This window comes from Brienomyrus brachyistius, chromosome 7 (genome assembly GCF_023856365.1).
Source record: "Brienomyrus brachyistius isolate T26 chromosome 7, BBRACH_0.4, whole genome shotgun sequence".
Lineage (NCBI taxonomy): Eukaryota > Metazoa > Chordata > Actinopteri > Osteoglossiformes > Mormyridae > Brienomyrus > Brienomyrus brachyistius.
Window position 1 is genome coordinate 11,375,764 of NC_064539.1, and position 144,179 is coordinate 11,519,942.

General features: G+C 41.9%; 6 protein-coding genes and 1 long non-coding RNA gene across 10 annotated transcripts; 5 read left to right on the plus strand and 2 right to left on the minus strand.

The window, feature by feature from the left end:
- Nucleotides 1-594: 594 nt before the first annotated feature.
- Nucleotides 595-60,971, plus strand: LOC125745840 (synaptic vesicle glycoprotein 2C-like). Of its 3 annotated transcripts, none has more exons than XM_049019066.1 (13): nt 595-739; nt 10,989-11,642; nt 24,021-24,201; nt 29,926-30,077; nt 40,395-40,528; nt 42,192-42,281; nt 43,054-43,164; nt 43,428-43,516; nt 54,807-54,971; nt 55,695-55,828; nt 56,896-57,099; nt 57,392-57,551; nt 58,271-60,971. In XM_049019066.1, the coding sequence occupies exons 2-13, from the start codon at nt 11,066-11,068 to the stop codon at nt 58,452-58,454; spliced, it is 2,181 nt and encodes a 726-aa protein (XP_048875023.1). In that variant the 5' UTR covers nt 595-739; nt 10,989-11,065; the 3' UTR covers nt 58,455-60,971. The 3 variants fall into 3 exon arrangements, with proteins under 3 accessions (XP_048875023.1, XP_048875025.1, XP_048875024.1); XM_049019068.1 differs by lacking the exon at nt 595-739 and adding an exon at nt 6,188-6,268; XM_049019067.1 differs by lacking the exon at nt 595-739 and having other exon boundaries at nt 10,709-11,642.
- LOC125745863 (uncharacterized) lies at nt 13,895-15,567 on the minus strand. Its single transcript, XR_007398795.1, has 3 exons — nt 15,395-15,567; nt 14,667-14,713; nt 13,895-14,214 (listed from the first exon to the last, which is right to left on the minus strand). It is a non-coding gene; the product is annotated as an uncharacterized LOC125745863 (long non-coding RNA).
- An 8,502-nt stretch (nt 60,972-69,473) lies between the features above and the next one.
- LOC125745853 (proteinase-activated receptor 3-like) lies at nt 69,474-71,698 on the minus strand. The gene is made up of 2 exons (XM_049019092.1): nt 71,500-71,698; nt 69,474-71,070 (listed from the first exon to the last, which is right to left on the minus strand). Exons 1-2 carry the CDS (start codon nt 71,561-71,563, stop codon nt 70,055-70,057), a joined length of 1,080 nt encoding a protein of 359 aa, XP_048875049.1. The 5' UTR covers nt 71,564-71,698; the 3' UTR covers nt 69,474-70,054.
- Nucleotides 71,699-80,118: 8,420 nt separating this feature from the next.
- LOC125745851 (proteinase-activated receptor 1-like) lies at nt 80,119-84,781 on the plus strand. Its single transcript, XM_049019089.1, has 2 exons — nt 80,119-80,320; nt 82,967-84,781. Exons 1-2 carry the CDS (start codon nt 80,239-80,241, stop codon nt 84,070-84,072), a joined length of 1,188 nt encoding a protein of 395 aa, XP_048875046.1. The 5' UTR covers nt 80,119-80,238; the 3' UTR covers nt 84,073-84,781.
- Nucleotides 84,782-98,538: 13,757 nt separating this feature from the next.
- LOC125745850 (proteinase-activated receptor 2-like) lies at nt 98,539-104,738 on the plus strand. Its single transcript, XM_049019088.1, has 2 exons — nt 98,539-98,844; nt 102,063-104,738. Exons 1-2 carry the CDS (start codon nt 98,664-98,666, stop codon nt 103,118-103,120), a joined length of 1,239 nt encoding a protein of 412 aa, XP_048875045.1. The 5' UTR covers nt 98,539-98,663; the 3' UTR covers nt 103,121-104,738.
- Nucleotides 104,739-115,771: 11,033 nt separating this feature from the next.
- On the plus strand, nt 115,772-121,513 carry LOC125745854 (proteinase-activated receptor 2-like). Its single transcript, XM_049019094.1, has 3 exons — nt 115,772-115,933; nt 116,155-116,325; nt 119,998-121,513. Exons 2-3 carry the CDS (start codon nt 116,298-116,300, stop codon nt 121,038-121,040), a joined length of 1,071 nt encoding a protein of 356 aa, XP_048875051.1. The 5' UTR covers nt 115,772-115,933; nt 116,155-116,297; the 3' UTR covers nt 121,041-121,513.
- A 10,523-nt stretch (nt 121,514-132,036) lies between these two features.
- Nucleotides 132,037-136,680, plus strand: LOC125745852 (proteinase-activated receptor 2-like). 2 transcript variants are annotated; one of them, XM_049019091.1, is made up of 2 exons: nt 132,037-132,356; nt 135,154-136,680. In XM_049019091.1, the coding sequence occupies exons 1-2, from the start codon at nt 132,344-132,346 to the stop codon at nt 136,197-136,199; spliced, it is 1,059 nt and encodes a 352-aa protein (XP_048875048.1). In that variant the 5' UTR covers nt 132,037-132,343; the 3' UTR covers nt 136,200-136,680. The 2 variants fall into 2 exon arrangements, with proteins under 2 accessions (XP_048875048.1, XP_048875047.1); XM_049019090.1 differs by lacking the exon at nt 132,037-132,356 and adding an exon at nt 133,355-133,510.
- Nucleotides 136,681-144,179: the final 7,499 nt, after the last annotated feature.

The following is a 144,179-nucleotide window of genomic DNA, read 5'->3' on the forward strand; positions in this document are numbered from 1 at the left end:
AGTGGGTTGCACTGTTGCCTCACACCTGTGCTATGTGTGTTTGGGGAGGCTGCATGTTCTCCCCCTGTCATTAGGGTTTCTTCCCTCTGTAAGTGTGCATGTATGACCCTGTGATGCACCCAGGATGTGTTCCACTGATGCTTACCCCCCATAACCCTTATCGAAATAACTCGTTGACAGATGAAGCTACTGTGGACAAAAAAAAATGGAAATAACTCGATTAAGATATTCTTCGTCTGAAGGTCCTATTTATATATATTTTTAATATAACTTCATATAAATATTCAATTTAAATTAATTACATTTTACATTTAGATTCACTTCTATTTTTATCTTGTAGCTGCATGGCACACTATTAACACTATTTCAAGCTTTCCCCTCGTACAGTACTGGATGGCAGCTAGATTATTCCATTAGACGGGATTGCCCACTTCACTCCCTAGGATACAAGTATTGATTGCATTTTCCCTGTATTTTCCCTCCCTCTCTGGGTTCCCTTTCTCTCTCCCTTTCTCGCTCACCACCCTCCCTCTCTCCCATCTTTCTTGAAAGTACTGCAGAGGCACAGCTGCAACGTAAAAAGAAGAGAGAAAGAGAAAAGAAACCTCGCTGGCAGTTACTACCCCCCGTCGCAGTGACTGTAGGATAATCAACAGCGTTAAACCCAAGACGCAACCATCTATAGCTTTGGGCTGTGGGTATTCACTCATAACATCGACACTTCTCCCATTTTTAACCGGTGAGTGATTTTTTTCCGTTTTAATAGTTCGCAGGGTAGAAGGGATTCCCTGTTTCTTTTGCGTTGCGTTTCTTTTTCGTTGTCAATACTTAAATCGACGCTTCTTTATTATTTTATTGAGCAGGGCATAGTAGTGATCTTATAAACTGTATGTATGGCTGCATTTTGTAGCGATTTTAGCCTGACGACTTCCATTTCAATAAAAATACAGTCAAACATCGTTTAATGTTTACTGTAACGGCACAAATAAACTTTTTATTATTTTTGAAACTTTACGGACTTTTATACAAAATTTGTTTTAAATGATGTACTTTCTATAGGCTATATACTGTTGTTCAAACGTCAGTTTTAGCCCACTGTTGTAAATGGATTATAAGTGTAAAATTACCTGTAGATCCCGGTCTTACATGAAAAAGCAAGTGAACCGAAACCACCAACCCCCCCTTTTCTTGCAATTAACTACTCCCTGTCATAAATTAAAAGTGGCTAATTGTCCCTGAAGTCGGTTGTGTATTGCATCGTGCTTATAATACATCCAGGATACAGTACGTAGAAAAGTTGCTTTTATGTGTCAAGTGAGATGCACGACTGTGCGAAATGTGCTAAATCGCCGGACTGTTCCTGCACTTAAAACAGCCGCCCTGCGTACTTTCCGATGACGGCGTGAGTCAGGTTCCGTCGGCGGCATAAAGGATTCGGCGTTAAGCAAGAGGGATCCGTCTGTTAGAGAATAGCTGGATGCTGCAGCTTCTGAGTCATCCGTGGATTGCGGGATGGGGGAGTCCGATTCCCCTGCACGGGGTCAGGGCATCAGAAATCTCATTACAGGAGGCAGCCTGCGTCAAACTGTATTTCGAGAACAGCCTGGATTTAACAAAACGACGTTGCGCTGCCCAAGGTAGATGCATCAAAGTGTGCTGCCTTAAAGACCGAGAGCTTATGGCAACAAAGCGATCGGAGTAAATTCACTTAATCCTCGGCTGCATTTATATTATAACGTTTTATCAGGAACTTAGAAACGCAAGGGCAGTTTAATCCTATTAATTCGCCTAATTACTAAATGCTATGATACCTGAACAAACCTTATGTTTGTTTGTATTATTGCAACGATCCTATTATTTCAAGCCAAACGTTTGCCAGAAGAATACTATTTCAATGTAATAATGGAACGTACTATATACGCCGACTTATTGAATTACTGTCGGACAAAACGATGCTGACACATTCGCCTACGCTATTACAAGACTGATCACCATATTCATTTTATTGGTAATTAAGAAATGCTTACTTGATGAGGTTATGGACTCGGTTATACAGATTTTTTTTAATTAATAACTTTTTGCCTTTCTTTTGATATTCTATTTTAAATAATCTGTAACAAATTCACAATGAACTCACTGGTTTTGTTTGTTTGTTTAGGCCTATTTATTTTTTGAGTATATTATTCTTGCCATGAAAATACTACCTAAATAGACAACGTGAGTCATGTTCACCAAGTCTTTCTCAGGGTCCTGTTTGCCTGGTGAGTCAGCGTCAACATTTCATATTTTTATCCCTGTAATATATTTTACAACACTTTGTTAAGCAAGCGCCAATTGATATGAAATAAAGGCAGCCACAAAATATTTAATTTCTTCCTTTCTGCTGAACAGTCTTCAGCTGCGTGTTTTCTGTAATATCTTTCTAAAATCACACAGCGTATGACATACACCTGGCTTTAGTTATACCGATGGTATCCTGTTCGCGTTGCTCCCGGGATTATCCGCGTTTAGCGCTAGACACCAGAGCGGCGTGTACCGATACGCTCCGCCGGCCAGCGCTCCGCAGCCTCCGCTGTTTCCGGCCGCTTACTCTTGCGGGTACTCCTGACTCCAAACTCGTTCCTTCTTTCAACCCATGCGGACTACCAGCAGAGTTAATGGGAACCCCGCCCGCTGCTAAGGATCTGCCTTGGTGATCGCAATCCATAATTAACGTCCACCTCTAATCAGAGAGGCACAAAGTCTCATTTGACTTGACGGGGGGAGAAATATTGATAAAACCCTGCATTAACACTTAATGTTGTCTGTTAAGTATTAACTTTTCAATCCGCATTAGCTACGGGCGGTATGGTGAGCATTGCAGCCTCCTACATCAGTTACTGTGGGTCAAAAGTGTGTGTGTCCTGTTACAGACTGGCATCCTGGTCAGGATGTCCCGTTTGGCACCGAATGGGTCCTGGCATAGGCTCCAAGCTGACAGTGACCCTGTACTAAATAAGAGGCTCTGGAAATGGATGGATTAGCTGGACATTAGTAAAGTGTCCTTGTAATCTGAACTTTTCTTTTTTCCTGTAAAGGGTGGATAGTGTTGATTACATCATAATAGCTTATTGGTTTCTTCTGGGCCAGCTGCTAGTGAAAACCAGAATCCTTTCAGACAGGGCGTTCGTCACTGATGCACTAGACAGAAGTCACAGTATAGAAGATACAGCTGAAGAAAATGTGATGCCTGGACTTGAATATGAATCAAAGCTTGCGACATGAGTCACATCACCGAGGTGTCATTTCTGACAGGGGAGTCCAGCTGGGCAGTGTTTTGTCACTGCAGGAGTGTGTGCAGTGTCGCGATCCCGGAGTCTCTCAGCGTGATTTCGCCTGGCGTATCATGTGCCTCTGGTTACCTGGTTTACCATGATACACAGCTAGTTTCCCAGGAAAGCTATTTATAGTTTTAGTGTCTACAAGGGGAAAAAATATTATTGATTATTGTGCTGTCGTGGTTATCCTGCTCGGCGGTGAATTTGGTTTCTTTGTCTTCTACTGTACTACTTGGATTTACTTACTCAAAGTTGCTTCCTCAGGTTGATTTACATCTGCTGAAGGTTTTCCCCTCTGTGTTTCCCGCTAATGCCATTGTTCTCTGGATGCTGCACACCACGTCTTTCTTCCAGTGTCTGATGGTGCACACGCTATGGTGCTGAAGACCACAATTACTGGTCAGGCAAGTGTTTGAACCTTGAAACCGCAATTAAATGCGAAAGATATAAGTTCCCCTTGATATTTAAGCGCCATTATAACGCTCACGCTGCAGCTGGGGAGTGGAGCTTGGACAGGATAACTGCAGTGGTCTTGATAGATGTCACAGTGCAACTCCCCCGACCCTGCATGACTCGCGAACCCTCTGTCTCTACCACCACTACCCCCCCCCCCCCCCCCGACAGCCCCACTGTAGCGTCCCCCGTAACACTACACCAAGTCTCCTGAAAAAGTGGAAAAACACATTGCTACAGCCTCTCGCTGATGATGAGAATCTCCACCGTTGATCTAATTACCTATTTTGCTTGCCTGGTGGGCGGACTCTTCTACTCCATGTTTTCTTATGTTGATGTGAGGGAAGACATGTTTTCATTTCGGTGTTCTTTCTACTGATATATGCAAGGAAGCTGTTATAATTTTACGTTATTTTCCTTTTTCAGATGTTACACGTTTAAAAATATATAGAAAGGACAAAACTGATTTCACGCTACAAAGGTCTATTATTAGATTACTGTTCTTGGAGTACACCAGTGTGACTCATTACACACACACTGAAATATATACACCTAAGCTAGATAAATGAATAACTCAACCTTTGCCAAACACCCATAATTCTTCACCTCTAAAGCTGTGGATCAAGTCAACATTAAATTAATTAAGCACCATTTGAAAACACGCGTTGGACACTTGTATGAGTGCACGCCTTTTTAACTGCTCAATTAGTCAGTCAAATGCAAGAGGAATAGTAAGACTGAATGAGTTTGCTTTGTCAACGGTGGCAGAAAGTAAATGGTGGTTTCATAAAAGAAAATTAGGATGTTATTTTTAAAGTCTGTTTGCCCCCCAGAATATTGTATGGTTCACACTGAGTCAAAATGCTGTAAAAAAAGTTAAGAAGCAATTTTTTATCTCTGTCTATGGTGTCCAGTTGGTGCCTCATTTAAATAAATTGAATATAATCCCCTCAGCAGTTTTCTTGTGATCTTCATCTACAGTATTTACACAGAAGGATAATGCTGTGAGAACATCCTTCCATCCATCCATCCATCCATCCATCCATCCATCCATCCATCCATTTTCTCTTACTGCTTGTCCTGTTCAGGGTTGCGTCCGGAGCCTGTCCCGGAAGCTACAGGCACGAGATGTGAAAACATATCCCGACAATATAGCGATTATATGCTTCCAAAATGAACACTTATGGACTTACACAGTAGGTGTGTTTTCTTCAAACTTGATTTTCTTTAATGCTATTGTACACCAAATAAAATGTCTTTAATACTGTGGCACACAGCTCCACAGGCGTGCGGTTTGCATATTTTCCCCATGTCATAGCGGGGTTTTCTCCGAGGGCTCCACCTTCCCCACCCAGCTCACAAACATGCTGAAGATGATTGGAGCTGCCAAAGTGCCCCTAGGTGTGAATGATGTGTGAGTGTGCCCTGTGATGGGTTGGCACCCATCTTGGGTCGGTCTCTGCCTCCAGACCCCGAATAGTGGTTACAGAAATTGGACGGATGATCCAGGAGAAGGAATTTGGAGGAGAACATGAATGGGTGAACTGAAGGATTATAGTAAAATGTAAGGAGAAAAAAATGCTGACTGTTGTGGTCGCCAGAATTGACCCATGTTATTTCTAAATACTCCTCTGCAGATGTATAGCTGCACTCATTCAAAAATGTATGCAACTCTAAATATAAGCAAATACATGCTCTTAAAGCTTATTTACAAATGATGCATCTCACATTTAGGAAACATCTATCACATTTATACAATGAGTATCAGCTTTTGCGTTTCTTAAAAGGATAACAAAAAAGAATGACAACTAACTACAGTAATAATTTGTGATTAGGCTACATATCAATGCACGTTAATAAGTGAATGTAATGTTATTTTTTAAGATGTGAACGTATAAAGATGTCACTGTTACATAAAGTTAATGATTTATATTAATGGTTTGATTGAATAGAGGAAAAAAAAACCTGTAATTCATTGTAAAGTATCTGGAGGTAGAGACCTGACTATTAGAGAATATTTTTTCAAACCTTCAGTGCAGTATCTAACTAAGCAGTACAATTAATAATTAGCAAATCCATTGATTTAACCAGTAGCCCACAAGCCCTGCGACTTCCAAACCGCTGTAGATGCGTTAAACAGTGGTGTACGGAATTTCTCTTGAATCCCAATGAATCGCGGGGCAGCTTTAGAAAACCTGTTATATTTTGTTACTTGAACTGCAATTCACTCACTGTGAAACACATCCATGTGATGCATATTTAATGCATTTAAAAACAATGCTTCCAGGTATTAGAAAGAATTGGATATAAAGAATATGAATTATCTGCTTTAACGGCTCTCCAAGATAATCAGGGCACACAAGTGAGCAATTACGTAAGACTGTCTCTGGCATAGTGCTGAAGAGGGAATGAAGTAGTGTGTCTCGCTGAGCTGCGGCTGAAATAGCGCACATGGAATAATTCAGTTTAATAAAAGATCTCACATTTCCACCATGACGGTAACTTTCGCTTTATAACATTAAAAGGGCTGCTGTAGTGGTGATGTTAGGTGTAATATGCAGACTGCTATGCAAATGCCTTTTTTCTTTTTGTGCTGTGTTTATTGTGTACTTGATAAATGGTTATGCAAGATGGATGGGTGGATTGTTATGAATTTTAAAATTATTATTATAGTTTAATAATACAAGCAAGTACTTCATCTATTCAACTTCATCTTCCATCTTCTGCTTATCCAGTGCTATACCGCAGTGACCCTGCACCCTGGGCACAAGGCAGGCGCACCCGAGCTTATACCTGTATGCTATGATCGATTTAAGGATGCTCTTTAAAGACAAGTATCTGTGTTCAGCCTCTCAGCAGATATTCAGGGGATCTCTCTGGGTGAAGGGCTGGCAGAATTGCTGCCAGTCATTGATGGGTGGTATTTTAACAAGGCTGGGGAGGTCTGGGTGTCAGTGACGATGCTGGAGAGTTAGGAAACAGAGGAGGCTTCAGCATCAGCATTGGAAGTGATGGTACTGGCTGATGGTACCACTGGAAATATTTCTGTGATACTGCTGTAACGACCAGCACTCTGATCACATGTTACCAGCCTGTTAGGTAACCCGTGTTTTTTCAGTGGGAAATGAAAGGTTAGGATAAAGATGAAAATATACTGAGAAATACAGGACTAACTGAATTTAAGCTGAATATAAAATTACTGCTATGACTGCATTCGCTGATAAGTTGTGCCCACAGCTATTAATCAGTTCAACTTTGGTTATGACATCCTTATATCAAATGCAGAAAAATATTAAATATGTCTGGCAGAAACATACATTTTTAATAACACAGGGCTGAGTTGATTCAGTGGATTCTGCCAAGAATCCCTCTGCCCATGGTGTGAAGGGCTTTACCCAATCCAGTCTGCTGTCTGTACAGAAGTGGATTACTCTGTTCAGTTTAGGGATAACCCCGAAAAATGCCCCAGGCGTGCATACCTCACGTCGGATTGTGTGTGCCCTGACCAAAATCTTTGTTCTTACCTGTGTATGTGTGTGTCTTAAATAAGGACAGTGAGATGGCATATATGAAACCTAAGGAATTCCTATGGACTTCCTGTTCCTATTGCTATGGACTCATACAAACAGCAAATAAACAGAATTATTCGTATCATTATAACAGCAGTTTGTTACACATTTCATATGATGGGGTGAGCAAGGGAGCATTTCTTTGATTATCTGGTTTCTATTTTAAATTATTAGATAAGCCAATAGTCTTGTAGTGAAAAGTTACATGGTTAAAACAAAGATAGTTAAAACACCCATTCAGACCAACGGAGATGCTATGTTGCTTTCCCATAAAACTGATGATAATGCAAATTCCAGTCATAATACTTTTCAAATGGAAATAACAAGTGTAGCTAAACATACAAACAAACACATAAATTACATTAGATAGCTTTCTATTTTTTAACTTACACTTACGCTATGTATCAAACAGGTATTATTTTTCTTGTTCTATCTGCATAATTGTAAGGGATTTTACCTATTGATATATTATAAGAATGTGGGTAATGTTGAAAGGATATGCATTTAAATGCAGGTGGGTTTGGAGTCCCACTCCTGTTCTTGTGGGGTCTGCATTTTCTCCCTGTGTTCCGCAGACTTTCTCCCTCAGTCCAAAGCCACGCAGTTTCCCGAAATTCCCCATGCAGAGAATATTGCATATGCATGTGCCCTGCAATGGACCAGGTTTCCAGGGTCCCTTGCATTGTGCCCTGTGCTGCCTAGAAAAAGCTCCAGCACTCCCCCACCCCAGGGCCTTCCTCCAGGGAAGTGTCTGCGTGACAGATGGACGTATAATAGAAATATTCGTGCGAAAACTAAGATTTTTACAGTTTGTACTGTTGATTCTTGCAAATATTTGCTGAAGTAATCTAGATAATCTCTTTAAAGATGTAAGAGAACTGCACTCATCAGATGAGTACTGTACCTGTGACTATATCAAAGATAATTAATCACCTTGACAACAATGGAGAAGTTGAGAAATCAGTTGTGCACCGGCACGTCACACCCGCAATCTAATGCATGTAACACTGTGTAATAAAATGCATCACTGTGCATTAAACTTGTAATTATGAATGATTACAAGAAGGGGAGTGCTGCTGAAATTGAACGAGATTGAATGCGACAGCCGCACCCCCGTGCCACCAGATTCACCTTGCATGAATGACTTTAGTCTTTTTATCTATCATGCAGCAAAAGCCCGGAATTGTTCATGCAAGGGGGCACTGCAGTGAGATACAATTTAAATGTTGTAGCTTGCAAATCCTTCTCGCATGTAAGAATTTTGCATCAATGGTATTTGCAACAAAGAGTAATAATCGCAAAATGAAAGAAGAGTAATAATTATGAGCAATAATATAATAACTACATAGATTAAAAGTATGTTAAATCTCTCAAAGATCCAGTAATAATCCCTGTAACATAATTTTACTTTGACGTAATTTAAACAATAAATGTTTTGCAGAGGGGGAGTGGCCTTTTTGGGGGAGGAGTCAGAAGACTGGGCAGGTCCTATTGATTCAGTCCATCTGTTCCTCCGGTTATGAATCACTACAAATGCTTGCTTCTTTTGCTCTCTACCTCTGCCTATAACACTGACCCTGGACTCTCTCACTTGCTCATCCTTCTCTCTCGTGTCACTGATGCACCACCGCCTGAATTGTTTTTTTTTTACTCCGTCTCGCAAAAGCACTTGTTTGTTTTTCCTTCATCAATACCTGCAGGATTTGTTACATCGATCCCATGTCTGTCCTATTTTTCTAAGTCTGGCATGTTGACTAAAACAAGTTGACTGTGCCCATGCACTGTGCTGTGTGATTGCACTCACTGTGTGAATGTTACACAATTTTTCCTAGTGAGTTCACTTCTGCTGCCAAAGGGATGTCCACACATGTCAGCCAAGTTCTCCATTCATCGTTCTTCCAGTTCAGCTCTGGGTTAATGGGCTGATAATTATACCTATGGCATGTTCAAAAGTAAACTCCACTCATTTAAGGAGCGTAACTAAGTCTTTGTTTGGAGTTATGCATGGATTTTTCAGCCTCTATCTGTCACTTTGCCATTTGCTGACTCACGTAGTGTAAAACTGGGTAAAACTGGGTTAACGGTGTCACAATAAATCCATCATTTACATTGCATGCCGTTATGGGTGGTTTCACAGCAAGAAGATTTATGCAAGATCAGAACTTAATGGTGCTTCCTTCTTGAGTCAGAACAATGGGAGTACCGCAGTCACCTTAAATATCAAGTCGTGCTGTAAAACCATGTTTTAATGTCTTTCAGAACAGAATGAAAAAGTATAGCAGCCGCAATAAAATAATACTGAAAGACTCTTTGACAATAATAAAATCAAGCAGACCCTGAAAGACCAGTCATTTTTAATTAGGTTATCTATCTTTTTTGAAATGGGTCCACTGTGTAACTAGCAAGCAGTCCTCAAAATATATGTATGAATGGCCTTATAATGAATATGTTTGCAAATCTGATGGATTACTAAATGATGAATTGTCAAATGTCAATAATACTAAGATAAATAAAATGAAAACTACCAATGGCAGATACAACACAGTAATAATCGATTGTTAAAAAGCAGTTTATAGGAATTATCCTCAAAGCTGACTTAGGAAATTGGCAGTTTATATCATACACAGATTTAGTGTGTGATAATGTGATTACCTTTATTTCATAAATGAACTGGAAAGTTTATCACATGAAAATCCCCAGGTCCTGTGATGGTGCTGGTCATGCGGAACTAAAGACTCTGTGACTGTTTCTATCATTGTCACAGCTGAATGAGCCAGTGAATGAAGAAGACCACCACCATTTTATCAGCATAAGATGAGCCCCACAGGCGGGACCCATGTGACGGGACACACATCTCAGTATTGTTCATCCGATACAGTACATAGACAATATGGACCAAAATGACGCCTATGTAGTCCATTAGTACACGGTCCATCATGACCCGCTTCTGTCTGCGGGTCTGTTTCCTTATGCTTTTCTAGTCCAGGCCTCCTGCCCTAAAGCGAGCATCATAAGCCAATGGTTTGCTATTATGCTTGTTCTGCAGCCCAGAAGGACCAACGTCGCTCTGCTTTTTGTCTGAGCGAGCAAAAGTATTACACAGATTCCATAGAATGGGGAGTCCCTTGAATCATAAACACACTCTCACCATATAGATGGAGCATTATGAACAGAGATAGTCCCTCCATACATTTTCTGTGCCCACTTATCTTATGCAGTGTCACATGGGTCCGGAGCCTATCCCAGAAGCTATGGACACGACCCAGGATGGGCTGCCAACCCATCACAGGGCACAGTCACCATTCACACCTACAGTAGGAAACAAATTGGTAACTTCAGTTAATCTCAGCATGTTTTTGGTCTCTGGGGGGAAACCCGAGTACCCAGAAAAAACCCCACAATTTCACAAGGACAACATGCACACTCCACATAAACAACACCATGGCAGAAACTCAAAACCTGGTGTCAGAGGTGGCAGGTAACACTGCAAACCTCTGCACCACAAACAGGGAGTCAACATGCTTAAATGCTGCCGCTGAAAGGCTGGTGGGAGCCAGGGGAACCACATGGTCTGTGTGAATGTGGAGCGTAGCAGGATCGGTACAGTTTAATGCTAATCATCATCTCGTTGCCTTTTCTTCTCTCACAGTCCTGCAAGCACCACCACCCGGTCTCCAGAAAGTTGTATGTTGATCCCTCCAACAAAGCTTAAGAGTTTACGGCAAAATGGACGATACGTACAAGGACAGGACTTCATTGGTTAAAGGCGCCAAGGACATTGCGAAGGAGGCCAAGCGGCACACGACGAAGAAGGTGAACAAGATGATTGACCGGGCCTCGGACGAGTACTCCCAGCGCTCCTACAACCGCTTCCAGGATGAGGAAGACGACGACTACTACGGGCAGGACGGCAACTACACGGAGGCCACCGGCGAGGAGGAGGCCCTGAGCGATGCCACCGAGGGCCACGACGACGAAGACGAGATTTACGAGGGGGAGTACCAGGGCATTCCTGACGGGGGGCAGCCCAAGGACAGCCAGGTCATTGCTGGGAAGCCGGTGTCGGACGCGTTGAAGGATCGCAGCGAGCTGGAGACGGAACGGCAGGCCGACGAGGAGGAGCTGGCGCAGCAGTACGAGCTCATCATCCAGGAGTGCGGCCACGGGCGCTTCCAGTGGCAGCTCTTCTTCGTGCTGGGCTTGGCACTCATGTCGGACGGCGTGGAGGTGTTTGTGGTGGGATTCGTGCTGCCCAGCGCCGAGACAGACATGTGCATCCCCAACTCAGGGGCAGGCTGGCTGGGTAAGGACAGTGTGCCAATCAGCAACCAAGACAGGGCAGCTGCAGTCTCTGATTTGCCGGTGGTGTGTGTGTGTGTGTTTGTATGGTTCAGATATACCTTACCTTGTGGGAACCGAATGTCCCTAAATAACCAATTTTTTTACCTTATGGGGACCAGTTTCCTAGTCTCCATAAAAGAAATTCTCAAATTCCATGACTGCAATGAAAAAGGTAAAAACGCAAAAACTCTTGTATTTTGTTTGGTTACTTATGGTTAAGGTTAGGGGTGGGTAGGGGTTAAGGTTGTCATTGATGAGATTAGGGTTTTGTCCTTAGAAATGAATGAGGAGTCCCCACAAAGATAAAATTACAAACCTGTGTGTGTGTGTCTGGGTTTGTGTAAAGTGATGGCCTGTTAGTTGGAAGATGAATGATTCATGAAAGATGAACACTTATATATGAACACTTATATATGTTGTCCTGGATGTATCTGAATGCTGAAATAACAGCAAAAAAATGGGTAATTCCTCTAATAATGATTGCATGTTTTCTGTTTCATAGTACTGTACATGCACTGTAAGGTACTCTTGGGAAATATGACCGACTTGATCTCACTGCTTTCAAGGGCTATACCATTCGTATCTTTCATCACATGACTTTCGGTGATGTGGTTGTATTCTTAGAGCTTCATCTTGTTAATGTGTTTAAAGCTTCACCGTTGATATTTACAAACGTGATCTCATTTGGTTTGGTGAGGCTGCTGGGTTGTCATGGCACCAGTATTTGGAGGCAGGAGTGGGAGGAATCGCTGTGTTGCCTCTTTGTGGGGCTCACATCCTAACAGGTGGCGCATGCACATGTGAGAGATCTTCCGCACAAGTTTGCATTAACATATGGAAAAGATTATAGTTTGCTGATCGTGACATCTCATTAGCATTAGAATATAGAATGTAAATGGTGCCTGTGCTCTTAGCAAATTAGCGATTCCTGCAAAAACAGGGGCAGACATTTTTTAACCTACGTCTTGAAAAGTGCCAATATTTTATTCTTTTTTGTTTTAACATTGAGCTTAGCAACCGAATCGTTAGGATAATGCAGGGCAGGGCTCTTCACACAAATCCAGGCCTTGTTTTCAGTTATTTCAGGTAGTCAGTTTAATAATTACTGATTCTGATTGGCCAGAGGCTTCACACCTGGCTCACAGGTAAAGGAAGGCTGGAAAAACAGCAGGACTCGGCTCATGAGGACTGTCACTTCAATAGCCCTGATATAGGGGTTGTAGTGAACCAGGGGCTGGAAGATGGATAGATATGTTTTTTTTATGTTTAATATATATTACAGCCTGCCTTATGCCTTGAAATTCAGAATTTTTAGAGCAGAATAAAGAGAATTTATAACTTTTCAAACTTAAGTTTACAAATGAGAGGATTTGTTTCAATAAAAAATGTATTTCCTAAGTAGGAAAACATGCACAGGACAGCAAAAGAGATGTGATTATGTTCATGACTGAAAGATGTGGAGACATAAGCTTGGAAAAAAACTGATACACGCAAAAATAATGTTCTGTCAGGCTGAAGGAGAGCAGTAATTGCATGATGGCATTAAGGGTCCCTATGAAGGTCATCTCACGGAGCCAGGGACAGAGAACAAGGCTAATGGTCTGTGTGTCGATGGGTTGTAAGGATGACAAACACAGACGCAGAGGTGCATAAGGAGCAGGAATGACCTCGTCATGTTTTCCCTCTGCCATAGTCATATGAATTCATGTGATTAAAGAGCCTTTCTTAAAGAGTCACGCAATCTTCATAAAGAAATTTGTTATTTACTGCTGACTGTTACCCAATTCCCAACAAACAGCATACTTCAATTTAAAAAATTTCCATTCATTCATCAGAGGGAAAAAGTTACTCCATTTTAATGTTATTTCTGATAATGAGCAGTAGCAGCCAACTGGTTAGGGAAGTGTGTTTGTGATCAAAGGGTTGCTGGTTCCAATTCCTGACCAGTGAGGTACCACTGAGGTATGGTAAATGAGGTACTGCTCTCATGCACTGCACCCCCCCCCCCGGTGCTGAATTAGCTTCCCCCTGCTATGTCACATATGGGTTAAATGCAGAGGACACATTTGAGAGTGCTGTGGTGTGTCAACAATGACAATTAATCACTAATAATAATAATAGTAGCATTCACAGAGTTGACATAAGATAAGCTGAACTACATCTTTTAATCTATTGATGTGTGGTTTTTCTGGATGAAAGCTCCTCTAATCTGCCTTTATGCCGAAACGCTTCCTACAGCATGTGCCCTCTTGCTCTGTCTGCCTTCCTCAGCCTCTCCTGACTCAGTCTTGCTTTGACTCATAAATAATCTCGAAGAAATCTCTCTCAGGTCAGTCATGTAGCTCACTCTCTCTCCTCTATCCTGTCTACCTTTTCCTTTTTCATGTGATGGTTGCTCTCAGCAGAATTTGGGAGAGCAGTTATACGTCTGGCCCAGCCCACCTTAGAAAGCCTTCATAGGCAGCAAGGGTTGACAAGAACCGGATTTTCAGATCTCAGGACTTGCGTCAGTTTTCCTAATGCTGGTCCTTTGGCTGGAAGTGAAGGATGCGCTGTGTGAAACGCCTTGTTATGCCACAATGTGAAAAAAAGGAAAGGGATTCAATGCTTCTATATGCTTCTACAGGCAGCAGTGTTCTAGCTACGCCCATGTTCACGCAGCAGTGTTCTAGCTACGCCCATGTTCACGCAGCAGTGTTCTAGCTACGCCTATGTTCTCAAGAACATTTGTTGTCGCGGGTTTTTTTTCTTTCTTGTTGCATCTGCTGGTCATGTGCTGCAGTGACTTGAGTCAGTGCTGGCTTGCTGATTAACAGCCGGACAGGGGTATAAATTACCTGAAGAGCTCGTTAAGTGGCCTCAGCTGTGACCATTTACAGTGCTTCTAGAAAAGCACACAATCTTGAGGCGTTAAACGCAAAATGCTGTCACAACTGTATTCGACTGCGCAGAAAATGTAAATGAGGCTGCTTATATTCATACATACGCGATGTTGCACACAGGCGAAGAGATGAGAACTGTTGCCTTTTCCCCCTACAAATACAGAACAAGGCCCTTGTTCACAGCCTTAAACGTAACATAACAGAGTCATTATCACTGATAATCTCAAGTATATGCAGGACAGAAGCACTAGCAAATATGTCAATGGCAAATGTAATAGCTAATATAATGATAAGTGGTTTGAGGATGAATATACATAATTGTAATTTGATTATGGAACTAATGTTAAATACTGTAGCCTACAATAGACAATAAATTGTGGTGTAAGTTAGGGTCAATGCTACTGCTAAAGGAGAATGGAAGGGTTTTTTTGTATGCTTTAAATAGCTAGAGGCTTTATGACAGCCACAGTTATAGAATAAACGCAAACATCCCACCGCTCCCGGCCGGGAGTTCCTGCCAATTGACAGCTGCTCTCTAACAAACGCGAATGATGTACAATGAAAGGCAGCTCCGTTGTTCTACTACCCTAACGATTTTGACGTAGCTAATTTTAGGTTTTTAATGGAATGACATAGATAGGATTTCTTGCGTGTGCGTCTGAAAGCGTGAGAGCTTGTAACCCTGCTGATATATACGTTACATTTTACAGTTAGGCTACATAGTTCGATTGTTCAGAAGTAAACTAATAATACGGTTTCCACAATAATAAACGAAGCCCTGGTTGGAGGTGGACATATTCGGGCACCGGAGCAGCGCTGTCTGGATTATTACCTGCGACCGTAGCAGCCGGAGCGTAAAACGACAGCTACGCTGAAAACCGCGAAGATTAACGTCCGATAGCAAAAGCAGAGAGTTGACTGCCGAGTTTTGCTCTCCACTATAACGGTCATTATTACTGATTCGTTTATAAACCGATCTCGTTTTGATACCGATATGTCTTACTACTGTATTACTTACTGTGAAGGCAGCGTTTGCGTGAAGTTAGCTTTAGGATCTCCTTTAAATCGAAACCCGCGAAATCTTGATATATAACCTCCGACGCGCGTCCATCGCAGTATTCTGCTGTAAGCGGGGATTTATTTGCAGAAAGACCACAGGCAGGAGAATATTTAACAAATTCAGTTACATGCCTGTTCTATTTAAAGGTTCGGAAAGGAAGAATATTAGATTCCCCCAGTAGAAATTGCTCCCTCTACATTACAGGTGACAGAGAATTTTACACCTGATGAAGGTACAATGAATAGAACAGTACTGATTTATGGGCTGTAATATAATTTTTCCCCTCTCAGGAAATGCATCAATGCGTGAAATAGGAAAAGAGTCGGTACTGTCAGCTCAATGCTCCCAGTGGTCACTAGGGTCAATACACAGCATCAGACAGACAGCTCCGGAAAGGGAGAAGCCCATCCCACTCTCATTTGGTCTCGACACCCTTTCGTATATGCAGAATGTTCGCAAAATGCAAACGCGTCTCTGAAATTGGCCACCTGCACTTCGTGCAACAAGGTTTCCCCAGCATCCTGCTGCATAGGCAGGATTTTTTCCCTTCTTTGTTTCTTGCACAGACAGGAGGATATTACTGTTTTCCAGGATTACAGTAGTTTAAAACCAGAGCCTGTTTTTATAAGTCTTTTATTATGGTTTAAGTGTACTATCCAGCTGTTAGATAATTTATTTTTTTATAACTAAGAGTATTCAGGAACACTTAATATATATATTAAGTTTCCAATATATGTATTAATACATATATGTAATATATGGGCTGGCCCCCCATCCTGGGTTGTTCCCTGCCTCGTGCCCATTGCTTCCGGGATAGGCTCCGGACCCCCCGCGACCCAATAGGATAAGCGGTTTGGAAAATGGATGGATGGATGGATAACTAAGAGTATTCAGGAACACATAATATATATATTAAGTTTCCAATATATGTATTAATACATATATGTAATATATGGGCTGGCCCCCCATCCTGGGTTGTTCCCTGCCTCGTGCCCATTGATTCCGGGATAGGCTCCGGACCCCCCGCGACCCAGTAGGATAAGCGGTTTGGAAAATGGATGGATGGATGGAATTTATTAAGGGATTTGCCTATTTTTTTTACTATATATATATATATATATATATATATATATATATATATATATATATACACACACACGTGTTTGTCTCAGGCTGACCTTTTCCTCAATATCACATTTAACCCAACTAATAGTTTGCCTGGACAGCCGTAGGACATGGGCTGTCTAATTAGTAACACAGATCACAGCAGCACTAATGCAAGGCAGGGATAGGTGCAGTATTTCGCTTGAGATTGTTTGTTGTCTTTTTTTTAACATTTCCTTTATTCCCAAGCTGTGCCATAGCTTGCTGGGTCATTCATTTCTAAAATTCTGAACTCCTTTATCATGTCACAGTAAGCTGAATTGTATAAATTCATCCCTGACATTGTTTCCAGTATGATAATAGTTCTTTTCTATGCAACCAATTAAGGGTAACATCAGATTTTTTTTAAAATTCATTAAAAACCTGCAGCACATTAAATGAAGAGGATTGGAATCATAATGTCTTTGCTGTATACTGTAGGTTTAAATGCCATGCAAGCTGATTTTATACTTTAACTGGGCTACTTGTCGCTGGGTTGATGCATCCTTGGAATGGAATGCAAGGGGTAGAGTGTCCCTTACTTAATATGGGACATTTTAATTAAAGGGGCCGAGGCCTCAGCCATGTCACCCAATGCGCTGTCCAGCTGGCCATGCGTTACAGTGCACAGGAGAGCCAGCCGCAAAACAAGCATCATGATCGACGGACGCACTGCTTATTTACTCCTGGTGGCAGGGAAGCGCACTCTTAAGGGTTAACCTTCAAGCACCGCTGCTCCAAACATGCCGCACATACTCTCTACACATGAATTATTAACTTCGCCCAGATCATTCAAATTAATTAGTGGGGCTTTTGAATTAGTACAAATTAATTTACTAAATATGAATGGGCATGTTATCTTTGCAGATAATAAACATACTATGTCTTCTGTAGGAATTACATACAATTACTTGCCTTAAGTCTTACATATGCAGCCCACTTGTGATTATTTCTAGATATTGACTCACCCCACTTCTAAATGTCTATTCCTTACACGTCATTGGTTTTATATGTAAAATAGCAGCAAGAGAAAAATATAGTGGTTAAAAAAGTATACATTGTATTAAAATGTTTCAAGAAACATATAAGAAGACCTTAAAATTAGGTTTATTATTAAAATGATTCAATGTGGGCACAGACAGCTAAGTAATCCAGCCAATAACATCCAAGGAAAAAAGGCCCACCCAGCAAGCCATGTCCAGGGAGCAGAGCGTGGGCAGGGCGAGGAGTGCGGTCAGGGTGAGGATTGGAGACAGGGTGAGGAGTGCGGTCAGGGAGGGGAGTGCGGTCAGGGTGAGGAGTGCGGTCAGGGTGAGGATTGCGGTCAGGGCGAGGAGCGCGGTCAAGGTGAGGATTGGGGGCAGGGTGAGGAGTGTGGTCAGGGAGAGGAGCGCGGTCAGGGAGAGGATTGGGGGTAGGGCAAGGAGCGTGGTCAGGGTGAGGTGCACGGTCAGGGTGAGGATTGGGGTCAGGGAGAGAAGCACAGTCAGAGAGTGGATTGGGGGCAGCCAGGAGTCAGACGTACAGTATTAAAGGCAGCAGATGAACCACAATGAACTATGACGAGCAGATGCTCCAAATGACAAGAGTGTATGGAAGAATCGCTAGGAGCAGCCCTTTGGCAGAGGAGCATCAGGGTAACTGCGTGCACTAATGGCACAGGGGGGAGCTGTCAGGCTCAGCGTGGGCTTACAGGGTTGATTACAGAGCAGGCGGTGGGCCACCCTGGCAGATGGACGCCGTCCGCTTGATTGTTCAGACCATCATGAACGCTCTTAGGTGTTGCATCAGACTCCCCCAGAGAGTTCCCCAGCGTTCCCACTGTGTGCTGGCCACTCTGTGCACCACTATAATTATAACAAAGCAGCAAGGAAAAACACAACCGACAGTGATTAACATGAAATGCCAGCTGAATAATTCAAAAGCAAAGATGCATTAAAATTCATTATCATGCCGCACTACCTTATATAGAGCAGTATGTAGAAATACATACATATAATTCTCTAACGTGTAAAATAAATGGACCTTACAGTGGAAACAGAGATACTGACCAATAAACAAGGTATCACTGTTGTTATCTGGTGTGTAGTATGCAGATGAAAAGCTGGCTTGCAGAGAACAGGTTGACGGTGACGGTTCTTCTGGTGAATGAACATGCAGAGGTGTGGCTCCCGAGGCAGAGGAGAGCTGAGGAGATGCAGCAAGGGCTGGGATACTAGGCCCCGGGGGCCCATATCGCCTACAGACCGTGTCTGTTTGAAAGACAGATAATGTTATGAGTTATCTGGACGGTAACCGGTGATCATACTTGTGACATGAGGCAAAATGGAATTTCAACATAACAGTTTCTGTGTGTCATTTGTCTTGTTTGTTAGTAAGTTAAAAATAAGACATTTAAATAAGAAAAGTGAGTACTTTGGCAGAGCATAAAACTACAAGAACAACAACAACTGTAAAAGGCTGTGCATATTGCGTAATGAATGCTGAGGACATACGAACAGCAACGTAACATCAGCAAATACCCTGAAGCTCTGGACCACTCACTCGCAACATGTCACATCGATTCTGGCTATAGGATTCACCAGCAAATTCAAAGAAGAATCTATAGGAGTGAAATCCAGCATGCAGGCTTATTGTGGGGGCAGTAAGGCTATGGACAGATATATTATAATCATAGGAATAGGTATCCCTTTGAGAGCCAGAGACTATAAAATACAACCTATTAAAACAGGCTGTCCTGGTGCTGGGACTGAGGTCAACCAAAGGACAACGTGAGCAGGGGGTGTGGCTTTACTGAACATACAAAGTCCCCCTGTGAGGTCGTGCTAGGCCTCACTGATCAGGTCCTGTATATAATTCAAGTGAATTGTCTTTGAGGTCACAGTCTGACAGCTCTGCTATCAGATATGCCCCCTCTCCCCCCCAACCTTTAGATTAATGTAACACTGATTCACCCTAAAGGATGGCTCATTTTAATTTAACGCACTGCTGACCAGACAAAGTAACAACTTACTCTGTAGCCAGCTGATGTCGTTGTTTTTCCACATAGTGCATGTCCTTCTAAAATCTATAACTGCGTCCTGGGAAACTGCGCAAAAATAAAAATACTGTGGTGAATCGAGTCCAGATGACAGGATTTAAAGTGCATCTTGGGTGATCGCATGGCAAGTGGATAGCGCTAAATTCAAGTGTAAATGACCAAGATGCATAGTGATCCAGTCACTAAAACCGCTTGCCGAGGCGGTTTCGCACGCATGTCACTACATATCTTTTGTAGCGTGAATGCTAATGTGTCCTAATGCGTCCGCGACAAGGAAGTCAAAGTAACCGTACTATCCAATACTGTGTGTGTGTATAAAGTACAACTCTGTGTGTGTGTGTGTGTGTGTATGTATGTATGTGTATATATATACATAGTTGTATTTTGTATTAATTCATGTCTATTTCGTTGATTATTATTATTTATTATTATTTTTTGTCTTAAAATATGTACGACCCCTTATGTCTTTTATATGTAGCAGATTTCATAGGATGCAGAAAAGCTACCACTACAGCTAATGAAATGGCTATAACTGTGTAAACAGATAACTCTTAAGTTACAGCGCATAACTTGTGCCTTCGGAGTTTAGTAAGTTTTATGCATACCTTGCAGTAATGGTAGTCATAACAAATATTCAACTCGGATATTCAGAATTTTAAAAATATAAAAACAGTTCAGCTTTAGCGACTCTAACCATTCTCTGGTGACCTCTAATTAATAAGATATTTTCGGCAACAATTAACTGACTACCATGTTTTTTTTTCTTCTTCTTCTTCATCTCGTGTTTCTCTGTAAACTCCAGCGCGTTAAATTATCCCGGGAGGGTGGTTATGTCTGAAATGCTGGAACCACCGTTTCCGACACCGGCGATCACACCGCGTTTAAAGTCAGTTAAATCACGCACCTGAACCTCTCGTTACTTTCTGCACTTACAGTATTCACTTGCAGTGACCATTCATTATTAGGATAAGTAGGTCGTTTGCGTTAATAAGCAGGTGCACCTAACTAATACGCGCTCAACGCTGAAGCTGGCACACGTACTGTATGCCTGCAGGTCAAGCGGGAATGAAGGGCGCTGCGCTGAGTGCAGATCGTTTGACTGCAGCGTTTCTCCCGCAGCGGCGATCTCACGCCGCAGCGCCTTTCCATTCCTGTAGCTGTCAAGAATAATGAATTACAGCGCTGGCCAAAAGCTGCCTCATCACATCTGTACCTCCCGATAAGGAAACAAACTTGGGATATCTCCCCGATCGGGACGGTGTAAAAAGGAGGGAGGGGGCGGGAAAACGCCAGCTCTGCATCTGGGGAGCTGTGGTACGCGGATCGGTTGCTTGTGTTTCCGCGCAGAATTAGCATTTCTATTAGCATATTTTAATTTTGGTAAGTATAGCGGCTTGCTCGATGACATCGGGCAGTTGCCTTCATGAAGAGTGATTGCCACGTATTTGTTGTGACAGAAAACCAGACGCGGCTCTGCGGACTCACCCAAGCGCGAAAAAAGCTGAATTCAGCATGTCGTGAAGGCAAGATTAAAATCAAAACCCAAATGTATAAACCGATGATTGCTAATTTGCGTTCGAAATATAAAACGCATGAAATATGCTATGGGTCTGTTTTTATACTTAGTTTGATAATAAAGTTTCTGATGGGTACTGTACAGCCCCTGGCCACAGTAAAACCCAGTAAAACCATACACAGAATTTTGGGGAAATCAAGTTAATCTAGCTAGGAATGTGTTAAAAATAACATTACTTCCTCGACACAATAGGATTTTTTGATGGCAAATGTTCTATGTAGTAGTCATATAATCTAGCACTATTACCAGTTACACAGATGGATGTGCATTCTAGACGAGCCATACTCAATTATGTTATACATGATGAAACATGAAAATACCGCGGTGGTATCCTTTTTAAGGGTCATCACCAGGTTTTTCCATTAAATCACTGACTGTATTTGTTAGTTTATGGACACACTTGCTGGATTTTAAAATGAGTCTTATTCACACAGTACACTTAAAAGGTCAAACTGGGGCCAGAATACTATGAAATACAATTAAATACTCTTAAATGAACCTTAATGATTTTATTAACAATATTCTGAGTTTATTTTAATCAATGAAAAATTTTAAAATTGCATTTTTAATTTAATCAGTTTAATTTAATGAACAGGTCTGTCGTGAAATCATAAAAATTATATTTATCTAACAATCATTAACATTAATTATACCTTGTGTTTCTACTAACATTGCCTGAGTAACATGGCCTTATACTGGCTGAAAGGTGATATCCAAGGAAAACGCTGGTGGGCAACATGTTTAGGCAAAATACCATAATGATCCAAGAACATGTGTCATCTTCTGAGAAAATTTGAGTAAATAATGTATAAAATAGCTACATACATGATATTTAATAAAGCTGCATACATGATACCAAATACAGTTACATGTTACATAGCGTGTTTGCATAAATGATAAAAAAAACAGCTACAGATATACAATCCCGTTTCCAAACAACATTGGGATACTGTGTAAGATGTAAATAAAGACAGAATGCAATGATTTACAAATCCTATAAACTCATATTTAATTGAAAATAGAACAAAGACAACATATCAAATGTTCAATCTGAGAAATTTAGTTTTATGACAAATATATGTTCACTTTGAATTTGATGCCAGCAAGTTTCAAAAAAGGCATGTTTACCGCTGTGTTGCATGTTTATTGCTGTGTTGCATGTTTGCCACTGTGTTGCATGTTTACCGCTGTGTTGCTTGTTTACTGCTGTGTTGCTTGTTTGCTGCTGTGTTGCTTGTTTACCACTGTGTTGCATGTTTATCGCTGTGTTGCATGTTTGCCGCCGTGTTGCATGTTTATCGCTGTTTTGTATGTTTACCGCTGTGTCGCTTGTTTGCTGCTGTGTTGCATGTTTATCGCTGTGTTGCATGTTTGCCGCCGTGTTGCATGTTTATCGCTGTTTTGTATGTTTACCGCTGTGTTGCATGTTTACCGCTGTGTTGCATGTTTATCGCTGTGTTGCATGTTTGCCGCTGTGTTGCATGTTTATCGCTGTTTTGTATGTTTACCGCTGTGTCGCTTGTTTGCTGCTGTGTTGCATGTTTATCGCTGTGTTGCATGTTTGCCGCCGTGTTGCATGTTTATCGCTGTTTTGTATGTTTACCGCTGTGTTGCATGTTTACCGCTGTGTTGCATGTTTACCGCTGTGTTGCATGTTTATCGCTGTGTTGCATGTTTGCCGCTGTGTTGCATGTTTATCGCTGTTTTGTATGTTTACCGCTGTGTCGCTTGTTTGCTGCTGTGTTGCATGTTTATCGCCGTGTTGCATGTTTATCGCTGTTTTGTATGTTTACCGCTGTGTTGCATGTTTACCGCTGTGTTGCATGTTTACCGCTGTGTTGCATGTTTATCGCTGTGTTGCATGTTTGCCGCTGTGTTGCATGTTTATCGCTGTTTTGTATGTTTACCGCTGTGTCGCTTGTTTGCTGCTGTGTTGCATGTTTATCGCTGTGTTGCATGTTTGCCGCCGTGTTGCATGTTTATCGCTGTTTTGTATGTTTACCGCTGTGTTGCATGTTTACCGCTGTGTTGCTTGTTTACTGCTGTGTTGCATGTTTACCGCTGTGTTGCATGTTTATCGCTGTGTTGCATGTTTGCCGCTGTGTTGCTTGTTTACCGCTGTGTTCCATGTTTATCGCTGCGTTGCATGTTTGCCGCTGTGTTGCATGTTTATCGCTGTTTTGTATGTTTACCGCTGTGTTGCATGTTTACCGCTGTGTTGCATGTTTACCGCTGTGTTGCATGTTTATCGCTGTGTTGCATGTTTGCCGCTGTGTTGCATGTTTACCGCTGTGTTGCTTGTTTACCTCTGTGTTGCATGTTTACTACTGTGCTGCATGTTTACCGCTGTGTTGCATGTTTACCGCAGTGCTGCATCACCTCTTCTTTTAACACTCTGTAAACTTTTGGGAACTGAGGAGACCAGTTGCTGGTGTCCCAGCTTGTTTGGAGACGGGGTTGTATATAACAGGCATGTATATGTTGTATGTTATATAAGATACATGCTGTATAGACTAAATAACTTAAATGGGCTGTGCTCAGTCACTGTCGCACAGGCATATTTCTGTACCCTCGGTTCTGGATAGCCTCTGCTCAGCATGGCTGGCATTTAACTGCCTTCTCCTTATTTCTCTACCCAGGCAGCGTCGTGTACCTGGGAATGATGATGGGGGCCTTCTTCTGGGGGGGTCTATCGGACAAGGTGGGCCGTCGACAGACGCTCCTCGTCTGCATGTCTGTCAACGGCTTCTTCGCCTTCCTGTCGTCCTTCGTGCAGGGCTATGGCGTCTTTCTGCTGTGCCGCATGGTGTCCGGGTTCGGGTAAGTGCCTGGCAGGGCCCCCCACCCTGCTCTCCGTCTCCCGGGAGACTGTCGGAATTACCGCCTCACTTGTTTGGGTTTTCCTGAATGGTGATATTCCTCTACCAGCGGGAATCGAGCACGGAACTGAAATCTTAGACACAATTTCTTTCTCAGCTTAGAATCTAATTAATAGCTCAATTTGTCCAACAAACTAGAAATAATTTAAACTATGAATTTTTTGCCCTGGTTATTAGAATTTTCATCCATCTTCTTACCCAGGGGTAAGGGTCCTAATCCGAGAGGGCTGCTATCCAACAGGTTTTTCATCTTACCTGGTCTCTGCGGAACCACGCCTGATTCCAGGCAGATGGTAACTCATCAGGTAGGATAGACATCCTGCTGGGTACCAACACTCCAAGATCAGGGCAGCCAACCCCTGATCTAACCACTTATCCAGGTTAGGGAGGTAGGGGGCCTGTCCCAGGTAGCATGGAGCCCAAGGCCTGGGTACACCTAGAATGGGATGCCGGCCCACACATTCCATACACACAGTCATACATTATGGGAAATTTCAAGGCAGCAGTCAGCCTGACTACACATTTTTGGACTGTGGGAGGAAACTGGAGTACCCACAAGAAATCTGTGTAACTTGGGAGATAGGAAACTGCTATGCACTCCCAACACTGGAGGTGTGAAGCAGCACTGCAACCCAATGAGCCACCATGCCACCCCAATGAGGATTTTTGGGAGGATATTGTGGTACTTATGTTGAAAGGTGTAAGACTGCAGCATGACTGAAAGTTGCTGGACAGGAGCTGCTGTTTAGTTCCTTAAGCTGCCAGCTCTGTGTGAGGTCCGGCTTCCAAAGACCCTTCACATCTCTGTCGCTCTCGTAAATTCAGACAACAAAAGGGGGGCTGTTTTGCTGCCGGGCTTAAGTCAATACCATAAGTGTATCATAAGTCAATAGAAAAATATATAAATTTAGGTAGTGCCAAGTAAAATGCATCTGCAGTGTAATTCTGCTTACTACGCATATTCTGTCTTGGACTTTTAACATATATACCTCCTCAAACAATCCAATTTTATATATATATATATATATATATATATATATATATATATATATATATATATATACACACACACACATTTACAGAATTTTCGGAATTGCATGTGTGTTTGTGTGTGTGTCTGTGTGTGTGTGTGTGTGGGGGGGGGCATATATATGTACCTGTGTTTTGACCTTGTGGAGAAATTTTTCCAGTCCCTACAAAGGCAAACTCATTTTTATAGAACTGACTGCAATCAAAAAACTAAAAATGCTAAAAGTCTTGTGTTTTGTTTGGTTACTTATGGTCAAGATTTAGGCTGGGTTGGGGTTAGGGTTAGGGTTAGGGTTAGGTTAGGGTTAGGGTTAGGGTTAGGGTTATCATATAATCCCATTTCCAAAAAAGTTAGGATGCTGTGCAAAATGTAAATAGAAACAGAATGCAAATCATATAAAGGCATATTAACAGAAAATAGAACAAAGACATGTCAAATGATAAAACTGAGAAGTTTTATTGTTTTGTGACAAATATATGCTCAGTTTGAATTTGATACCAGGAACACATTTCAGAAAAGTCAGGACAGGGGCAACAAGAGACTTTCAAAGGCTTCATGGGCAAATAGTGCAACAATTTAAGAATAACTTCAGCGTATTATTGCAAAGTACTTGGGAATTTCATCATCTATGATACATAATATCAGAGAATCCAGAGAAATCTCTGTATGCAAGGGACCTTCAGGTCCTCACGCAACACTGCATTAAAAACAGACATGATTCTATAGTGGAAATCACTGCATGGGCTCAGTAACATTTCTGAAAACCATGCACCGTCTGTGGACACAGTTCTTTGCTGAATCCACAAATGCAGGATGAAACTCTACCACGCAAAGAAGAAACCATATCTAAGCATGATCCATAATTGCCACTTACTTCTCTGGGCCCGAGCCCACTTAAGATGAACTGAGGCAAAGTGGAAAACTGTCCTCTCGTCTGATGAATCAAAATTTCAAGTTCTTTTAGGAAATCATGGATACCACATCCTCCGTACTATAAAGGAGAAGGATCATCCATCTTGTTATCAGTGGACAGTTCAAAAGCCAGCATCCGTGATGGTGTGGAGCTGCATTAGTGTCCATGGCTTGGCTAACTTGCACATCTGGGAAGGAAGCATCAATGCTGAATGATATATACAGGCTTTGGAGCAACACATGCTGCCATCCAGAGGTCTTTTTGAGAGAATACCTTGTGTATTTCAGCAAGACAATGCCAAAGCATATTCTGCACGTATTACAATGGCATAGCTCTGTAGAAGAAGAGTTCGAGTGCAAGACTGGCCTGCCTACAGTCCGGACCTGTCACTCACTGAAAACATTTGGCGCATCATGAAATAAAAAATACAACAAAGGAGACCCCAAACTGTTGAGCAGCTGAAATCCTATATCAGGCAAAATTTCACTTTCAAAACACATTGTAACACAGTGGTAAACATGCCCCTGCCCCAACTTTTTTGAAACGTGTTGCTGGCATAGTATCGAAATGAAAGCTGGTATGAAAATCTCTTCCATATCAAAATAGCATTGCTGAATGCAAAATACAGTACTGTTTTTGTAATTATAAGCAAAATAGTTCATTCTCAACATAAACTTATAAAAAATAATACCCTTGAAATTATATATTTGTGTATGATTTGGCAGTGAAGACCGATTCATCATACTGAGATATTTCAGATTAGCAGTAGTGTAATACCTCGTCCTTCTTTGTTAAAAATATAGTACAGTATATGGAAACATGGACATCGCTCCTAATTTTTTTGATAATTTTTTGTTTTTTTTTAATTTAGCATTAATGAGGTTTATACATGTAAGGGAAATGCTTATTAGGTGTTTATAGGGGGTTTTCGTGTTACGGTGTTTTTTGACTGATGAAGGGTGAGGTATTACTGTAAATGTCTGTGTTTCTGCCATATTATTTTTCCCAGCTAGGGTGTATTCTGCCTTGTACCTGGTGTGTGATTGGATGGGTTCTCTGTTGTCTGGCATGGAATGAGTGGTTTTGGGAACATTAAGGAACGAAGGAGTGACTTTGTGAATAATTTTGCTGTAAAACCGGTATTATCACTTTCCTGATTTTTTTAACATATGGAATCCAGCAATTGTAACTGAATCTTCTTTGTTCTGTTACTATGTTGCCTTGAAAATCACTTGCTGCAGAATTGCTGCTCGTACCTCTATTGCTTTTCGAAGTCCATTTGTTTGCATCCATTATTTTCTTGCGCCCGTTTTCCCATGATTAAAATGGATGTCTTTTAACTGTACAACATAAACAACCAAGAGACAAACAAACAACAAAGATTTTTACCTTAAATATTGATTATTTAACAATAATACTGTACTAATTAATTGTGGAAGATATTTACTACAGCGTAATAATTTTTTAAAAATATCTAATTTAGTCCTTTGAAATCATTAAATTAATTTCCTCCAAGGATCTTGGCCATATGAAAGGAAGCATTTTATGACCAACAAGCAAATTAGCATGAGGCTGCTAAGTTCTGCTTGATGATCGGTGTCAGTGTAAAACATAATTTAGTTAACTGTCAGAAGTTACAATAATTATGCATGATACTGAGAGATTACATGAATTCCCAGAACAAACCTGTACAGTATGTGTGTCATACAGTAATCACTTTCACATATAAATGTGAGGTTTTTGGATTTGTATTTTTAATTTTGGCAGTTATTTAGTATACCATGATTTGTTTGGCTGTTGTTTAGTCAGGGACGGATTACGGACCAGGCCAGCGGGCCGCTGCCCAGGGGCCCTTGGGGTGCAGGGGGCCCGTGGGGCCCCTAACCCAAAACAATTTGCACAATGTATTTTCGTTTGTCTATTTTAGAGGGCCTACATTCTTTGATCCTCTGCCTACAAGGGCCCCTGACCCTATAGGGAGGGCATTTGGCTGCCAAGGGCCCTTGAATTGTGGTGGTTGTGGTGGTGGTGCTGGTGAACGTTTTGCCCAGGGGCCCACACAACCCATAATCCGTCCCTGTGTTTAGTATACTATGTTTTGACTGATGGCTATTTAGTATACCGTGTTTTGATTGCTGGTTGTTTAGTATACCATGTTTTAATTGGTAGTGGTTTAGTATACCATAAGTTGATCACTGGGGCGGCATGGTGGTGCAGTGGTTAGCACTGTTGCATCACACCTCTGGGACCTGGGTTCGAGTCTCCGCCTGGGTGTGGAGTTTGCATGTTCCCCCCATGTAGTTGTGGGGTTTCCTCTGGGTACTCCGGTTTCCCCCCACAGTCCAAAAACATGCTGAGGCTAATTGGAGTTGCTAAATTGCCCGTAGGTGTGCATGTGTGACTGGATGGTGTGTGAGTGTGCCCTGCGATGGGCTGGCCCCCCATCCTGGGTTGTTCCCTGCCTCATGCCCATTGCTTCCGGGATAGGCTCCGGACCCCCCGCGACCCAGTAGGATAAGCGGTTTGGAAAATGGATGGATGGATGGAAGTTGATCACCTGTTCTTTAGTAAACCATGTTTAGATTGGCAGTTATTTAGTATTCAAATAAACCATCATACCTTGCTTCTTTACAACTGTATCACAAAAGCATAGACTTAGTGAACATTACAACAGAGGGGGCAAAACACCATATAAGTTTAGATCTACCATTGCACAGGTACAGTGTGTAATATTACAAAAAATCTAATTGTTGAGGACTTAATGCACTTAGTTGGTGTGAAGGTGTCTTCGGTCAGGACAGGAACCCTGAAGGCACAACGACGCCAAGGCAGTGATGGATATTATTAGAAAGCTCTGTAGGCAGATGGTTTGTTTTATATAAGATCTATATAAGACGTGGAAATGATCTGGTGGAAACTGGAGGCTGGAAGGCTTTGCAGAAGAGCTTTCCGTTCTCTGTGTCTTGTCTTGGCAGGTTCATTACACCACCTAGATAAATAGCCCGAGAGGCGTCTGCTTTTTCTTGCTGTCTGAATCATTTCAGGTTCTCGTCTAGCACAGCAAGCAGTTTAAAAAAAAAAACGTACTTAAAAAAAAAAAGACCTGCAGTGTTCCGTAAAATGTATTAGGTGAAGCAGTTTGATTTTCTTTATTTAACCGTTATTGGTGTAATGGATTAAAGGAACAGACTGAAACCGCAGCCAGAGGTGTGAGGTGACACTGCCCCACTGCGCTATTGAACCTCACCACACACTGTTTCCTCTCTGTCTTAGTATATATGCAGAATCTCTTGTTTTAAAACCATTAAGAGTGCAAGTGAAATGTGCGTCCTGTTCCACCTCTGCTTGCACAGCCTCCTTCTGTCATTGTTGGCCACACAGAGAGTAAATGCTTCTCGCAATCATTGTGATGACACTTATACCCATGATCCTCTCGCTTGCACTGGGTATTTTTTTCCCACTGTATACCACATATAAGAAATCTTATCTCTGACATCACTATCTGCCATCAGTACTGACTCCATCATGTCTTATAAATCATTATAACTGTACCAGTTCATTCATAGTGTCCCAAACACACCGCTTCACTTTGGAAAAAAGGAGTCAGTTTTATAGGAGTCCTCTGTGGGTGTTGTATGTTTTCTTTTGACATCTCATTTGCCAGTCGCTTGCTTTCCTGGAACAGCCTTGGCAAACTCTTTGCCTTCTCCTCCTTCCTGTAGGATTGGCGGTGCTGTGCCCATCGTCTTCTCGTTCTTCGCAGAGGTGCTGGCGCGGGAGAAGCGCGGCGAGCATCTGAGCTGGCTCTGCATGTTCTGGATGATCGGGGGCATCTACGCGTCCGCCATGGCCTGGGCCATCATCCCGCACTATGGTGAGCGCCCTCTAGTGGACAAAAAATTATTTTAGCTACAGGTTGTGGAGATTGGAAGAGGCAAGTGAAATGCCCTTGACTGGGCATAGTTAGTAGATCATGTGCCTTGATGAAAATCCCTCAGAATAAAATAGTGCAGGCGATCCTTCCACTCTACTGTCCTAATAGTTCCCTTAACCTTTAAGTAATGGGGCGTTTACCTACCATCTGCCCACAATGCTGCTGGTCTGATGTCTGTTCACTTGTTCTTGTAGGTTTAGCTAATGTGGATAATAATCAATCCCTCTCACAACTCAATTAAACATGTATTCAGCTGCAATTTCTCTCGCTAAGAAATTACAATAAATTATGCAACACATTATGTTTTGGTTGAGAAACAAAATTCCCGGTGTATTGCTCAGCTTCTGTGTAATTTGCATTAATCGGAGAAATGCACAGTGTAGTGTGGATGTGACTGTATTAAAGGCAGATGTGAATATATAACATAAAAATGACTTTTTCTTTGTACTATACTTTAATACATTGTGCGAAAGGATAAAACATATTGTCCTGCTTTATGAAACAATAGCTGCCTTTGTGCAAGGTTTAAGCGTCTCTTGTCCACCAGGATAAAGGGCATTAAAATATAGCAACAGGAACAAGTTTATAGCATCTTTCATAAAGTTTGTATATTAATCGTTATATTAATGACTTATCTGAGGACAATACGCATAGGCTACCTGTAAATCTGGGATAAGACCCTGCTTTGTGTTGTGAGTCATTTCGGAGAGAATGTGGGGGTGGGGGTGGGGGTTTAATGATTAATGCATGCTGCACTGGGGATATTTAAAGGACACTGGCGCCAGTGATGGGACAGATGAGACAGAGCCCCATGATTTATATAATTCACTGTGCAGGAAGTAAGTGACGTCTATCAATAAAGTGAATTACAAGAGGGCTGGAAAAGAGGCAATGTTGCAGAATGAATGAATGTGAATGTATGAAAAAATGCTGTTGATATATTATATGTCGGAATCAGAATTAGGCTCATTGGCTGAGGAATTCAGCTTGGCCCAGTGCTTGCAGTGACATATAACAAACATGACAGGGTGTAGTTGAAATCAATAAATCAACTTACAGACAACATTAACTAGTAAATACTTTTGAATAAATAAATGTGTAGTATATGATGCAGTGCTGGCCATGGGGGGCAGGTGTGCTGTCAGTTGTGTGCAGATTAGTGCAGTTGCGCGGCAGACAGGATGAATCATGGGTAGGGGGGCTGATCTGGGTCAGCTTCAGGCCTTTCAGATCTGCAGTAGAATCTGTTTAGACCTGTAGCTGAAATGCAGTTGTCTGTGGATAGGTGCTCTTTCTATTTGTAACTTTCTGCATCCCCTTTCACGGCGAATACCAATCACTGGCTGAGAACTTGTTCTTCATTTTTTCAGAGCACCTTTGATTGGCCGCTCTGTCTCCCTTCTCTGCGCTGCACCCTGCAGTCTTATTATCCTCACTCCTACAGTGTGGACATCCTCCTTTGCCCTAAGAAGCTCTCTGAGTTCTGCTGTGAGCCTTGGCTTGTCAGGCTTGTAAATAACCCAGGACCTTTCAGGGAGATGGTGGTCTTCACAAAAGCATGATGTCACTGTGCCTGTGCATTTGTCTTCTGGTTGCAACCCTGAAAACATTCCAGTGTGTAAAGTCAAACCAGCTCTGTAGCTTTGCTATGGTATATTTGCTGCATCTTTTCTCACTGGATACAATGGACTTGACTCATTTTAGTCTTTGCCTGTACTTCAGGATGAGATGGACCGCGGTGTGGTTGGAATGTCTCAGAGCTCTATGCGTAGAAGTGGTCTAGTATCTTCTCCTCCCTGGTAGCATATGTGATGTACTGTCTGTATTCAAGGAGATCCTTGATCAAATGTGTCTTACAACAATAATCTGGCATTCCAGATTGTTCTTTTCTAGCCCAGGTCCTGCTCAGCTAGTCTCTCTTGCACTTCAAGCAAAAAGGTATAAGAATGTATACGCCAGTCTGAATAAAAGAGACAGATTCTCAGGGAGAAGAGCAGGACTTGCAGTTTATGAAAAAAGATTTTCAGGTCAGGAGAGCATGTTTTCAAAAGCACTGTGGCATAGTTATGCCAATGTAATATGTTTTCTTAGAAAGGAGTGACCTGCGATCCTGTCTGCGTAGCTGGAAGCCAGGTTGCTGTTGTCCTGAACCGACTCATATGACCACGATTCTGCAAAGCGGAAGGCAGATGAGGGGAAGAGTCCTTATTTATCTTGGTCAGGAGTTTCATTCCATCCAGTTTTTTTGCAAAGCGTTAGGAGATTAGCCTGGTGTGTATGTTTTCCCCTGTGCCAAAAGTGCATCAGTATGATTTCCTCTCTGCCTGCGTTTCACCGTTTGCGACAGAACTGCAGCTCCACTGGGAAAGACCTCAGAAAGGTAACAGCTGAAGGAAAATATGAGACTGGATTTCATGATACTGTAGTTTGCGTACTGAGGAGTCCTTTCGTGTAAGAAATTATTTTTCAGCCCTAATTTATAACCATAGAAGGGCAAAACAGAGGGTAGTGCCACCCTCTGTAGGTTGGTTTCTTTGTTATGTTACACGTGTTTCCTGCAGAGGTTTGGCGTGGGAGCACTGCTGAAAAAAAACGCAGACATCAGACCTTCATGCGTTCGGCTTTGGTGCTCGTCGGGTGCCTGTTATAATCCTGTTAATGACTGCAATTAAAGAGCCTGTTTTTTCTAGCAAGTAAGTGTCCTTGTCTTTCACTGCTCTCGCGATGCCTCGGTCTGCCCAGCCCTACAAGATGTTTTTTTTAATAGTTCATTGTTGGAGTGTTCCCTCTCTGTCTATGGAGGTAAACAAATAATTAATGCTTATATGAATTAATATAAGGCAAGTTATTTTTCAGTGACAGTTATAACTACTTCCTATGTCCAGTGCTTCACTCAACAACATAACAGCCTAATTGCACTGCACACAGCCTAACTGTGTATGTGACTCAGCCTAACTGCACCACATAGTCTGTATATGTGACTCGTCTAACTGCACTGTACACAGCCTAACTGTGTATGTGACTCAGCCTAACTGCACCACATAGTCTGTATATGTGACTCGTCTAACTGCACTGTACACAGCCTAACTGTGTATGTGACTCAGCCTAACTGCACCACAGAGTCTGTATATGTGACTCGTCTAACTGCACTGTACACAGCCTAACTGTGTATGTGACTCAGCCTAACTGCACCACAGAGTCTGTGTATGTGACTCGTCTAACTGCACTGTACACAGCATAACTCTCCCCGTGTGTAACCGCCTTTCACATGCAAAACCCATTCATGTATCATGTAAAAACAACCAAGGATAGATACATTTTCATGCCCACTCAGTCTTCCATAAGGGCAAGGCAACACGAGTTGCGAACTCTCAATTGATATCAATGCAGTGAATAAAGGGAGAGAAGCCCCCACCCCACTCCACCCCCAACACTGTAATCTGTTATAGTTTCACATTCACACTGTACCTGTGTCAGAAAGTTCCCTCTATGTTACTTAGCGTTAGTGGATTGATTATCTCGTTGACTTTACCATTTTCCTCCCATGCCACACGATACCATAACTGTAAAACAGCCAAATATAACCAAGTTTCAGTGTGTCTGTTGGTGGAGTATAAGACAGTGAGGAGACCCCACCTAAGTAAAGGCAAAATGATAATGTAATATAGCCTATTAGTGCTGTTAACCAGCGTAATTGTGTAATGCATACATGGGGGGGGCAGAGGCGGGAACTGCGCTGTAGATAATAGATGTTTTTTTGCTGTGCAGGGTGCAACGGAGACATGTTACTAGTGGGATCCCTGCATGAGGTTCCTTGGCAGAGTTATACCCTAATGCAGCCTTATTTGACTGCTGACCTTCACTTCAAAGGCAAACGCTGGCATGTCCTGGGCCCAAACAGCACCGGACTCTCAAAGCTCGGTTTGTGAGTTACAGTATGCCCCTCGCCAGACGAGTGTGATGCGCTCCCTCCTGCCTGACTCAGAACCCGACACTTCACATTGAATTCTGTGGCACTCACAGTGTTTTGAAGAAGCCTGTCTCCCCCTGAGAACATAGCACCTTCCAGCCGCTGGGTCATCTAGTCTTATTAGTCAGACCGCTGCCGTTTTTGCCAAGAGCGCCTGACTGCAGCCTTATTCCCGCATTCGGTGCACGAGAGGAACCTCAAGAGAATCAGAGAATAAGCTCTGGCTCATTAACAGAAGGGTGTTCTTTGACATCGCCAGGTTTAAGGAACCAGCACTGAAACAGAAATGTCCATAAAACAAGGGTTTAAAAACAGTAAAATATAATCAGTGGCCCTAAGCTTGTCATTTCAGGGAAACCGAAGCAGGAGCAGCCCGCTGTTTCGTCTCGAAATACCTTTGCAGTTCCGTCCTGCATCTTGTGCCCTCTGCGGTTTTCATTACCCTCCTCCTGTCCTGTCGCAGTGCATTTGTTTACATAATCTCACCTCCTTTGTTGGGGTTATTTTGGTTCACCATTAATTATGGCACCATTGCTCACACACAGTATTAGCTAAATTAAGGCAATAACCTACGAGCGTTTATGTCTAGTCTAGCTACATGTCCAGTCAGCACCGTGCTAAGGGTTTCTATGTTGGTGTTATACTGTATGTGCGCTAACTCGCTTGTAATCACCACAATCTCTAATGTGAAGGGATATTTATGATAAGTGGACCTTGTCCAGCTTAAACTTTTGTCCTTCCCCACTATCAAAGTCTATAAGTTACAGTAGCTCAGTGAATGTAAGGTGCTGAGCTTGTTCAGAGAGAAGTTGCTGCTGTTTTTGGATAAACCAGCGGCCAGGTAGTTATTTTTTATGCACAATATATAAAATGCAGTCAGACACTCTAATTCACGTCATGTAAATTCACCCAAACTAGGGTTTCTTTGCATTGTTACCAGAGCGTTTAAAATCTACCGCATGCCTACGTTATTATTTACGTAATTCACTCTGTGTAGCACATGTGGCTAATGTATATGCTACTCTAATCTAGCACATCTTTTTGTGACCTTGATTAAGAGCATCTCCTAATATGAAAATGTGTTTAAATTGCTTAAGGCAAAAAGAAAAACGTACACCGTGACCATTAATCATAGAGAAAATGAATCCAGCACAGCTGTGTGTATCCGGCACAACACAGCTGACGTGGTCAATAAAACTCCATCCATCCATCCATCCATCCATCCATTTTCCAAACCGCTTATCCTACTGGGTCGCGGGGGATCCGGAGCCTATCCCGGAATCAATGGGCACGAGGCAGGGAACAACCCAGGATGGGGGGCCAGCCCATCGCAGGGCACACTCACACACCATTCATTCACGCACGCACTCCTACGGGCAATTTTAGCAACTCCAATTAGCCCCAGCATGTTTTTGGACTGTGGGGGGAAACCGGAGTACCCGGAGGAAACCCCACGATGACATGGGGAGAACATGCAAACTCTGCACACATGTGACCCAGGCGGAGACTCGAACCCAGGTCCCAGTGGTGTGAGGCAACAGTGCTAACCACTGCACCACCATGCCGCCTCAATAAAACTCGTAACTTTAAAATATACGGTCTTTCCTGTACACACATATCAGATTCGTGGGTATGAAATTATTACTAGGTGCAGTCCTGACAGCATATGGATGGTATTCCCCCAGAACATTTATAATAGAATTATAATATCTAAGTCTTCAGGATTCCCAATGGCGTTTTCAATGTTTTGGTGACTGAAATATCTCCGTAAGTCAGGTGATTCCTTTAAGTTAAAAAGCCACTGTTATGCTGCTAATAGCTAACAGCTGATGATGAGCTCTGGAGTTTCTGTAGTGTGTCAAAGCACGACTCGGTTATATGTTCAATAGCACAAGTGTTCTGTATAGCAAGGGGGGTCAGCGCAGGCAGACGTTTCATCACGGAGGGCCCTCATCGATTTTACATAAAGGAGAATGAACCTTGACAAAGAAAACAGGTCTCCCATAAAGAAAGCTCATTTTCTCTCTCTTGCTTATGAAGAGTTGCAGCTCATAATTGAGGTCAATCGATTAGTTTTCAGCCTTAACATTTTCTATTAACTTGGCCTTTGGAATAAGTTGGTTCTGCCGCGTTACCTTCTTTCAGACGGTGATGAGTGAAGGAATACGAGGCCGGGTCCTAAAGCCATCTCTTACGGTCCCTTCAGCTGGGAGGGTGGAGTATTGCAGGGCTGTGTGTCACCGAGGGCTTCTTCAGGAGGCCACAGTCTAGGTGCCTCCACCTCCAAGGTCTGCTTGTCATGGGAGGAGGTGCTGTGTGCTGATGGCTCAGCTTCCTTACAGCCGAGCACGTGGTCATGGAGACGAGGCACAGTGTCGCTCCAGATGAGCTCGGGGCTTATTGGCCGCTCTGTGGTCCTCCCACTGATGTACACACTGACCCTCTCAAACACTGCGAGGAAAAACTGCTTTTCTATATGGTGTTTCAGGATGATCTTTCTGCTTTTGGGAAAATGCCCGCGGCTATTCCAAAGGTCTATGACCAAAGAAATCTTAAAGTCCTGCCTAGCACAGCTGTCAAGCTTAGTTTGTTATGAATAATCCTTACTATCTGAAATCTGTAGAACCTGTAATATCCATTCATCTGTCCATCTGACATACTGCTTATCATGTACTATGCTGCTGTAGTCTTTATTGCTTATTTATAATATTTGAGTCATGAATAATTTGCTGATCTCAAGATGTTGTTTCTGCAGCATGATTTCATGCAGCATAATATTTAAACAGATACATTATTTCTGGTAAACTTCCCTCCTTCTTACTGCAGAAACCTTCTACAGTGATGAATTTCTGCTGGGACAACAAGCTTGTGTATGTATTCAAAAAACCATGGTGTGTATTTCCGGTTTTGTGCTTATTTTGGGGGGTATTTGAGCAGCCCCTGAGTTGTTGAGTTGCCATAAACTGGGAGTAGGATACACGACTAAAACTTCAGCTGAAGCATGCAATGAAGCACCATTCTATATCCATCCATTTTCCAAACCACTGACCCTTCTGGGTCGCAAGGGGTCTGGAGCCTATCCCTGAAGCTACGGGCATAACCCAGGATGGGGGGCCAACACATCATAAGGCACACTCACACACCATTCACTCACACACCATTCACTCACACACCATTCGCTCACACATATGGAGAATTTTAGTAACTCCAATTAGCCTCAGCATGTTTTTGGACTGTGGGGGGAAACCAGAATACCTGGGGGAAACCCCATGACGACATGGGGAGAATATGCAAACTCCACACGCATGTAACCCAGGAGCAGACTCAAACCTAGGTCCCAGTGGTGTTAGGCAACAGTGCTAACCACTGCACCACCCTATTACTCTTGTTCTGCATGCATTTCTATATAAATACAGATAGATCTGGCAAACAAGTAATCTTACAGGGAATGAGAAATGGGATCATTTATGTCAGTAGCCATGAAGGTGTATTTAAGATCATTTGTATGGTGCATCAGTTTTATAAATGCATTTTATGCTTCAGTGTAAAACATTTAGTTCAAACTGTTACATAAAATAATCTATGGAATAGAGAAGATGGAATTATCATATAAAATTTTGCATAGTATATTGTAGATTATTAGCCATATGTTCATTCAATATAGTAATATACTATATCTTGAGCATATGTTCATAATTGGTAACACCTACAAATGCAACAGGGAATGTCTTTGGTGTGAAACCTTGTAGTAGTGAGATCAGAGTGAATGGAGTATAGTATCTTGTAGTGCAGGGATCAGGGTGAATGGGGTACCTTCTAGTACTGTGAACACCCTGGATGGAGTACCTTGTAGTACTGTGTACAGAATGAGGGGAGTACTTTGTAATACTGGGAACAGACTTTGTAGCAGTGAACAGACTGAATGGAATACTTTGTAATACTGGGAACAGTGTGAATGGAGTACCTTGTAGTACTGGGAACAGACTGAATGGAATACCTTGTAATACTGGGAACAGTTTGAATGGAGTACCTTGTAGTACTGGGAACAGACTGAATGGGGAACTTTGTAGTACCAGAGCTTCACTAGCTGAGTGAATGGTGTACCTTGTAGTACTGGGAACAGAGTGAATGCAGTACCTTGAGTGAGTCATCTCTGGCTAGTGAATAGAGCAGCTCTGCTATGTACTAATCGAAAGACCCCTCAGTTTAATTCAGAGGAGTTCACTTAGAGGGCAGTGCTGCTGGGGTGCCTAACAAAAGTCAGTATGTCTGATTCTTTTCAGGGTAGACCTCTGGTTATTGTGAGACTGTCTGGATGATCAAAATGAGAATATTTTCCTGAAATACACAAATATCCTGACAGATTCAGGGGGCCTGGCCCTGTATGGGCTCCCCAAAGTCTACCTTCAGTGGCCACCCCACTGAGCAAAATCTACTGAGAGGGGATGCCCCCCACACACACAAAATTGTGATGAATCCCAAAGTTATGTGTGGGACCCATATTTGCAGGGGGGCCCAAGGTGACATTTGTCAGGGGGTCCAAAATTTCCAGCTACGCCTCTGGGCTTTCGTGTCCTGGACACAGTTGGTGTGAAGGTAAAAGTGACGTGAAGTAATGAAGTTAGCATTTAGATTTACCATCCTCAGCTCAGTTCAGTCCAATGATCCGGATCAGTGTAGGTGGTTGGAAGGTAAATGGGTGGAATAGAATTAAATGGGGTTTTTATGATTGCAGATTTAGAAAAATAAAGATTCTCACAAATCTATTTGTGTTGCCTGCACAGAAATTCAGAAACAAAGTTAAGTGTATATTACTTTGCCTCTTGTTAATTCTGAGAAGGTTTACCCTGCCCTCTTGTTTCATTATGTGTTTATGGGCATTTCCCATAGTTCTCTGACATAAGCTGCACTGCGGGTTTTGTCTGCGTGATTCACACTTCTTTACTGCCCAACCAAGTGAAAAGGTGATATTGAACTGTGTGAAGGCACACACACACACACACGGGAGCGAGCGCACTCACACACACGCACTGCGGCCAGTGATTTCCTGCATCAAGTGCACTCCCATGATGCAGTGGGACGTGGGGTGGAGCTCTCCTTCTTCACAAGGGCAGTTCCTTGAAAGATTTATTGGGGTAGTGGTGACAAGAGCCAAAGGCTCAGTTTGGTTTGGGGGGGAGGTGGGGGAGACCACAGTGCAGTTCAGCACCAAAACACGTTCCCAGCCCCTGAAGATTAACAGAGTACTTCATTTTTTATTTGCTAGCTAAGGGGCTAGCTTAAGTAAGTACTCTTTTACGGAAGATTTAGTGCAAATTCTATCAAGCGCAAACACTCAAATGAGTGATGAAGCAGACAGTGCTTTGAGATAATGAATGCCGGAGTCGCCGTGGTCACATCAGGCAGCGCTTTCCCTTTCTCACGCATTCCACTCTTCCCCTCAGTCACGGAGAGAGGGGAGACACCGTGAAGACTGCAGCGGCACTCAGAAGTGGAGTGATTGTGTCTGTTTCAATGGACGCGCTGCTACCTTTGTGTGAGGAGGCACTTACCGTAATTGCCTTTTGCATAGAGATTAACATTAACCTGGGCAGAAATGTGCACGCGTGCAGTTTGTCTCCAGCGATCCTTCTGAAGATACTGGGCCACCCATCCCTTAAATAGAAGGCTGACTGTGGTTATCTGCTCTGCCACTGGGGGAAAATGTGTGTAAGCCCCCTACTACTGGCCCGAAGCGAGGAAGAGGAGGATTAATTGTGGGCTATTTTCGGCCGAGGTTTTTTTTCTATAGTATACCGTTCATGTTGCCTACATGATATCCTTTGTAAAACTGGGGCTGTACGTACAATGAGTTGGGCACAGGATGGTGCTTTAAGGGAAACGTCTAGAACTGAGAAAATCGCAGAGAGTTTAAATATACTGGAAGCTGAAAGGGAAATTTCTTTTCTTGTCCAGTTCATTTCTTGTGTTTAGGCCTTTTCCTGATCAGCATGTCGCTCTTTTGCTTCTAGAATGCAAAGGTAGATATCAGCACTGAAGGCTCCGAAATCAGTTTCATTTATTTGACACATCGATGATTCTTTTTGATGATCCCATCCAGGGTCAGTGAGTGCGTGTGTGGGTGGAAAGCGAAATGCAGCATTATAATGTATGGTTCATATGTGGGGAGCAAACCAGGCCGACTACGATCTTAAATGTGAAGCTCAACATATTTGTCTTCCTGATAAGACCATGTCTGCCCCCGTCTGAGAGATGGAGCCATCGGCTGCTGTGCTTCATCTGTGCAGGTTGGAGCTTCAGCATGGGCTCGGCCTACCAGTTCCACAGCTGGAGGGTCTTCGTGGTGGTCTGCGCTCTGCCCTGCGTCTGTTCCGTCGTGTCCCTCACCTTCGTGCCTGAGAGTCCCAGGTTCTTCCTCGAGGTAACTGTAGGCCTGACAGCATGACCGCATTCACCGCCTTCCTGACATGCCACCATGTGTAATACAATGCGTTGTTAGTGCCATAATGGAGTTTAATTTGGTGAATTCAGAGAAGTTCTCTAAGAGTATAGATAGGATGGTGTGGTCCTTCCATCCATCCATCCATCCATCCATCAATACATCCATCCATCCATCCATCATCCAACCGCTAACCCAGTACAAGGCCACAGGAGGTCTGGAGCCTATCCCAGCAACACAAAGCACAAAGCCAGCAAATACCCTGGATGAGATATCAGTGCGTCACTGGTCACAAACACACACTCACGCTCACGATCAGACCCTTTCCTGACTTTGTAAACTTTAAGCTGCATCTTACCGACCTTAAAGTATAAGTACAAACTGCAGCAAAACAACGCGGCTAATTACACGCACCTGCCTTCCTTATCTGCTCTCAGTGGTGTTGTAAAGGACAGGCTGTTCTCTTCCTCTCCTGTGCTTAGAAAAGGACAAAATATTGCTGACTCCCCTTACTAATAAATTCAGGTTATTAGAACATTCCTGGAACACTGCAGCTTGCTGTGTATCTAAACATAAATCTGTCGGGTTTCCTGTTTCTTTTATGAATGCAGTATTTACTTACCCTGAACCCAAGCGTGCATGGCGATGTGTGTAGGCTTTAATGTTTAAAAAGTGTGTTTTTGAGACGTTTTGTTAGAATGCCTAATCACGGTTAGAAGTGGCTGGTTCTGATCCATATCACCTTCCATTACAATAATTAATAACTGTGGTAAGCATGTAAGACTACGATATAAAAGTAATAAATAGATTACAAGCCTAGATGTCAAGTCCGGTTTACTAAAGCTTAATTTGTAATTATTATTTAATATGTGTTTAATTACCTGACTAAATGTATGAAGACTTTCTGCCTTTTAAGGCCGTGATATGTTGAAGTTTTTATAATGCCCAGTATTAAATGATTGAAAATGTGTAAGAAGAAGCTCACCAAAACCTATGTATTTCTTTATTAGGAAATGCACTTAAATGCTTTTGAGTAAAAATCACCGAGGATAGGGGGTCAGACATAACACACTCAGAAAAATTCTCTGTGATTGTTTAAATCATTTCATGCAGTTCATTCAAGGGCACTCGCCTCAAAATGCACACAATCTGATCAATTTTGATAAATACAAACGCATTCTGTGATCATAATGGAATGAAGTAACCAAGTGACAACCTCTAGTTAACATTCCCTCAAGTGCTTGGGGCACTTTGCCAAAGATCAAGTGTGTGATTCATTTATTTGCAATGTCAGAAGCTTAGAATGAAGCCTGGATGTCTTGTTAAATATACAGGTATCGTGCTGAACGTCGGCTGTGGGGGATGGGTGGGGGGGGGGGGGGGGTCAGTGAGCCAGAAACAGAGTGTCCTGGAAAGCTGAATTGTCCTTGATCAATCATCATCCATTTTATGAGCTCTGCAGTAAAACCAAGCTAAGGGAGGCTCGGAATAAAGACTCTCATAAATTATGCCAACGCACATAAGATCATGCTGCTCCATGCTTGGCTTCCCAGAGACGGTGGGGGGGGGGTGTATTTCTCTATGGTGCTGTGATGACCACCGGTGCCAAATCCCTTCATACAAAGCTCCACGTGTCTCCGGTCAGGTGGGGAAGCATGATGAAGCTTGGATGGTCCTCAAGCACATCCACGACACCAACATGCGGGCACGCGGCCAGCCGGAGAAAGTCTTTACCGTGAGTCTCGTCCACCAACCTTCCGCGCGCAGCTGAAAGGGGCTAAGCGTGGCTGGGGGATTAAAAATGCCGCACCTTTCAATTAACAGAGAATCTCGCACAAGGTTATTGATGAGCTCCTATATTTCAACAACTACTGGGTGTTGCTTTCTGCCAGACGGAGAGAGAAGCTCATTAATGTGAGGCAGTGGGGAAGGAGCACAGAGCACTAAGGGGAGATTAAAACTGCTGGGATGCATCGTGATGAATCCCAGCCTGCAACAGCCATGCAGGCGCCCTGTGTTCTCTTCTAAATAAATTTCAGCTCCTTCAAAACATTAACCGGTAGCCTAAGCTCCCTCTAACACCTGTATCTGCAACCTTTATACCTGTAACAAGTGTTTGAGAAGACTCTGATTTAAAGAATTTTTAAAACTAGGTTAATATTTTAATATTGACATTGTGGTTCAATTTGACAACATGACTCATTAGCTGAATTTACAGAGAACCCTTGTCTTGTCGCATATATTTATTTGACTGGATGGGAGAGTCATACACAAATGTAGAACATTTTCCAGTGGTATTCATAAGACTTCCTACTGGCTGAATCTGATGATGTGTTTCGTTTGATTTTTAAATGTATTCATAAATTAATAAAGTCAGTTAGGTTATTCCTCCTCTTTACTATATCCAGGTCTTATGTTTTAAGGCTTAATATGATGCTAAATCTTGATATGTAAGGTGTAAGACAGACTGATGACCATAGCTTGGTTCTTACCGCTTTTGCTTGCAGGTGAACAGAATTAAGATCCCAAAGCAAATTGATGAGCTGGTGGAGATGGAGTCTCAGAGTGCAAACCCAGTGTCCAAAGTCCTCTTCAGGATGAAGACTGAGCTTAATGGGGTGAGTATGGCAGTGCTGTGATAGTTCTGGTCCAGCAAATCAAGATCTAAATTTCTCTGGCTGAAATCTTCTTTGATGTATAAACTTGCTGTTTGACGTCCCTGATTTGGCTGTACAGTTTGCATGTTCTTCTCATGGTTCCTCTTACAGGTCAGAAACATGCTGTCAGGCGACCTGACATTTCTATTTTATTGTGCGTGAAGGAGTGTATGAAATTGTTATTAAGTGGTAAAACGAGTTTGCACAATTTTCTGTTTTTACAGATCTGGTTGACGTTCATGAAATGCTTGAGCTACCCAGTGAAGGATAACACAATCAAACTAGCCATTGTATGGTTCACACTGTCCTTTGGGTAAGTTAAAATCATAGCAAGACAGTCACTTACGACATTTAAGTAATACGCATAATTATCTGCACATGAAGTTTTCAAATAATAAATAATGTTTAAATGAAATTTAATGAAATTTTGCTGTTGGTAAATTTAATAAAATAATAAATAATAAAACACAGCGTACTTTGCTGGTCCCAGCACTGTTATATATTAATATTAAATATTTAACAAAGTACGCTGTGTTTTATTATTAACAATTAGATTTCATTATTATTATTATTATTATTATTATTATTATTATTATTGTTGTTGTTATTGCCAAATGAACATCAGAATTATAATAATTCTGATGTTCATTTGGCGAGAATTTCTAGAATTGTTTTTAAATCAATATGCAGCAGCTCTCTTTTTAATACTTTTTCTCTGTAATTAAAGTGCCTAACTGCCTTTACTGCATACCAATTTGGCAAAGGGCCAAAGCTCTGTGACTGTCTTCAGGCATACAGTTCCAGTGCCCTTATGATATTGTCATACAGGTGTGCTGGAACAGCAGATACTAGTCAGTGTGTTTCCACAATATGTTTTAAGCAGCACAAATGGAAACGAGCAGAACCTTCTTTGGAATCATTTATTTTTGTTCGTGGGATGAACAAGATGGTAGATGGCGCTATACAGTAAGAGTGTATTACGCTGCTGTCCAGGTGAAACACTACTTCTTTGTCAACAGCCTTCCAAGTTACGTCAGACATATGGCAGCACTGGAATTATTTTAAAGGGACCTTACAATTGGTATTCTTAGCAAGTGTACTGATTGTAGGGTTTTATTAATTCACCTTTATTGTGAAGATTTTAAGAATGAATTCTATCTATCTATCTGTCTACTTACGATGATGATGATTATTATTATTACTAGAGTATATGTTATTACAAGAGAATATTACACACTGAGAAATGCATTGAAACAGTGACACAAGTCGCACGCAGTGAGCAGAGAGCGGCACAAACGCACAATGCTGCACGTTTGTATTTTGCATTTAGACTTATACTGTATAGTGGCTGCTGTCTTTCCCAGCAGTGTTTCAGAGTGGCTGCTGCTCCGGCTCTTAAATCTTAATTCTCTACAGCTGCTAGTTCAGACAGGGTATGCATGGAATAAATGAACAAGGGTTTCCTTGCATCACTGCTTAATAGCACTGCTCTTCTGGCTACATTAAAATAACCACGTGACGTTAATGTAACTCGCGTGATTGTACAGGCCAGCATTCAAGGTGAGCAGCATTTCTTTTCACTGTGTCATTCTGTAACCGTTTCAGTACAACATTATTATTTTGAACACAGAGATGCATATTTGTCAGTTTAAAATCAAATAAATAATAAAGCCAGAGCCAGAAGCCTTAAAAAGCTGCCCTTTTTTACGTGCAGAAACTGGATAGACGTTACACTGAAGCTTGTTGGAATCCACTGTACAGCATTTATTACACTGATGTTCCAACTGCAGTTTGTCTTAAATATATTAAATAAAAAGGGACAATTTTTGTAGCAGAGGTTTGCAGCAATATCATCTATTTATGAATATTTTTACAGTGTGGTACAGTGATATTTGTTTACAGTGTTACATAGTTTTAATCCATTTCAGAAGCCCTGTAGATTCAACAAGTGCAGCACTATGCTAAAGTGTTAAGCAGTCAAATAAATGACAATGATCTTGGTTTAAAACTATTATATTATGCCTGTCAAAGTATGTTAGACTATCCGTTTCAAAACCTCTGCTAAATTCTCCCCAGTATTTGTGGCAACCAACCACCAGTTCACCCATATTTTTTAACTTGGTCACTAGAGCATCGTGTTTGGCTAATCGAAAACTCAGTTATTTAACAAATTAAGTTAATTAATTAATTGAGCTGGTGGTGAAATTTAAGAAATACATGGAATTACTGCGGTGTCATTGATGAGATTTTTTTAGAAAAAAATATCAGTAGCTTTCTGGAGAGCAGAAGAAATTCTTGTTAGTTTTTATTGTTTTACTGTTCATTTGCATATATATGTTAAATTGTTTTTTTTCTTCTGTGCAAATATACACTTACTACCCAAATAAAGCTTTACACATTTTGTTTGACTGCCTAAGATTTTGCAAAGTACTGTACATAAGACAGATTTATAGTAGGAAATAATTTTAGTGGAAAACAATCTTCACTGACAGTCATATTAAGCCTTACTTGTACAGGATAATGGAGTTTTATTGGCTATTGTAATGGCCAATAAACTTTGGACATATTTTAGTCCTGACCTTACAGTTTGGGTTCCTTATTATCCTTGGACTGAGTAGAGTGGAGGTCCTTTCCAGTGAACATCATTTCATGTCTGATGTAATGTATGTCCAGTGTTATTCCTTTGAATGATTTGTATCGTGCTCATGGCTGCCTGTGTTACCATCGCCAGTTTCCAGGGTATTCGCTGCGCTGAATAAACCCTGATGAATGAATGATATATCAAAGGTTTCCTGGTTTGCTGATTGCTTTCCCATAGGCCAGTGTTTCCCAACCTGGTCCTCGGGGACCACCAGACAGTCCATGTTTTTGGTACCGGATGCTGGGAGGGAGTAAAAACCTGCACGGTATGGGGGTCCCACCGGATCAGGTTGGGAAACACTACCATGTGTCACTTTTCCACTAGCATACAGGAACCAAGTCATACCTGATCCGTACTCTGAACTGAGATTAGTTCCAGTTCAGTTTTTCACTGCAAAAGGTTTCGCTTGGAAAAGACGTTGCAGTGCTTCGAAAGCAACAGTGATGTAAACCTGAAGAGACACGTATTTACTGTTCATATGGTGTACATTATGATTTACTATGTGCTAAATTCTGCTAGCAAGTCTGTGAGTATCGCTGTGTTATATTAGTATCAAATGCTAATGGAATTAGCATTTGCTGTGTGTAAATTTACCTTATGCATCCCTTCCATTCAGTTGTTCTGTAATACGTTTTTGAGGTTTTAAGAGGTTGGAAATTTTCAAATTCCAAGTTCTCAGGAATGCATCAATACATCGCAATGTGCAACACTACTAATAATGAATGATACATACAGTAGAATATGCCCTTTTTTCCTTCAGATAATCCACGCATATCAACACAGATCACTGGTATCTTCGTGTATTTAGAGCAGTCAGATGACGATGATGCAACCAGCTCAGTGTGGCCATGCTTTCAGAGTAACTGTAATATCTGATGGAAACCCACGTGGCAAACTCCACAAACTGAGCAGAAGTTTGATTTGAAGCCAGGATAAAAAAGCACATGGGCACTGGAACACACTTCTACATAAATATGAACAATATTTACTTATTTTACTGACAGATGTTAACTGTAATACCAATATGTGTATAAAAACATGAAACCCACATTGCTCTTGAAGTACAATATGCAACAGGGGAATAGGGGTAGACCTCCCTGATCCTGGAGTGCCGGTACCCAGCAGGATTTCCATCCTACCTGATGAGTTTCTGCCTGAGGACAGGTTTGGTTCATCCGAGACCAGCTACGATGGAAAACCTGCTGGATCTTGGTCGGCTACCCTGACGTGCAGCATACCGTGTATTACCCATGGTAGCGTATGTCAGAGCCCATGTTGATTCCCGAGTGGAAACCTTGAAAATCTCAAAGCAAAGCAGCTGAGGGGTCTGATCCAGGCATGTTCCACTGGGCAGGGAGCCCACTGCAGAATTGTATTATTATCTCCAGTAAGGCCTGGGGAATGCAGGGGAATCCCCAGAAGGAGTCTGCAGCTTTGGAGAGGCAGGTTGTCTGTCCTGCTACAGTAGGTACTGTATCCATGATGCACAGCAGGAAAAGCCTGTGACGGTGGATGGATGATGCTGCACTAATAAGTAGATGAAGTAGGAATTCAAATGATTCTCCAGAGAGCATAAATAGCAGTTTATACATGTTCCATAGTTCAATGTTTATGTTAATTTTAATGATGTATACTACTGTATATGTCATATATATTTTGTTGTATTAATTACGTGGTCAGGTGGTAGTTTTTTGAAAGATATTATTGGCTGCTTCGTGTAATGTATGATGAATGCATTTTGTATTCTTTATGTTTATGGGTGGATGGATTTTTATGTCTATTTTTCGTTTTCTAAAAATTCATTGTACATTGGCAGTTTCATTAAATATCCAAAGCATATCAAAGGTGACGGCCATGTACGCTATTGTTTAAGGACGGTGTATTAAAACTGGCATAGTAATTTCATCATGACTCATCTTCCCAGCTTCTCTCATAAATGGAATCATACTTTGAGGGGAGGATTCCCCCCACTAAAATCTAAAGAATGGTTAGTAAATATCCTGTCTGCCATGGCTGCTTCAGTGCCCTGAGGAAGTTTTTGCTTCCGTCCCAATTCCCTCTTTTTTTCTTGTTCATAACACTTTTTTTCTGATCTCGAAACAAATTCAGGATAATTCAAAGGACAACCTGAGTAAACACAACACACAATTTTTAAATAACTATTTTATTCAGTAATGGAAACAATTTTACCAACACTCATATCTATGTGGCAAAGTAACTGCCCCTCTACTCACTCAATCAACCAGTGAACCAAATCTAAATTATATCGGGTTTAATTGTACTATACACACCCAAGCTTGACTGATGCCAGCCCTGTTGAATCTACTCACCCTTAAACAGAATCATTCCAGCAATCTGAATTTGGATTGGGGGTCTCAAGAAGGAGCTTGATCCAAAGAACTTCCTGAAGACCTGAGAGTTATTGAGATATATCTGTCAGAAAAGGATACAAAACCCTTGGACTCGTCATGAGAGCCATCATCTCCAGATGGAGAAAACTTGAACTGTAGTGTATCTGTCCAGGAATGGCCATCCCAGCAGAATTACTTCATGAGTGCATAGAAAACTCATCAGGGGCATCACATCAAACCTCAGGCGAACATCTAGGGAACTGCAGGTCTCTCTCAGGTCAGTTAATGTCTGAGTTTATGATTATGCAATTAAAGAACTAGTGGGTAGAAATGGTGTCTGTGGGACAAGTGCAAGGCAAAAACCACTGCTAAACATGAGGAACGTGAAGCATCGTTTAGCTTTTGCCAAAACACCTTGATTAGTCTCAACTCTGTGGGGTGAATATTCTGTGGACTGATGAGTTAAAAGTAGAACTGTTCAGAAGACATGGGTCCTGCTACATCTGGCATAAAGCTAACATGGCTTTCCACACAAACGACATCATGGCCACAGTCAGACATGGTGGAGGCAGTGTGATGGTGTGCGCATGCTTTGCTGCCGCCTCAGGCAGTGAACACCAGAACTCCAGGAAATGGGGAGAACATCCTCCGGAAGTGTGGGTGTAGATGGGAGAAAGTGACCATGTTCAAGGTATTTCAAATCCACTAGGGGAAACGAAAGTGCGAACAGAAGGGTCAACCGCAACCTTGCACTGCCCCAGCAGGTGAGAGAAGAGGGACCAAATGCCAGGTTGAAAACCACAGAGCCGATGGACCCAAAGTTTCAGAAGGCAAAGATGGTACACAGGAAGAAAGCCCACCAGTGGAGGACAAGCCCCTATGTGAGCACCAAGACCCAGTCGCCATAAACTCACACAGAACAGGGTCAAAAACAGAGACCAAGAATCCAACTAGAAGGAGCAAAATAAAATGGCCAAAGTCAAGTGAGGGAGAGGCATGGCAAATGCTGGACACCAACCTGGTCAAAGCACTGGAGGAATCATTGTGAGGAGGGGTGGAAACCAAGCTCAACCAGATTGGGGACATCCTATACCAGATCTGCAAGAACATGTTGGATGAGGTAACTTTCAACCAGAGTACCGCCCAAAGAGAGAAGGTAAGGAGGGAAAAAGAGATCAACCATCTGGTGCGAAGGCGCCGGCAACTCCATAAGAACTGGAGGAAGGTAACATCGGCAGAGAAAGAAGGCCTGAAAACCCTGTGGGAGGAGGTCAGGAAAAGACTGTCCAGGCATCACAGAGCTGAACATATCCACAAGCGTAGAAAACGAAAACAAAAGAATGAGCCAGCTTCTTCAAAGACCCCTTTAAGCACACCAGACAACTGCTGGAGGAGAAGAAGAGTGGGAAGCTCGAAACCACCAGGGAGCAACTGGAACAGCACATTAAAGAACAGTACAGTGATCCAGCGAGGAATGTCCCATTAGGAATACCAGGGTTCATGCCTCAGCCTGCGCCTCCAACTGCTGAATTCAACATCATGTCCCCGAAGCTTTGTGAAGTCAAGCAGGTTGCGAGGAAGGCAAGGTCCTCATCAGCTCCAGGCCCCAATGGAGTCCCCTACAAGCTTTATAAGAACTGCCTTAAGGTGCTAGAGTTGCTATGGTACCTTATGAGAACCGCCTGCAAAAAGCAACTCATTCCATCCAAATGCAAAGAGCTGTAGCAGTCTTCATCCTCAATGAAGCAAATTCCAAAGACATCAGCCAGTTCAGAAACAGTGCCTTGCTGAATGTATAAGGAAAACTCTTCTTCTCTGTGCTGGCCAAAAGGATGACCACCTACAGTTCCTGCTTGAGAATGGCTACATAGACACAAACTGCCAGAAGGCGGGAGTCCCAGGCTTTCCAGGGTGTGTTGAGCACTGAACAATAATCTGGGACCAGATCCAGAAGGCCAAGCAGGAGAAGACAGACCTCCACATCATCTGGCTCGATTTAGCGAATGCATGTGGATCAGTTCCACATCAGCTGATCAGCTATGCCATGGAGTTCTTCCACATGCACTCCTGCATCAAGAACATGGTTGCATCCTACTTCAGTGACCTGTAGATGTGCTTTGCCAAGACTTCACCACCGGCTGGCAACAATTAGAAGTAGGAATTGATATGGAGTGTGCCATCTCTCCCATCTTGTTCATGGTAGCCTTTGAGGTAATCCTCATCGATGCAAGACAGATAGTTGAAGGGATAAAGCTACCAGCCTGGGGAGACAGTACACAACAGAGCTTTTGGACAAACAGATGGGGAGAACCGTAATGAAACAGCTCTCAGAAGGCCTGGTAAAGATTGACCAAAGCCACTTCCTGGGAAAGTGCAAGGTCTGGTGCTACCAATTTACACTCTACAGGAGGGTGATGTGGCCGCTGAAAATTAGTGATATCCCCTCATCCACCACAAGTAAAATGGATGGAAAAGCTAACTCATTCATCAGAAAGTGGTTGGGGCTGCCATGGTGCAGTCTGAAATGGGCCTCTTTGGAAGGAACACCCTCCAGCTGCCACTGACCAGACTGTAAGGAATGTGAACACCAAGATTCCAACAAGATGGAAGTGGACCGCACAAACTGAGGTCGACCAAGCCATCAGTCGTTTGCAAAATCAAGAGATTGTGGGCAGAGTCCAGGCAGGAAGAGCAGGCCTATGGTGGGGAGAAGCGCCACGGTTCTGATCCAAAGAGAGGAAGGAGATGGTGGTGGCAGAGGTGACAAGGATGGAGTAACAGTGCTATAAGATAAAGGCTGTGTCACAGGGCCAACAAGGAAGCTGGACAACCTGGGAAGGAGTCATCAACCGAAACATCAGTTGGACAGATCTTTGGAAGATCCCGCAAGCAAGGCTCAGTTTCCTTATCCGTGCAACATATGACATGCTTCCCTGTCCTCGGAACCTTCACCAGTGGTTTAGGAGCGAGGAATGCTGCACGCTCTGCAACAGCCCTAATGCAAACCTCCAGTACATATTGTTAGGCTGTAAGATCGCGCTCTCCCAGGGACGTTATAGATGGCACCATGACCAGGTCCTAAGGAAGTTAGCAGAGGTGCTGGAGAGCCATCGACAGGGTAGCAAAGGGGTACCACCAGCAGAGAACCACAGCCTCATCAGCTTTGTCGTGGAAGATGGGGGGGAGAAGATACATTAGGCTAAAGGAAACATCTAGCCATTTTCCACCAACCAGGAGTAGAACATGAGAGTTGACCTCAATAGGCAGCTCTGTTTCCCAACCGAGACCACTACTACATCTCCCCACCCTGACATAGTGCCGTGGTCCACCAAAGCAAAATCCGTGCTCCTCATTGTGCTCGCGATACTAGCAGAGGAGGGGATCGAGGCTAACTATGAGCAAATAAAGACCAAGTACTCAGAGCTGGCTGCCGAGTGCCGGATGGCTGGCTGGAAGACTACCATCTATCCAGCAAAGGTTGGATGCCAAGGCTATGTCAGCCACACGCCTTCTGAGGGACATAGGAGTGACCGGACGGAACCTAAACAAGGCAACCAAAGAGCAGGCAGAGGAGGCTGAGAAGGGGAGTTTTTGGCTTTGGCTGAGGAGGAAGGACAAGTGCTGGGGAAAGAACAACTAACCCCAACAACAGCCACAGGGGAAACACCTAGCAGCCGCAGGGGTGACAGGGAGACGTCCTTGTCACTGCTCCGCCACCAGGAGACGTTCCAGTATTAAAGGAGCGGAACATTGTGGATTGGTGGTTCCTGACTGATGACCCTGCAGCTGACCCGAGGGGACCAGGTGTGACCAGCAGCAATGCCTACCAAGCAATTCCATCTTCCTGTACATACTATTGGTGAATTATTGTTTTTCAATAAATCAAACGTTTGCTTAAAAACTGTGTTGTATTTACTTTGTCTTATGCCAAATTTGTTTCTAGATTTTGGGGGCGGCATGGTGGTGCAGTGGTTAGTTGTTTCTAGATTTTAGAAACAAATGTTAAGACATGGAGGGACTTAGGCAGGTGGAAATACTTTGCTACGGCCCTGTATGATGTTGTTGCGATGGAACCCAACTTTCTTTATTATCACATTCTTTTTCGATGGGCTTTTATCAGCAGGTGTTTCTCCTTGACGGACAAAAGTATTATACTGAAGCAAACTGTGTTTTTTTTTTAACATTAACCCTATGCCCTGTGACCCTGATAGGCGGTTGGATTTATAGGTTAACCCTATGCACAATGGAGACCTCCCTACTGTTCTACTGTAGCACCTGTAAGCAACACAAAAATACATTTACAGCTGTTATTTTGATAAGGATTGTCCAGAAACACACTGTATTCTGCTAGGAGAATGAACCCGCCCCACACACAAAACTCCTCAGTTCATTACAACATTGGTGTTAAAACATGGCTGATACAGTATGTAAATGCTATCACTGACCCCTTAACATGCCAAGCAAACAACCGATACAACTAGATACAAGAGTGTTTCGATTGGCTTAGAAGTAAAACTAAATCACTGTTCTTCTGTTGACTGCAAAGAGCCATTGTTTCCATTACAGAGAGACGCAGAGACTTTTTCAGAATAAGCTGGTTGGTTCTGATAAACATTCAGTCATGGCTTTGAAAAAAATGAAAGGATCTGCTGAACAACCACAGGTCAAACTCCTCCTGCTGGGTTATAAAAAGGCAAAGCAGTGGTTCGATATTAAGCATGGCGGGACGGACAAAATCCACCCAGCAGGCTTTTGGCTGGCTGTCGCTGACATTTTTTGTCTTGCGGCCGCAATATGTCTGTCCTGCTGCTCTGCTTTCTAAGCCGTTCCATCTGGCCCCGTCTTCAGAGAACAACATAACACCAAGGCTTGACTGGACCCAGGGTGTTGATGGTGCCCGTATGTAAAATACTTAAGCTATACCTGGGACAGCTTTTCCTGTCTGTGATTCAGTTTCCATGCAAATGTTTCAGTTTGGTTTACTTGCCGTTTTTTCACATATTTCCCTGTTGAATCCATCCATCCATTTTCACTAACATTTTATTCAATTAGGGTCACAATGAGCTGGAGCCTCACATATGAAGCAGTTTGCATAATCACAGTTGATCCAGGTCCATCTTGGTCCGCCAGAGGCATTACTAATTCAACAAGCCTGTTATTTGTTTTTATCTAATGCAAATTTGTGCTAACTAATAATAACAGTCTTATTAAATTACCATGTCAGACCCTTGTAGAAGGGATCCCCTTCCCCCACACACCCAATAATATGGACATCCATCCATACATTACAGATGGGGGGAAAATCAATTCCATTAAAATTCGTCAAGGTTACGATTTTTATTTGGCTATGAGAGTTGACTACTGTAATTATGTTGGCCACATTTGTTACTTCCGATAGATTTGCCCAGTTGCACGTGGCCTGACTTTATTAGCAGACTGACATCCATGAGTGTGGCACCATGCTATCATGGATGAGCAAGCGTGTGCCAAGATGTTTCACAACCCTGTCTGAGTTTAAACCCAAAGTTTAGCCATTATGGATTCTGTAAAGTAAACGGATATCTAGACATGAGTACAGTTCATGCTTCTCTGCAATTTCAGTTAGGCAGGGAAACAGAATTGGTATTGGAATTGTTTATATTTAAAACTGCCAAAACATAACAGTTATAAAACAAACAGTTGGCCAATGTGTCTGAACGACAGAAGCTAAGAAATGCTCATTTGCACAGTAAAAACTAAATACGTAAAATACTGCAAATGAAAAAAAACTGCATTGTAACAATCATAATGAACTAATCCTGTGTCCTCTGCTACTACGAATGATTGCATATCGGTAGCAATAAACGCCCCTACAGCTGTTTTTTTTTAATCATTATTTTTTTGTAGCCCAGTCTGACTTTCCTGGCAAAAGCACCTTAAATGTCATGGGAAGTTAACTTGAAGAGACATACTATTGCAGTTCTTGTATTTACTTAGACCTGAACTGCTCTTCAGCAGAAACTGTAAAAAACATGGTTGGCAAACAAATATAGATATACTATCAATTTGCAAGCACCTGCTAATTCCCACCTCTAATGCAGACACTCTGGGCAGAATTATTCTACATTTGTATTGTATTTTTACTCATTCAGTTTGAAAGGGCAACAGAATCAGGAACAATAAGAGCCCGGGTCACAGATTGTTGGGTATTGTTGTGGAACACCTGTGGGTACAATGGATGACCTTTGTTTGGCCCTTTTGATTGTTCATTGAGAAAGGTTAAGGAACGATGAAATTGGCCCATTTTTGACAACAATGTCTTGTGGAAGGATGGAATTAAATTTTTCATATATTCGGATTTTTTATGAAGCAGAATTAGATGTACTGTCCTGTTTTCCTCCTTCAGAGTACAAAATGTCTAATTCCTCTAATAAGCTGTCATTTATTCTTGCTATTTTCTTCCATTCTTTGTTCCTACTGCTTTGATATTGAATATTTATAGCTCTCTTGCAAGAACAACTGCCGTAAAGTCTTCTGTTTGGTGCTCGGCAGAGGATGTGGTTTCCACCCCTGCCCCTGACACTGGGGCTCTGGCAGAAAAGGCACTAACGTTGATCCCCACTGGCCCGCAGGTTCTACGGCCTGTCTGTGTGGTTCCCAGACGTCATCAAGCACCTGCAAGCGGATGAGTACGCCTCCCGGGTCAAGACCCACAACAATGAGCGCATTGAGGACTTCACTTTTAACTTCACACTGGAGAACCAGATCCACACGAATGGGGTGTTCATCAATGACAGGTGGGGAGAGAGTAATGTATATCCCCTCCTTATCTGGGATGCGGCCGGAAATTAGAAATACTTATCGCCCCCCTGCATCCTTTCTGCTTCTGGTCCAGCATTTCTTTTTAGCTCAGCCGCAAGAAAAACATATTAATATCCTGTTTTTGTGCAGCTTATATATTTCTGGGGAAAGTGCTTTAAGTAAACATCTTTTTTCGTACATTGTTAAAGGATTATCATGAATTGGATCCAGCTTATTCCAGTGTAAGCACAAAGAAATTGTATTAAAAACATTGTAGTTGTTAGGACATGGATTTGCAATTTCAAGGCAACAAGTTCAGTGCTGTAATACATGTGAGGAAGCGTTACAGGAAAAAGATGCTGAACAAATGTTTAAACGCGTCTGCAAAAAAGTATCAGCCAACCAATCAATCATAATATTCATTAGTTAGCTCAGCTCTGACATTAATATTGCCAGTTCGCAAACATGAAAGGGTGAAAATTGTACAATGTAGAAGGAATTACTCATCGCTACACTTTTAAAAGGTTTTTAAAAACAAATATGTTCATTCGTTTGCCCATTACCTCTACTGCAAAGAAAGCATCAAAAAAGTTAGCAGACCTCACATTTCTGATGGCCTGCAGTGTTTCAGGACAGTGCGAATAGTGTGGCCCCCCCTTTGGGCCATTTAACAAGCCACTGCGGTTTATTCTCACCTGAACTTAATCTCTTCCTCCCAGGTTTGTCAGCATGAAGTTCAAGTCGGTCACATTCATCAGTTCCACCTTCCAGAATTGCTACTTCGATGATGTGACGACTATGGGCTCCTATTTTAGAAACTGCACTTTCATTGAGGCCTTTTTCTATAACACCGGTAAGCCAACCAGGCTCTGTTACACCTACCCCCCTCCCCCCCAGCAGAGATTTCCCATTATGCTTTTACTGTTCTAACCCGGTCGTATGGTACTGGGGGGGTACAGGGTTGTAAAGACCTTTATTGCACTGCCCATTCTCTCTCCCCCCCACCCCCTGATGCAATGACCTCGTGTTTTTTTCTTCTGAACCAAAGAAAAGGGGTGGAAATTGATGATGATAAAAATGCCGCAGTACTGTTGAAATGCATGTGAAATGAATAAAAGCTTGGCACTGGCCTTAGTGCTCGTGTATCTGGTGAAACTGAACTGTGAACATAAATCCTAAAACCCAAAAAACAAGAAATTAAAAAATATGCCTCGTATATTATAAGAATGAAATGAATGTTGCCATTTTCTATCTCATTCGCCTGAATAAGTCATTGAAAGTGATGCACTGAGAGGACTGATTTATCAGTGATCCTCGTCGCTAAAAGCCGATTGGCTGAAAGAGGCTAATTCAATTAGCTGGGAGTGACTGTGCTATTTTAGACAAAGGAAGGGTGGCAGGCACACGTCCTCAGCGGCCCGGGAGGGCCGGGCCTCTCAGGAAATGACAGAGGGGTTAATGGCGGGTGGAGACGCAAACGCTGACGAGCGGAACGCGGCCAGGCTGCTTTTCAGACGAGCTCCCCAGGGTGGTGCCAGGACACAAAGGCATTTAGCTTTTTCTGCAGACTCATTACTTTTCAGCTTTAGTTTAGAGCATGGGGGCCCTGAAATGCAGGTGTGCTGCAGTAGTGGGCCCATGGGGGGGGGCAAACACGGTTCTGTTAAAAAACAGGCCTTAACTGACATTGCGAAATGCTGGAAATGCTGAGGTCTGCCATCCATCCATTAATGCCCGTTGCTCTTGGCAACCCTGCTGGCATGGAGACTTGATGAGACTGGAAGCTTTATTTTATTTTACTTTTATGAATGTTACGCTAAAGGAAGATATTTACACATCAATATTCTCAGATATTGAGGCTTTTGTTGTAGATGCCAAAAAAAAAAAAATATGTCAGTTTTTCTTTCTTCTCATTGGTAGATATTGACAACACAAAGCTTATCAACACAAGGCTGATAAACAGCACGTTCCATCACAACAAGACAGGCTGTCAGATGACGTTTGATGATGACTACAGCGCCTACTGGGTCTACTTTGTGAACTTCCTGGGAACTTTGGCAGTGCTGCCGGGAAATATAGTGTCTGCTCTCCTCATGGATAAAATAGGACGTTTGACAATGCTGGGTAAGAGAATTATATTACACGGAACACAGGACTTCCAGAACTTTCTCTTCTGTCTCTTTGGCCTATCCTCATGCACACCTAAAGAGTAAAAGGAAAAAAAGTAATACTGATTTGTTAGACTCATGCTCACTTTTTGAGATGCAGTCTCACTGCTTTGTTATTTGGGGTTATTTGTGGATTTTGTTTGACATTCGACAGAGACAGGGATGCTGCCTGCAGTTGGACGATTTTTCCAACCTAGTCTGTGGATGTGAATCTGTTCAAATCGAGTCTGTGCGTGTGTTTTTGCAAGGGGGCTCCATGGTCCTGTCAGGAATCAGCTGCTTCTTCCTCTGGTTCGGGACCAGCGAGTCCATGATGATCGGCATGTTGTGCCTCTATAACGGCCTGAGCATCTCTGCTTGGAACTCCCTGGACGTGGTCACTGTGGAGCTGTACCCCACGGATAGGAGGTCAGGCCCACACACAATGAACACAAATGATCAGCCAATCACATACTGGGTGCTGGGTTGCTGTGCAACCATGGTGTAGCTCTCAATAATAGAAACTAAATAACTGAGTTGTCATAAGAACAACTAAAAGGCTTACAATTTAACCCAAATGCACCACAGTATAGCTTTATTAAATAATGCAAAATCAATGTACTGTGTATATTAAGTGAAATGAAAACTTTGAAATATCTGAAAATTAGTAAACAAAAGATAAGCATTTTGACAAAAATGTAGGTAACACTTTCTATGAATGCCATGTATATAAGAGTCTATAATATCATAATGCATTCATAAAATCTATAAATATTTATAAATAGGCGTAACACTTTATAGCCATGTGTATTAGGAATGCTTCATGAAACTGATGTCTAATGCACTTTAGAAACCTTCATAATGCTGTACAAAGCATCCTTAATTCTTATACAGACAATTATAATGCATTATGAAGGTATCTATAGTGAATTATAGATCAGAGCTTCATTGGAGCTTATGAAGTATTATAATCAACATTATAATGCCTCATGACTGTCAATAGAAGCTGTTGTAATGCTTTATTAACCCACATACCTATAATTATAATGCATCATGAAGGTATCTACATTATAGTGCATTTTAGATGACCACTTCAAGTAAAACTTTTCCAAAATGTGCAGTCTGATTGCTTTCTTTCTCTGTTCTAGGGGCACCGGGTTTGGGTTCTGCAATGCCATGTGTAAACTGGCGGCAGTGCTGGGCAACATGATCTTTGGGTCGTTGGTGGGTATCACAAAAGCCATCCCCATCCTGCTGGCCTCCACTGTGCTGGTGTGCGGGGGCTTGGTCGGACTGAGACTGCCAGACACAAGAGCCAACGTTCTAATGTAACCCCTGCCCCCTCCCCCGGTGAAAAAGGCTTAGATGCAGTGTTACATCTCACTTTTTTTTTTTATTTCTGCCCATAAAATCCAGCCTCCTGTTAGGTGATGAACAGGACTGGGTGAAGAATGAGGTCACAGTGCGATGTCACCAGAGACTCGCCAAAGGTGCTCTGGGTAACTGTCCTCATGGGTCGTGATGCTGCCACTTGATGCTGTACGGGTTGTCATGGCAGCCACACATGGTGAAATAAAACCATTTCGTGCTTGGAGTTTCACTGAAAGTGACGGATTATAACGGAAGTATGGAACTAGGAGGACCTAGGCTAGTTTTTAAACTGTACTAATGTCACATTAAAGCCGTCCATGCTTCAGGTTAAGAAAATGTAGAGTAACAGTTTTTATAATGAATATTGCTGCTGATTTGCTGATAGGAAATCAGTAATAAAGGTCCTTACATGATCATGTGTTTCTAGTGAAAAAGATTTAGTAATATTATAAAGTGAGCCTTTAAGCCTTTTACACCCATTTCAGCTCTACTAATAACAAGGCCATAGACAATTATAGAGAGTAATAATTATCAGTTTAGTCAAAAAGAGTTTACATTTTCTGCTTTTTAACAATCGGAAACGTGAAAACATTGAAACATGGAATATTTATGAAACCATGAGATCCAATGTGGATTAAGTTGTGATTATGTTCATTTTTCCTCTGTGCCGTCTCTCAAGATATTTGAGCTCAGAAGAGATTTGCTTTAAGTCAAATGCTATTGATAGTCATGTTTTTTCACGACATTCTAGAACCGCAGTGTACAGCTGTGAAGGGGGCTTCTCACTGAGCCTGTACTTTATGGATGCTGAATTGCCTTTCCACTTGTCTGTTTGTCTGTCTGTTGATTCATTTGTTTATTTCAAAACGCCGTGACTCTCCCCGACAGTTCACCCACTAGGCTATCTTCATAAGCATCACCTGACATGCTACGTCCCTCGCTGTTTGCTGTTTGTCCCAGGGCGTCGTACAGAAAACAGAAGCAGCAATGCCTGGAAATACCTGCGTAAAAAAACTGAAATCAGTCTGAACATATTTATATGAAGCAAGGTTTATAATAAATAAAGTTGTACTTTTAAATAGTAAGTTCAAATTGTTCTTCCATCTTCCGGAGCAGTGAGTTATTTTGTATGTTGTATAAGTAGCTAATTGAAGTCAATTAAATTGGATAATTTAGGCTAAATAAATGTTTTAATTGAAATAAAATAAAATTAAAATAAATACTGTATGTTCTGTTTGGAAAGAAAAGGCCCTAATGCAGGATTCTATTTTTAATTATCCCTTCATTACTTACTGTTGAATGTGCCATCCAGAGAGTATCATTAATTAGCCAATTTACAGTCATTAAAAACTCCGGAACATGTAACTCTTGGTTCTGTTTGCTGTGTGCATTTGTTTATATGGAGAGCGTCAATGACTTCCTCCCACACAAGTTCGTCTTTCTCTGTCGTGTTTGTCCTCGCAGCGCTGCATTGTGCGCTTGCGCTGTGTGCTGTCTATGCAACACGCCCGTAGTGTCGTCCGCTTTGGTGTCTGTGGGGTTTTATGCGATGTGTCCATCTTAACTGCAATGTCCCTCCACTGTGCATATAGCTGACGTTCTTCCATTTGCGCAGAAGCTCGTCTCTGAAGACCCTAACTTTGAGTCATGTACAGTATACAAACTTCTGAGTTTTTCAGATATATAGGTTGTCAGTGTCAATATGTTTAATAAAAAGAGAAGACATTTATTATAATTTAAAAGTGAGGAGAAGCCATTTAAATTAGACAATTCAATTAGACTTAACATGCCAACTGCTGCTATCTCCTCAGTGCTGTGAGGGGTTGCATATTTTTTATATAATGTTTGCAATGGGTTGTATAAACATCTTTTGCTCATATCAAAATGTGTCATTTTGAGGAAACGTGTCCATTCCCATTAAAATGCGCGTTTGTGTGTGTGGGTGTGTGCTTTGTAAATACTGTATATATAGATAGTTGTTGGTGTCTGGAAGCTGAGTCATCTGTTTGCGAGTTTGATTTCCTGAAGTGTGTTTGCATTTTGTTATGTTGAGTATGTGATGGCTTGTGGGAATTCACTGGCAGCAGCTCTGCGTCTGTCTTCTGAGAGCTCTGTGTCGCAGAGAAACGCTAGATGTTTTATTATTATGTTAAATCAAACAAACAAAAAAAATGCATGCATGTGCTGAAGTTGTTCATTTGTGTCCAGCTCTTCTGTTGTTCTTCCCAGAGAGGAACAAAATGGTTGCTTCGGAATGGCCGTACCCATTTTGTCAGGTCTCGTCGTCCAGTTTGTGGGTGAAATTCATCGGACTCGGTCTTCAGTAGTTGTGCAAGGGTGTGTCAGCTGTGAGAGGACTGCACTCACCGGGCAGTTCAGAACATTATGTGAAAGTATGTAAAAAAAAAAAATGGTTAAAAATCTATCCTTAATAATATTTTAACAACGAAAAAGTAATAGGTGCAATGTAAATCTCATTCTGCTCCATGAGTATTAAAGATCTAAATAAAGAGTTCTCTATCTAATGAAGCCTCTGCCTTTTGGTCTTCATACAAAGTGTGTGTCTTTGTCTGGGTATCGCAGTCAGTATTACCAATCACTAATACTGGAGTAAAGTCGCAGTAACAGTAACAGTAGTAGTTATCATTGTACTTTGACACCCCCAGGGTTATTGGTTTGATTCTCATGCCCAGCTCTGTGTGTGGAGTTTGTATGACCTTCCTGTGTTTTTGCATGGCTTTGTCCTGAGAATTCTACTTCCCTCCTGCCATTCAAAAACACGCAGGTGAATACTGGGTGCGAGTGCATGTATGTCCTGCGCTGGTCTGCCATTACTGGATGACCCACCCAGGGTGTCCCCTGCCATGTGCCTTATGGTCCCCGGATGAGGCTCCAGCCCGACCATGAATCTGTAATGCAGGAGTGGTTACGGAAAACGGATGTACGGTCTCTGACTCTTCTTGTAGGTGCTACAATACTCTTTGATAATGATAATTTAAGATGTAATGCAGGAAACTATGTCAACGACTAGGATGGCAAGTGGCTAATACAGCAGTTAAGGATATAGACCATAATTTCAAATGCTTTCAGTTCCAGGAAGGGCTCTGTGTGTTTATATTTAGTTGAGATAAATCATCAGCTTTATTTGTAAACTATCGAGCTCTAAAATCCTAAGCTATGTTAGTCACTACAGATACCATCTGTGAAGTAAATGCAAAATTTTTCACTTACCTCACCATGCTGCCACCTACTGGTGATTTGTGTGAAGTAAAGCCGGCCATTTTTAATTTTATTACTTTTTCTGTGGTATGTCCATTCAAACATAGTGACTTTGGTAAATTCATTTTTGAACCCAATATCTTTTATAATTTCTGTCCATATAAGCATGACGAATTAGCTGTCAGGTCTCCAAGAATAGAAGTCCTGCAGGTTTTATGAGAGAACCAGTCAAAAGTTATTACACACACTGGGATTTTCTACATTCGCATGTAACTCACTTAACATGTACAAAAGATGCACTTAATATTCTTTGCTAACAAATACATTTACAATATAGCCACTGTTTAAGTACCTTTATAAACAAGAAAATGTCATACCTTTGATTCATCAAAGTAACTTTCTCCAGCAGTTATAACTTTAAGCCATTATTTCTACAGAGTACATTAAATACTGCTCTGTTTCATAGGATGAAACAGTTAACTAGTGCATTAAAGTTAAAGGACAGCCTAGAATTTGAATCTGCCATCACCACACAACCAGTTAATGGGATGTCAGACATGCGCTGTTACATACAGTACTCTTTCCATGTTATAAAGGAAACTTTACAATGCCTAAGAAGCAGTTTATGAAAATAATGGACAAGTAGTAAAAACCTGTGGTGTGCAAAACCTTTTGACTGGTGGTGTGTGTTTTAATGACAGGACAGCAATTAGCATGATGGTTTAGGCATGATTTGTAGCATGAATTATATAATATAACAATGCATACTTGTTTTCTTTGTTTAGGAATAAAAATATATTTCATCCATTTTTATTTTTTAATTTAATTTTTGGAAAATATGTAAATCATGGTATCTGACGAAGAATTGAGAATTCCGTGGCAAGAAAGTAATATAAAATTTTCCAAGGAATGAAATTAACCTATATTTTTTCAATATTTCTAGACATTGGGTCAACCTGCTAAACAGTCTTAAATTCCATGGAAGCTGAGGGTTATTTAAAAAAATATAAAAAAAACAGCAGGAGGCCTCATTTGCCCTCTCCAGAAGACTGCACTGCGAGGACTGGCATGACCCTACAGGTAATGATTCAGACTTCTGACCTATGGGCAGCATAACCAGCTCATTACCTTAATGAAGATAGCCAGATACATATGACTGAAAATTCAATTACGTGAATGCACAAAGTGCTCAAATAGCCAGTATACAGTCTTTCCTTGGATATATAGTCTATTCTTAGCAGGAGACAGCTCTGAAGATTACATTATTGATCAAGATAGAGCTGGTTGGCCCCACACATAAAATTTACATTTTACAGCTGAATGGAAGCAACCTCACACTTGACTTGAAAGATGTACTGAAGGTAGCTTAAATGCAGATAGATAGATAGATAGATAGATAGATAGATAGATAGATAGATAGATAGATAGATAGATAGATAGATAGATAGATAGATAGATAGATTTTCGTGTGAAATTATTGAAAGATCTGAATATTTTCTGTTCTGTTGTTTTATATGGAGTGATCTTAGGCTAATCTGAAACACATCGTACATTGATATGTGGCAAACAGGTGACAGAATCAGAAGCCAATAAATACAGCAAAGAATGTGAAAATCTGCATATAAAAATGTGTGTAGCTTGAGAACACAAGCTTGGGCAGCTAGAAACATGCTCTTACTAAAGACTGTGTCTCAAAAGTTACCGGGTTTTTATTGTATTTATCTATTAAACTGCTTTTATGCAATATGACTGTCATGGTCTAAATTTAAGTTATTTAGTATCACTGTTTCTGCTATTATTAACTTCTGCGGGGTGAAAAACAATCTTCATATGTGATTGATTGCAATACTTTGTACTCTTTGACCAGAGATGTGAAAATAAGTGAAGGTTTATGAAAGTATTTCGGCCTCGTCGTGGACATGGCGATGAGCCTCTGGCACATGTGTGACATCGCTGGGTCACGCCAAGGAGAAGGGCGCAGGTAGCGACTCAGAGAAACACATCATGCGGCACCGCGGCATCCTGCTGCAACCACACCAAGATGCAAGAGACGTGCTCTAGCCATAGCATCATCAGAGATCATTAACGGCATCTTGGATGCATACCAGGACCGGGGGTGGGGGAGGGGGGATTCACGGTATTGGAGAACAGTGTCTGCTTCATCTCTTCCTGACTGTAATCTAAAGATGTGCCCTAGTGATCTCCCTCATTAGAGGATAAAATCTGTGCTGCCTGCTAATCAGCCTCTCCATGGCCCGGAGGAACTGTTTCCCACAATTCTGTCTGGGTTATGGAGGTACTGCAGAAAAGGGGGTCATTTATCTATTTAGATTTTGTGACCCTTTGGTAGGAAAGGTCACTTCCTCTTGTATAAACTAGACAATATGGTGTTCAGCATGGACCACTGAGGGAACACACCAGCCGCACGTCTGCTTAATGCTCACTGTTCATTAGCAAACTGTATGATCCACATGTCTGCATTATCACAATACATATTTTATTCTGGTGTCCCTGGGTAATCATAATTGTTTTTCCACCTTACAGCCAGTTCTATAATCAGTCACTTACTGCCTGCTAATGTCTTATTAGTATCCTCTTGGTAGACAGACGTAAGTCTGCCTACACTGCCTGTGAACGTTAAGCACTGGGCCTACAAGGTAAGATTTTGGCAGCACAGTCATGGGAAAGTAGAAGCAGACACTTGTGCTTTCAACCCTGAGCCAAAGAAAAAGTTGCCCAAGGGGGTTTGTGTTTAGGGCTCTGGGGATTCAAATCAAATAGCTGTCTACTACACTGGAATTTTAAGCAAACGATGAAGACTGTTTTTTTTTTTATACCGAATGAGTCCCAATCCCCTGGGATCCCAGATATCTGACAGTGAGTAGAGACCTCACTCATTTTGAATATGGTGTGATAGCCAGCACACCTGTGGTGTCAGTCTCAACCATCTGAGTGAGGAAAGATGTTCCTGTATGAATGACACAACAGGTAAGTGTAAACCATGAAGCTACCACTGCTTACCATCAGCCTGGACTGCAAAGTAAATCAGAACAATGGTCCCCAGGATGTTTGTCAATTTCAGAATGGATTCTAGAATTTCTGCTATCACAAAGATTACCTGGTCAGAAGGTGGATTCTTTGTGTGTTTACAGTTTCAGCACTGTTTACGATGTTTCTTTTTTATGTACCAGACTCTTGAAATATATATATATATATATATATATTAAAAGCAAAAAGCTAATTAGTTGTGACAATGAACACAGATACAGAGCAGAAATTTTACATAAATTAAAAAAGAACTACAAGATTTTTTTCTTGAATGAAATGACTTTTAAATTATTTGCATTTTTCTCAGAAAAGACTTTTCTGTCACATATAAAACAAGCCTGGAATACTGTGAATTTGTTTTTAAAGGGCACAAACTTTCCACTATCACATAAGAAGCCCAGGTTAAAGGTTACAAAGAACTGACTCCACTTTCATTTCCCATTTTGCTCTGTTTTTTTTTTTCTTTCACACGTCTCTGTCAGATGATTTTGCGTAACGTTTATGCTAAACTACGAGTCTCTGCCATTTTTTTTTTGTTTCACCAGTCCAGATAGTAGGCCGGTGTAAATTTAACAGATGAAACAGGATTTCAGCTTTACATTTTCCCTGGAATCATGAATGGTGGCGGTGAAAGGCAATTAAGCCTTTACCCTCCCAAACAATCAGGTCTAGACTTCAGTAATACAGATTTTCTTTTCCTTACATCCACATGGCTCAGAAGTCTGAAGAGGTTCAGTTGTGTATAGTGCTGTATAATAGACCAGACCGAGATTACAAAGCCATCATTATATACTGAATACTCTACTGCTATTCTCAGCTACTTCTTAAGAGAAGTGAATAAATTTGAAATATTCTTTTCTTTGATTGATCGCTTTGATAATGGTTTTTAAAAGGACAGAAGAAAGACATCTGCAGTGAATGATCAGGAAATTGTCTACTTATTATCTTTACCACTTATGTATTGAATAGTCCCTATTAAGCTGATTTGTTGGGGACTGATATATGATTTGACAACCCCTTCGAAACAGTAAATCAACAAATATCATTAAGCTCCTAATGTATAAGTTTCAAAAAGGAAGCTCATTCTATCATCTGCCCAACAACCCCATTATGACTTGATATTTCCCATATTTCCCTGCATACTCTATTGTAAATATTCCACATTAAAACAGATGAACAATCTGCAGTAGCAGAGAACATTCAATCAGATCAATGTCCTTTATGCCACTGCAAACAATTCAAATATCCAAACTTGTTAAATTAAATTAAGACCTTTACTGTACCATAAGGCACCTTTACCTAAATTAACAACTTTACTGTCTCCAATAAAATATAACACTGCGCAAAGGTCTTAGGCAGTCACAGAAAATATTTAAAGCTATTTATCTGGATAGTAGGTTTTGCTCAGAAAAAAAAGCAATTTAACATTAGAATTTATGCAGATGAATAGGGTTTTCTTGATCTCTTAAATGAGGCTGACAGTAATCACTGGCATATGTAACTTGTTCTTTTAATGTCATGAAAACCCAGACAAATCAGGGTCTAAAAACAGAAAGGAAAACCAGACGACCAGACAGCCAGCCTAGCAATATGGAAGGAGCTTCAAATCAAAGTCAAGTTTACAATTATTCCTCCAAAATACTGGAAAACTCATGAAAATAATGAAAAATACTGGAAGATCAGGCACTGAAATGGGTTGTAATTTTCAAAATTCTACCATGTATATGGAAATATATACAAACATAGACAAGACCCATGCACAACTACACCCAAACCATTCTTTTAGATTTGAATCATGCTTTAAGTACAACTTGTTTTTGAAATATTTTGTTGCCATTTGAAATGATAAACTCATCCTTCCTCAGCCACTCTGAGCTTCTGCCACAGAAGGACAGCAATTTTATTTTATTTCATTACCCTAGAAATATAAGGACACGCTGAAGCTTAAAAGTAAGACACTTTGGCTATTAAGTTTTTCTTCCACTTTCTCTTGATGTGATGCTTTTTTAATTTTTTAATTGTGGTTTTTTTTTTCTGTAACCTCTCCGGGCAGGAAATGCAAACAGAGTGGAAACAATTAAGTGAGCCTGCCACTGTGTAATTGTAAGAAATGCCACCTGCAGCATTCTGTCGCACTTACAGTCCTACATTATGTGCTGAGTCAGCCAACTGGAAAATAGAGCAACACTTCTTCCCCCATTGTGGGGGCCAAGTTGTGAATTATGGTGCATTTCCCTGTGTTTATCAAATATATGCAGCTTTATTTTCCAGAAAAGGAAAAGGTCATGCTAATTTAGAAGAGCTAAGCATTATACCCAGCAAAGACTGGTATTGTTATTAAGCTAAATTTTACTGCACAGTAGCTCCATAACAATTCATGTATCCATCTGATTGGTATGTAGTATTATTATAAATACTCAATAAAAGTTTAGTGATCCATAATAATCATAGAGGGTTTGTTTAGAGGAAATTTTGAAAATCTTTTTTTTTTTGTTAATTGTCGTCTGAATTAACCTCCTAAACAAAATAGATTCACATCCTTCCTAACACAGAATATTCAACCACTTCTGTTGCTTTTGAAAAATATATGAAGTCTTATGGAACATGGGATCTTGGTGAAGTGGGTTCTTGCTGTGTGGTGGCAAGACATGATGGTAATTGAAACAGTCTCTGTTATGTGCAGGGCTGGACTGACTGTCTGGCATACTGGGCATTTTCCCAGTGGGCTGAGGGGTATGTGGGTCACCAAAATTTAATATGAAGCTTCATGAAACTTGCTGTGAAGATCTGGCCAGCAGGTTTGATCATGTGACACCATCATTGGACTCCATAGGATATTGAAGTTCCTCTGCAGTTACAATGGGGATAGTTGGCCAGTGTTGCAGGGACAGTGCAGGTAAATAAACACAGTGTTCTTAACATTTATTCAGGTTTTTGGAAAAGTTTAACAAAAGCTATTGTTTCCCATGATCAAAATAAGTACAGAGCTACAGTACATTCTTCAAAACTTGCAAAATTATCAGTTTTATTACTAATATATTTTTTATTACACTTTTAACATTTTTGCTGTTTTCACATCCTTGCAAATCTTTGATTATCTTAAATTATTGAACATTATTACAAATGTGCAAATAGAGATTACAGATACAAATAAGTATTTAAATGCTTCATTTCGGTTTTGGGTGATTTTCTTTATTTAGTTCATTGCTGTATTGCTCTCTTCAAAGCTAATTTACTCTTTTAAGTATTTATATCAGTCAGAATCTTAACTGCCACATGACCAAGCATGTGGATGAGTGTAAATCTTTGTTGGCACAGCTTTCTACTGTTAGGGGCAATTAACAGTTACAGGCAGTTGAATCAGGTGTTAAATTTGTTACATTTTTGGTTTTCTCCTCATTTAACACACCTGATTCAACTCCTTGTGCTAATTACCACACAGTTCTTGAGCTGAATCATTTATGGTGAAACAGGGAAAGAACTAAGCCACACAGGGCTCTGGACCCCCATGACTGGAGTTGGGCACCCCGATGTAAACTGTAATTTTCGTTTTTCACTCATTGGCCAGCAGAGGACACTGTTGCACACTGATACAATGTCTATCTCCCAGCTGTTCATCCTAGACAGGCTTTTCTGGAGCAGAAACACCTGGAAGGAAGAAAGCCACGTGAACCAGGGAGAACATGCAGTGATGGGATTCAAAATCATGCAGTGATGGGATTCAAAATCATGCAGTGATGGGATACAACAGCCGTCCTCAAAGTAAGCAGTGGAAAAACTATTTGTTCATAGTTTTGAAATGTGCTAAAATTATGCAGATTATAATATCTATTAGGGGTAAGTTTACAAATTAAAAGCTCAAGTTAAACTACCACTGGGTGGTTGCCAGAATTTACACCCGTAGGACTGTTAAACTGCATGACACAGCTTTTTGGCAAACTTGATAGCTCATTTTAAATATTGGGCCATTCAATCATGCAGGTTTTGATTCCTAAATCTATGACGATACTGAAGTTGCCAGCTCCTCCCCCGTGCTACAGAGTAACTCTTCCTTGGCTGTCTCTGGTTTGAAACATGGTTCTGGGCTTCCTGTGAACTACATCATTTATATTATGCAGCCATGGATTGGTTAAGTATTATTCAACAACATACTCATCAGTGTAAACTATTTATATGTTATTTAATATACCTATCTTTCACGTATGACAGACAGACAGTATATCCACAACTGTCACTGAATAAGAAAATGCATCATTACATCAAATACTGCTTTCTTTTACTCCTCCTCTCTCTTTCTCCTGCCTGTCAGTCAGGACCATCTGTTGTTATGGCAAATTACATATTCAGTCTTCTCTGCCTCTAGATAGTCAGTAATCCCACATCTCTATGAATGAGTCTATGAATGCAATTTGTTGTCATACAATGATTTACATTTTGTTCATTTCACAGATGCAGCATCAGACAATCTATGGAGCGATTGGAACTTAAACACCTTGTTGCATTGTTCAGCCATACAACAGAATCACTCTGCTGACTCTGGGACGGGAGCCAGTGACCTTTGAATCACAGACACTATCTCCTAACTCACTGAGCAACACACTGCCCTCATAATTGCTACCTATGATGTGTTGTGTCGGGTTACTTTCATTAAAATGCAATACTTTTTTATTATAGTTTTGTTTTTGCTTGTACAAAATACACAAAAGCAGTACATTTTTGCATAAACTTCACTTATTTTATTAACTTTTATACAGTATTTCATAAAATTAGTATGTACTACATATAACTCCGCTAAAGGAACACAAAAACAGATATTTATGGTAAAATACAACTAAAACAATATGCTGGTATTCTGATTCCACATTGGGCTAAGCTTAATTCTACTGTGATGTAAAGCTCTTTCAGCAGTCTGCAAGTAACCCATAGCTACCTGCCCAAAGAGGTGTGTCAGTCAGAGGCTCCCTGGCGGAATCAGAGAAGTATTTCTGACGTGTATCAGCCTGACTTTTGTTGCACAACCTGCAGATGAATCCTGAAGCTGATTGAATGCAATGAATCGACTGATACTACTGATATATCATATATTAATTAAGAAAACAAATTTCATTAAAATAGAATTCATTTTAGAACTGTACAGTAGACGGCGGTTTTATCCCCTGAATATACCCTTTGCATCGTATCCAGACTGCTTCCCAGTAAAACCACATCGATAAATGTCTTAGCCTCACTGATTCAAGGAACATTTCTGCTATAGCATTTCAAGTAATGGAATGTCAAAGTTTATAAGGCTTATTTTAGAATGACACACTGTCCTTCGATTGTACATCCTCTTCTTTATCGGTAATGAGGACTATTTTTGATCTTGTTGTTCTGACCCTGAGGAAGAAGAGGAAAGGATCCAAGGAGCAGTGGAGGCTGCACAAGCAGAGCATTGTGCTGTAATAGATATAGAAGGAGTCCTCATTGCCGATAACCAGGTTTATGTAATGAACGAAGTGGAAGACATTGCTGGGTGTAAAACAGATGAGAAAAATGGCAAACACCAAGGAGCTGATCCTGATGTAGGACATCCAGTCATAGTGAGATTTGTTCAGTTTTTTGATTATAGACACATAGGAAAAGATTGTGACCAGGAAGGGTATAAAGAATCCCCAACATGTGAGACCAATTTTGTAGTAGAGCAAGAAATTGTAGTATTCCAAATTTGTTGAAATAATATCATGGCATGTGGTAGTGTTTAAGTGAAGGAGGTTGTAAGTCTGTCGGACAAGTAGTTCTGGTACCATGGCAATGAGGAGTACAGCACAGGCAATCAGGGTGATCCACATGTTGCACCAGAACCTGGGCAGGTTCTTGTACATGAAAGGATGAACGACAGCCATGTAGCGGTTGAAACTGAGGCACATGTGCATGTAGATAGAACAGTAGATGTTTCCATAGAAGCTGGCTGTCACTACCCTGCACAAAGCTTCCCCAAATATCCAATTGTTGCCGTTATAGTAGTAATGAACCTTAAGCGTCAGAGTAAGCAGAGTCAAGAGGTCCGATACCGCAAGGCTCATGTAAAGGATGGCACTGGAAAAGGTCTTGATTCTGCTGCAGAGCATTTTCATAATGATGACGTTGGATGGGACACCAATGAGTATCGTCACTAAGTAGGCAGTAGGAATGAGCCGAGAACTCAGGCTGCTGTTTAGGTAGCTAGCAGCACTGACGTCATGTTCATCGTCCAGAGAAATAATGTCTGAGTCATTTATTACATTTACTCTGAAGCTCCTAATTATATTGGTAATATTTGTTGTTTCATCCCCTAAAAGTAAAAGAAAAACAAATACATGAGTCATATGCTAATATAAAATAACTGGTGTATATGTATATACTATTAAATGTACATAATAAAAACTAAACAGGCAAATAATTACAGCACAGCTTGCCTAATAGTGGTGTGGTGTGGTAATATAGCTAGTAAAAAAATCCTTTTGTTTGCTAATATTTATTTGATGAATAAAAGAACAGAAAACGCTTATTGTGAAAAGAGAATTTCAGTAGGATTTTTGCCGTCATTGGGAGAAGTAGCAAGCAAATATAATTAAATTGCCAAAAGTTTACATTATTAACATCACCTCGATAACATAATAATAAAACGTTAAAATATTTAACCAGAATGCTACCAGAATTAATTCATACATATTTTAGCAAAGAATATTATATATAATATCTATTTAGTTGTCTGTCTTACCTTTAACTTGATAGGAAAAGTGGAGGACAATGAAATATAACAATAATGGCAGTAATTCGTTCATATTTCATCCCGTGTTTTCACTTTTCTTAAGTCCGAAAGCCAAAGCTACACATTGAAAAGCGCTTGCAGGTTAAGCAGTCATGTCTCCCAAAAGTCTGTGATACCGAGGTTTGTTTTGCCTGTAAGGTTCAACCCACCCCCAAATCTGACTATGGAGTCATATCCTGTTTCTACTCTTGGTGGGGTGGGGGGGGGAGGGGGGGGGGGGGGGGGAGGGAAGTGGGCGGATGAAAAGAATTTCTCTCTGTTGCCTCAGGCGCTCATAATAAGTTTTGTATGTCCAAAGTAAAAAGGAAAGAAATGGAGCAGCACAATGCAACTAGCAATGATATTTTATCTAAATTATCTAAAAATGAGTAAAACAGAAATATTTCTTTCAGGTTTCATGGTATGTCTTTTCAAGCTTTACTGAAGCGCAATCATAGAATTTCACATTTTGAACTGTGAAAACTGAGTGCCGTCATTTACTAAAGAACTCAAAAACTCAATTTTATAATAATCTGTGACTCCAATCAAGAAACTAAAAATGCCAAAAGTCTATTTTTTTGGTTACTTATGACTAAGGCCATAAATGCCATAAAAATGAATGGACAGTCCCCATGACGATATACAAATATGTGTGTGTGTGTGTGTGTGTGTGTGTGTCTATGTGTGAGCAGATATACCTTACCTTATGGGGACACAATGTCCCCACAATGTGATGAATACCCATTTTTTCCCTTATGGGGAACAGTTTGTTGGGCCCCAAAAGGGAAAACTCAGTTTAATAAAAACCTGTTACTGCAATGAAAAAACTAAAAATGCAAAAACTCTTGTATTTTGCTTGGTTACTTAAGGTTAGGGTTTGGCCTGGGTAGGGGTTAAGGTTGTCATAGTTAGCGTTAGCATTTTTCCCATAGAAATTAATGAGCGGTCCCCATAAAGATATGTTTACCCAAAATGTGTGTGTGTGTGTGTGTCTGTGTGCCCTGTAATGGTCTGGCATCCCAGCCTGGGTGTACTCCTGTCTAATGGCCTCCATTTCCTGTATAGATTCCAGGCCACTTTGCATACCCAGACCAGCATGTAAGTGGTTGGAAGTTGCAGGGGTCCACTATGTAGTATATGTAAGAAAATTAAGGAAGTCTGTTCCAGATAAGCATCTTCTCTCTGAGAATGCTGTCATCTGTTTATTTGTCAAATAAACATGAAGCATTGTGATCAGACAATTATTTTAAACTACATTTTAAAATCACACTAGGAGTGTTTTACTATTTAAAATAGAAAAAGATCAAATGATAATAGCCACAAGACCAACAGTCTGAGGCTTCATATCGGAGCCCCCTGGAAAATATGTGACAGAGGACAATCTATCCCTACACAAAGAACTGCCAATGATGTGGTTCATCGCCATGGAACATGGTGAAGTTGGCTAAAAAGGTTATTAACACATATGGTTGACGCATTCTTTATTAAAGCTCATGTGATCCTCTTGCTTTTATAGAATGTTTGTTTAGGAAGCTGGGAGGAAGCAAAAATGTGGACCATCTGGGGTCCCCAAGGACCAGATGTGAGACACTCTGCCATAGAAAGCATCCTAACCAACTTGCAGCCGTCAAACATCCTGCCCCCCCCCCCCCCTCCATCAGGAAGAAGGTTCCGGAGTATTCAGTCCCCAACCCCCCTGTCTTCCCAATTCCCACCTACCTCATAAACGCTTAGAAAATGCCCATTAGTACTACAATGCTGGTGCTGATTGCGCGGTGTGTATATTTGCTCGTATTAATGCACTATGCCGTTATTGTTAATATTGTTGTGTATTGTTCTGCATTGTTTTTTATGCAATTTAAATTTTTACTCTTTTATTTACCCCACACAGTTATTTATTGTCCAGGGTTTATCACTCAACTTTTCTTGTTCTAGCTGTTCGATGGTGTTAAATATAATTTCGTTTCATGTGTGTGAAAAGACATGGGAGTGACTTGACATGATCATTTAGAATTTTAGTGGTAATTAAAACAGATTTCTGGAATCAATATATGATTATTACACAGACAAATGCATCAAATGGCTGGACGGTCATTTGTTCATTTGAGATGGTGCCTCTGAATTTGATGTCTGTGTAGGGGGGGCTGGGTTTACTTACTTATGTGCTGTTAGAAAAATGGCCAGACGGGTCACCATAAGGCAGGTTCTGACGCAAGTAAATGGACCCACAGTAGGCGGCCGGGGACAGCTGCCAAAAGAGTGTCCCTGGCTTACCATTAAACATCCCCCCCCCCCAGAGCAGTCTAACTTCGCCTTCAAACAAATCAAGGACTTCGGCGCCAGCAGTGCACAAAAATAAACGACCCGACCCAGGTGGACCTCTTCCCGGCTGGACTTGTGTATTTCCCCCATCATAAGAACTGCACCAACATGCACACCATAGTCTGAATGAGATTTTCTTATTACGCGGTGAAATAACATTTGCTGTTTTTACTTCAGACCTAACCTGGACTGTTGTTTATTATTAGTTTATTATTGGTCACAAATTACACTGAAAAATTCTTATTGCATTAAAGCAACATTTGGTTGACAATGACAATGACAGTTTGCTTCTTTTGTTTACCATCACTCACATTATTAGGGCATTTCCAGAAAACCATCTTGACGTAATCATTACTTTTACAGTTCTGGCCGCCTGAGGGAGGGCCGCCCCTCCCCGCCTTCCCTCTCCTATAATTGTACATGCCTCATTTACACTTCCGCCCTGCATTTCCCGACAAATCACTTTAATTTCTGCCATCTTCACAAACTCCTGATGAGTCATGTAAAAATGCATTACCTGATTTTCGTAACGACAATTAAATTCAGCAGCCAAACCGAAATTGCTGCATTTTACAATTATGTCCCTTTTTGTGGACTATGATTTGTAACAAATACTGTATAGTGTGAACTCCTTTGTTTATGAAACATTAATCTGAGTGATACTCCATCGATTATAACCTTTGCACCTTGATTATCTTTTGAGGAACTTTCTTTTAAGGAAGTAGCAGGCACATAAGCTACAAGCACTCATGGTTACTGTTACTTTTAGCAAAAAATACAGTGTATCACAGATGTCCTGTCTTCTTTCTGCTTCTTCATTACCGTAAAAAGTAGCACCGTGGCATTTACACATTACATCCCATTCCAGGGTGGGCAGACAGTCAGATGGATGGATCACGCCAGTTGGTTCTAGCCCATGTGGTTCCCTGGGGTAGCATCGCCGTTGGCACAAGCCCTCACATAATGAAAGAATAAGATAAAAAATAATTACAAATAAAAATTGTTCTGTCAGAACTGCAAAGAGGGCAAGTACTTCTAGAGATGCTGACTTAGAGAATCATTTTCACTTTGTCTTATCATAGATGAGTGATCAGGAATTTGCATCAGCACGTTGAATAATCCCACCTTGGGCAATTGCCAATCAGGTTCTTGCCAGTATCCTCCCATGGATTATATATTATGCAGGTAACTTTGATCATTTCCAGCACTGTTCAAGAAAATATTTCTCCATCACACAGTGCCTCAGTCACTACAGGCATAAAAACACAGAGTAGCAATTTATTAGTGAAATCCATGGATCAAAACCTGAAGGTCACTTGTTCCAGTCCAGGATAAATATTCACTATAATTTTCATGGAACAGATTAACTTGATTTTAATTATTGAGTTGTATAGGGCCATGTCTTTCCTGGTGAAAAATGTTCATCAAGCAGTTAAATTCAGTAACAGTTCTTTGTCAGGACTCAAGAAGCGAATGACTCAAGGACAGGTGTTGTGGCAAAACAAAAGTGGGATTACTAAAGTCAAAGAACATGAACTGGAAATAAACAAGAACACAAGGGATGAAAGGGAGCAAGGAAGGGCACAGGCAACACAAGGGATCTGCGTCAATGACCAGACTGGGGAACATAGAACTGGGAAGCACATATATACAAGACTATCAATGGAGATAACAAGAGGCAACTGGGAGTGATTAACAGGAGGGTTAGGAATGATAAATAAGACAAACAAGTAACTGGTGTGGTCATGGTCATGCTACAGAAGGAGACAGGATGGTCAGTGGACGTGGCAGGCAGGACATGACATTCTTCAGTGTTGTTCAATGTTGTAAAATTCTGTTCTGTTTCAAGTGTGCCTGTCATTCTGCTGACCTAGTCATGATTCAGCCACAAATTAACAATATCAATTAACAACCTAGCAAGGAGCGATAGTGACAGGTTAAAGTCCATGCAACATCAAAGGAAACTGTTTCAATACCAAAGGCACAGTTAAAGGAGTTCAAATGTACAGGCAATTCAACGACCAAAACGAACTTTACTTAATGCCAAAAACTGCAATTACTCACCACAGACTTTCTTTTACTGACTCCATCCATCCATCCATCCATCCATCCATCCATTTTCTGAAACCGCTATCCCGGAGGCGCAAGTCAGGGAACAACCCAGGATGGGGCACCAAACTCAACTGACTCTTATTATTAATAAAAAATAAAGCGAGACAAGTCATATGAACAACATCCCTGAAGAAAGGGAAGAGATTAACTGTCAATGATCCCATTAAAGGTCAATTGAACATATAAGTATTTTCAATCACTAAGAGATTTTGAACAGTCTTGGCTACACTTTCAAGAGAAAATAAGTTTGTTGGTATTAGCAGACTGCATAGACTTGGCCAGTCTGAGGAACAGACCTTGATGTATACTGCCAGTGAACGCATTTCCCCATTCTTCATCCACCATCCATAAATGCTTATCCTATACAGTGTCGTATATTTACTGGAGCCAACACAAACATGAACAGGGAAACTACAAATAAACACACATTCCAATCCCCAGTCACAAAGTTGTGAGGCTACAGAGCTTCTCAGTAAGCCGTAATGTTGCCCTGCCACCCTTACACACACCTCATATTGACTTTATGGGAAAAAGCAGCAAATACTTCATAAGCCTTAATAAGCTTAAGAGGTTTGAAACTGAAGCAGTGTTCTATCCATCAAAAAAAATATCAGTAACATTTTGGAGAACATTGTTGCTTTTCATCTGCATATATGCTAATGTCAAATGATGTGTTTTTTCTAAACACTACTTATTACCCGGATACTGTAAATAGCTTTTGCACAGTACTGAACAGTATGTATTTGACAAAATGTATCAATCAAAACTTAAAAGAATTAGAAAAAAATTGGCCTCAGTGATAAAATGTATACATCAGTGCTTTATCCGTTATAGACCCAATGACAAAGTATGTTTAGAACATAAACCTATTAAAATATAAAGGCAAGACTAATCGGTCAACTGGACGAACACAGTAAAGGGGAGGTTAAAATAAATTACTTGTGATATTAGACAAACTTTTCTCTACTTCTCTACGAGCCATCTATCTCAGAACTGCAGAGCTACATTGTCATCCAGTGCTTCCTGTTTCATAACAGGAAGAGAGCTAGCAGCCTGTCCTTATCTAGTCTGGCATATCTGCATAGTTAAAGGTTTAGTGACCACAATTGTGCTTGTTTTTTCATGGCAACAGATAATGTGACCAGAGGGAAAAAATGTCCAAAATTTACAATAAATACCAAACGGCCAATCGGAAATGTGGTGTAAAGCTGACAGACTTTTAATAGTACAACTGTCACGGGACGCTCCGGAAGTGGGCGAACGCGCTGGCAGGCGAGCGAGCAAAGAGCAGGCGAGCAGGCGTAAGCAGGGTAAACGGGAGTTTAATTGAGGAAATCAGGGGCAGGGAACACAGGACGGCTACTGACATCAAACCACATCAATGACGGACAAAGGACTCGGGTAAGACACGGACTGAAATACACAGGACTGATTGAAAATAAGCAGACACAGCTGGGTACAATCCGGGAAACACACGTGGGTAAGCAGGGGGCGTGGCACACAGGAGGAGCCGACGAGCAGGTCATGACAACAAAACCCAGACATCTTAATTTGTACGTATACATTCTGCAATCCTATGACATTTCCTGTAAGAACAACATTTACCAGAATTCTTTCATGGGAACATTCAGAAAAAACATTTAGAGATGGTATCTTTCCATGGGAAATGTCAGAGCAGGCCCAAGCATGTTAGTTTGAAAGAAACAAAATTTATCAGATCCTAACCTGAAACGTACTTTTGCCTTTTTTGAAAACCAAAAAATAACAAGCAAAAAGTCATCTGAGTTCTTAAAAAAGTAACTTTTTAGAAAACAGAAGAAATTATTACTAGTTTTTATTGTGTTACTCTTAATTTGCACATGTTCTAATGTTAAATTGTGTTTTTTGTTCTAAGCCAAAGTACACTTGCTACCCAGATAAACAACTTTAAACATTTCTTTGGACTGCCTAAGACTTTTGCACAGTACTGTATATAGTATATATGTGTGTGTGTGTGTGTGTGTACGTGTGAGTGCCTGCTATTATCTCGTTTTGAGAGGAAATTTACATATGCAAAGACAAATCACTTTATTTTGTCTAATTACTTTAGACAAATCACAAGACAAATCATCAACTTAAGTGAAAAACGGAAAAGCAAATTTCCAAAACATGTTTTTGAGGACATTTCTGTGGACTTTTGCATTTTGGAAATGCAATGAATGTTCTTCACTGGAGTACATAAGAACTAAGTGAGTATTTCCTGATACTATAACAGATGACGAGGAAGCATGACTGGTGATTTTCAGGATTTTGTGAATTCAGATTTATAAATTACTTATGTGACCAAGTGTTGAACTAAATATAAACTTTCCACTGTACCTTAAATCTCACATATATTAATATTCTTTTCTTAATCAATATTACTTTGTTTAGTAGCTACTAGACTGGTTTATCTTGTCAGGCATGTTTGTGTCTCAAGATCCAAAATTTTACTTTTATTGCTCATTTTGCTGCTTAGCTGATGCTTTTGGCAATTTGTATGACTAGATATTTAGATAGAGAAACGTATAAGGGCCCTTCAATGTTCAAATGTTCTAATCCTGGGCCGCACTAGAAATTTGAGCAAACAACATGCAAATACTGCTGCTTAACCACCTGGTCATCTGCTGCCCTTTAAATTCCTCTGAAAAGGTTATATTATTACTACAGAAAAGCTTTAGGGCCATCATAGAGAAGAAGCAAATAATTAATTTTGTCATTGAAGTCAAAGGTTTTGAGATTATAAAGTCAAATTTTTGAGATTACAAAACCAAAATGTTAAGATTATAAAGTCAAAATACACTTTTGAGATTATAAAGTCAGAATAAGTTTCAAGAAAAAAGACTAAAACTTTAATTACAAAACCAAAATTTTTAAAAACTTTCATGATTAAAATAGTAGGTTTTGAGGTATAAGTTGAATTCTACATGAATTTGCATTTTGTATGGAATGAATCCAGAAAGCAGCTGAATGTGAGGCATCTGTATGGTGTCGTCATGTACTGTAAGACAATTCACCTCCTACTGATATCTCACAGTCACTCACAGGTTTCTACTGTTTAACTTTCAAGTTTTTCCTGGAAAGTTTATTTCAACTTTAATTTAGAAAGTTTATTTTGACTTTTTCTGGAAATTTTATTCTGACTTTATGTCAAAAGTTTATTTTGACTTTATGATTTTTTAATTTTGGCTTTATAAAGTTTCAACATTATGATTTCAACATTTTTTATTTTAATGTCAAAATTGTTTTTTTAGTTTGATTGTTTTCATTTTGGTGGCCCTAAAGCTCTGCTGTACACAGCAGCGTAGATTTGGATAAGGACAGTAGGGACACGTCCCTACCAATATTCCAGTAAAACCATCCGTGTTCAGGGGGGCAGGCGGCTCGGGGCTGATTTTGTTCCTACCAAACAACAATTTGTTCATACAGCTAAAGATTTTACAAAATTATTTTAAAGCAATATGCCTGAGTGCAGAGGCGATTCTATGGACACTGAGGGCCATGGGCAAAAAACTCCATGGGACCCTCCAGCTCTGTTAAGTGTAAATTTATATCAACAAAGAGAATGTAATAAACATAATTCCTTTATTTTCACTTTAATGTGAAAAACAGAATACACAAAAACAGCAGATTGGTCGTCGCAATGTATTATGTAATCGGCCCAGCTCAGGGGCCCTAGGCAGTCTCCTGCCTTGCCTGTCTTGTCCCTACACCTTTGCCTAAGTGCAATCCTGTCTTGTGGTGTGTACTGCCTGGGATTGGCTTCAGGCTGCCTGCCCTGCTAGCCCAACCCTAACCCCTCACCCAGATCAGCAGCTGAAAGATGCATGGGTGGATTTCTTTATTTTTATATATATATATATATACAGAACAAAAACAAGCATAAAAACAATCTGTTGTCAAAAGTCACTTCTTTGGCCAGGTACTTTATAATGTGAATGTAAAAATAATTTTTCTTATTTGATGATCTTTTAAAGTAAAACGCGAGCATAACAGCCCTGTAGTCATATTATGTTAGTTTATTAATCTGGGTGCTCTTAGGTAAATAAAAACATTCGTGACATAAACACACTGGACTGGTTGCTACAATGACATCATCTGACAAATAGGTGGCCTTAATAAGACCCGTTAGGCGTAAGGAAAGATCGCAGAGAAGAAGCCGGGCTTAGGGAGCGTCGCGTTTTCCTCTGCTTTGTCTTATATATTGTCATATATTTGTCGTTTTCTTTTTTATTGAAAAGTGAAGAAAGTACCGTCATGTTAAAATTGCTTGTATTTTCGGCATGTATAGCTCTCCACTCCGCCTCTTCATTGCCAACTCCATCCTCGCCAACTGTTTGTAAGTATTTTTCCCTTTTTTTGAAATAACTTCTTCAAAAACAATGCATTGTAAGGTTCGCTGAGGGTATTACTATATAAGGCTTAAAGTCTTTAAGCTAAGCCCATATATATATATAATTTATATATATATATATAACGTCATGTTAAACTTTTAGCTTGCATAAATACCACCAGGAATTTACTCCCGCGTTCGCTCTATGATTCATGCCTTTGATCCATGACACTGTGTTTTTAGTCTAATACATTAATTAAAGGGGTACCCTATTTTTTTCCACATCTGAGCAAAACCTTTGTCAAAAAAAACGTTCCGCCTATCCAGTGTAAAAAAACAAATTTATCTAGGTGGTTAGAGTCGCGGGGTAAATAAATATTTGTGAAATAAATATGCATATGTAAATTCAAAATACTGTTTTTATTTTGACTTTTCTGTCTCTCTTGCAGTTTGTACCCTGGCCTTACATTTCTCTCTCGCACTGTTAACATAAGTTTATTCCGGTCATACGTAGGCTATAGAACATTTTTACCTCGTTTTTTAAATATAGGCCTACATAAAAGTGCGTTGTTTATCCGAAATGAAACCGTACGGAATCTTTCTTTGTAAAACAGTCTGATATGTGCTGTAACATATTTTTGACGCATTACGTTATCGTGTTCTCATATATAAAATACGTTTCGGCTACAGAAATACTGATGCTCCTGTTTAACCTAGAGTAAATCCACTCGAAATAATAAACGTTTAGTTGGAAAATACCGTTTTTTTTCTCTGGCACATGAACTTTGGTCCATAGGTTCATGCGAGTTCCATGAAATTCCCAGCTTGCGTGCTGCACCCTCATCAATTAAGAGCAGTCGTCTTCTCATAGATGTAGGAATTGTTGAAGTTACACAGTCTGCACTCTGCAGAATGAATCGTTCTAAATTTATGATGTTTATTCATACCCCTATTCAGCTTTGTACATGACAAAAATTCTGCCAAATTTGAATTAGCAGGTAAAACCGTTACATCAAACCAATCGCTCGTATTCTTAATAAGCTGTATCAACAAATGAAAATGGCAGTTTAAAAGTCCAGTTTAATATTGGATATTGGCTGGATAGTCGGCTTTAGCTTACCTATATCTCAGAAATGACACCATCAAAATCACTAAACTAATATTTTCTGTTTTAAGAGAATATACATATTCTACTACAACAATGTACACTGACTGATATGTTCATTTGGTATCGTCGTTATTCAGTGTTTTCCGCGAACGGCCATAAACCAGGGTTAGAAGAGCAACCTATTGTTAGGTACACAAAATGTATTCAAAATAAACGAGAGAACCAAGCATTGCTACTGTAGCATATCTGCTATGATTTTCTAACAGGCAAATCTGTTAAGTTCCTCCAAAAAGATACTTGGAAGAAGAATAAACAATTTAAGTTGCCTCTCAAAGTTCACATATATACTAAACCAATTTGTAATATTTCAAAGAATGTAGTAGTAACTAATAAGGGTTCTTGTATTTAATGCAGTGACTACATTTGCTTATGATTTGTTCTTAAATTACTGAGTTACTATTTAAGTTACTTGTGTCTTCTTAAGTAGGGATGGGCTGATCAACATTTTTTTTTCAGTTCCGATACGGTTGCGTTACACAATTGCTGATACCAATGCAAATTCTAATACAAGAGTCGTTTTACTTTAATATTTTAATATAATAAATATATACAATATATATTTATACTTTATATATAACAATAATAGATACTTCATTGATCCCAGTGGGAAAATTCTTTTTACGCCTCCCCCAACTTGCTCTCTGTACCTGAGGGCAAGTTGGCTGCAAAGGGCAGCCTCCCATCGCAGCCCCCAGGGAGCCTTTGCTCAAGGACCCTCACATGTGCAGAGGCTGGGCTCAAACCGGTGACCTTCCAATCACAGGCATTTTAAACTAGTAAATACAAATGAAATAATGTATGCCACAAAATCTTTAACTAAGATACTGGTAACATATCTAACATACTGTTCCACCTTGTTTGTACGCCTTGTTTTAAGTATTTTTGAGGCATTTGCAGTTCAATACGAATATCTTCCACGCATGGGGTGAATGCTTAAAATGCCCCACAATTTTTCTCCCACTGGCAACATCATCACTTACACTTTATTGTGGTAGCAGCCCCTCCTGCATCACAAGCTTATGCTATCTGATGTTCCTACGTTTATCTGATGCTCTTAGCGTTAAACTTGAATACCACACAAATCAACAGGAAAGAGCTGTCTTGTGATCGATTGTACAAATTGATTTAACAAGAAATAGGAGCTATCTTTTTGCAAACTGCCGAAAACTAAATAAGTAAGCATCGGATGCGGATCGGTCACATAGGGCAGATACCCAATACTTCTAATAGGTATGGATTGGTGTCAATACCGATCCGAATGTCGGTGAACCTTCACCCTCAAGTAAAGTGGTACCAATTTTAATATCTTAAAAACTAAAGAAGCATAAAAATTCCTACTACACAAACTAGTGAGATGGTTTGGTTAAAATCGGAAATACACGGGATGTCAACTTAACCTAGGTCACACAAGCTTGTGTGGAATGGGTGTAATTAAATATTAGAGAGATTTGTTTTAATTAATTTATACAATTTTGTTATTGCAGTTCCAAGGGTGAGGTCTTTCCAAGGATTCTTAGTGACATCTGAACCCATTGACTATGGGGATTCCTCAGAAGGCAAAGGACTTGTCCCCAAACTAAAATTCAACGTCACCAAAGAGGTCAAGGAGTATCTCACTGGTCCTCTGCTCACTGTCTTTGTCCCTTCCATCTACACGCTTGTGTTCATCATCAGCATTCCACTTAACATCGCCGCCATCCTCTTCTTCATCGGAAAGATCCGGCCCTCGAAGCCGGCCGGAATTTACATGATCAATCTGGCTGTGGCGGACCTGTTGTTCGTGTCGCTCCTGTCTTTCAAGATATCCTATCACTTCAACGGCAATGACTGGGTGTTTGGCTCTGCAATGTGCCGCATTGTCACATCTGCATTCTTCTTGAATATGTACTGCTCCATCCTCCTCATAATGTGCATCAGTGTGGACCGTTACCTGGCAGTCGTCTATCCTATTGAATCACGGATATGGCGCAGTCCCCTGAAAGCTGTGGCGGTTTGTGGCTTCATGTGGTTCCTGGCATCCGTAGGAGTGACCCCTCTTCTCATGTCCAAGCAGGACCTCCACTTGACCCTGAATATAACCACCTGCCATGATGTGCTGGACATCAATCAGATAAAGGACTTCTATGTTTACTTCTTCACTATCTTCACCTCCATCTTCTTCTTTGTACCCCTAATTGTCACCACCTTCTGCTATGTGCGCATCATCCAGGTCCTCTGCTCCACCAGCACTGTGAAGCACTCCAAGAGGACCCGGGCCATTGTGATGGCTGTCATTGTGTTTATCATCTTTGTGGCCTGTTTCGCCCCCACCAATGTCATCCTGTTCACCCACTACCTGCAGCTCACTCGTGGTTCTTCTGAGAGATCCTACATGGCCTACCTTTTGTCTGTATGCATTGGTAGCATCAACTGCTGCCTGGACCCGCTCATCTACTACTTTGGGTCGTCCCAATGCCAGAAGCAGGTCGCTAGAATCCTGTGTTGTAAGGCTGCGGCAGACAGGAGACGGGCCTCTGAGTACACCAGCTCAAGCAAGATGGACACCTTCCAGGTAAACATAAGCGACCCATACAAAAAGCTGATGACCTGATTCTCCTACAGGGATCTAGAGAGGATGATGCTGACTTGGTTAACATTGAATCTGAAGATGGAAGTTATGTTTCTCTTATTTTTCTATTCCTTTTTGACTGTATTGTTTAAAGAACAGCCAGCTGGCCAACCCCTACCACAACACAGGGCACAAGGCTGGATGTCAGTATAAATATAGTTGTTGTTCTGCTTTTGTTACCCATAATTATTTTGTAATGTATGGATATTTAATATGAATGATTCTGTACTAGGGCTGGGCGAAATCTTAAAAAAAAAAACTAAATGCATTATCTTAATTTAAAAAATGGGTGGCACGATGGTGCAGAGGTTAGCACTGTTGCCTCACACCTCTGGGTTCACAGTTCCAGTCTCCACCAAGGCTCCATGTGTGTCGAGTTTGCATGTTCTCCTTGTGACGTTGTGGGGAGTCCATCGGGAACCCCGGCTTCTTCCCACAGTCAAGTAATTTTCTGATCATCTGCTAAGTTTTAAGTGTGATTTTTATATAGCTTTTTCCTGGGTTATTCCCTGCCATGTGCCTGGAGCTCCCGGGACAGGCTCTGGACACCCCATGACCCTCCATAGAAAATGGATGGATGGCTTTTCATATAACTGTGTGATCACTATTGAACATTTTGCTCTTTTACTGTAAATATACAGTGTGTATATGATAAATATATGTATATCTAATAAATTTTATTTAACCGCAATGTCTTTCAATGTATTGCCTTTTTTATTGATCAATAGAGCTTATATAACCACGTACCCAATTAGGGTTACAATGATCCGAGTGGCAGAGGGTGAAAGGACCGGTTTTTCTAAAAAGCACACAGACTAGTTTAACACTAAATGAAATTTGGATCCAAATGGTCTGATTTACATGTTTTCAGAATGTATTGGAGATACGTAGAGTAGTGGAACGAGGAATGACCTTGTAATGAGAAGAGTATATATTCAAATGTAATGGAAAAACCCATTTTACCAGTAACTGCAATTAAGACACAATGTCAGCAAGTGATATAATATGTTAAGCTATGTAACTTATTGCTTAAGTAAGTAACTGCTACAAGGGTACCGCCCTGGACATTAATTTTTATTAATGCCATATTACAATACGCCTATTTGAGATGAGAACAAGGGCAAGGTTGGGAGTTGCCTGCTGAACATGTAATTATTATGGTAAATCAATGAGTGTACATTTCACATTTTCTAAAGATTTTTGGCCAAGTTTAATCTCAGGGTATTGAAGCAGGTGTCAGTGAAGTAAGCTGACCACTTATTGTAGAAATAAAAAAAATAATCATTTGAATTTTAAAAAGTCTGAATCATTTCAATTAAAATGGTCTGAATCATTTAAATAAACATGTAGCAATTCTTCCTGTTATGACTACAAGTGTAGACACATATGTTTCGGTTTGCTTGTGACTAAGCACTGAGCTGTACTTATCATGCGTATTATTTCCTCCTCTTCCCTCCTTTTCCCTGCATACAAATTATATTCAGTTACAGTAAATGTTGTCACAGGGTCATAGTGAGCCTGGAGCCTATTCCAGGAAGCACAAGGCAAGATGACACCAGCCCGTTGCAGTTGCACACATTGACTCAGCAAAAGCAATTTAGGGACACCATTGTTGTTCTCAATAGCAAGACAACACAGTCTTCCTGTTCCCAAGCAGCAGATTGCATTACACCCAGGCACTCGCGTTCAGCTGAGAGGTGTAATTCTTTCAGACTACCCTGGGGCTTCCTCTGGGACACACAGAAGGACTTAACAAGAACAGCTCCGGTGGAATCTAAGTGTCGGAGGTATCCTTATAAAATCTGCAGACTACCTCCTGATCCAGAAGAACAGCAGTTATACTCCGAGACGCTATCGGAGTTGATACAGTCCGCGTTTTATTATGCAGAATCAACCTGACAATCCTGCAAAGAAACCGAAGGACAGTCACTGGTATCGATGACCATATCTTTTTTGTTGCTACATTAAGCTCATGGTGAACTGACAGCTTGATCCACAAACTCACTACAGGTGGGTACCTGGCAGCCCCATCCTGCCATCGGCTTTGCTTTCTCATTTTCCATCACTCATGAAGGAGACTCCCAGACATTCAAACCTCACTAGAGGTTGGACCTACTAATGCTGGACCCCTGAGAAACAAATATACAGCCGACGGAGTGAACAAAGGATGAAAAATATGGGGCTATTATTGTAACAAAATTATTTGCAAATGTGTATGAAGAGTTGTGTGACTGTATCTCAATCAGATGTGTAATCATATTTGTAAATGTAAAAGAATTTGCAAATGCATACTGAAATTTGGAAATGTGTACAGGAATCTGTAAATGTGAATTCAGAATCTGTGTGTGTAATCAGCATGTGTACTGAGATTTGTACGTGTGTGGTCAAATCTGTAAATGCGTACCTAGGTATTAAGGCTAAAAAGCCTTTTGCTCCAAGAGCTTGTAAATACAGACAAGTCATCAGTTACCACTTTTGGCTGTCTTTTCACATGTTATTTTTGCTACACTTCAGCCACAGCAGATTGTCTGTGTGTGGAGGTTTTGAGGGCTTAGGGCTGTCCCACTGTCAAGGTTTTGAGGGCTTAGGGCTGTCCCACTGTCAAGGTTTTGAGGGCTTAGGGCTGTCCCACTGTCAAGGTTTTGAGGGCTTAGGGCTGTCCCACTGTCAAGGTTTTGAGGGCTTAGGGCTGTCCCACTGTCAAGGTTTTGAGGGCTTAAATGTGGAACACCATCAGGATATAAACCATCAGACAGTATACCTCATGACATGAAATGCTGAATATATATCTGAATTATATAATATCTAGTGACTTTTTAGCCATCAATACCCATGTACGTATTTACAGATTTGTTCATGCATTCACAAATCTATGCATGCATTTACAGATTTGTCTATGCATTCACAGATCAATGAATGCATTTACAGATTTATCTATGCATTCACAGATCTATGCGTGTATTTACAGATTTATCTACACATGTACAAATCTCAGTATACTTGAAAATCTCATTATGTATATGAATCTGATGATGCCCACGGATTATGAATACACATTTACAGATTCCTGTACACATTTTCAAAACTTAGTACGCATTTACAAATTCTTTTATACATTTACAAATCTGATTATGCACCCACGGATTGAGATACAGTCACACAACTCTTCACACACATTTGCAAATAATTTTGCTACAATAGCCCCATAGAAAAGCACCATTAACCACTAGGGGGAGAAAATCTTTCATCTCAACATTATCAGACTGGAATAACCAAGTGCTGAATGGCACTCTTTAAAAACTACTTCTAATGAAAACTGAGTATCAAATGGGACATGAGATTATTTATGTTCTCATTTATTACAGAGCATAATCAAATTATTTAGGCAAGAGGAATTATCATTGCTTGTTTACAAAACATTAAACAAAAATTAAACAAAAAAAAAATTGATTGAGCAAAATTATGTATTACTACCTAATGCTTTATTAACACGTATATGTTTGTGTTTGAATAATAATGTTCAAGTAATAAAGGATTTCAGTTAATTAAAGTGTTAATAAAGCATGTGTCCAGCTCTGGTTATACAGTTTACAGTACTGCATAGGGACTAGGAAGTTAGCATGACGATAGGTAAACACTACTCTGTCTCGGGAGCCGTGCAAATTGCACGAAACAAAACTGCTATTTAGCTGTTAGGAAAAAAAGCAAATAGCACATAGAGTGAAATCTCGGTAAGTTCATAAAGGAAAAAAGAAAAAGTTCTGCTGGATCTCAAGAAAATTTGGAAGCCACTTGACTCTCCTGCCCAAAAACTCTCCTTACAGAATAGAGTGATTTTCACACATCCACAGACAACTGATATCCAACTTTGTTTTTCTTTCTCAACATCAGCTAGCTGCAGATTTGTTAACATGCTACCATAAATAGAAGTTCCAAATGTACTTACAATGGTTTTCTGTCAACACCACAAAGGACCAACAACACCAAGCTCTCATTTGAAGGCTACAGCTTACAACAGAGAGAGGATCAAGCACACACCCTCAGTCATGCTTAGTATTTCTCCCTCAGTTCCAGCCTGATTGAGAGGTCATTCCAAAATCCCATAGCCACACCAGACCACTATGGAACATGTTCCCCACTCATACTATAGAGCTTTTAACAAGGAGAATTGTCACAAAGCACTTTACAGAGTCCCAGGCCCAAGGTCTTCAAGGTGCCTATGGTGACCCTGGCAAGGAAATCTCCCTCAAAGAGCCCATGGGAGTAACCTTGGGAGGAAGCAGACTTAGGGAGGAAGCCCAATCTCCTCAGACCAGCACTGAGTAGTGCAGCTTGCATGCAAGAAGATGGAAGGACAGCACAGGTAGGTAGGAGCATTGTGGAGCACGACATGCGGGTAGGCAGTTAGGCAATCAGGGCGAGTCAGGTGGTTTAGGCTGATGGCCTGCAGGCAGCGCGGCACAGGCAGGGGGCAGGCAAGCAGAAACAAACAGGCCAGGGGGCCAGCAGGGGGCTCCCTTGCATCTGGATCTCTGTGTGCTTCAACCCAGAAGTGGGGCGGGGATAAGGAAAGTGCATCAGCATATCTGGTGTCACTCCTTTGTGTAAGGAGTAAAGCAGGGGTGGGGAACCTGTTGCATGGAGGGCTGGTGTGGCTGCGGGTTTCTGGGACGGCCTCTCAGTTGGCTGGCTGACTGCGAGGTCATCCCAAAAGGCTGCACCCTCAGCGACCCTCCATGGAACAGGTTCCCCACCCTAGGAGCAAAGGGATAAAATGAATACATTTGTGATGCACAACACGATGCAGCAGTCTAGGTATTCTCACCACGAAAGAACCAGGCCCAGCTTTAGCATATTGTGACCCCAAAAAAAGAGTTTAGATTTCAAGTGGATACATCACAACATATCCTAGGTGCTGTGCTATACTGTATCTTTAGGATCCCATAGGAACATTTAGAAGATGCATCCAGATCCCTCTGAGACGAACTAGACTCAGATCTATTCTCGTCATTTTGAATGCTAGTGTTTGCACAAGTATATGTATGGTTGTCATTAGGGATGGGCCGGATGGCATTGAATGGCATTTTTTCAGGTCTGATCCTATTTTGATAACAACTGCCAATACCAATACAGACTCCAATACAAGAGCTATTTTTACTTTAATATTTTTATATAATATATATTTGAACTTTATATATTATTGATATTTTTAAACTAGAAAATACAGATGAAAAATGCATGACAAAGAAATCTTTTTGCCATACCAGAAACATACACTGTTCAAAAAAATTGAAGGAACACTTTGAAAACACATCAGATTTCAATGTGGAAAAAAATCATGCTGGATATCTATAATGATGTAGACTGGGTAATGTGTTAGGAAGGAAAGGATGCCACATCGTTTGAGGGCTGAATTTAAAGACACCCCGAAAATGTGAAAAATGATGCGGGAGGCTAATCCATTTTGCCAAAATTTCATTACAGTAACTCAGAATCATACTCAGTAGTTTGTATGGCCCCCACGTGGTTGTATGCATGCCTGACAATGTCGGGGCACGGTCCTAATGAGACCATGGATGGTGTCCTGGGGAATCTCCTCTCAGATCTGGACCAGGGTATCACTGAGCTTCTGGACAGTCTGAGGTGCAACCTGGTGGCATCGGATGGATGAAACATAATGTCCCAGAGGTGTTATATTGGATTTAGGTCAGGCAAGCGTGAGGACAGTCAATGGTATCGATTCCTTCATCCTCCAGGAACTGCCTACATGCTCTTGCCACATGTCGTGCACCAGGAGGAACCCAGGACCCACTGCACCAGCATAGGGTCTGACAATGGGTTCAAGGATTTCATCCTGATACCTAACGGCAGTCAAGGTGCCGTTGTCTAGCCTGTAGAGGTCTGTGCGTCCCTCCATGGATATGCCTCCCCAGACCATCACTGACCCACCACCAAACCGGTCATGCTGAACAATCCTGCAGCTAGCATAACGTTCTCCATGGCTTCTCCAGACCCTTTCACATCTGTCACATGTGCTCAGGGTGAACCTGCTCTCATCTGTGAAAAGCACAGGGTGCCAGTGGCAGACCTTCAAATTCTGGTATTCTATGGCAAATGCCTCCAAGGTGCTGGGCAGTGAGTACAGGGCCCACTAGAGGACGTTGGGCCCTCAAGCCACCCTCATGAAGTCTGTCTCTGACCAAACAATCAGAAACATTCACACCAGTGGCCTGCTGGAGGTCATTTTGTAGGGCTCCAGCAGTGTTCATCCTGTTCCTCGATCTGGAGCAGATACAGGTCCTGCTGATGGGTTAAGGACCTTCTACGGCCCTGTCTAGCTTTCCTCGAGTATCTGCCTGTATCTTGCAATCTCCTCCATGCCCTTGAGACTGTGCTGGGAGACACAGCAAACTTTCTGGCAATGGCACGTATTGATGCGCCATCCTGGAGGAGTTGGACTACCTGTGCAACCTCTGTAGGGTCCAGGTATCGCCTCATGCTACCAGTAGTGACACTGACCGTTGCCAAATGCAAAACTATTGAAAAAACCGTCAGAAAAGTTGAGGAGGGAAAAATGCCAGTGGCCTCCACCTGTTAAATCATTCCTGTTTTGGGGGTCGTCTCATTGTTGCCCCTCTAGTTCATATGTTGATAATTTCATTAACACCAAAGCAGCTGAAACTGATTAACAACCCCCTCCGCTACTTAACTGACCAGATCAATATCCCAGAAGTTTAATAGACTTGATGCTATACTCTGATTAAAAAGTGTTCCTATAAAAAATAAGCGCCCTCAGAAAATTACAAGCTTATAAAATCTTCATTCCTTCAGAGCTGAAATGCTGTTACAAGTTCATACAGGCCATGCGGGCATGGAAAGAAATAAGCAAAGAGCTTGTGGTATCATGTTACGGCCTGGAATGTACAAACAGACTCGGGACATGATATTTCAGTATCCTATCTGCTTTGGAGACAACCCAGTCAATGTCGAGGTACCCATAGTAAGCCACTGGGTCCTCAAAAGTCCATAACAAACAGTCGAACACTTATTTACATGAAGCAACACAGATTATATCATTACTGTAAACTATTAGAGCAAATATTTTGAAATTGAGAAGCTCCATAACATCACAACTACAGCTGCAATACACTGACTGAAAGCTGCCTTTTCAAGACACTGCATTCCAGGTCTGGTTGTACTATATAATTTTCCCCAGTTTCTTTAGACACATGCTGGCTGAGAAATGCTTTGGAACAGCTATGGGAACTTGACTTTCATTCTTAAACTATTTTTTATTGGTCTTATTTGGTGGTGGACTGTCATTTAAGTCTGAACTTCCATTTTAAAGGAGCTGTCGTCTCCATTATTAAAATACGCAAAGCAATAAGCCGGCTAACCTCTGAGTGTCACGTCCAGGGCTAGACGAGCAGGTGGGAAGCGGGGAAGGATGAGGCAGGCAGGTGAGAATGCGGGATATGAGGGTTTGTTCGGACACACAGGGCAGACAGCGACGAACATCAATGACAGGTCTGGGGAATATGGACTCAAACGTGGACTAAATACACAGACATGGAATAGAAACAGCTGGGTACAATCAGGGGAAGCACATGTGGATGATCAGGGGGCGTGGCTCACACGAGGACTGGACGCGCAGGTCATGACACTGAGATACTTGCCAAGCAGAGGGACAGATTTAATAATGAATTATAACATGTCTCAGGCCAGTACTTTGAGACTTCGTATACACAGACAAGGGGCAGATTAAATCCCTGGTCCTCCAAGTGGCTGATCATTTCCATTATTTTAATAGTCTTTAATATTTTAATAATCTGCTGCTAACTTTGAAAATTGATAGTTTAAATATTGGCGTCCATTCTCTCCGGGGTCCCACCACCACACACTCACCACTCACTACATGACCCAGGAACATAGTCTGTCACTAGAGAAAGAAGCACTTCTGGGGTATAGGCACAGATCAGCTTGTCAGCGAGCAGATCGTCCAGGTAGGTGACACAATGGGTCCGTGGGATAAATCAAAGTCTGTATTGGCAAGTCTGCTATACGTACAGGGCATACAAAGGACTGAAATGGCATTTCTCTTGGACCTACAGCGAGTGCACGAACTAAGGACAAGAAAACACAAGGATCAAAATCAAAACAGTATAAATCAGAATAATTATAACAGTATATGACTGCTTTGGGGGTAGGTGGGTGTAAGAGGGGTGGGTGGGGTCTCCCACAATGCTGACTGCTTTGCGGGGTAGGCGGGTGTAAGGGGGGTGGGTGGGGTCTCCCACAATGCTGACTGCTTTGTGGGGTAGGCGGGTATAAGAGGGGTGGGAGGGGTCTCCCACAATGCTGACTGCTCTGCGGGGTAGGTGGGTGTGAGGAGGGTGGGTGGGGTCTCCCACAATGCTGACTGCTTTGTGGGGTAGGCGGGTATAAGAGGGGTGGGAGGGGTCTCCCACAATGCTGACTGCTCTGCGGGGTAGGTGGGTGTGAGGAGGGTGGGTGGGGTCTCCCACAATGCTGACTGCTTTGTGGGGTAGGCGGGTATAAGAGGGGTGGGAGGGGTCTCCCACAATGCTGACTGCTCTGCGGGGTAGGTGGGTGTGAGGAGGGTGGGTGGGGTCTCCCACAATGCTGACTGCTTTGTGGGGTAGGCGGGTATAAGAGGGGTGGGTGGGGTCTCCCACAATGCTGACTGCTTTGTGGGGTAGGCAGATGATGGACATGTCCAGGAGGGAGGGAAGTGAGGCACCAATGATATTTCCTACTGCATTCACGCTGCAAGGTTTTCCGATCATTGATGATACAGCTTCCAAATCACACTGTGATGCTGCCAGTCAGGTGGCTTTTATTTGTGCCTTGATTAGAAGGAGGCCATGATACCGGGGCACAGGCTCTCTTTAGTTTCTGGAGGAAGTAGAGGCACTGTTGGACTTTAGTGTAATCCACAAACTTGAAGTGGTTGGTTCTGTATTTTGGTGTAGAGTCATGGGTTAGCAAGGTGAAGAGCAGGGGACTAAGCCACACATCCTTATGGGGGTCCTGTGCTCAGTATGATGGTGCTAGATGTTTTCTTCCTGACCCACACTGCTTGTGGTTTCTCAGTGAGGAAGTTCAGCAGCCAGTTACAGAGAGAGGTATTCAGGCCCAACAGGTCCAGTTTCTGTATCAACTGTTGAGGAATAATGGTATTGAATGCTGAACTAAAGTCTATGAACAGCATCCTCATATGAGAGTCTTTAGTGTCCAAGTGGATGAGGACAGAATGGTGAGCAGAGGAGACTCTCTGTCCACCTGTTAGCCCAATATCCAAAATGAAAGGGATCCAAGGTGGGTGGAAGAATGGCTTTAACATGCTGCATGATTAGTCTTTCAAATCACTTCATGATAATGGGGTTCAGTGTGACAGGGTGGTAGTCATTGAAACAGGATGGAGATGCCTTCTTTGGTACGGGTATGATGGTGGAGGCTTTAAGGCAAGTGGGGACAACAGCCTGACTCAGGGAGGTGTTAAAAATGTTTGCGAAGACATCATTCAGCTCCTCCATGCTGTCCTGGTATGTTGGCTGGACCAGCAGCCTTGTAGGTGTTAATCCTGGAGAGTGCACTCTTCGTACTGACTGAGGACAGGCAAATACCCTGGTTTTCGGTTTGGGGGGCTGGTTATTTTCAGGTGTGCTGTTTAGTGCTTCAAAGCGTGTAAAGAAGTTGTTGAGATTGTTCAGCACTGAGACGTTGCTGTCACAGGGCTGTGGTTGGGGTTTTATAGACAGTGATGATCTGGATCCTTTGCCACAGGCTCCTTGAGTCTCTGCTGTCTTAAAAATGTCTGTTATCTTTTTTGCGTACTGGTGTTTGCCATTTTTGATGGTATGGGATAGATTGGCCCTGGCTGTTGTCAGGCCAGTGGTATCACCGGCTCTGAAGGCAATGTTCTAGTCCCTCAGTAGTCTGTGAACCTCCCCTGTCAGTCATGGCTTCTGATTGGCCTTTGTGGTGATGGTCATGGTGTACATCACATTATTAATGCATTTGGTGATGCAGGCCGTGACAGTCTCTGAATATTCCTGTAGTTTGATTTGTTGATTGTGAGCGGCTGCGTGCTCAAACATGTCCCAGTCTCTAGTGTTAAAGCAGTCCTGAAATGCCGAGGTGGTGCCTTCTGGTCACATCCATACCTGCTTCAGAACTGGTTTCATTGTTTTCACCCTTGGTCTGTATGCTGGTATTGGCATAACATTGGTGTGGTCAGAAAATCTGATGTGGGGGAGGGGTGACGCTTTGTATGCTCCATTGTTTGTTGTGTAAACCAGGGTCCAGGGTGTTATTTCCTCTTGTTGGAAAATCAATGTGTTGGTGTGTTTTTGGAAGCACTGATTTGAGGGCTGCATGACTGAAATCTCCAGCCAGAATGAGAAATCCATCAGGGTGGGCTGTCTGTCGCTCACAGATGGCATAATACAGCTAATTCAGTGCCTCATTCCTGACGCTGTTGTTGGAGTTTGGGGGAATGTAAACCGTGACCGACAAAATCCCTCGGTAGATAGAAAGGTCGGCACTTAACGATCATAAACTCCAGAGTTGAACAATGCTTACGGACCCCCACAGCATAATGACACCGAACATCGCTGATGTAAGCCCAGATACCGCCACTGCGAGTCTTACCTCCCACACCCAGGGATCTGTTCGCTCAGTAGCATGTTAGCCGATTGAGTTGAACAGCAGAATTCGGAATGTTGTCATTATGCCATGTTTCTGTGAATACAAAAATGCAACATTGTCTCATGTTAGACTGGGTAGTCCTTAAAAGATCTATATGGTCCATTTTATTGTCTAGGCAATGCACATTAGCGAGTAGGATGGATGGGATAGTGGGTCGATATGGGGTAGCCGTTACCGTAGGCTGTACACCTCCTCGTTTACCCCTCCTCTGCTTCCTCTCATACCATTTGCGGTGCCTCCTCACTAGATCAGGAGCAGCAGTTGAGGTTGGGGTTTTGTTTTGCATGCGAAGTAATCATAGGCTCCAGAATCCAATGGAAGTGGGTTCTAAGCCGAAATTCACCCTACTGCTCATGTTTAAGAGCAGCTGACAGCTGTATTTATGCCTCAATATAGACAGACCCAACAAAGTTTTACCTAAATTCGACATGGGATAGCACTCACCTTCGAAGGTGGCTGGGGAGTTCCAGAGCCTGAACGGAACAGACCGGAAGTGCCATAAACCCTGACGAATGGTGAATGTCATCCTGGGTCAGGCAACTGGGAGCAGTTCAACTTGCCAACAGCCATGAAGCTGATCCGTATCAGCCATACTGCATCATGCAGTGCATCATCTATCTGGGGTAGCAGATACAAGTTCATCTGCCATTAAAACACCTTAACTCCAAGCAAAACAGCTAAGACTAGGGGGTAATGATTGTCCAAATCCACATGTGGCCTAGCGATCTATAATACCCCTTTTTTTCCCCTATGAGTAGCCGACTACGCCACCCCAGGGACACTGCCCTGGGGACCCTAACACCCCAACCCTCAAAACAGCACACAGGTTCGAATCACCGGAAAGGGCCAGAGACGCGAGCCAGTAAAAGTTTTGTTTTATTACATTCAATGCAAAGGTTCAGTAGTCCACACCATAAATCTAAAACCCCGTAGGCGCCCAATCCCTGCCATCAACCCCGCACCCGGCGTAATACACCAACACCGGTGACTTTACAGCACACGGGTGACGTCCACCATACACCAGGCGGGTGCTGCGCAAGGCTACTAGCCCTGAAACACAGATGAGGGAACAAGACACCAGGTTAGTAGGGTACCGCCACTTTCCATTACCCCGCTAGGCCTGCTTAACCGCCCCCAAGATAAATACAAAATCACAATCAAAATAAATTAACAAACCAAGGCACACAAATAATTAAACATGCAATAAAATAAAACATACCAAAACAACCAAAAATACAAAATCTTGAGGCAGTATATGCATGGACTAGATGCCGCAATCGGCAGCGGAATAGCAGCACTCCGAGCAACTCCTGGCACCAAAGTCCCGCTCTGGCCACCCCACGAATCCACGTTCTCCACAGGATGCACAGATGTCGATCGCTGGTAACCAGACAGACAAAACAGCGGCGAGGTCCACGTTCCCCAGTAAACCTGCAATATATTAAAATACTTACAGGCCACGCTAACAACTAAATACCCCGCTAATCTCCCTGATATACATACCACCAACCGGAAGACTTATACCACTGCTGGGGCTGCCTTCACCACCTCCCCAACAGCAACAGGACGCATCTCCCCAGCGGCATGCATTTCACCAACCATGCGATCAATATACCGCAACCAATGGCTAAGGGATGGTTACGGAAACCAATTAACCCCCTGCCCACTCACAGCACAGCTGCTGCTTCCACCGCCAGCAACAGGAACTGCGTCAGCACCATACCTACCCGAATCCACCCTCTATATAGCACTAAGCCCCACCCAAAACACAGGGGAACCAATAGGGAAAAGGGATCAATTTTCCCCACTTGGCTACACACAGTATGTTTCAGATCTCAATTCCATAGCCACTGTTCGGTTCTTTTTTTTTTTTTTTTGGGGGGGGGGGGGGTGAATAATATCTTGAGCCAATGAAAGTAGCGTAGTTTTTACCGCAGGCGTGATCCCTTGATCATGTTTGGACTACAGTACGTGATACAGCCAATTAGAAGACAATGAAAGACAGCCATAGAAAAAATTAAGAGACCACAGCACAATTTTTGTGTCACCCAATTCTCAATTTAGGGGTGTGTGTCTGTGAATAATACATGCACATGCACTAGAGGGGCAACAATGAGATGACTCCCAAAACAGGAATGTTTAACAGGTGGAGGCCACTGGCATTTTCCCCTCCTCATCATTTCTGACTGTTTTTTTTTTCAATAGTTTTGCATTTGGCTACGGTCAGTGTCCCTACTGGTAGCATGAGGTGATACCTGGACCCTACAGAGGTTGCACAGGTAGTTCAACTCCTCCAGGATGGCGCAACAATATATGCTATTACCAGAAGGTTTGCTGTGTCTCTCAGCACAGTCTCAAGGGCATGGAAGAGATTCCGGGAGACAGACAGTTACTCTAGGAGAGCTCAACAAGGGCCGTAGAATGTCCTTAACCCATCAGCAGAACCAGTATCTACTCCTTTGTGCAAAGATGAACAGGATGAGCACTGCCAAAGCCCTACAAAATGACCTCCAGCAGGGCACTGGTGTGAATGTCTCTGACCAAACAATCAGAAACAAACTTCACGTGGCTGGCCTGAGGGCCTGACGTCCTCTAGTGGGCCCTGTTCTCACTGCCTGGCATCATGAAGCTCAACTGGCATTTGCCATAGAAAAACCTGAATTGGCCGGTCCACCACTGGTGCCCTGTGCTTCTCACAGATGAGAGCAGGTTCAGCCTGAGCACGTGACAGACGTGAAAGGGTCTGGAGAAGCCATGGAGAACGTTATGCTGCCTGTAGCATTGTTCAGCATGACTGGTTTGGTGGTGGGTCAGTGATGGTCTGGGGAGGCATATCCATGGAGGGACGCACAGACCTCTACAGGCTAGACAACGGCACCTTGACTGCCATTGAGTATCAGGATGAAATCCTCCTCGGATCGTGCATCCTCCTGGTGCACGATAATGCCCAGCCTCATGTGGAGAGAGTATGCAGGCAGTTAATGGAGGATGAAGGAACTGATACCATTCAATGGCAGCCATGGTTGTCTGCCCTAAATCCAATAGCCTCTGGGAGATTATGTTTCAGTCCATCCGATGCCACCAGCTTGCACCTCAGACTGTCCTGGAGCTCAGTGATGCCCTGGTCCAAATCTGGGAGGAGATCCCCCAGGACACCATCCGTCCTCTCATTAAGAGCATGCCTCGATGTTGTCAGGCAAGCATACAAGCACGTGGGGCGCATACAAACTACTGAGTAAACTACGATTACTTTTGAGTTGCTGAAATGAAATTTCAGCAAAATGGACCAGCCTGCCACATCATTTTTTCGCTTTGATTTTCAGTTGATAATTAGGTTGATAATTTTAATTTCCATAAAACGATGTGGCATTACGCAGTCCATACTGTATCAGTATAGATTCAGCATGATTTTTTTTCCGATTGAGATCAAAGTGTTCCTTTAATTTTTTTGAACAGTGTATAAAACATTCAGCCACTTTTTTTGTTATAATAGTTATCTGGTAACGCACAACTTTTTTGCTGAAAAGTAAAAATAGACACGATATATTAGAAGAATAGTAATTTAAGTTTTAGTAATTTGATGATTTTCTGAAATATATTGAAAGATATACTGCAGTCCTACAATATTTTATTATTACCGCACTAACCCGCCTTTGATGTTTTTCAATTTCACTTCACCACTGATACCAAGACAGTCTTTCAGATTGTTCAAGAATGTAGTTTTATGCGGGTACCGTGCCCTTTGGTGCATATCAAATGCGCACCGATGCGCTTTAATTTCACTAACAATACACAAATTTTCTGGGGAACAGTTTTCACTAAACCCAGGTTAATGTGGTCACATGATTATCCGTGACCAGTCTCCCAGTTTCTGTAATGTGTGTCCTCTTACAAGAGTCCCATTTTCCGACAGCAAACACCAGGTGATACACCTACCTACTTTACGAAGAAGGATGTATACATCTAAACAGCTACTTCAAGTAACTTTGTTACTCTGGACACATTTTTCTGTGGCTAAGAAAGGTAAGGTTTTTTATTATTATTATTATTATTTGTCTTGAAACGCGTTGCTGCAGGGAAATTCCGCGCAGTTTATACTTTACACTCTACAGGAGGGCATTGGAAACAGGGGGACTGGGGGGGCACAACCCCCCCCCCCCCATCCAATATCGGCAGCTCCCCCCCAGAAAATATATATATTAATAAAAAGTTAAGTTACTTATCCTTTTATTACAAATCCACGCGTTACTGAGACCTATTCGCGGCGCATGCAGATCGTGAAAACGAAACATAGTAAACGAAGATTGCAGTGTCCGGTATTACACAACTTCATGTGGATCAGTTATGGTCTTGGTTATGTTTAGTTGTAAGACTGTACCCTAAACAGTGTTAGTCTTCTATATGATCTTTATTGAAATTTGTATTATTCAAAAATGATTTTAAAATCTTTATGACATCGCATCTTTTCTTGTATGTGCTTATTGCGTGTGTGCTCATGCAAATATCAACAACATTAAGCCACACTTAAACTATTAAATAACCTTAACTATTTGTTAGCAATAGACATTTTCCAATAAACACCTTTCGTCCATGAGTAAAAAGGCTTAGCTCACACAGCCACATGCTCAGGTGTATGGAATATAAAATGAATAAGGTGTTAACGTAAAAACACTGTTCACAGTTTTATAACCGTTCAGTTTTGGCTGCATCTTAATCCCAGGGGACAGTATGTAGCTCAGTGGGTTAAACCTCTGTGCCTCTGACCCAAAGATTGCCAGGCACTGTGTTTGTACCCCTGGACAATGCAATGAATAAAGCTGCTAAACTCAAATTTTAAAGTCTTTAAAATACACAAAGACTGAAAGATAAATCTTAAGAAAAGACAACTGGAATAACTTTTGTTGTTAGGAATCCTTAGTACAGTATGTAAAACTAAAAATTTGAAGTTTTTATAGATATGAAAGATAAATTTTCTGAATGAAAACCAATTACTCGGCATAACAATAGATGGTTTTCTTAAAAACTTAGAAGTTTGAGTTGCCCTGAAAACTCAGAAATCGAGCGCAGTAAGTTATGTTGAAATTTTAAGCTTGTCTTTTTTTTACAGTGTACTCAAATGTAACTTTTTGTTAGTGGTTTATAATTATTTCATAATGGAGTGTATGGTTTCTAATGGACCCTGTTGGCTTGCACAATTTAATCAATACGGAAATCTTCTGCGTATGCAATGGAGTCTTTTTGGTTTCTGATTATGTTTAACGGTGACATTTTGGCCTATTATTTTGCTTTATGTTTGTTTTTATTGGCAGCTCCTAATCGTTCTTGTATTTATTTGTAATCCATAATGGTTTTTGCATTGTCCTTAATGGATCCTGTTGCTTATCATAATTAGCTGTAATGAAAGTCTTCTACCCATGTAATGGGGTCTTAATGGGTTTTCACTTAAGATGATTGCATTGTTGCTTGTTTTTCGTTGTTGATATTCCCTAATAGTTTCTTTTATGGGTGAAATATCTTGTGTTTATGTTTTATTTTAGTTAGAAAACTATAGAAAATGTTTGAAACAAAAATATATACTTTAAGCATGATTACTACTTTATCTTACTGATTTATGAAAATTAGACACATTAACAATACACTCTTATTTTTAGCAGTAGTGGTATATAATCAGAGACGAAATAGAATCGGGTAGTGGTCTGAAATCAAGGAATTAACTCTGAAAGAATAAATCACATTTATATGAAATATAATTTAATAAAGAACTTTTACTTGTTTCACAGAATAAAATGCAGCAGCTTTTCACTTGACGTTTTTGTACAGTTGAAAATTTGTTGTAATTTTAATGTCTTATCTAATTTGTATATTCTTTTAAGCAATTTAAGAAATATGATGGGATCACCGGCACCACTATAAACCAGTAAGAACCATTAACTGTACAGTAGAAACCATTATATACCAGCAGGAGTGACTATATCCTGATGGAAAGTTTAATTCAGTTTGATGGAAGTTACCTATAGGCAACTACTAGACCAATTCCCATTAATTTTATAATGGAAACCATCAGATACTTTCCAATGATTTTCTCAGCATGGAAAAAACAGCACCAAGTGCCAACTAAGTAAAACTTCTTCTTCTTCTTCTGTAGAACTTCTTCTGTAGCCAACTAGCGTCCAAGAGCCAAATGAAACGAACAGTGTTTTGCTCTGATTTTACAGAAAAGTAGTGTATGATGCCTTAAAAATCCAAGCTGTTCACTAGCTGAAACTGAACGTACAGCAAGGTCATTGTTATTCTCAGCTCCTTTTTAATCCCGTCCACCAAGTCCTTGTCTAGTTCTTCAGGAGATGTGGCGGTAAGAGGACCAGCCTTTACTCAAACAACAATATCCAAAGAGTCCTCATCAAATAAACCAGCAAAAAGATCGCATATGTCCTTCTATGCGTCTATGGCTGGAGACTAGCTGACTAATGTTGACATTAAACATCACAGCTTGGAATCACTGTCTGCCATTCAATATTACTTCCTGATAAGCAGACACATCAACAGATGTCTTTCGCTTTCTCATACGCTGATGAGCATGCAGATATGGCTGCATTTCACGACTGATAGTGGGAGCAGATTTCTCAATCTTGTCAAACTAGTCACGCAATGTCTGAATATACAAATGAAGCGCAACTGCATTAGAATATCTGCTGTTCTGCGTCACTTTTCTCAACTTTCAGCTAAATATCTCAAAATGATGACTTAGTATCTCAAGTATTTTTATTTTTTGTGGCAGAAATGTGCTTCCGTAGAATAGACCACGACTAATTAAACCTAACTAGTCTTTAAAGGCCATCAGGCTCAGTGTGACTTTGAACACTGTACTTTGAAACACTTAATCAAAGCGTTGGAGACACAAATGTTTGAAAAGCATGCTCTCTATGGAGATTGGAATCTCCATCTGTGACTGCTGTCAAAAACCGAAACTTTTTTCTTTAAATTTTAACCACAACTTTGTGTGATGTCCTTATTGTGTTAACAAAAAAAATGATCTGAAATGAAGAGGTGCATTGCAAGGGCACAGATTTGGTTTCAACATTGGTAAGGACCAAATCAACCCCTAACCTCCATTCTCCCCTAAACACAGATTGTCCTCCCACAGTATTAGAAGGGACATGTCCCTACCATCCATACCCAAATGCATGTCCTTGGAGTATTGTTAAATTTGAATTCTGACTCTGTATTTTCTCTGACTGTAGGTTTTCGATCATTTGAAGGTCAACCCGCTGGGAACCTGACTTCAGTCTCTGATCAAGCAGTGGTAATACTAACAAGTAAACTGACCACAGTCTTCCTTCCGGTTGTCTACATCATCGTGTTTGCAGTGGGCTTACCAACCAATGCAATGGCGATTTGGGTGTTTATCTTCAGAACAAAGAAGAAGCACCCTGCTGCTATCTTCATGGCCAACCTGGCTCTGTCTGACCTACTGTTTGTCATCTGGATCCCTCTAAAAATTTCCTACCACTTAAAAGGCAATAACTGGGTCTATGGAGAAGAGCTTTGTAAAGTGCTGGTGGGTTTCTTCTATGGGAACATGTACTGTTCAGTAATGTTCATTACCTGCATCAGTGTGCAGCGGTATTTTGCTGTTGTCTATCCCTTGTCTGTTCACACTAAGAACAGTCAGATTGGATTTGCCGTATCAATTACAGTTTGGGTTGTAATTTGGTTGGTTACAATTCCACTGTATGTCTATGACCAAGCTGTGGAGCTCAATAACCCTAGAATCACCACCTGCCATGACGTCACCAAACTTCAAGACACAATGATTGCAAGTGGATTCTTCCTGTCCATGGGAATATTTGCATTTGCCATTCCAACAGTAGTCTGCACCGTTGCTTATGTTTTAATGGTTCAGGCTCTGAGGAATTCCACAACTCTTGAAAATATCAAGAAGAAGCGCAGAAAATCTGTCTGCCTCATTGTGGTCATTCTTGTCATATTTTTGGTGTGCTTTGCCCCCAGCAACATCATGTTGCTCATCCATTATGGGCTTCGCTTAAAAGGCCAGGAAAGTAACACCTATGGCTTCTATATCAGCACACTGTGTTTAGCCAGCCTGAATAGCTGTTTAGACCCCTTTATTTACTACTTCATTTCTGAGGAGTTCCGGAACCACGTGAAGAACACGCTGGTCTGCAGAAGTGTGAGGACAGTGGAGAGAATGAGGGTTTCCTTCTCTCCTTTAAAGAATTCAAACAAGAGCAACACAGACACCTCAGGATCTGCCCACACGCAGAGCAGTAGTTCCTGAAGGGATACATCTGTCTGGACACTTGGTTTTTTAATTTTTATTTTTGCACATAACTCTCATTATCCTAAAGGGGTTGTGGTTTTTTTCATTCTTAAGAAAAGGACCACTGACTGTCACCGTGAGGTGTGGTGCAGCTTATAACAAATACAAACTTTATTCAAACAGAACTGAAACACACAAAAAACAAAAGGGATCACAAGGGGTCAAAACAAAGGCTCCTAAACAAGGATAAACAAGCTCTGGAATTACGTATAAGGAAAAGTTGAGGGATCACAAGCAAAAGCACAAACAACAATCACAAATAAACTCAGGCAGGTAACAGAGCAGTTGCAGGCATATAACTACTAGGGCTATTGTTGACAACAAATGCAAAACTAGGGCTCGAAATAACAAAGAACAGGTGTGGGTAATTAACATTCATTAAGGACTCAAAACACTAGGGATGGGGCTAATCAGCGACACCTGCTGGCCAACAGGGAAATGACAGGGCAGGACCTGATCCTAACACTTTCAGAAAAACAACCCTTCTTTGTTGAAGGAAGCAACAGTTTACTGTATGCTTGTTGTCACTCACCTGCTAGCCTCAGAAATGTTGTGTATTTTGTCTCAGCTGTCGCTTCAGGTGTGTATCAAAGAGTATTAGTGTGTAGATGTGGCCTGCCGCACAATTCTTTACAGCCCACAAAATGATTTTGATATTCCGTCAAATATGGCCTGGGGATATGAGTGTAATGGTACAAAAATTTGGATGGATACAAACCTTGGTTTTGTGTTCACGATTCAGCGCAATTTCAGTACAGCAAGGAAAGTGAATTTGTTTTGAAATTATTCACTACTAAAACTGCAAACATAAACAAAATTAGCAGCAATTGTAAACCAAGGACAATGTGTCTGATGGCAGTGTGTCTGAATAATAAAACCTGAGATGGTTACAGTATATGCGCACTGTCAGACATCCCAGCTCTCCCAGGAGTTATGGGAGTCTCCCAGAAATTGACAGCACCTCCCTGCCACCTGCAAATGATGCAATAGTGCTATTCCGGTATTTCCCAGTAAATCTGCTGATAGGGTGGGGGAATATTAGCGTATTTCTGCCCAAGTCTAACTAGTTCCTCTCTCCCAGGCATCCCTAATCTGTCTTTCTGAAATCATTTCGCTTAAGGTGGTCTGCATTATACAACTAAATATGTAAAACAAATAAATAAATCAAATGTCAGACTGCATAACATCAATTAAAATTAAATTCTGTATTCTATTCTACAGAGTAGAATTTATCTGTAGCAACAATAAACACTCCTATTGCTGGAATTATTTTTTGAGCCAGGTCCGAAATTCCTGGTAAAAGCACCTTAAATGCCATAGGGAGCCTAACTTGTAGAGGCTGTTTCTGCCTTGCTTTGGTCATATACACACTTGGGTGATGTTGTCTCAAATGGGTTAGCATGTCGAATGTTGTTCCAGCAACATATCCAAATTCAGTATAACAGCAAACAGACAGTCTTGGTCTTATCAACTACTCTCTGTCCAGTATTGTGTAATTTGCTAGGAAACCAAAATGTTCCCAAACTGCTGATTATGTTTCATTGTGTGTACTGAATTAAAAATGATATAAGCTGAATGGCACAGAATGAATACGTGTATCATTGCAGCTCTATCCGGGAAGTAGGGATCATCCTATGCAAACCTGCGCTACACCTTACCGCTTCTTACCTACATCCAATACTCCTGTGTGCCACGCCCCCCCTGCTGGATGTCAGGAGGACTCTCTCCCAATTCTGAACCCGGCGGTTTTCACGCCACCTACCGCTTACCCCGATCTTCCGCCTGCCGCTTTACTGGCAAAGTCGGCCTCGCACCCCTTTCTGGGGAAACGTCTGACCCTTAAATGGGCCAGGACTGTTGAGGACTCGATGCGGGCAGCACCCCCCAGTGGTTCCTGTGCCTCCTGCAGCGCCCCCCAGTGGTTCCTGTGCCTCCTGCAGCACCCCCCAGTGGTTCCTGTGCCTCCTGCAACGCCCCTAGTTTCGTGTGTTTCTCCTAGTTCCTGACCCTGCTCCCATGGCCCCTGTCCCCGAGGAGGTCCCTGACTGTTGGACCGCCGCTCCTCCCTCCATAGTGGAGTTGGAGGAGGAGCTCGAGTGGGACCCCTCGGATCTCCCTAACCTCCCTGGCTTCCCCAGTGACTGCCCCACCACTACCATAACAGCAAGGCAAATCCCGGCCAGGTCCCCGCCTCTCAGTCTCCTGGAAGAGGAGAGGACACCTCTGCCACGGTCGGGTCCTGCCCGCCCTGCCCCCTGGCTCGCCTTTGGTCCCCCTGGCTGCTGCTCGGCGGTCGCCTTCAGTCCCGCCTGCGCCTTCCTCCTCGCTACCTTCAGCATTCCTTCCTGCTTCTGCCCCTCGCCTGCTGGGGTTTCCTCCGGCTCCCTTGTTTCCCCTGGCCCATCGCCTCCTTGCCCTCTGCCTTTGTGCCCCCTGTGTCTGCTCCTCGTCCTCCTATGTATCCTTCGTTCACTCCTGGTCCCTTTGTCCCTCCTGTTGTGTCCCCTGGTGTTCCTGGGTCCTCTGCTTCTGTTGTTGGTGCCCCTGTGTTGGTCCGCATTCCCCGTGATTGTCTGTCAGAGGTGGTCTCCTTGTGTGTGTTCTGTGTCTCTGTACTGTTCCCTGTGCTGCGTTGATGTTTTGATTTTGTTTCCCCGGGTTTTGTCATATCCCTGGTCGCTAGCTGTAGTTTTGTTCGGCTGTAACGGACATGCAGCTCCGCCTACAGGGCACGTGGCGTGCCGGTGATATCCAGCGCAGATACGTAGCCAGGATTATTAATAGTCACAGTCTATAAATAAGCATGGCGTAATAGCAGGCAACACTGATTGGTCTGAGTGGCTGTCTATCACCAGGAATGCTGTGCGTCGGCAGGCAACGCTCGCAATTGAAGGGATGCAGTAAGCAATGAGGTCAAGGTTACTACTGTACTGTACATGTATAACCACTTATAAGTCGTATATACTTCCAATAGTCAGGTAAAGTTGGATTACTGCATGTACAATATAACAATCTAGACCACAAGTGTGTCTGCTGGGGTGTGGCATGAGTAAATGTTGTCCTGTAGTTGTGTTCTGGGCATACAGCAACTCTGGATATAACGGACTTTTTTGCCAGATCCCTTAAAATCCGTTATAACGGGATTGTACTGTATAGGGAGCAGGACACGAGCTACTACCAGGCAAGGTTACACATAAAGGGGGAAAGAGGAAGAGGCCCAGGCACTTGGGAAATGGAATAATCAATCCGCCGGCACCAACCTTGGATCGAATCGAATTCAGTGCCATCCCCCATCCCTAGTTTCACATAGAGCACTAACTGACTAACTGCATTATGCATAGAGAAGCACTGGCATTATATTTAGCCCCCAAATGATGCATAAGGCTGTACTAGAAGGTGAGTTTACAGGCTTAGTGGGGTTTCTTGAGGCTTACTTCCTAGTTTTGGGTACTACGGATTATAGCTCACTTTTAAATGGCATATATTGCTTTGGTAATTTACTCTGCACAAGTCTCCCAGTACAAGCAGGTCTCAGTGCAGGCTTCCAGATTAAAACAAAGGTACGTCACACGCTTTTATCAAAAATGTATGTACATACTGCTCTTTCACCAAAAAAACATAGCCTACATAATAACAACTAAATAGCTGAGATAGGTAATAACAATGATTCTGTTTTGGGTCCGATTCTAAATAATACCACAGATTTTATTGTGGTACCAATAGCCATATTTGGTGCCAGGTGGATAGCATTTTCAGGATTGGGGGGGGTATTAGCTACCTATCAAAGTGGAGTTTACATCCTTAATTTGTAATGTTGGCACTTCCCAATTAAATCACCCAGAGTCAACTTACTGACTTGATAATAACCACCGTAGTACCATTTAACGCTGATTGTGGAGTTAGTAGTTAGTTAATCCGTCTCTAGAGAGTTAACTCTGGGGATGTAAGTCTTACTTCATGGTACTCAAAAGGTTGACTGACGTGTTTAGTGTGGTCGGCTACATCAGAACAAGAACCCTGAAATCATGGCTGTTTTCTACACTTTATAAGGAGATGCAAGCTGATCATTCAGTGGTGTCGTTTCACAGTAAGTAGAGCAGCCTTATCAACGTAAAGTGTTCTCCAAGTCTTTGAGCTCACAGTGGAAAATTCTTTTCTGTGTATGTGTGTAATTCCATGCTAGACTAGTAATGAACATATTCTGATGAAACTGCCCTATTTAAGTTATGCATTTGGAAAGCCTGGCACACACAATAATCACTTGCGATTCATTTGAGACTCTTAATATGCCTGTTGAAACCAGTTATTCTGGTGATGTTATGGTGATTCCATGACTTCCAGAGCACATCTTTCCCCTAAGCACAAGCACTGTGTGAATTCTGGTTTGGAAAAAGGGCTGTCGGAATTCTGCTGTTACTGTACCACACTGAAAACAAAATACAGGTCTGAACTCAACATGACTCAACATGTGAGTGGCAGCATTAAACCTGCAACCAGGTTTTGTGCAGTGCAGTGGAAAAAGCTCACTGCAGTGATAAGATTTTCTTCTCTTTCTTAAGTGACTTGTTCATTCTGCACTTTTCTTTTTTAGCAGTGATTGCACATAATTGTTCAGATTTCTGGCAAAATGACTGCAATTCACAAAAACAAAGATTTAAAGATTTTTGCACATAAATGCTTTGGAACTACTTTGTGGAGACAAAAAATCATGAAACTAAAAAAAAAAACTCATTTGGATTTTTACCTGGACATCAGGAATTTGAAAGAAATTGAATATGCGTGTTCTTGATGTTCTTTCAATAAAATTCTCTCTCTCTGTCACTCTATCTCTCTCTATATATATATTAAAAGTAGTGTTATGGACCTTTTCCATTATACTGTAAAAAATTAAAACAAATAAACTAAAAAAAAAGTGTGTTTTACTTAAGGAATTATTTGGTGGAAACAAAAAGTTGTTTGACCACTTCTTGACTAAACCAGGTGAGGGAACCGTAACATAAAGAAAAGTACACAGTGATGCAGAAAACGAGTTTGATCCCATCACATGATGTCTTACTAATGCAGGATTCAACACCTTCAATTTTTGAAATTGTTTCTTATAAAAACCCTGGTACTATTTCAGTTGTTCACAATACTGTAATTGCCAGGAACCAATAAGACAAAAATTATAACAGCAACAACATCAAGAACAATAATAATAATGTTACAAATAGGTATTATATATATATGCAGCAGACACACACCCATGATCCTACACACGTACATGTATATTTCAATTCCTATAACTATAACATAATAATAATGATACTGATCGTTCAACCTCTTATGCGCCCATTCTTGTATATACAAGTGTAGGTGTGAACTGGACTGAACTGATACATTGGTTTCTTGTGTTACATTTAATGTTCCAGTGATCACATGTGCATAGATTTACAATTATACTGTACAATTGTGCCCTTGAGAGGTAAAGTGGGCTATCCCACAAAAACAAAGGTTTGAGAAAATGAGCTCCAAAGTTGAATTTTTTTCAAAAAATCAGTGTGCCTATACCCTACAATTGATATATATCATAAGTAGCACAGATCTCGGTATATTTAAAAGATAGATAGACCCTCAATAATTAATATTGGACACTAAACTCATTTTTGACTGACATGTGGGATAGCCAACTTTACCTCTCAAGGGCACAATTAACATTCTCAGTTCCACAATAATCCTGTTTTAATGTGTTATATATATGTGTTATTCAATTAATTGTTTTGTTACTGGGAACAAGCTTAACCAAGTTTAAAAACACCACGCTAGTCTCCAATTATGTACAATTCAGCTTTGACTTAGAGTATTTGCCTATACACAACTCTATTCACACTAATCAAATTCAACTACTAATAAATATAAATCCTTGTGATCCATTTCATTACAGTCATCACTTCACCCGCTGGTCCAGGATCAAGTGGAACACCTGCTTTTGCTGAGTCCTGCTTCGCCTCTCTAACCATAGTTGCTGCCTGTTCCTGATCTGCTGCTGTCTGATGTTCTTCATCTTCATTCTGCTCTCTTACTGATGCTATCTGTCCATGTCTAGCCTCATCATGCTCTGCCTCTGCTTGTTCCTCTGCATGCTCCTCTTCACTAAGAGGAGAATGCTCCCCTCTTGACTCTCTCTCCTACATTAACTTTCTTCTTAAAATAATAGATGTCTGTAGACTTTCTCTTCATTGTCTGCAAACTGACATAACATATAGACCAGCACCAGCTTACGTTAGATATGTAATTAAATGTATCATGCCAAAAAGCAAGCTAAATAGCATATAGTTCCAGCTAACATTAGCAAGGTAATTAAATTCGGCACTAAAAAAACACGTCACTCCAGCGGCCAAAGTTTACTGAATAAATAATTTCCAGTCTTCTTTTTAGAAATTATGACTTACTCACTCACCGGTAGTCTTCTTCCTTAACTCCGCCCATTTGCTGACGATAACCAGAGACGTGTTGAGCTGCTGCTTTCTGTGCCCCCCCACCCATGTGTGATTCGAGAGCACCTTGCTGACCGTGCATTTGTGACCCATCACCACGAAATGACTCTTATGGGTGTATTTCTACCAGTGCAACTTAAGACTCATTTCGTGGTGATGGGTCACATTTGTTGAAATCCATAATTGAACATAGAAGCATATTATGCATATGCGACCTATGAGAGGGGGGGCCAGTGGGGGGGGGGGGGGGAGCAAATTTATCAGGGGGGCCATGACCCTCTCTGGCGCCAGTGCACACACACACCCCTACAAAGAAAACTGATCTTTTCACATAATTCGGGTGCCCTAGGCTATTCTTCCTTTAGCTACAACCAGCCATGTTTTTGTCTGTGGACAAACATTATAATTTGATGTATATGTATTACTTTTTGTATTTGTTTTAGTTTTGTGTAATTATTAATATATGTAAAATCTATGCACACAATAATTTACAATAATTTATTATTATGGTGTACAGCCTCCTTTTGTGGTGAATACAGCAGCAGTTTGCCTTGGGAATGACAGATCTAAGTCCTACAGAGCTGGGGGAATCTGAGCCGCTCCTCTTGCAGAACAGTGGCCAGGTCACCACATGATGCTGGTGGAGGAAAACATTTCCTGATTCGCTCTTGGATAGAACCCAGGTTAGTACCGAGAGTCCCTGTCAGACGGCTTCCTCTTGCATCCGCAGTTACTCCTGTTGGATGTGGTTCATCCTTCATGGTGGTATGCCGACATTACCCCGAATGCCGTGCCTCTTTTTTTCCTCTTTGTAACTGATATGTCTCCCATTGTATTGTATGGATTTGCAATATTTTATGTACAGCTGTGCTATTGCTCTGCTAATTCAGCCTTCACACTCACTGATGGAATGTGCAATTCCAGTACACACACACACAGACACACAAACACAAAACACACACACACAAACAAACACACACTTAAATATCCTATGCCTGGATCTTCTCTCTCTTTGGTTAAGTTATTAAAAACTTAAATTAGTACATATTTTCTGTGTCAAATAATACCAAAGTCATTATCCAAAACCATTTAAATGGACTGGCGGCTACAACTTGGATGAATAATAACTCAGAGATTATATAGTGCTTTAACGTAGATCCAAAAAACATACATTTGTTGCAAACAGTATGTTTCAAGACGTCTCAAAAACTCATACTAGTTTGAAAAAGAGTAAGTATATGCACTCCTTTCGGCAATGTAGTAACTCCAATTAGCCTCAGCATGCTTTTGGACTGTGGGGGGAAACCGGAGAAAACCCCACGACGACATGGGGAGAACATGCAAACTCTACACACATGTGACCCAGGCAGAGACTCGAACCCGGGTCCCAGAGGTGTGAGGTAACAGTGCTAACCACTGCACCACCATGCCGCCCCGATGCAATTACATGTAAACAGGAAATAATACTTATTTTCTTAATATTTGAATAAATGTATTATAAATAAATGTAAACAGGAACCCAATGAACACAATTTGGACTTACAGTCCTCTTTGTTCGTATGTCCGAAAGTTTGTAAGTTGAAAGTTCGTAAGTAGAGGAGCGTCTGTATTACATTTGGGATTCCCCTTTGTGGTTATACACTTTATCAGCTTGTATAAAACAGGGGAAAAGCAGGAGACAGGAGACGTTTGAAGTATTCGGCTGTCAGGAATGGCTCTACTTTTTCGGTAGCCCCAGGCAAAGCTTTACATGAGAGTCCCCCACCCAGAAAACTGGAAATCATTTCTCCACAACATACATAGTTTCGGGAACCTAGGCAACAGTCTATTCTGCCTACGGCTAGAGTGAACCCTGTTGGGGCAGTTCTTCTTCTGAGGAAAAATGCCTCACATCTAACTATACCCCTGGTAGGCAAATATACAACTACATGTACTGGAAAGAGCATAGAATGGTCAGCAAGACAACATTATCATTATTATGGGGGCAGCGTGTTGCTCAGTGGGCTAAGTCTGTGTCCTTGTAATCAGAAGGTCGCAGGTTCGAACCCAGCCTCAGCACATCTGCGGGTCCTTGAGCAAGACCCTTAACCCCCAGCTCCCTGGGCGCCGCTACAGGTGGCAGCCCTTCGCGGTCAACTTACTCCACAAAGAACAAGTTAAGGGAGGCGTAAGGATAATTTCTCTACAGGGGATCAATAAAGTATCAATTTTTATTGTCATACATACTGACTGACTGACAGATGCTTTTGAACAGCTATGGAAACATCGCTTTTTTCTTAGACTAATGGTCTATGGTCTAATTACACATTTAGCAATTAGCATCCATACCAACAGAAACAGTATGTTGTGTCAATTAGCTTGTTAGTAGACCTAAATCAGTCATACTTAGTGACACGACACCTAAATGTATAGCATTTTCTACTTTTCAACACTCTAAATATTAAGCTATAAAGCCACAAATTTGCTAATAGTATTGTCATAACCGCTGGACCCGGACATAGTGTACTGCAGTAACAAGGCTCAGAGGATATATATGTTGTTTTTATTAATAGGACTCAGTACTGGACAGACAGAAACTAAACTAGCTCACACAAAGGCACGTAAGGAAGAGACCACATATGTGCAACTGACTTTCTGACAGGGAAACAGTGGGAGCGTGACTGTACAAACAGCTGAAACTGCACATGGTGGCGCAGTGGGCTAAGCCTGTCTGCCTGTAATTAGTAGGTCACCAGTTCAAACCCAACCTCAGCACGTCTGCGGGTCCTTGAGCGAGGCCCTTAACCCCAAGCTCCCTGGGCACTGCTATAGGTGGCAGTCCTTTGTGGACAACTTACTCTACGAAGAACAAGTTGAGGGAAGCATAAAAGACGATTTCCCCACAGGGATCGATAAAGTATCAATTCTTACTATTATTATTTACACACAGTTAAAACATACAGGGACTGAGCAAGAAATTAAACAGGACACAAGCACGGGCACATGCGACACATGGCACAAAACACATCATCAAGGCTCTTGCTGCTCTGCTGGTACAGGGACTTGATTGCTTTTGCCGCAGCTGCCTAGGTCACTGGGGTGCAGATCAGGGCTGTCATAGGGTTAGGAGCCCGTATGTGGCGTCTTGTTGGCCGTAGTGAGGTCTCAGCAGCCATGACGATGGTGTTTTCCGACAGGAACAGGATCTTCCGTCGTAGGTCGAGCACTATCTGCTGGCTGATGAGGAGATCCATCCCGAGGAGGCGGTCATCCTGCACTGAGCTAGAGCTTGTGGGAAATGATCATACACCCCAGCTGAAGTCTGCAATGACCTCGCATAGGGATGGGGGTCTCCCCCATCACTGAGTGCAGCTGGTCGATGGCAGTTCCCCAGCCTGGCAGAGTGGGCCCCTCTGTCCTTGGCGGAAGGCCTGCTGTCAATATGGAGATGGTGGAGCCACTGTCTATTAGAGCACAGCAGTGCACTCCATCAATAGTGCAGGGCAGGAAGGGATTCCACAGGTTGCAAAGCTGGCTGACGTGGTAGACATTTAGAGTGGAGCGGTTGGCCTGAGGTTTTCCGGACGGTCAGGGCGATACCTCCCTCACTGCATCTCCCCTTGCTTTTTTCCCCAACACTTTAGGAGCACGCCCAGGGCAGAAACAAGCCCAGTGCCCTCTCTTTCCACAGTGTCAGCAGATGAGTTTTGCATCTCCGGGAGGATAGCGACCATCCCCCTGGGCTGCTGAGTGCACAGCAACATCTTCAAGAGGTGCTACACTTAAAACTGGCTCCACGGTTCCCACCTCGGCGAGTGCCTGCCTTAAGATGGCCAGACTTGCTGTTGTATCCAGTCGGAGAGGAGAGCCGAGCAGAAGGCCTGCAGCGTTAGGTCTTCCTGTATCACCGTGGGGTACCTGGGCTATGCCTGACATGCTAGCACACTGATGTCAATGACCAGGACTCTAAGCCACTCCCCACTGTGCTGGCACCGAATGCTGAATAGCTGACAGGCCTTTATATCCCCTCTCCTGCTCCCAAAACACTGCCTTAGGGGTGCCGTCAGTTCCACAAGGGAGAACCGAGCCTCTGATAAAATATCCAAGAGACCCTGTGGAGCTCTGGCTTCCAATGCCAAGCCAAGGTGGGTGGCTGCTATCAGGTCATCCCAGGCATTGCTTGTGGTGCCGAGCTCCAAGTGTACAGCGAAGAGCTCCCAGGGTTGGTCTCTGCTGAACTTTAGGAAGCGAACAGCTGTTTTTGGGGCAGCAGCAAGCAGGGCTTCCCTCAGCGGTGGAACATTAGCCTTTTCTGGATCTACTTGCTCTTTCGGACACCTGCGCTCAACACCCCAAAAGCAGTTTGAGTCAAGCTCAGTGATCTCCTGTTCCAGGTCCACTGGAAAAGAGTCAGTGGGATCATTCTCAGGATCCCACTTCTGACATCACTGTGGTATTCGCCAGAACTGGCCATAGTGCCGTAACAGGACTCAGAGGACATTTCTTGTATTAAATTCTGAGTCCTTAAAAAGATTTAGTGCTGCACAGGCAGAAATGAAACTCGCTCACACAAAAGCAGGAGAGAAAGTGAGCACCTGCGTGAGACTGACTTCCTGACAGGGAAACAGAGAGGAAGTCACTGTACAAACGGGGGTAACCGCACATGGCGGGTACTTTACACGCAGTTAAAACATGCAGGGATTGAGCATGAAATTAAACAAGACACAAGTACGGGCACATGAAAAAACCCAGGCAAAATGCATTATTTACATAAATGACACACTGGGAAACATGCAAATTACGACCCGCCGGGGCTTGGCTCACTGATGCCACAATATGAATAGAGTTATAGCAGACATCCCCAGGTTTGCCAACTCTCACGCATCTGACGTGAGACTCACACTTTCAGACTCGCAGGCTCGTGCAGGAAATCTTACAGAAATCTATATTATTCCATTATAATCCTAAAATTAGCTATTTCAAAAGCTTTGGGGTAGTCTGCAAACTCTACAGACTATTTACAAGGTAATAAAACTGTTACATGCATGTAAATGCATGTGCCTGTGTGTGCAAACTTTGCACTGTGTGTGCAAATCTCACGCCGTCCAGCAGACCAAAGTTGGCAACTTCATCCCACTTCTCCCGGAAATTCCAGGAGTCTCCCGCATGTTGATAGGCTCTCTGAAGCCCGCTTTCCTTCCCCAAAGATTCGAGATAAGCTCTAAAGCAGGAGTCACCGACATGGTGCCCACGGGAACTAGGATGCCCCAAGGACCACGTGAGCAGCCCGCGGACTTGTTCTAAAAATAGCACAACTCACCAGTGAGCAGCGTCTACAATTTAATTTTATCCTGTTGCTATTATTCTTTAATCACATGTGCATTTATATAGATTTGAAAATGACAATATCTAAAACATAAAGCATTTAAAATAAGTTTATTATACATGAAGTTTAGATAAGTTAGGAGGGCGTTTCAAACTGTAGCCCTTTGTATGGCTTAGTACCCGTGAAGTAGCTCTGTTTCAAAAAGGTTGGTGACCCCTGCTCTAAGATCTTTGCTCTCGTTCTAAAAAACAAATGCATGCAATGTTGTATATAATTTGCAGGCGTCGGGGAGCCTCTAGCAACACGAGCCTCCCTAAACTTCTGGGAGAGGTGGGATAACTATTATAGAATGCTTTTCTTTGTTGCTTAATTAAATAGAAGTACGATATGTTGAAAAAAAATACTGCAGTCCAAAACCAGTTACCATTATCACACTCACCCGCCTTTGATGTTTTTGCGATGCAAATACACTGCAGATACAATGATAGTCGTTCAAACTCTTCAAAACGGTAGTTATAGATGCCTATATAAGAACAAGCCGAGTAAGCTTAAATTACACTAACAATAAGCAAATGTTGGGGGAACATGTCAGCTTTACTTAAAAAAATGTATTGCATTGAACCCATTGTGTTCACTAGGAATGAAAACCATGGCGAATTTTGACAGACGTTTTTAGCGATATCCAAATTGTACCCCACGGACAATGTATTTAAAAACGTAGCCAGCGTAGTTTTTTGTCAATCAAAATATTTAGCCACGTTGACGACATTGAAAAAGTATTTTTACGTTGACGATCCCTAGTGATCACATGACTATCCGTGCCCAACCTGCCCGGCTCATTTAGTCTGTGTCCTACGTCTCCATGCAATTTCCTAACTAGTATTTCCGCGCGCGATACAACCTGCTGTACAAAGAAGGATCTATACGGCTTTATACCTATTTGTAGTAATCGGATTGTTACTTTGGAAGCGTTTTTCTATGGTGAAGTAGGTAAGGTGTTTTTTTATTTACTTGTTTTGAAAAGCGTGGCTGCAGGATACTCATGCAGGGTCTGTACTGTTTGTACTTTATACTGTGCTTATGTGGCGTGTAGTTACTCTCGCAGTCCAAAATAAATAATAATAATAATGTTAATGCTTGCAAGAACAGTAATAAGTTTTGTGAAGTAGCATCTCGTTGTTCTTACATGTATCTTATATGTATTTTTTTAGGCATCCATACAACCAGGGCTGGAAATTAAATTTGCCCACTCAACTAACCATACGTGTCAAGTCTCACGGTTTACCTGTGAGACTCACGTTTTTAATCCAGTTTGCCCTCTCACTATAGTGAGACGCAAATCTCACCGCTCACCATGAACCCAAGCCCAACAAATAGTGACGGTAAGTTACACCCCATGCAGCGAACATTATTTTCAGGCAAGAGATATCGAAATAGCAATCTAAAGAACTCCCACATAACTAAGGTACTTGGAGTGATATCTTTTTTTTTCCATTTAAATTTTACCAAATATGGCAATACGAGTGACCATCCGAGAGCTGATGAATCCCATAAGGGACATTGGCAGCCGCCTAGGGAGCCAACTTGGTCGCTTAAGCTAGCTGAGACTGCACCATCCTAGGCGAGCTGAATGTTGAGAAAAGTTGCATTAATGCTCACTCTATCACAGCGGCTGTAATTCAAGTTTCAAGGATTGTTGTTACATGTGTTCTGAGGAGCACTGTAAAATTCTTGTGCCACACTTGTAGGGCAGGGGAAAGGTGCATGGGGGACATTTAGACAAACAACTGTGCAATACATTACAAAATAGCAGTACAATAAAAGACAAGACACTGCAAAATAGGAAGTGGAACAATAAATTTGCAAGGAATATGCGGTAAACGGGTGGTGCTCTTTAACTCTGGTAGAATGTTCTGCAGTAGAATGACCCACTAGAGAGCTGTCCTGACAGCACCAGGAATGTGTCCGACAAATCAGCCACATCCTCATTCTTGGGAGATTAAGCCCAAGGCATCAAACAACTCATGAAAACAGTGGGACACGCCCAAACAAACTACCGGTTCTGAGCCTGCTCTACGGGTGTAGTGCTTGTGTTTTACCACCAGTAAGATTATTCTCTAAGATTACAGTCACCTTCAGTGTTGGGAAGGTTACTTTTGGAATGTAATATGTTACTGATGTAAAAAGTAATGTAACTATTTTGACTACTACATTAAAATAATGATCCTTTTTGGTAATTTTTTTTAGACAAATGTTTTAAACTGGGCAATAAAGTTGAAAAGTTCCCCTGGCTTTGTTGACCCGCGTTATCTGGAAATAGGCCAAAAGAAGGCATTTCTACATGGCAAAAAATGCAAAGCAACAAAATAAATGTTATATTCTACATATAAGCTTTTTTTTCTGGTAAAGCTTATTTGGATAAAACCCTTTGTAATTACTGACATTTTCATTAGTAACTGTGAATTATCTACTTTTTTCTCAGTAACAGTAATGGGTAACTATCATACAGTATTTATTCTGTACTTTAGTTACGTAACACTGTTACATGTAGCTAGTTTCTCCCCAACACTGGGATCCTTTCATATGCAATGAGGATCATACTCCTGCCTTTCTAATACCACTTCCTAGGTCTGACTGTGGATTTTATGCAGTGGAACTGACATGCACTAAGACATGTCTCGGTGAACGTGTCTTCAGTAAAACTCACTACTGTATGTCAAAACAAATAAAAATAGCTGAGCTGCACCACTGTCATGCACCAGTTACCGGAATGTGCTCCTTCAGGTAATTTTGAAACCATCTATTGGAATAGAAATGGCAAATAGCAAAAGTCAGCCTGGATTTTTTCATAATATGGGTCTTCAGTAATTCTATGGGCAGTGTCAGTGAACTCACACCCTCAGAGTGGCTCGACTGCTGTTGTTGCTACTTCTGCCTTAGGCTTAAACAGTCAACAATTACACTCCCTGCCTTATGGCAGTAGAATCGCCTACACTCAGCCTTTATGTGCGGTGAAGTGGATCGAGGCGACTTCCCATTAGTCCCAGTTAGGGTAACCACTTCTCCAACATACTGAGATGGCACTGGGGAAGACGGTAGCTTGAGATAACAAGCTCATCCTCTCTTCATTGAGATATAGCCTAATACAGTCTGGCAAACAGTGTTTAAATTCCTCCAGGAGGACAAGCTCATGAAGGCATGTAAGATCTGACACTTTACTGGTTGCACACCATTTAACGAAGAGGGTGCTCTTCTCTCTTGGCACTTCCCTGTAGTTCCTGAAGTGTTGCCTGTAAGCTTCAGGCACCTTGTGTTCCGTCGTGATCCTCATCCATCTCAGCCTCCATCTGGGCTACTACTCAGACCTCAGGCCCCTCAGCTGTGTGTACCTCAGTCACCGTAGGCAGAGGCTTAGCGACAGGACAGGCAAGGCAGGCAGGTAGTGGTGTAAATATGGGTTGTGCGTTTAAGACTGATGTACTTCATTAACATATATCGTTATTGTTATTGTACATGACGGTGTTTTAAAGGATAGGTAAAATAAAATGGAAAATAATGTATACGATATACAAAAAGTCACCATTTCAATGGACCGCCTTTAGCTTTGATTATGGTGCACATCTGGCATTGCATTGTTTCCACAAGCTTACAGTGTGCAACCTCTCAATGTTTGTTTTCATCCAGATTTTCATTCATTTCTCACCAAGATCTTGTATTGACAAGTGAGTTGAACCTCTCTGTAAAGTCGTCTTCAGCACATCCCAAAGACTTTCAAAGCAGTTAAGGTCAAGACTTTATTAGAATTAGAATTTAGTGATCAGCGTTAACACACCACAGTACACAGTGTGCAACAACAAAATGTGTCCCCTGCATTTAACCCATATGTGACTTTCGTGACACAGCAGGGGGCAGCTAATTCAGCGCCCGGGGAGCAGTGCTTGGGGGCGGTACCTTGCTCAGGGTATCTCAGTGGTGTCCTGCTGGTCGGGGATTTGAACCAGCAATCTTTCAATTACAAGTGCGCTTCCCTAACCATCAAGTCACCACTGCCCATCTTATGAGCTAGCTGATGATGGTCAAATCACGTGTGAAAATGATTCTTCATGCTCCTGAACCATTATTTGACAATTCGAGCCAGATGAATCTTGGCATTCTCGTCCTGGAATATGCCCATGTCGTTAGGAAAGAAAAAATCCATTGATGATGTCACCTGGCCATTCAGTAGATTCAGATACTCAACTGACTTCACTTTATTGCTGCATAATGTTGCTGAGCTGTAATAATGATGCAGCCATTAGCTTTTAAGTATTTGCTAATTTAAATTCAAATGACCTTATTTTGGGCAGTGTACATTATCAGTCAAAAGTCTGGACACACCTAGAAAATCATTTGCTCTTCAACAATGACCCTAAGCACACCTGGAGGTTATGTAGTAAGTATTATCTTGTGAATAAGGAAAGAGAGAGAGTGCTGTGACAGAAGACGTGGGACGAACAGTCCCCCAAAATAAACCCTATATAGAGCTGGTTTGGGATGAGTTGGATTAAAGAGTAAGAGCAAGGTACGCAGCTTAGCTTACATTTGAAAATACCCGGACCCACAGGAAAATTTAATCAGATAATAATGGAATAGTGTGGAATATCACAGTATAATGTCTTGATGGTATCAAACATCTCTACAGGAATAAAAAAAAATGATACAGCCCAAGTCTTGGGGGTTGAGTGTTGGGGTGCTGGAAGTAAAGTTTGAAGACTTGCGTGCTTGTGGTAAAATTTTCTGAATGGGGTTAGAGGGTGTCAGTAAAATATGGGGATGGAATTGTGGCGGTAAAACTTCCTGACGGCTAATTTCCTTGCCGCTGAAAAGCAGAACACAAAATTACCGAGACGTCACACTCATTTGTGAGTGTCAGGAAGCTGCTGTCATTTTGCGGGAGACTCCTGGAACATCCAGGAGAGGTGGGATGTCCAGTGAATTCATTAGCTGTATGCAGAGAAATCTTTGAATTGTATTGTTACATTTTGACTCTGACTCTGTATTCTCTCTAACTCTAGGTACCCAGTCACTCCTTAATCAATCAAGTAACAACCTGATCTCAGTCTCAGATACTGAAGTGGCAATACTTACAAGTAAACTGACCACAGTCGTCCTTCCAGTGTTCTACATCATCGTGTTTGCAGTGGGCTTACCAACCAATGCAATGGCGATTTGTGTGTTTATTTTTCGTACTAAGAAGAAACACCCTACTGCTATCTACATGGCCAACCTGGCTGTGTCTGACCTACTGTTTGTCATCTGGATTCCCCTAAAAATTTCCTACCACTTTAATGAGAATAACTGGGTTCATGGAGAGGATCTCTGCAAAGTGCTTGCGGCTTTCTTCTATGGGAACATATACTGCTCAGTATTGTTCATTACCTGCATCAGTGTCCAGCGGTATTTTGCTGTTATCTATCCCATGTCTGATTACAATAAGAATAGCAAAATTGCATTTGCTGTTTCAGTTACAGTTTGGGTTGTAATGTGTTTGGTGACAATTCCATTGTTCCTCTATGACCAAACTGTGGAGATCATCAATCCTAGAATCACCACCTGCCATGACGTCACCAAACCTCAACACATAAAGATTGCAAGTGGCTTCTTCATGTCCATGGCAATTTTCACTTTCACCATTCCTACAGTAATCTCCATCATCGCTTATGTTTTAATACTTCATGGTCTGAAAAATTCCACATTTGATGAAAGTGTCCGGCAGAAGCGCCAAAAGACTGTCTACCTCATCATCGTCGTCCTTGTCATGTTTTTGTTGTGCTTTGCCCCCAGCAACATCATGCTGCTTGTCATGTATGGGCTCCTCTTAAACGGCCAGGAAAATACAGCCTATGGCATCTATATCAGCACACTGTTCTTAGCCAGCCTGAACTGCTGTGTGGACCCCTTTGTCTACTACTTTATCTCTGAGGAGTTCCGGGATCACGTGAGGAACATCTTGATCTGCAGGAGTGTGAGGACAGCGGAGAGGATGCGGGTTTCCTTCACTGCATTGAAGATGACACAGAGGAGCAAAAGGAACACCTCGAGATCTAACAACAAGTAGAGTAGCAGCTCCGGAGGGGACACACCTGCCTGGACATGTCAGTCATTGAGTTTTATATATATTTATATATATTTATTTTTCTATATGATTTTTATCATTCTTTTTCCTTTCGGAAGAGGTTGTTTTTTTAAATTATATAGTAAAGAACCTCTGACAGCAGACTTTCAGAAAATGTACAACCATTCTTTATTGAAGGAAATAACAGCATATGCTTGTAATTTGCCTTCTAGCCTCAAATTATGAGGTATTCGCCTCGCCTGGTTCTTCCTGGGTTTATCAGATAGTATTACTGTGTATTCTGTAAAACCTGGACTCTGCCCCTTTAAGACTTGAGTGCTTCTTGCTTTAGATCAAGTTTGACAAACTCATGCTTGTGTCACGCTATGTACAATCCAATACATTTATTTTATGTTTTGAATGTAATGTTGTGAACCTTATTCTTCATACTGTGAAAAATAAACTGGAAAAAAATATGTCTTTTGCTTGAGGTTTTCTTTGGTGGAATATAAACTTGTTTTACCAGTTTTTGACTAATCTAGGTCAGGAAACTGCAACATAAAGAAAAGTACACAGCGCTGTTTGAGCCCATCATATGATGTCTTATTATAATGTAGGATTCAATGCCTGTGATGAAATTAATTTTTGAATATAGGGCACAAAACAGGGGATTATCCTGGTCAGCTTATACCAGTCCATTGCAGGGTGCATGCACACACAGATATACAATCGGAAGAAATTCACCTAACTGCAGTATAGCAGTACGTAATGAAAGCGTGGAAGAAAAATGAGAAAGAAAATGTTTCTTTAATTTATTGGTTCTTTGGAGGCAGCAAAGATATGGTAATTTTATTCAATCATAAAGGTAGAACTAGCTTTTTGTTGTTGCTACTCTGAAGATTCATCTTAGATCCAGTTGGGTACCATCTATTAGGAGAATGAGCCAGATTCCAACTAGCTATTTTGGGTTGCATGGGTCTGGTGTGTATCCCAGAAGCTACACAAAGAAGGCAGCGAACAACCCAGGACAGGACACCAGCCCATTGCAAGGCACACTCAACATTCACATCTACAGACAATTTATTATTATTATTATTATTAGTTGGAGATATTTAACTTGTATTGCACTACTTATTATCCAAGGCCAGCTATGGTATCACCGAGGACCGGACCTTGGTCATTTTTTATTAAAGATAAAATTTGAAGCTAAATATTCACCTTAATAAAAAATGAGGCTAACCAACATTTCACATAACTAATTACTTTAACAATATAAACAGTTTATGAAGGTGACGGTATCAATAATGTGATTGACGAGACCCACCACCCTGGGTCCCGGACCTCGCTGTTTTTCAAACCTGGTCTGCAGCCCTGTTGTTATCGGTCATTGATGGATACAGCTAGAAAAAAGGTTTATGAAGATTCATGCTCTGATTTTGACATCAGAACTGAAACAGAATACATAGAGCCAGATTTCAGTTAAAGAAGGTAAAGACATTAATTCATTAACATTTAATTAGCATATTTAACTATATATCAGATTATTTAATATTAGTTACAATATTTAACATATAGCTATAATAGTTCATCAACCCTCAAAATGGTTACTGTACACTTTTAATTATACATCCATCTTTTAAGCTGCTTTATTTATACAATAAAATGGTGTTTGCTAAGTCTGAGCCCTCTAATTAATAATATATACTTCATTGATATTGGGGAAATTGTCTTCATAGATGTGCTGAGGAAGGGTTTGAACTGACAACCTTCTGATTACAGGCACAGCCAACTGAGCCACATGCTACCCCCTAATTACAAGGTAAAATAACTGTTTTGGCGTTGTCTAGGGAAAGGACCAAGTGAAGATATGAACAAGAAATGCAGACAAAACAGATGGGTAGTGGAAAGCAGTAATTATTCACTTCAGTTCACTTCACTGGTTTTAAACCTAGAAAAATGTGAGTTTGGGAAAGGCACCATTGCCTACCTTGGGAAGTTGGTTGGCCATGGAGCGGTCAAGCCCCTAGACACAAAAGAACTGGCCATTAACTCATTTCTAGTTCCCCAAATGAAACGACACCTGAAACGGTTTTTGGGGATGGCAGACTCTTATCGCTGTTTCTGCAATAACTTCTCTGAAGGAGTCTCACTCACCCAGCTATTGCACCAATTAGGACGTTGGGCCCTAATCGTGCAGGGATTCGACTTCTTTTTCAAGTATAAAAAGGGAAATAAAATGTGATTGCTGCCACCCTCTCTAGATGTTAGGGGCACTTGGGGTGACGTTTGCAGAGTAAGGTCACACTTTGGGGGGGTGGCAGAGGGGTAGGGATGTCACGCTGAGTGAGGTGCCTTTCACTTCCATCTTGCAGGTCCCAACACCTACCCAGTCCAGCTTGTGCGTTCCAGTCCGCTGCTGATGGCCTCTACTCCACGTCTTCATTTCATATGCCATCTTCAGGTTTTTCCCCTTCTGTGGGATGAAAAGTCACTCTGCCTGCTGAACAGGACCTAGTGTTCATATCTCGCTATCGCTAGTTGTATTTGACTTGTTGTATCACCATGTATCTGACCCTGCTTTGTGTAATGTGTTGTCTTTTCGTTTCACCCTCTGCATTGTCACTTGGTTTCATGTGGGTTTTCACCTAGGATTGCTCTGGATTATGATTTTGCCCTTTCCCTCTGGTGTTTGTGTACGGTGTAGGGCTGCAGCTATCGATTATTTTAGTAATCGAGTATTCTATCAATTATTTCATCGATTAATCGAGTAATGGGATAAGAAATACTTTTGTCTTATTAAAGAGCAATAGTAACTATTAGGTCTCTTAAAATGAACAACTGATTGTTTCCTTTTTAGGAACTTTTTAATGATTGAACTGCATACAACTACTGACAAAAGAACTAAACCCTTTTAGTGCATTTATGTACATATTTGTTTTTTTTAAAGAAAATACTTTCTTAAATGCAAAAATAAATTAAATAATGTCAAATAAAATTACTGAAAAAAGGTATACATATATCTTAAACTGAGGCATAAATTAAAATGGCCTTTACTCTGTGTATTTTTGTACATTTATAGGAAGCATAAAAACACTTCTGACAGGATTGTATCTCATGGATAAGGTAGGAATGGTGTGTGCACGTTCATGTGTGTGTTTAATTTGCATAGCCTACATACTGCATAATTTGCATACTGTAATCTTGCTGCTGTGGAAGACAAAAGACGGTGAATGGGAGCAGCTGAAAACATCGCTTTTTTGATTAAAAAAATTTGATTAAGCTGATTTGATTAAGGACTCTCGCCAGCTCTTTACCAGTAAAGGTTTAGTAGCGAGTACAAGCACTGCTGTTGTTTTCCTTCACTCCACCTGAGTTCACCATCTCTGTAACGGAACCGTATCTTTGCTTAGTCTATAGACAGGCTCCATGTTAATTTTATAAATATATATATATATACACACACACACACACACACATACACGTGTTTCCTCCGGGTACTCCGGTCCCCCCCTAAGTCCAAAAATACGCTGAGCCTAATCGGACTTGCTAAATTGCCCATAGGCGTGCGTGTGTGAGTGAATGTTGGGTGAGTGTGCCCAGCGATGGGCTGGCGCTGATAAATCTTTGAGGTATAGTGATGGGAATTTCGGCTCTTTCGGCTCCCAAGTGGCTCTTCAGATTTTTTGGTGCTTAAATGAATTTATTACGAAAAATAATGTAAAATTATTAGTGAAATGAATTACTATGGTTGGAAATCACGTGCAATCACTTTAGGCAATTCCTCATCAGTTGTGTTCTGTTTTTCTGGAGTCATAGCTTTTTGCACAAACTGTCTCATAGAGCTCTAGGTTGTAGGTCTAGGTGGTTGTGGTGCTGTACTGGATGACTGTGTAGACATTGACAAACTGGCACTTTCAACAGTTGCAGAAGACAAACTGTCACTTTAATTAGTAGCAGGTTCACTTGCTTGCCTTTTTTTCTTCCCACTGCCCTGATGGATGCACAGTTCTCATGTGCCAATGCAGGTTATTTGTAGAGCCTGTTCGATATGAGATGTTAACCTTGCACGCTCTACACTCTGCCTTTGTATTATCAATGTAATTGAAATGTATCTAAATTTTAGTCCGTTTCCTGCAGTCATTCATTTTGTCGCGCGCGTCTCCTTCCCTCCTGTTTCTCTGTCTGTGCGTGCGATTGACTTCACGCAGCCGTTTGCAGAGCTGGCTTAAAGCAATACATCATGGTTAGGTTTTTTTGTCCGATTTCAGCCGGTGCTGCAAAACGTCACCATGTCATATGGTACAAAAACCTCACGAGAGCAAGAAGACTTAAAGGCCAAGTCGAACGCACCCTGTAGCACCGCCCCTCCCTGTCCTGCTCAGAGCAGACACTGAGACACGCATCGTGTGGTTGACCAATCCGTGCGGCTTGAAAAAAATAAAATAGAGAAAGAAAAAAAGCGGCTCTGACTCCGGCTCACAGGCAGGAGCCGGCTCCGGTCGTTCACTTCAAAGAGCCGGCTCCGAGAGCCGTTTCGTTCGCGACCGACACATCACTATTGAGGTACAATATTCCCGGCTAAAGCGGTATCTTTCCTCCGGAAGTAATAAAGAATCTTACCGATCGCGCAAAACCCTCTCTGTATGAAATTCTCTTCCTATAATTTGCGCACTGATATCAATTGGTCGCTCATTCATGAATGGCGAGGCCATGACTGAACGGATTTCCATGCACGGACACTGATTGTGTGAGCGAGCTAATCCTTGTTTATGTAGAACAAACCTGCTCCGAGGAAGTCTGAGGATTTGGATGTGCTGCCATGACAACACATCCAACAAGAGTTTCGAAAAACCAAAAGATCTAGGATCATGCCAAATCGTCAACAATTACATCCGGCTAAACGAGTAATCCACGTAAGAAAAATACCCCCCACGTCTGGTAAAAATCTGATATTGCATGCTAGAATACTGTTTACGGTCATGATATGGTATTCTCTAAATCGACCACGTGCAATTACATTTATAACTATTAATGCATTTAACAAAATAAACATTTTGAAATATTTATAAAATAGAATTACTGTTTACACTGACTGTGTAAACCACCATGTTGAAATGACGTCACAGGGGAAACTCGGACTGTCACTACGGAAAATGTTACACCTACCGAAAATCCTTCCGCTAATATTTTCGGTATGTGTGACATTTTCGACAGTGACAAGTGGTGAAATTTTCGATAGTGAAAAGGAGTACCCCAAGTCAAGTCTGTCATGCCCTGCTCGTGCCGATCCTCCTGTGTGCCACGCCCACCTCGCTACCTCATGTGGAATCCCAGTGTTAATTATCAACTGTTTCGAGTCATATGTTGATTGCTGTCGTGTACTTAAGTCCGTGTTAGACCATGTATCCCCAGTCTGGTGTTTAACGTTGTGATATCGTAATGTTCCCTGTGCTCCTGATTGCGTTGACCCCCAATAACTCCCTCATTTACCCGACTCCACAACTCCCTTCGTCTGTCTTGTATGGAGCAGGGAAGCAAAGTCAAGTAGGGCTTTATTCTCATGCCAGTCATATTCAATACGTTCACTGCTTACAGTAACACGAAATGACATTATACAAAATAAATAAAATTACATTTTAAGGACGTGAAGAGAAAACGGATATTATTGGATGATGCGTGTGGTCAGATACGAGAATATCGATAATTATCTGTCTTTTCAAATCAAAATCAAATTTTTAAATGTTGGAGTTTTTAGTAAAAGACAGAGACTGACATACTTAACTGAATGTTGAATGTAAAGCTCATTATTAACTGTATTCTGGAAACTGAAATAAACCCACATTCTCAACTTGAAAGCAGTTAGTGTGTTTAGTATGGGGGTCTCTGACTAGCTTTCCGCCATACAGCAAGAGAAAAACGAGGCCTGGGGAGTTACTCTCCGTACGTCGCTTAAATCATCCATGATCAGAAGCCTCATCTTGGATCAGTTAATGGCGGTGAAAAACATCCAAGCCTATTAAAAGGCAGTTAGTGTATCTAACAAACAATAATATCCAAAAATCTTATTTTCATTATGTAGACCATTATGTTGGCCAGACGTTGTGCTCAATGTCCCAGCTCCGCCCGTCCTTGCTCCACCCCTCCTCCTGTCCCTGAGGCTCCGCCTGTGCCTGACGCCCCGGCTCCGCCCGCTCCTGATGCTCTGACCCTGGCTACGCCCAAGGTTCCTCTGCCTCGGCCTCCTGCTCCACCTGTCCTGGTTCATGTCGGAGCTCTCATAACACCAGTCCCAGTCCCTGAGGAGGTCCCGGACTTTCTGACCACCGCTCCTTCCCCCTTGGAGGTGGCCCCCTCGGAGATCTCACTAATGGACCCCTCTGAGTCACCCCAACCACTACTCCAGCGTGGTCGATGCGGGAAAGGGAGAGCATCCCGCATGCCCTGCCCCCTGACTGTCCTGTGGGTCCCCCGGGCTCCTGCTTGGCTGTCGCCTATGGGTCCCCTGCTGTTGCCTCGTAAGCCTCCTGCGGTCCTGCCTCTGATGCCTCGTGGTCACCTGGGGTCCCTCCAGCTTCGGCCATTCGGTCACCTGCGGCCCCTCCGGCTGCCACCCATCGCCCGCTGTGGCTCCCTCAGGCTCCCCTTTGCCCCCCCAACCTTTCCCGTTTGGCCTCCCATGTTTGCTCCTTGTTCCTCTCTCCCTCCTGTCTCTGCTCCTAGTCCCTCTGTGCCTCCCATGGTTACTCCTGGTTCCTCCGTTCCCTCCCGGTCCTTTTGTCTCATCCATGGGTGTTTCCCTTGTGTCTCCCTTCCTGGTCTGCCTGTCTGCGTTTCCTGTCTTGTCAGGTGTTGTCCTGGCTTTTGTTCTGTTCTCTGTGCCACAATGATGCTTTTGTCTTCTTTTTCAGGTCTCATTGCTCCCCCTGAGGCGTGCCCAGAGTGCCCGCCTTGGGGGGGGTGGTTCTGTCACGTCCCTCCGTACAGCCCTCTCGTGGACCACGCCTACCTCATTTACACCATGTGGAATCCTTCCATTTGCCAGCTGTGCTACGTTTCCTGCTGTTTAGTCTTGTGTATTTCAGTTCGCATTCAAGTCTGTTTCCCCAGGTCTGTCATTAACGTTGCATGTCTGCCTATTCTCCCTGAATAAACCCCGTTTGCCCGTCATGGCTCCTTTCAACCTGCTTCCCCGTTCCGATGTAACACATATGGTCCTCAAGGTAGAACACACAAGGACTGACACAAGAAAACAGGCAACAGGTGAAATGACTAATTAAATCAAGGAACTCAAACTTAAAAGCGGAACAAAGAAACAGAATCTAATACTAGGGGAATAACAAAGAGAGGTAAAAACACAACCACAACCACAGGCACAAAGCAAAAAACAAGCGAATACAAGTGACCAAAAACAGGAACTAGAAAAATGATACAAATGAAACACCAGGGTACAAAATCTACAAAAACAGAGACGGTGGGATTTTAGTAACCACACACTCAGCTCACTGAGCCATGCGGCAGTCTGAGGAGCAGGAGAAACACACTAAGGACTTAGACAATGAGGACAGGATGGCCAGCAACACATGCTGTGATGAACACATATGTGCACTTGGCACCAGGACACCCTAGGCCAGAGTTCAATGATTGACTTTGTGGTCATGTCATCGGACTTGCAGCCACATGTATTAGATGAGGAGAGGGGCAGAGCTGTCAACCGATCACCACCTGGTGGTGGGTTGGCTCTGCTGGTAGGGGAGGAAGCCGATCAGGCCTGGCAGGCCCAATCATGTAGTAAGGGTCTGCTGGGAACGTCTGGTGGAATTCAGAGGTAAGAAGGAGCTTCAACTCCTGCCTCCAGCAGAACTTTCCCCATGTTCCAGGGGAGGTGGGGGACATTGACTCCGAATAGGTCATGTTCAACGGCTCCATTGTGGAGGCGGCTGACCGGAGCTGTTGCCATGAGGTGGTCGGTGTCTGTCGCAACAGCAGTCCCTGAGTCTAATTGGCCCTTTTTGGTTGGTAGAACTGATAGCCAGCTGATAGGTACTGGCGGGCCAAGTGGAACACGGGTTCAGCGGTCGCTGGGGCAAAAACTCGGATGTGGGAGGAGTTTGGCAAGGCCATGGAGAACGACTTCCGGACGGCTTTGAGGAGATTCTGGTCCACCATCCAGAGGCTCAGAATGGGAAAGTAGTGTGGCATCAACACTGTTTATGGTGGGGATGGGGCGCTGCTGACCTCAGCTCGGGATGTTGTGGGTCGGTGGAATACTTTGAAGATCTCAATCCCACTGACATGCCTTCCAATGAGGATGCAGAGTCTGAGAACTTGGGGGTGGACTCTCCTATCTTTGGGGCAGAGGGCGCTGAGGAGGTTAAAAAGCTCCTCGGTGGCCGGGCCCCAGCGTTGGAGGAGACTCTGAGTTCCTCAAGACTCTGGATGTTGCAGGGTTGTCCTGGATGACATGCATCTCCAGCATTGCGTGGACATCGGGAGCAGCGCCTCTGGATTGGCTGACCGGGGTGGTGGTCCCCCCCTTAAAGAAGGGGGACCAGAGGGTGTGTTCCATCTATAGCGGATCACACTCCTCAGCCTCCCTGGTAAGGTCTATTCGGGGGTCCTGGAGAGGAGGGTCTGTCAGATTGTCAAACCTCGGATTCCGGAGGAGCAGTGTGGTCGTGGAACAGTGGACCAGCTCTATGCTCTCAACATAGGGGGTTTGTGGGAGTTTGCCCAACCAATCTACATGGGTTTTGTGGACTTGGAGAAGGCATTCGACCGTGTTCCTCGGGATTCCTGTGGGGAGTGGTCCGGGAGTATGGGGTGCCAGGCTTCCTTATAAGGGCTGTTCGGCCCCTGTACAACCGGTGTCAGAGTTTGGTCCGCATTGTCGGCAATCAGTTGGACTCATTTCCGGTGAGGGTTGGACTCCGCCTGGGCTGCACTTTGTCACTGATTCCGTTCATCACTTTTATGGACAGAATTTCTAGGCACAGCCAGAACATTGAGGGTGTCCGGTTTGGTGGCCTCAGGATTAGGTCTCTGCTTTTTGCAGATGATGTGGTTCTGTTGGCTTCATCAGACCGTGACCTTTGGCTGTCACTGGAGCAGTTTGCAGCCAAATGTGAAGCAGCTGGGATGAAAATCAGCACCTCCAAATCCGAGACCATGGTCCTCAGCCGGAAAAGGGTGGAGTGCTCTCTCCAGGTCAGGGAGGGAGTCCTTCCCCAAGTTGAGGAATTTAAGTATCTCTGGGTCTGGGAGAGGGAAGTCTGGGTTTCCCTGCTTAGACTGCTGCCCCCACGACCCAACCCAGAAAAGTGGTAGAGGATGGATGGATGGATGGATGGATGGATGGATGGATGCTCAGTCTGAGCTGTAACCGTTAACAGTTTTAAATAGTTTCACTTATGAAATACTTACATGTCAGCTATAACCAGAGGTGTAGGGACAAGACAGGCAATTGACAGGGGGCCCTAGCTGGGCCAATTGCATAGTACATTGCAATGATAAATATGCTTTATTTGTGTATTATGTTTTTCACAGTAAAATGAAAATAAAAGAATTGTGTTTATTAAGTTCTCTTTGTTGGGATTATTAATTTAGACTTCACACTAAGATAATTATCATATGTTTATCATGTTGAGTGGGGCGCATTGAAGGGCCCCAAGGAATTTTTTGCCTAGGGCCCCCCCATCCCTAGAATTGCCTCTGGCTATAACAACAGTACTAAGGCCACCGCTGCTTTAAAAACAGTCATTTGATGCATTTGACTGCTTTACGCAGATATCATTAATTCATCATTAGTACAGTATATTGAGGACTAGTATAAAACAGCATAGCTGCAGCTTCAGTCCCCATCATGCTTGCGTACTGTAGGTGGATATAGTACAATGAAGTATGTTGTAAATAAAGTTACATGTGCACAGATGTGTTTTAAAGTTTCATTTTTATTTTATTTTAATGTTTTGAAGACAAAGAATATGTCGGTTCCAATGTGTACTTAGGGTTACCACCTTGTCCATGTCAGGAAAGACACCTTGAGCTACTTTGGGTTTCACAAACTACTTTAAAACTGAAAGGCTCCTGTGCTTGGCTAAATAGTTCAGTTCTTCTTCTGCTTTGATTTGTTTGTTTTTTCCTTGATTTAAAGACTCATGAATCAGTTTCATATTAACATTAGTGACACGTGCATGATTACAGGAGACTGCTCAATCAGCACACAGTGAGAACTCAGTGCTTAAGTGAAATTCAGGTACTTTAAATTGAAATGGTAGCTTACAAATTCTGTCCTAACTCAAAGTATCCTTTCTGACATGGATTAGGTGATAAGCCTACAAGTACTTAAAATAGCAATGATGGTGTCCGTGTTCTGGCATTTATTTACGTTATAATGAACAACAATACAAATATTAACACAAAATATACAACAAGGAAAAAGTACATTTTTTTTGCAATTATAGTTTAACGCAGAAGGGGATGTTCTGGCGTTTATTTACGCAACAGAGATAACAACTACAAATATCTGGCGCATAACTGTGACGCAGCGTAACATCCGCCTAGTGTCCGAAATGTGAACTACAGCATGCCCTTATCCCCTAGTGAGTGTTCTGTGTAGTAAACTCTACATAATGACTGAGTGAATGAACAAGTGGACATTTCGAACACCTCCCTAGTCTGGAATTGAGACTACAAGAGGTTCTGGAACTGCCTCCGAAGAGCTACAATTAGACAGAGTTCCTGCAGTGGGAACAGAACAAAAATTCCTGGTTGCTAAACTTGCTACGCCCCGGTTCTAAAGAAAAGGGACCTCTGACAGTAGCAGACTTTTAGAAAATGTATATCTCTTCTGTACTGAAGGAAGTAACAGTATATGCGGGATGTCATTTACCTGCAAGTCTCGAATTATGTGACATTTGCCTCGCCTAGTGCTTCCGGCGTTCATCAGATATAATTACTGTGTATTCCGTAAAACCCGGACTCTGCCCCTTTAAAACTCGAGGGCTTCTTGCTTAAATTACATTTGACGAACTCATGCTTGTGTTGGCCCAGGTACAATATGATGATTTCTTTTAAGTTTTAAAGTAATGTTACACCGTATTTTTTATGCTGTAAAAATTAAAGATTTCTTTGGTGGAAAAAGCTTTTCTCCTTCCTACGAAAAATGACTTGCACGAGTCCATATACTAGTCCTGCACCTGTCTAACTACAGAGCCCCTTTTGGGCAAGTTGAATACTACATGAATTGAAAAGAGACATATATGTACTCCATTCATTTGTTGGTTTGTAATTAATTTTGCCGACCGAAGATGATCCCCCTCGGTAAGTTTTTCCGGCTGTGGTATGGTCCTCCTTGGTAAATTTTATGTGACTGTTGGTTATCAAACTGGGATTTACCGCCTCAGACTTGGGGCACTTTCAATCTTTCAGGCAAAAGGGGCAGGTGCTCAGGCACCTCTAACCTCCGTTGCACGCGCCTGATGGTCCGTCTGGAAATACCGCAATTCTTTAAGTGCATCGCACATACTGTCTGACAGATGTTTTGCAACAGCTATAGGAACTATAATTTTTAAACTGACTCCGAACGTGGGTTTCACAGTAACCGGGAATGATGTCAATCATGGGGATTAACAAAACACAGGCGCCCGGGCACAGACCTTTCAAGGATTTCATCAAAAAATGGATGCTGATAGTCTTTATAAAAGGGGGACAGGGCTCGAGTCACAAATAAAGTCACAAATTTGCAGTAATATTTATATGGCTATACACTACAGAAATTTAAAATGATGATATATTGCAAAACATTACGTATGCGTGCAGTGGCCAATATTGTGATTTTCTCACATACATAGTCAGAGAGATGTATTGCAGTGTTAAAATATTTACATTTCCTACCATATTACCCCACTCGCCCGCCTTTGATCTTTTTGCGATGCAGATATTTACCTCACTGCAGAAACAAGGACAGTCGTTCAAGCTGTTCAAAATGGTAGTTTCATATGCCTATATATGTATGCTTTATGCATGATCCGTGTCTTTTGCTCCATATCGAATCGCACCAATAAAAACAAAGCTGAATAAGCTTTAATTGTGCTAACAAACAATACACAAATCTTCTGGGAATTATTTGCGCTTAAAGACGCCAGCTTTACTATAAAATGTTTTGCAGGTATAGTCATTGGGGGGACAGTGTTTGTGTACCCTTCATTCGGGACCCGTAAATCTACCTTTGTCTTTAAATTATTTACTTGTGTCCCCCCAGTACTAAACACAGGTCAGCGTGATCACATGATTATCCGTGCCCAGCCTGTTGCGCTCATTAGTGTGTGTCCTATTACACGTTTCTCAGTTTCCCCACTACAAACGCCCAGTGATACAACTACCTACCTTACGAAGAAGATATATCTATGAAGCTATGAACCTCCTTAAAATAATTGGATTGTTACTTTGGACACATATTTCTGTGGCTGAAGGAGGTAAGGTGTTTTTCATTTGTTTTGAAACGCGTGCCTGCAGGATACTCATGCGGGGTCTGTCAAGTCAAAGTCATAGTATCTTTATTGTGATCTTTACTTGTATGATCCGTAGGTAATACTCTACGATGAAATTACGATCTTGTTGGTCATCGCGCAATAAAACAGTGATAAATAAAATATGATATTTAAAATACTGGCAAATTGACAGTTTAAACACAACATAATGAGACGGATGAAAACAGACAGGGCTGGAAATCAAGTTCGACCACTCGCCAGAGCACAGGTGTCAACTCTCACAGTGAGATTCACGTTTGTTAACCCATGTTGCCCTTTTTACTTTTAATTAACATTACATTTTATACAGAATTGCACACAAGCATTGTTTTGTCTTATTTTACTGCGTCTCTGCTTATTCAATGTATGAGGCACTTCCCTATAGTTCCTGAAGTGTTGTGTGTAAGCTTCAGGTGCCTTGTGTTCCGTCGTGATCCTTATCCATCTGGGCTACCACCCAAATCTCAGGCCCCTCAGCTGTGGGACCCCCCCCCCCCCCCCAACGCTCAGTGCCAACAGTCCTCACTGCACCAGACGTTCAGTCACAGTCAGTCTAATAACTCGGTTCAATGCCTCTTTTGCAGCTGTGATCCCTGTGTTTAGCTAACAAAAAGACATAAATTCAGACACCCCCAAATTTAAGTATTTCTGCCAATATTGATGTAAATCTGAGTGGCGCATTTGACATGTTTATGTTAAGATATTCTATTAACATAGAATGTCTTTTATTTGTTATTGTACATGCACAACCTCAAGTTGAATGGTGAGTCAAGGTACAGTAGTGTAATCGTTTAATGATGCTAAAAGAATACACAATGTGTTCTTTTGTTTTTTTTTCTTTTTTTTTAATTAGTAGCAGTCAACCAGATAAGAATTATTAACGGTATAAATAGTTGTTTATCTGGGGGCAGCTTGGCAGATGGGTGCAGCTTCTGGGGTGTGGTGGGATTATTTGAGTTTGTTGTTCCTTGCTTGGTTAAGACGATCGGTTTCTTTGGGGTAGAAACTACGCCTCAGTATGGAGGTACGGAAGTGAATAATCCCGTAGCACCTTCATTCCAGCTTAATTACAGAGTATCTTTCTTACGTTTAACCACAAGTTTGCATGACGTTCTTTGTGTTTAAGTCGGACATCCTACATTAGCCATTTTGATTTCAGGGAGGCAGATGAGGGACAACAGAAGTGCTGGACATGGGTGGTATTATAGTAATACCTTATCCTGTGGTATTTATGGTATTTGGGGCGTACCATGGTATTTTAGTTTGAAAATACCCCAACCTACTGGAAGATTGTCATTCTGCAGTATAATATGTGGACGATAAAAAAGTATATGCAGCGGAAACCTAGTGCTTGCTGAGGGATTGTGTGTTAGGGTGTCGGTAGTAAAATTTGCTGAATGAGGCTGGAGGGTGGTGGCAAAATATGAGGTTGGGGTTGTTGCAGTAAAACTTCTTGCTAGCTAGTATCACCACTGAATAACTTCTTGTAGAGGTGGGATGTCAGGTAAATCGAGTAACTGTACATAAAGAAATATGTTGAGGTATATTGTTAAATTTTCACTCTGACTCTCTATTCTCTCTAACTCTAGGTAACCAGTCAGTCCTTAGTCAACCAAGTGGCAACCTGACCTCCGTCACCGATACTGAAATGGCAATACTTACAAGTAAACTGACCACAGTCTTCCTTCCGGTGTTCTACATCATCGTGTTTGCAGTGGGCTTACCAACCAATGCAATGGCGATTTGGGTGTTTATCTTCAGAACAAAGAAGAAGCACCCTGCTGCTATCTACATGGCCAACCTGGCTCTGTCTGACCTACTGTTTGTCATCTGGCTCCCTCTAAAAATTTCCTACCACTTAAAAGGCAATAACTGGGTCTATGGAGAAGAGCTTTGTAAAGTGCTGGTGGGTTTCTTCTATGGGAACATGTACTGCTCAGTGATATTCATTACCTGCATCAGTGTGCAGCGATATTTGGCTGTTGTCTATCCCATGTCTGTTCACACTAAGAACAGTCAGATTGGATTTGCTATTTCAATTACAGTTTGGGTTGTAATTTGGTTGGTGACAACTCCATTGTACCTCTATGACCAAACTGTGAACATCAGTAACCCGAGAATCACCACCTGTCATGACATCACCAGACTGCAGGACACAAAAAACGCAAGTGGCTTCTTCATGTCCATGGCAATTTTCACTTTTGCCATCCCAACAGTAGTCTGCATCATTGCTTATGTTTTAATGGTTCAGGCTCTGAGAAATTCCACGTCTGATGAAAATATCCGCAAGAAACGCCGAAAGACCGTCTACCTCATCATCGTCGTCCTTGTCATGTTTTTGTTGTGCTTTGCCCCCAGCAACATCATGCTGCTTGTCCAGTATGGGCTCCTCTTAAATGGCCAGGAAAATAAAGCTTATGGCTTCTATATCAGCACACTGTTCTTAGCCAGCCTGAATAGCTGTGTGGACCCCTTTGTCTACTACTTTATCTCTGAGGAGTTCCGGGATCAAGTGAGGAACACCCTTATCTGCAGGAGTGTGAGGACAGTTGAGAGGATGCGTGTTTCCTTCACTGGTTTGAAGACGATAAAGAAGAGCAAAAAGGACACCTCAGGATCTGCCAACACAGAGTAGTACCTCTTGGGGGGGGGGGGGGGACACGCCTGTTTGGACATATGTCGGCGTTGAGCTGAATATTTTTTACTTTTGTATATGTCTTTTATCATTTCATTTTTTTCCATCCTGAAGAGGCTGTGATTGTTAAATTCTAGAGCAACGGACCTCTGACTGCAGCAGACTTTCAGGAAATGTACAACTGTTCTTTATGGAAGGAAGTAACAGTATATTCTTATTGTCATTCACCCGATAGCCTTGAATTATGTGATATTTGCCTCACCTGGTGCTTCAGGCATTCATTAGATAGTATTACTGTGTATTCTGTAAAACCAGCACTATGCCCGTTTAAGACTCGAGTGCTTCTTGCTTTAAATCACGTTTGACAAACTCATGCTTGTCTTGCCTCATGTACAATGTCATGCATTCTTTTATGTTTTGAAAGTAATGTTGTGGACCTTAGTCTTTATACTGTACAAAATAAACTAAAAAAGATGTGTTTTATTTGAGTATTTCTTTGATGGAAGCAAAAAGTTGTTTAACCAGTTTTTGACTAAGCCAGGTGAGGTGTAATATGTATAGTGTAATAAGTAAGGTACCGAGCGCTGTAGAAAATGAGTAAAATGAGTTTGAGCCCATCATATGATGTCTTACTAATGTAGGATTCAATGCCTGTGTTGTAATTCATTTTTGAAATTGTTTTTATAAAAACTCTGGTGCTGTTACAGTGGGCTCCCCATTTGCTCTCAATAACTGCCAGGAAACAATGTGAGAGGTGGGTTTCCTCTGTGATTGATAGTGTATAATAATCCTACACATTTCACCTTCCCTGATTTTATGATACCGATAACCAGCTCAGCATCAGCAGTTGGAATTTTGATGGATGGTTCATTGTCATGAAGGTGACAAGAAAGGACAGGGTGACCTTGCCTGAGGAGACCAAGGCCCCATGCTGGAGCCAGGCCTGGGGAGGAACTTGTGGGTGAGCACATAGTGGTCAGGACTCTACCTGACACACCTCTTCAACATTGTGTGGAAGTTGGGAACAGTGTCTATTGGATTAGCAGCTTGTCTCAGATGGTCCGTGTTGGCGTACTAGAGAGCAGGGTCCATCTGTTGGTCGAACCCTCAAATCCAGGAGGAACGACGCAAATTTCATCCAGGTCACAGCATCCTGGACCAGCTCATCACCCTCACAAGGATATTAGAGTGTTCGTGGGAGTTTGTGGACTTGAAAAGGCATAGGATTGTGACCCCCTGGGGGATCCTGTGGGTGGTGCCTCAGGAGTATGGTGTACGGGGTCCATTTTTATGGGCCAATATGGCCCTGTATAAATGGAGCGAGAGTTTGGTTTGCATTACCAGCAGTAAGTCTTATTACTGGTGGGTGTTGGATGCCACCAAAGCTACCCTTTGTCATCAAAGGGTACCACTGAGAAATAAACGTTGTTTAACCTGTGACTGCAGATTCAGCTTAGATCCAGCAGCCTACCACCTACTAGGAGAGAGATGCTGGATTTGGCCAGACTCCAAGATCAGGCTGTTTCTGATGAGTTTAGACACAGTTTGTGTGAGGAACTAGCAGGCTGGGGTGTGACTGCTGACTCTAATGTGATGTGGGAGAACTTCTGTGATCAGACCCTGAAGGGTTGTGGTGGGGTTGCCAGTGTTTGTTAGACAAATCTGAGAGCAGGTGACACACCATTTGTGGTCTAGTGACCCACATCCTGCTTACAGAGGAATCGAAGCATTATGCACATGTCTGTTCCTCTGAGACTTGCAGTCAGGGTGAGTGATAGAACGGTCCTTATGGATGACAATGAAGTTGTGACCCGCTGGGCCGGCTACTTTGAGCAGTTGTTTAAAGCTGACCCTCCAACTAGGGTGTTGGACATCTCTGGGTCCACGGATCTTGAAGATAATCCTCTGATCAACTGTGAACCACCCAGTCCCACTGAGATTGCACAGGAGATGAATCAGCTTGGGGTGGGGAAGGCCGCAGGGATCTGTAGAATCCGGGTTGAACATGCTGGTGGTACGGCTGTCCTCCTGGGATTGCAGGCAATCTTTGCCTCCATTTAAGAGTCAGGCGTCACCCCAACTGACTGGAAAACGGAACTTGTAGTCTCTATCTGGAAAAGGAAGGGTGATCACCTGTGTTGCGACAACTACAGGGGGATGACATTGCTCTCAGTGTCAGGTAAGGTCCTCGCTAGAGTCATCCTTAACAGGATCAGTGACCAGAGCAGTCTGGTTTTACCCCTAAGAAGTCTACCATTGATCGTATCCTTGAACTGAGGGTTCTCATCGAGCACAAGCATGAATATCGGCAAAGGTTCTCTGCAGCCTTTGTCGATTTTTGTAAAAAAACTAAGCTGATCAAGTTGTCTACCATCCTAAGACTTTGCGGGATCCCCCTGAAGTTGCTGGACATCATAGACGGCCTGTACACTGATACTCTGAGTGCTGTGCGTAGTGGAGGGAGAACCTCTGCATTCTTCCCAGTTGATTCTGGGGTTCGTCGGGGGTGTGTTCTTGCTCCTTCTCTGTTCAATGCTTGTATGAACTGGGTGTTGGACAGGACCGTGGGGTCCAGCAGCTGCCGGGCATCTGTTGGTGAAGAAAGATTCACTGATCTTAGGCTCTCGTGAGACTGAGCAAGGAGTCTGAGTGTCTGGGATTGCGGGTATCCTGAATAAAGACCAAGATCCAGGCATTTAATGACTTCTTAGCCACAGCCATCAGTAGTGTATCTGTTTGTGGGGAAAATCTCAACACATCAACGCATGCTCCCTAACTTGACCTGATCTGACCTGACCTACCCTGTCATAAATTATATGTAGCCTACATTGTGTCGTTATACAGTGACACAGATCTACACAGTTTGCCATAAATCTGATACTTAAAAAGGTATGTCCCAAAAACATAATTTATGAAGTATATCCCAAAAAAGATTAGTGTGATCGTTCCGTACTGTGCCTGGGCCAGGGTGCTTAACTGGACCGTGAGGTGGGCTAGAGCAGCATTTCTCAAACTATGGGCCGCGGACTGGTGCTGGTCCATGAGAGGGTTCCTGCCGGTCCGCGGAGCCTCGCTTCTGCAACAATCAAAGTTCAGTCAGATCAGGTCAGGTATTATAATAATCAATTAATCAATCAATCAATCAATCAATCAATCAATCTCAATCTATCTATCTATCTATCTATCTATCTATCTATGCAGATACGCATCTGCTGGGGGGCGGGGGGTTGAGGGCGGTCATTTATGCAGGGCCCTGCAGCCCCACAGCCTGACATGACTGGTCCCCAGAACAAATAACTTTGAGAAACGCTGAGATAGAGCACGATGAGTCACTACATCTGTACCGTGCCCAAGTCCAACTGATCGCTCTACGGAACACAGTCAATGATGCAGCTGACACACGCATGCGCACATGTACACTATACATGAACCAAAGCCTCAAGAAACAGTTCGGGTAGGCTGCACAGTTCGGGTAGGCTGCACAGATTACACTTATATATGTATAATTTTCCAGGAAAGAGCACACCACCCAGTAATAAGAACATAATTTTATAAACGAGAGGAGGCCATTTGGCCCATCAAGCTTGTTTGGGAGAACTTAACTAATAGCTCAGAGTTGTTAAAATCTTATCTAGCTCAGATTTAAAGGACCCCAGGGTTTCAGCTTGCGCTACACTAAAAGGAAGACTATTCCATACTCTAACTACAGTACACGCTGTGTAAAGATGTGCTTCCTGAAATTCATTTTAGAATGTTTTCCCGCTAATTTCCACTTATGGACATGAGTTCTAGTATTTAATGTAAACTAAAATTGAAGAAGCCATTTGGCATCCAGACCTTTTACAATCTTATATGCCTGGATCATGTCCCCACTCAGTCTCCTTTGCTCAAGGCTAAACAGATTGAGCTCAGCTAACCTCTCCTCATAAGACATTCCTAAAAGACCAGGAATCATTCTTGTAGCCCTACGTTGCACCTTTTCCAAGGCAGCAATGACCTTTTTAAGGTATGGTGACCAAACCTGCACACAGTATTATAGGTGAGGTTTTACCAAAGAATTATATAATCGTAGCATCACCTCCCTTGACTTAAACTCCACACACCTAGAGATGTAACCCAATATCCTATAGGTCTAAATTGCTTCCCCACACTGGCAAGAGTGGGACATGGAAGCATCAACATACACACCGAGGTCTTTCTCATAATCAGCTACCTTTATTTCAGTGGAACCCATAAAATATCTGTCCTTCATATTACTGCTCTCAGCATGGATTACCTGGGATAGCACCCCCCATTCGACTAAATCTACTGAGTGGATAAGCCCCCCCCGAAATTTATTTCTAGCTAGCAGCCTAAAAGTTAAAGCGATCACATTGATTAACCTACAGTAGCTTCCCCCATAGCACTTGCAGGCACACTGGCGGCGCTGCTAACAGCATGAGTAAAGAAATCATGGTACACAACAAATATATCAGATGTCAGTAAGATAAAAAATAAACACTCTGCCAGGCATTTACATGTGTATCATATAAGTGTATAACAATGTGTTTTTGATGCCACCGACTTTTACACTGAAGCTGTACACAAGCTATTAGAATTAATGAATCAGTAATAGCTTCTGGAGATGTCTGGGCTGTACCAATGTTTATCTTCTATAAATTGCAAAATAACATTTTAGCTGGTAGCAGTAAGTTTAGTTATGTATAAATATCTAGAACATTAGTACCTAAATGTACTATGTCATCAACACCAATATACCAAAGCATTGTCCTTATTCTCCATGTTGCTCTCTGCTCTTTGCTTTGTGTCACCCTCAAGAAATTCTTCATTATTATTCAAAAAGAATGAAGAGAAGGACCCACACAATGGTATAGCGTCAGATAAATTCTGTTTAAAGACCTAAAACTCTGTTTAAAGACCTAAACAATATTTTGTGCTATCATACGATATTCTTCAGTCACACTATGACATTTATATTTATATAGCACATGCTTTTATCCTTAGCAACCATGAGCGCTGTAGTGTCATAGAGGTCAACTGAGATATCTGTATACACAATACTAGACACCCGTCTTATCTGATCACCCATCTTTGGTGACCTTTCACACTTCGCTGGGTCTAGAGACAGAGTCAGAGGGGGGAAAAGTCAGCCTACAGGGTTTATCAAGTAAATATTTTCAGGTGGTGGTGGTGAAGGTGCTGTGGTAGGGTAGTAACTTTATTTGCCAGAACAAAGCTGTATTTTTTGCAGTTTGAAGGTTTCAAACCTGCAACCATGTGATACTACCTGCAAATTCCATTTTTTATATTTTAATGTATTAGTAGATTATTGTTTCTACAATGAAACAAAACTGAATTAATGAATAAAAGAGTTTTTAGACATTTGAATACATTTTTGGATAAACAAAGGATCATTTGGTGCCAAATGTTGTAGCTCTTGAAACTATTGTACTAAAAATGCTAAATTGGACACATGTACAGTGGGCGTCACATCATCTAAACATTTTTTACAGCATGTGCGTAAACAACGCGTGCATAAAACAGGCATGTGCATAAAAACTTGCTAGTATATTTCAATAGGTAGCTCATTTTGAGAGGACATTGGTCCCGAATATAAATCTATTCTCAGTCTGGGGAATACAATAAAACAACTAAGTTCAGTATTTGTTTCAATGAACTCTGAGAAGCCTGTTTTCTGTGTCAAATAACAACAGTCTTGTTACCCAAAACCAGTAAGGTTACTGAAACCTGATTGATCTCCAGAGTGCCCCCTCCAGTGTCATTCACTCATTCAAAACATATCATTAGCTAATAACAAGGTTGGGCCCTCTGCATGAAATATGACCACTTTTATGCCCCCACCCTGCAGGCTGTTCTCCTCCTGAGGAAAAATGTCTTGCATGAGTTCATATAAGATCTCCCAGCCACGTCTAACCACAACGCCCCTAGTGGGCAAATAGAAAAGTCCATTGACCTGAAAAGAAAGTGTCATCTTCATCTGTATGATCCGTGGGTCCAGGGGCGTAGGTTACATATTAACGTTAGGGGGACGGGTATATTTGGGTTGGAGGTGTGATGTCACGTCGCCTTATAAGGAGATTCTGTAGTCGCGCTATATACAGTTCGTTTTTTGTTTTCCTAAACTATTGTTGTTATATGTTACAATATATAAAGTGAAATTTATCTTTCCACTTTACTGTTATTCATCTTCACTAATATGGTCGTTTAAGTGCGTTAAGTCCCGTCTTATGTACGCTGAATTTGCGGGAATTATTAAAATACTGCACAAACTGCGAGATTCTGGCATGAATGTCTAGCCATTCATTAGGGAAAAATAACCTCACCTCAGGGTTCACTATAATGCCCCTGTCACTCTCATACACCCTGTCTCTCTCACAAACACATCTTAACTTGAAAGAAAGACAACACTCATAAAAGATCGACTAGAAGATCTTCTCCTACAGACTCATGGAAGTATATATAGGAGATTTATTGAATCTATTCTTAGCGATAAATGGGGCTTTCTGTGTGCACTGTTTATGAATGAAATGATTCTGAGTTACAAGTAACTGCTAACTTACTTTATGGTGTTTCCTAAATAAATCACAGGTCTGGCCCCGTTTTTTGACGGTCTTCTCCTTCATTCTTATGCCCTGAGAGCAAACGGTGGGATGAGAATTGACTGATAAAAAATGCTGTGTAGCTCTGCGTTATCAGCGTTGCTATTTGTGCTATACTGTTATCAAATAAAATTATCTTTATGCAACTTAATCGGCATGAGTCAATTAAATTCCACCCTTCATATATCCCTTTATTGATTAACCGCTGATTATGATACGATACGTAACATAAGGTATCATAATATGATACGTGACGTTTGAACTCAACAAACTGCTTCAACCATCACAAACTATTCATTGCATGTGTTTTGCTGCCGGTAGAAGTGCACACACGCGCTCCCACGGTCTCGATTTGTCTCAGTCTGTAAGTAGGTGGAATAAAGAGCATGCATTCCTATTAACCTCTACATGGCTTTAAACTTTTTCACTTCCACAATGATCTGCAGTTTTAAATAAAGGATAAATAACTCAAACACCGATACCACTTTCTAAAACATTTTATTTACAAACATATATACTTGTTACATTTGTGACTACGTACATGCATCCATCAATCACCGTAGCCGCTTAATCACATTCGGGGTCGTGGGGGGAACTGGAGCCTATCCCGGGAACAATGGGTGCAGGCAGGAACCAACCCTGGGCAGGCGCCAGCACACCGCAGGGCACACACAATCACACAATTACGGGGCCACCTTAGAGTTGTCAGTTAACATACCACGCACACATTTGGACTGTGGGAGGAAACCAGCGCCCCCAGCGGAAACCCACGCGAACACGGGGAGAGCATGCGGTGATTACGGATATTCTACCATTGCGGGTTTTGGGTCCTGCGCAAATTCAGAACCCAGCTGCTTTAAATTGTTCCGAATGCAGTTTTGGTCACACGGACCAAAGTGGTATGCAATACAGAAAAAGCAATTCAAAAAAGACAAAGGTTTGTCACAGTGTTCTTTCAAACAGAAGTTTATGCAAGTATGGATGTAAATTCTATACCGACGCTCCTCTAATTATGAACTCTCAACCACGAACGAAAAGGACTGCAAGTCCAAATTGTGTTCATTGGGCTCCCGTTTCCGGTCCGCTAAGTACGACCTCTGGCCGCTACTCCCGCCACACAGTGGCGTAGCGTGCATGCTGCCAGCATCCTAGTTCTTTGTATTTGCGTATAGCTTTAAATGATGTTGAATAACGACTTACGAACATTTCAAGTTATGAACGGCTGTTCGGAACGTATCTCATTCATAAGTAGAAGAGCGTCTGTATAAGCGTAATGATAGCGGAGGTAATTTGTTTGTTTCCCAGCGTGCAACTCTGCGTGTGTGTATGCGCGCGTGCACTGTCGCGTGTTCCCCACATG

Excerpts from the sequence above, each read along its gene's own strand:
- LOC125745840 (XM_049019066.1), top strand. The coding sequence starts at position 11,066 with ATGGACGATACGTACAAGGACAGGACTTCATTGGTTAAAGGCGCCAAG. Across the intron at positions 55,829-56,895 it reads GGCCTTTTTCTATAACACCG|ATATTGACAACACAAAGCTT; the intron begins GTAAGCCAACCA and ends TCTCATTGGTAG. Across the intron at positions 57,552-58,270 it reads CTGTACCCCACGGATAGGAG|GGGCACCGGGTTTGGGTTCT; the intron begins GTCAGGCCCACA and ends TCTCTGTTCTAG.
- LOC125745852 (XM_049019090.1), top strand. The coding sequence starts at position 133,450 with ATGAACCTCCTTAAAATAATTGGATTGTTACTTTGGACACATATTTCT. Across the intron at positions 133,511-135,153 it reads TATTTCTGTGGCTGAAGGAG|GTAACCAGTCAGTCCTTAGT; the intron begins GTAAGGTGTTTT and ends CTCTAACTCTAG.
- LOC125745851 (XM_049019089.1), top strand. The coding sequence starts at position 80,239 with ATGTTAAAATTGCTTGTATTTTCGGCATGTATAGCTCTCCACTCCGCC. Across the intron at positions 80,321-82,966 it reads TCCATCCTCGCCAACTGTTT|TTCCAAGGGTGAGGTCTTTC; the intron begins GTAAGTATTTTT and ends TTGTTATTGCAG.
- LOC125745853 (XM_049019092.1), bottom strand. The coding sequence starts at position 71,563 with ATGAACGAATTACTGCCATTATTGTTATATTTCATTGTCCTCCACTTT. Across the intron at positions 71,071-71,499 it reads CTTTTCCTATCAAGTTAAAG|GGGATGAAACAACAAATATT; the intron begins GTAAGACAGACA and ends TTTTACTTTTAG.
- LOC125745854 (XM_049019094.1), top strand. The coding sequence starts at position 116,298 with ATGAACCCAAGCCCAACAAATAGTGACG. Across the intron at positions 116,326-119,997 it reads AAGCCCAACAAATAGTGACG|GTACCCAGTCACTCCTTAAT; the intron begins GTAAGTTACACC and ends CTCTAACTCTAG.
- LOC125745850 (XM_049019088.1), top strand. The coding sequence starts at position 98,664 with ATGATTATCCGTGACCAGTCTCCCAGTTTCTGTAATGTGTGTCCTCTT. Across the intron at positions 98,845-102,062 it reads TTTTTCTGTGGCTAAGAAAG|GTTTTCGATCATTTGAAGGT; the intron begins GTAAGGTTTTTT and ends CTCTGACTGTAG.